We start from the raw sequence: 144,179 nt of genomic DNA, 5'->3' as shown, positions 1-144,179 counted from the left end.
GGTGATCAAAATGTGTTAGTACAATATGGGTATCAAATAAAAGGTGCTGATGAGTGCTGCAATGAGTAATTCTATTAAATTCAATATCTCGAATGGTTTCGGAGATATCTCCTTATATATTAGAGGGAAATTGATAAGGTTTGGAAGATTCATTGAGACCTTCATCCTAATTTTACTTTGTGTTATATCGCAAGGGTGTGTCAAGGCTGGTTGTGATTGCATTACACAAAGCATGGAACGTTACAGTTACGAAAATTGAGTAAACAAAATAAAGATAAATAATTGTATAGCTTTTGGAAATTTACTTTTATTGCTGATTATATGTCTTATTTGGTTACAAATAAAAGTTTATGAAATAGTTATAATTCTTTTTATATATACCCTTGTTTGGATGTAGGAAAAGTACTAACTTTGCCATTTATTGCTTGAATTTGGTGGGCGTTTGAAATATTTTGTACATTTTTGGCTTTTGAAAACAACTGAGCTTCTTCGATATCATTATTTATGTTAACAAATTCGTCGCTCTTTACTGCTTCAACCACGATTTTGGATGTCGTCAAATAAAAAGCGTTTTTAAAATCTACTGCGCAGTTAACGATTATATTTCGGGCTATGACATGTTTTCTTACAACGGTTTTTACTGTAGCCCCTATTCCATCCGCACAGCCTTTACCATGCGAGGTAGCAAAATAATTCCAAAATATTTTTATTCCAAATTTTATTTCCAAGTACGGAATTAAAGCAGCAATGAACTTGTTTTTGAACTGAGAAGACGGGCCATCACTCCAAATTTTTAAAATTTTAAGCGATGATGGTAAAGTAATTTCCATAGATAAGTAACTATAGTATCTTTGGTATGACTTAGGTTATCAGAAACGTAAACTTTTGCCTGAAAGGCGTTGTTATAGTAAAAACCACTTGTAAACAAAGTAAGTTGACGCTGATTCCAATGAGCGTTTTGTACTTCGTCCTGTGCTTCGCAAACATAATTTTCGGCGAAATCTATTTGAAAAAGACCTTCGCCAACTAACGCCGTGCTTAAAGCTCTCGGCCGATCAAATTCATTGAATGTTAACGCCTGCTCACGTTTGTTAAAGCTATGTTTTAAAATCTGTGGCCATAACTTATTTACATAATTAGTTAACTCATCCATATTTCCACTCTTCTCCTTCTTCTCTACCCGTTTCGTTGAAACATCTTTTTCCCATGCCGACCATTTAAGCGTTGAAGTAGACGGAGTGTTTAGTACAAATTCCTCCATCTTAGATACGAATTTTCCAGAGCATTTTTTACAATTACCATACCAGCACGCTATCGACGACTCTTTGCACAGAAAGTGGTTAACAAAACTATTGTCATAATTAGGTATGTTTTGAACTTTTTTACATAAAGTTGTAACGGCTTCTATGAAGTTGGAATGATATGTACACAAACACATGTTGTGTGGCATGTTATTTGCTAGCTTCACATACTGTGGCCGTGTCCGAGTAAAATGGGATAAGGAACAAGTATCTGCAATAAGATTAACAACAAATAAGAAATTTCAAAATGTGTATTAGTATGACCACAACACCTCTTCCTTTACTTATTTGGTCTTCATCAAATAATGCAAATGCTTCTCTGATTGATAGAAGCATATGCCTTGTTGGCAGTAGAACCTTATCCCCAGTTTTGGCGCACTGGTATTTTTAACGTCCCGAATCTTTGGCGAAGTGAGTGAAATAGCATCCTTTTCATAAAATTTGGTGATGTCAGAATTGATTTCCACGTTTGGAGAATAGGTCTTTTTTGGGGGAATCAGTTCACCCGACAATTTATTTTTTTCCCAATTTTCCAAACTTAAAATTATTCTCGAAAGAACTTCTGTTTTTTTCGTTGAAGGGCTTGAACTGCTTTAGAGACAGCCTTTCCTAGCGACTGGACAGATTTGTAGGCCGTGTGGCGTTCACTCTTATCATCGTCGTTAACAGCTGCATTTTCATGATTATCTTTAGCCAATCTCATTCTTGCCCGACACTTTCTTACCCTCTCACGAACAGCTTCTCGATTTGCTTTTTGAATTTCATTCATGGCTTTCAGTGGTAATTTTTTCACATCTGCTCTCTTTTTTTCCCTATATTTCTTCATTAATGCCGCTTGTTTTTTTTTTTGTAGTCCCTATATTGAGGCGAGTTCTTCAGGTTTTCTTTATATTTTTTATTTAGCTTAGCTTCCCTCTCCTGTGTAAGGGAACGGAAAGGGACAATTTTATTTTAAATAAAAAATCACTGCTAACGTTACATATTATTTAAGCTAACAATGTCTTCAAATCTTTGGAAATTAAACTTTTTTTAATTGGAACGCAAGATATACGTATAGTATTAAGAAAATATATAAACAAATTAAATGAAAACGTATTTTAACATGTTTTAAAAAAACTTTTTTGGTTTTGCACTGCTAACGTTACATACGATTTTTGCGGCACATTTATTTTTCACACAACTGCTAGTTGGAACATAACTTTTTTAAAAACTTTACGTGTTATGATATTATAGCTAATTTTCTAATAGATAAAACTTGAACGACTAAATTTTATTTGCAACAAACACGTTATATTTACCTTTTTGTTTGCTGAACTACTTCCGACCATATTTTTTTTATTCACAACGTTTTATAAAAAGAGCGAAAAGTTTAATTTAAAACGACTAAAATTGAATGACACTATTTTCAGCAGCTACTATAATATGTCATGAATCCCGTAAGACCCCAGTGCTTGCAATATTTGACAAAAAAAAAAAAACTACTTGGTTTACTTTCCCAGAAATTCGGTCATATGTATAAAATGCATGCAATTTATAAAATCAATTTTATTATATAAAATTAGTTGGAGATATGAGATTTATCAATACTATTTTAGTCCTGCTACTTTTAACACATTTATAATATTTAAGAAGAACATTTAAGAAGTAAGAAACATGACTAATGCTTTCATTAATACGTGTTTCATTTATTTTCATTGAGGGATAAGTTCGTAAAAATAAAAAGCACGTTTTTATAAAGTGGATGTAAAGCTCCATAGATAAAATGAGTAACAGAAGGAACATTGGTTTATATATTACATTTTTAAAATGAAAATCTCCGGCTAAAAAAAGAGCAAAACCTAACTACATTTTTTCATTTTCGTACTTAACTACACTCCCTTTTGTGATTCAGGCTTTCGGGCAAATTTTGAAAAAACTCCGAACATCAATTACTTCATTATATGACATTCGACTGCCTAGTCCACTGCCTTCCACTCTATTCGTAACATAAGCTCTATTTAAGCTGCCAAACTATATAGTAAACAATGTGTTGACGCTTGCCCGCGACTATCAAATAAAGAGTCATCAATCAACATTTGCATTGAGAAACCGTATCGTTCGTCAATGGTACACCTAGTGGCCACTAGCAAACAAACGCTAGATCATGTTTTAATCGTGCTAATTTTAACCCTAGGACTTATACCCAACTTTTACTACGACTTCTTATACCCGGGTACAGGTGTGGCCAGTAGCCTGTTTTACCCGTTTTTTCTCATTTTTTCTGAGAAACGAGTTATTTTTTTTTTAATACAATGTTGTAGCTGACTGTTTTACGAACATTTTAAGTAGTTATAAACATATATTTGTAGCCTGCTTCTAAGAATTGCGCGCATTCTAAGTTATTTCTAAGAAGTCAATAATTTCTATTGTTGTTAGAGTTTTTAGAATACAACTTTTTCGCGCACTCTTAATTATTTAGAAGAAGACATTATATTGTACCCTTGCTAGAATTTGCTGACAAACAACATTTGATATAATCCAACTACCTGACAGGTAAGAAATGCTTCCAGAAACTTAAGGGTTACAGCTATATAAACGACAGTTTTGCGAGTTTATATTCATTGTAAAGCGTTCTTTTGAAGTGTGAAGTTGCTTTATATTTGTGAAAATAACAAGTCAGAAAAAATTTAAAATATTACAACATGGATAGCAGAAAGAACATGGAATATTTGTCTTCGAATCAATATATGAGGTAAATACAAATAACTCAAACATAATTTCATAAATGGAATAAAAATTAATTATTTTTATATAGATTATCTGACGCTGAAAAAGAGCAGTACATACAAAACCTGTTTGACGAAATCTCAGATGATGAATTATTTTCCGACCCTGAAGTGGATGAAAGCGAACAAGTAGCAGTAGCAGATGGCGTGGTTGAATCGGGTGTAGATCACCCTGATTACACAATTGACAATGCCCAGGTAGATGAGGCTGATTACGAAGAATCTGACAATGAATCCGATACTGCAGAAGATTCTGAGGAGATTAATTTGCGTGCAGCTGAATTCGTAGCACGTGGTAGTACCATATGGAGCTCACAGCCACGAATTGCACGCCAAACTAGGCAACAAAATATTTTGCGACAGCGAAGTGGGCCCGCAAGATCAACTACTACGATTTAAATAGTCAATACATATAAATGTTTTATGACTCTGGAAATGGTGGATATTATAGTACGCTACACCAACAAAAAAGCAGAAACTACATATGCGGAATTAAACGCAAGGCGGAACCAAAAACATGGAAGAAGGTTACTTTGAGCGAAATGTATGCGTTCATTGGAGTGCTTATTATGACTGGCGCTAACCGCAGCAATGCCGAATGTGCGCCGGACTTGTGGTCGGTGGAAAATTGTCCATTATATCGTGCGTCAATGGGCATTAACTGCTTCCAGGCCATACTGCGGTTTATAAGGTTTGACGATGGCAACACACGGGCACAACGTTTGGTAACTGACAAAGCTGCACTAATATCTGAGCTGTGGACCATGATGAACTACAACTTTGAGCAGTCATATAAGCCAAGTGAATATAAAACGAGCAGCTCTTTCCATATCGTTGCCGCACCCGTTTCACGCAATACATCCCATCGAAGCCGGCAAAATATGGCATCAAAGTGTGGTGGTTATGTGATGCCAAAAACGCATATCCACTGCATGGACAAATATATACTGGGCAAGCACCTACGGGACGGGAAACTAACCAGGGTGAACGCGTGGTCAAGGATTTAGTAAGCCGCTTTCATGGAACGGGCCGAAATATAACGATGGACAATTTTTTTACATCCCTAAATCTACTGGAAAGCTTGTCATCCATGAATTTGACGGCAGTTGGCACTCTGCGGAAAAATAAGCCCTACATACCAAAGGAGATGTTGGCACACAAGATCGTGCAGAGAGGTCAAGTACATTCGGTTTTAGGCCCATCATATCCATTTGCTCCTATGTGCCGAAAAAAAACAAGGCAGTTTTATTACTATCATCAACGCATGACGATGATCACATTGGCGAAAGCGGCAAACCAGAATTGATCGAGTTTTATAACAAGACAAAAGGAGGGGTGGACGTGATGGACCAATTGCTTGGAGAATATACTTTCCAAAGGATGACAAAGCGTTGGCCGTTGTCCCTATTCTTCAATATGATTGATTTGACGGCATTGGCAGCGTACATCATATATTATGAGAATAATCCCAACATCAGATGCACCAATGCGAAGCGTAAGAGATTTCTTCGCCAGCTCGCCAAGGAACTGTCTATGCCCATAATTGAAGAGCGTTCGGTGAATCAGCAAGTGATGCGGAACTTCAACACAAAAATTGCAGTCGCGAGTTTCATAAGTACGGCCTTGCAAGGAAATGCTGACAATAGGACATCAACGTCTGCAGCTGCTGGTGCAAAAAAAAAGAAAAAGCATGTTGGAAGCTGTTTTCTCTGCTACATCCATGACCAACACAGAAGACGAACGCGTAACATGTGCAGAAATGTCAGCGCCGAATATGCATACAGCATTCTTCAAATACATTTACATGTAATATTTGTGAAAATAATGAAGACAATTGAATAATTTAAATTTGTTTGCATATTTAGTTATAAGAAATAATCAATAAAATAATATTTTATAAAAAAAAATAATAAATAAAAATTTGTTTCCTTCAAGAAATGAGAAAAAACGAGAAAAAAAGCTACTGGCCACACCCGTACCCGGGTATAAGAAGTCGTAGGTGTCAACTTTGAAGGCTTATATCTCATCAATGCATTGACCTAGCATAACAAATAAGACACCAATCGACGTAGATTTACTTCGTTTTCCTAGATCAAAAATTTCAAGTCAATATCTTTAGCGATTTAGGAGCTACATCACTCCAAATTAGCTACACCTGTACTTTGGTATAAGTCCTAGGGTTAATGTTACAAGATCTTTTTTAGTTCACTGATCTTTTGAATAATTGATCAATTAAATTAATTTCCAACAAGAAAACCAAATATTTGCACCATATTATCGCAAGGATCTTAGTGTTGCACAGGAGTATAAGCTAGAGTTCAAAAAAATATATGCACAAGCGAGTAACTGTAAAATTGCCAGATACAAACGAAGTTAGAAAATTAAAACTATTAGGCTCCGGCGATTAACAACGATATTGACTGAATTTTTGTATGAGTGTGTGTCGGGTGGTTGACGCTTGCCCCGCGACTATCAAATAAAGAGCCATCAATCAACATTTGCATTGAGACATGGTTTCGTTCGAAATCGGGTAATGTTTTTTTTTAATTGCAACTACAGCAGTGTTATTAAATAAAAAGAAAAGGAAAAAGAGTGATAAAAAGGAATTGTGAATGTAAAGCTTGTACGCAAAACGTAATAGGTTTACACTGTAGCGAACCTCTTCTCACGACGTTGTTCAAATAAGGAAAATTTACAAAGGTGCGATTGGACTGAGGCGAGGTGGCATATCTAGCTATGCTTCAGCTTAGCTCAGGGAAATTGGGGGTGGGGGTGCTTCAGCCTCACGCAAAGAAGTCGTACAAAAAATATTTAAATATATGCCTACGGTAACAAAGGGGTATTCTACGCGGAATTGCGCCAGCAAATTGACAGTGCAAAACAAACAAAGAAAAAAACTAAGTGACTAGGAAAATGAACAAGGCAAGAAAGAAGAACGAGGAATGTTACACCAATCGTCGTTTATGGGGAAGAAAAGCTGGAAGAACTCCCCATGTATCTACCCACCCGACCTGTTAACCAAAAAAAATTTATGTTCGTCGGTTAACCCTCTTAATACTTACTTCATCTCAGCCACCAATATCCCTACATTTCGTCAACGGCCAATAAAACCCTAGAATTCCATCTTTAGCAATTCACAATTTCTCATTTTATTCATAAGAAAATCTTTAACAAAATTTCCCTGCTTCCTTATTACTAGCATTTAATAGTTATCTATTCAAACGAAATACTTTGGATTCAATCAACTTTATCATCATGTTCAAAACAGATAGCCTATTAGTCTAAATATCCCTGAAGGTATACGTATTAACAAACAGAAATTCAATACAATTGTATTTGGCTTAATAGAATGTATTTAGAACGTAGGCTAAATATGAGGACGAAGTTTGTTAAGGTTACTACCATAATTATCCTTGTAGTATTTTCCTCAATACCCATTTAGCTAACTTGGGTGTGCAAATTGTTTCAACCACGCGATTTTTAAATCGACATACACATGCGATCAACTGCGCATATCAATGTAAAGGTAATATCTTGGAGATCGTGGTTAAAACCCAAGGGTTGAAAATTTTAGTTTGAGAGGCTATTGAAAATAATGCCCTCTTAAAAAAAAAAAATGACATAAAACATGTGCATACATATGTAAAATAGAATGTGAACGGATTTACTTACATGCTTACTCGGCTACACCATCGATGCGACGTTGGTACCAGCGACGACGAGGATGCAAACGCGATAGGTTTATGCTGTAATCAAACATGCGTGTAGTTGAAGAATCATAATCAATTAGAACCAGAGGTTCTATAGCTAAATAGGTAGACCCGAATTATGCCTGTGTACGTCACATACATACATGTGCATGCACAGCAAATGTTTTGCACACACCCTGATAACTAGAAATGTATGAGGATGCGCTTTAATGCGCCTGAAACTATATCTCGCGAATATCCAAGAAATGGATATAATTTTTACACATGAATTTACATATAAAATTTGAAACTTTTTCTCACATTGTCATTTATGCACTATTGCTTAACTCAATTAATTGACCTTTTATGTATATCAATTTTGGTGCAAGAAACCTAAAATCATCGAAATCACCATAACAGATTGCTATAGCAAATAAACGTCTGCTCAATGAAACTAATCAAACTTTCAATTGTTAGTACATATGTAATTACTAATAGCTATGTACATCTTAACAGAATTGCACTGAAGCATTATTCATATTATTATTATTATTATGTATTTAGGCTTAAAATGAATTTTAAGACTAACAAAAGAGAGCACTAGCTGCTATGGCTATCAGCTCTACTTAAAATTAAAGACTATTATATAGGCACTTAATATTTACAACTTTGAGCTTAGAAAAATGTATTAATACTAATACCACTATTTACAACTTAAAACTAAATAATTTCTATTTTTTAATAATTATGTATTCTTATAATAAGAGTTAAAATATGTATTCATATGTTGTGGTTACAATTTTAGCTTGGTTTTTTTTACATATTGATACATGTCGTTGATGTTTTTATATGATGGATTTTTTAATATTTCCATTGCTCTGTTATTACCAAAAACCTCATTTCTGATATCGGTGCGAGCAGTCATACAAAATATGGGAGATAGTTAAACGCCCTCCACAAGAAACACAATATTCAGTTTTACTGCTGTCGAAAAGATATTGATGTGTTGCGTTTGTGTGTCCCAGACGCAGTCTTGAAAATATTCGTATTTTATATTTACTTGCATCAGTTGGGTATTGAGGTGGTTCGCCACTTCTATTGATAGCGGTGTAGTGATGGTGGATATAGTTGCAGAAATTGCTTTTATTTTTTTCTTTGAAAAATACTTTCACAAATCTTTTAATGTCTATTTTTTCAATAACTGAATCAGTTGTGATTGGTGCAGAGCATGCGTATTTCGCTGCAATGTCTGCTTGTTCATTGCCTTTTATTCCAACGTGACTTGGTATCCAGAACAACAAAAGCTCTATTGTGTTATTTTTAAGAATATTTCTTATTTTTTGTATGATGTTCCAGTTTACACAATTATATTAAAATATAGATTTTATTACCGAAAGACTGTCTGTGAAAATTACAGTTTTTTGGCAATTGTTTATTGCTATTTTTAGTGCTGTGTATATAGCACTTGCTTCTGCAGTGAATATGGATGCAGATTCGTGGAGACGACTTAACGCTACCACTTCCTCCTCATCGTTTATGATGGCATAGCCTGTAGAACTTACTTTCTCTTTAGGTCCGTCTGTGTAGAGAAAGTTCCAGCCTTCCTCTTTAAGTGAGTTTTTTTATCTCATTGAAGGAACTTAGATACATTTCTTTTGGGGTTACGTCTTTGTGTAGTGTTGACAATGTAGTGTTGAAAGTTTCTGACGACATGGACCATATCCGAGTAATGGGATGAAGCTTTGTTGTATTTGTTGGTATATCAAGTTCGGCGGCATAGTGCAGAGACGAGGACAAAGCTGAAGTTATTCTACGCTCCCTTTTCCATGACTGTATACGTTTTATATCTTCGTCGATAATTGAATTATTAGGAAAGAGAATTTTTGACAATAGTCTGCCAACCATCTCTGTAACTCGTCTTTCAATTGAAGGAAGTCCGGCTTCCGTGAGTGCATTTGTAGTAGTAGTAGTACGGTAAGCATAAATACTAGCTCTTACAGCTTGATGATAAAGTAGTTTGATAAGATTAAGGTTAGGTGGTGTAGTTCGGCCATACAAGTAAAGTGCGTAGTCGATTTTGCTTAAAACTAAGGTTTTTATTAATACGTTAATGTGTTAATATGAGTGAAAGTTTTCTTTGATAAGTAACATATAAGATTTACTCTATTAGCTAGTGACTTTTTTAATTCAAGGCATTGTTCTTTCCAGTAGTATCTTTGTGAAAATGTCACTCCAAGAATTTTAAGTTTATTTACATTTTCTATAGCAAAATTGTTAACATTTATGTTTATATTTGTGGAGCCACAATTACTTTTTCTACAAATATGGAATTTTTTTGACTTTTGAAATGATATTTTAGCACCTGACGTATCACACCAGACTGCTATATCCTGTAAAACGGACGTTAAAATGTTACAGGCTTCGTTATTGTCATTTCGTTTGCACAATATGTAAAGATCATCAGCATAAAGAAAGTGATCAACATGTAGTATTTTAAGTATAATACTACTTATTTTATTGAAGGCTATTTGGAAAAGAGTTACCGATAGAAGTGAACCCTGCGGTATACCATTTTCCAAAGGATAGATGTTCGAATATATATTGTTAATTCTTATTTGAAAACGAAGATTTGATAGGAACGATTTTACAAAGTTAAAAATGTTTTGCCCAAGTTTTAGAGAATGAAGAACATCTAGTATCACGTGAGAGCCTATTCTATTGAATGCTTTTTCGAAGTCTAATGATAATACGGTAACGTGGTTTTTTGCTGACAACGCGTTTGAAACATAAAAATCAAAATGCAGTAGGGCGTCATCGCATCCTTTTCCGGGTTGAAAAGCTACTTGGTTATTAGCAACACATTTTTGTTCTTCCATAAACCATGACAATCTGTTTGCTATAATTCTTTCAAGAATTTTCGAAATACATGAGAGCAGTGAAATTGGCCTAAGCCCGTTAATGCTCGACATGTCTTTTTGGGGTTTTGGAATAGGAATTATCGTTGCAAGCTTCCATGCATGTGGAATTACTCCAGAGTTGAAAATTGTATTAAACAAATTAACTAGGCGTTTTTTCGCAAAAGGCGATACATTTTTCAACATTTGATATGAAATACGATCCATACCCGGAGTTTTGCCTTTAACTTTACGAAGACAGCTATCTAGCTCAATAAGAGAAATAGGTTCTTCAATATTTTTCGCTTTTTTATTATGTGTGACCAAGACAGTAAAATTATTTTTTTGGTTTTTTAACTGATTGTATGCAGGGGAAAAGTTACTATCTGATGACATAATGGGACCATTCAGTACCAATGTAATTCGCAATCTTTTCAGCATCGACAAGTGTTTCGCTCTGAGTTTTAATTGCAGTGATTGTATTGCTGCTCGATTTTCCTGACAATCTGTTAATTTTGTTCCATATGTCTGCTATAGGATAGTCTTTATTTATTGATTTAGTGAAATCTTCAAAGCTTTTTCTTTTTGCCTTTTTTGCTTCGAACCTGAACTTTGCGTTGAGTTTCTTGAAATTTAACAAATGACTAGGTACAGAGTTAGCTTTAAATAGGTGCCAGGCATCCATTTTTACTCTTCTCAATTTAGCTAAATCAGCATTCCACCATGGTACGCTGAAGAAGTTTCTATTTTTTGATTGGGGTATATGTAAATTTGCTGAAATTTTGATGGCTTTAGTAAATAAAGCGGCGTCTTTGTTGCTATGATTATTCAAAGGCCTATTCGAGAGCTCGATATCAGCTTGTGCTGAAAATTTTGGCCAATCTGCTTGATCCAGCAAAAATTTTTTGAGAGTTGGTCTTGGCTGTGGCTGACGTTGTTGTAAGTTGATTGATATTTTTATGGGGAATTGATCACTGTGATGCAAATCTTCGAGTACTAACCACGAAGTGATTGGTACAAGTGTTAGAGAACAACAGGAAATGTCAATATGAGTAAATGTGCAATGTGTGGAGAAATGCGTTGGTCTGCCGTCATTTAAAACGCACAAGTTAGAGTACATTAGAGCTCCTTCGACAATATTTCCACGACTGTTATTTTTAGCTGAACCCCATATGGTTTTCCAGCTATTGAGGTCCCCAAGTACGACTAATGGGGTGTTGAAATTGGAAAAAATATTTGTTAGGTCAAGTTGAGAGAAAGATTGTGAGGGAGGTATATATATGGAAATAATTGTGAAAGAAATGTTTAAATTTACTTCGATTGCAATGACTTGCAAAGCCGTATTTATTTGACAAAGTTTGTGCGGTATATTTTTTTTAATAAGTACTCCTACTCTTTGTTTTGCATATTCATTTGAAGGGCAATTTTGAAAATAACTTACATAATTATGTGGTGGGATTGGAGTAAAATTCGACTGACAATGAGTCTCCTGAAGAGAAATAAAGCTGGGGTTTTCCTCTTTTATAATAAGTTGAAGATCAGGGAGGTTATTAAGATAACCTTTCATGTTCCACTGGAGAATTCTGAAGTCCATTGATATGACTATTTGCTCAATTTTTATACGCTCTTGCGTATAAAAAGAAGAATATTTGTATGTCAAAAAGAATAGAGAAAATAGAAAGCATAAACGTTAGAAAACGAGAAGTTGGTATTTGAAAAAGTGTTTCTACTGCAAGTTTGTTTATTAAACGACCCTGCCGTAGACAAGAGCAGAGGGAGATTTTGATATGCTTGCTTTTGAATTTATTTCACGCTGTACGTTAAACAGCTTACTGGAAAGCGAACAAATACAAACATCATAATAAGAGAAGGAATGTTTAAGAGAGTCGTGCAAAAAAAAAACTGTGTATTCAACGGCCTACTGATTAGAGCAGGCTGGAAGTTTGCTATGTGTGATTCGTGGCTGGGTGCTAAAAACGAATATGTATGTACATTGTTTGTGTACAATGCAGGTTAAAGTTGTTATTATTATATTCAAATGGCACGAACTTGTCTTTGTCTTTCTCTTCTTTTTTGTTAATAAGAGAATACTTAAATTTTTAATACTTAATTACTTACTGGGCTTATTATTATTTTTTTTAATTATGTATTTAATTATGAGTACGCATATAAATGTGTAAACATATTTATGTAAATGTACATAAACAGATTTATACATTTAAATGCTTTTATTAATAGGGTTGGGTGTGTTTTGATTATAGAATTTCTTCTACAATCATATCTAGGGGGTCTGAAACGTTTAATTTGCAGCTTTTCTTTTTAGCTACGTTAGCTTTTGAGAGAGATGTGTTTTTTGACAATGATAATTTCTGTCGCATTTGCTGCCTTAATCTATTAGAGGCGTTCTTTGGCAGAACAGTGATATTTTTCTTTTTTTGCAGTTTATTGGGAGTTGTAGTTGTAGTAATATCGCATGGTTTACTACTTGTACAAGGCGAAGGTGAAAGAGTCTTGGTAGGTAAATCGCAATAGCTGACGACTTCTCTTTGGTTGTAGTTGTTGGCTGTTTTACTGGAGATTGCGTATGAAGTTTGGTTTGCTTTCACAATTGATGAATACGAAGCGTCACCGTTGGGATTTCTATTTTTGTATATTGCGATGGCTCTTTTACGGTCTGCTTTTTCTAACGTAATTATGGCTTGAATGTCTTTTTCTCTCATGAATATTGGGCAAGTTTTTTCCTGAGTGCAGTTTATGCATACCTTAGGAAGTGAACATGGTGTGTCTGTTTCGGAGATCGAATGTGAATTGGTAGAGCAAATGGGGCAAATTTTCTCACTTTTGCAGGTTTTCGTTATATGCCCATATCGGAAGCAATTGAAGCAACGAAGTGGTAATGGGATATACGGCCGAACTTTAACTTTTTCGTATCCAATGGAGAGTTCTCCTGGAAGGTATGGCGTGGCAAATGTTATAATAATAAGTCCCGTTTCTTGTAAAGAGCCATTCACTTTTTTTAAGATTTTTTTTGCACTTATCACATTTTGTGATTTTAGTTCTTCAACAATTAAGTCTTCTTCTATTCTTCTAAGATCATTGGAATATACTACGCCTTTTGAGAAATTGAGAGTCTTATGCTCTGTTATCTCAATTTTTATTGAGGGTGAGAAGGAAATCAAGGTAACAAGTTTTTGTGCTTGGCTAATGTTTTTTGTTTTTATTATCATGGAACCGTTGCTTATTTTTTTGCACATATCCACTTCACCAGAGCACGTGGCATCAATCACTTTTTTAATTAAAAATGGCGATACATTTTTTAATGTTTCTTCACTTTCAACTCTTGATACTATTAAATATTTTGGACCTTCACTGTTGAAATTAAGTTTTTTCGTATCGTCATATTCAAAACTCGAACACGATGGGTGCCCTGCTTTGTCGGGCGGTTTGCCCATGATGTATGTTTAAGTTATAATGTTTAGAAATTGTTTTGTACAAATTTTATTACACAGAAAAGAGAAGAGAAAAAAATATTTCTCGCTTGTGCACTAAAGAGAACGCAGTAATTAAAATTACACTTGATAACACGATAGTTTGCTTGACTAGCTGCTTCGATGCAAATACGTCCGTATCGGTCAGAGGTTCGTTAAAAACTGAGCATTAATCATATTTATGTATGTACTAGCAAGAAAAATACGCCTACGGTCCTAAGATAATCTATCAAATCAACATCAATGATATCCTTCCGGGGATATTATACGTGCTTAAAGTCCGATGTTTTGGTCATATCGCAAGTCTGCCTGTATCCATAGAAAAGCTGGTTATCCTTTACCCTCTCAGACGTGTTGATGAAATACCAATAAGTTTCATTTTAAACTCAAGGAGATTCTTATCGCATTTCGACGTTTTGATTAGCTGTTTAAAGACGGTTGGATTTCAGCCCTTTTGGCTGCTTAAATGCACGATCTCTATTCTATTTATTGGACATTTGTGTTTCCATAATTTGGTGCATATGCTGCACATGAACGTATATATATTTTGCAATTTCTCAGCTATTGCTTCGCTTTTTAAAAAAGAAGTTGCGTTAGCTGTTGTTGCACTGCACTTTTTGTTAAAGTTCGATTCAAGTTTTAATTATATTTATGGCCGGTCAATAAATTAAATATTAAGGATTGCTTTTGGTTCCGCGGTAAAGGGCAACTGCCTACACTTCACATTATCTAAGTTTGTGTGAATGTGCAAGTTTATAATTTTATTGTATTTACACTGCAGTAACTGCTTTTATGTTTTTATATGCACGTTCCTTTTGATAGCGCATTTAAATTTTTTTTTTTTACTTAAAAGTCAATCAATTAATTTGACAAATCACAAGCAATCATCCTACTAAACAGTGCATCTCACGGCAAAAAAAAAACAGCAAAAGCACACTTCACCTTATGACTCGGGTTTTCTACCGCGTTATTCATAACCCGAGCGACTTTTAACTTTCATTGCTTATCAGGAACTGACTCTTGTTTTTCTAGTCAGCTTCAAATTAGGCTTCATTAATTGTCTAGCATCGATTTATTCTGTGCCAGGTAGCGGTCCACAAGCAAGTTGTTGCTAGACATCGGAATGCAATTTGAAAAACAAACAAAGGCCATAAGCAAATGTGCAAAAAGTTCACTCGCTCGCTGGATTTAACGGTATCGTTATGAACATGTGCATGCATACGTCTGTAAATGCTTATTAACATCTTGCCTTTAGAGGCTAGTATCGGATTACCGTGCTCATTCGATACTCGAATGTCCCAGTGGGAAATTCTTAGGGTAGTGCGCTACAACACATGTACATCTTTTAAACGAATTAAAAATGTCATGTAAAAAGGAATATAAAAATTTTAATATGAATTGCTGTTCTTCCGCGCACTTGTTCATTTTGAATGTCAACACAAACTAAATACAACACTGCTGTTTTGTCAATCACACCCCGCGACGATCAAATAAGCAAGCGTCAATTGAAAAAATCAAAAATTTTTTATTTTCATCAACGTGTAGCCGACAATAAATACGTACGTGTGTCACGAAGCCACCCGACTGCACTTACACACACAAAATCCAGTCAATCTCGTTGTTAGTCGCCGGAGCCTATATGAGACTGCCTGTCCAAAGTGTAACTAAAGATCACCGCCAACAGAATGAATAGTGGGAAACAGTAAAGCATCATCGCGGGTAGGTAATTCACCTTTGGGGTGATTCACCTTGGCATGAGATTCGTCAATTCCAACGCTATAAAAATATAATTTTGATACAATAAACACAATTTAACTATTTTTTAACGTTTTCAATAACTTTTTTTGTGAAATGTCAACGAAAACACCGGGTTTTTTTTTGCTAATCCTCAAGTAGGTAATGTGGTGAAGTACCTACTAGAGATATACGCCGCCGATTTTGGTCGTTTTTCGCACGCCGCCGCCGAATGTCAAAAATATCGGAGTGGCGGCGCGGGGTCAAGCGCGTTACTATATTTTGTACTCGTTTAAGACTGTTTAGGCCATTTATTGTTCATGTCGAAAATTGGTCGGATATGGTCGAAATTGGTATCAACGGATGCGCATCACTGCCAGTTATAAGAAACTAATTGCGAAATTTAACTCTTTATAACTATTCAAAAGTTATTTAAAATAACAGGCGCTTTTGATGTCAGCTTAACAAGGAATTTCTATCACCCAATTCAGCAAGTTATTAAAACAAAATACTAAAATAAAAGTTATATAATAAATTTATATGCTCACTTTGCATTTTTGGAAAAATTAATAATGAACAGTTAATTCAAATAAAATGACCCAAGGCGAACATGTTTTTAAACTGTCCTCAAGAATAAGCGAAATCAGTGATGCAAAATCCTTTAGTAGGTTGTAACGTAGCGTTACAATAAACCACTTGTACTTATGCTTGTATAGCATAGTCAACAACCACTAATAGCAAACCAATGAAAAAGCACAATAATGGTGCGTTGACTTCTCAACCAGTTTCTATAGCATAGCCAAAAACCACTTGTATAGCATAGTCAACAACCACTGATAGCAAACGAATGAAAAAGCACAATAATGGTGCGTTGACTTCTCAACCAGTTTGCGGCACCACCCATATAAACATTGAATTTGCATTTTTGCAATTCAGTCCTCGCAGGTGAGCCAGCGGGAGTGGTTGTCTTTTTAAAGACAAAATTGCCACTCCGGCTAGCTAGCCGAGTGGAGGGGGGCGCTGTCATGGCGCGGGTCACCCTCCACCAGAGTTGGACGACGCGAGTGGTGTCTTCGGACTATCCTTCCCTCCGTCGCCCACCCTGGTGTTGAGCGGCCCGCTGCCTTAATGACCAAATAACCCCCCTCCCCGCGGCTCGGACTGAGCGGAAGGGGCGCTGTCATGGCGCGAGTCACCCTTCACCTGGGCTGGACGACGCGAGTGGTGTCTTCGGACTATCCTTCCCTCCGTCGCCCACCCTGGTGTTGAGCGGCCCGCTGCCTTAATGACCAAATAACCCCCTCCCCCCTCAGCTCTGATTTTAGTAGGCTGGCCGGAGCGGAGGAACCACTCCCTCTAGTTAGCTGGGGAGAAGAGGGTGCGGCCGTGGCGCGAGTCACCCCCTGCTGCACCAGGATGACGCGAGTGGTGTCTTCGGACTACCCTTCCCTCCGTCGTCCTGGTCTGGTAAGGAATGACTCGCCGCCCGAACGACCGCACGACCCCCTCTCCGCAGCTCTGGTTTCGGCCGTGAGCCGATGCGTGCGCACAAGGGGCTACCGCTGTGCCGTTAAGGTGCACTTCCCCTCCGCCACGGGTCGACCCACGGCGCCTCGGCTGGTACAACCCCACCCCCCTTACGCACCTTCTACTAGTGTGCAAGTAGGGAGGCGGGGGTGTCCAGCGGTGAAACCAGCACTAACCCGAGTCCTCGCAGTTTCTCCCGCAGGTGACTGACCCCGCCGATTACCAAGCCTGCCGAAGACGTTCGATCAGCCCGATCCTACCGAAGCCGACCGACCAATACAAGTCCGCTGGTACGTCCATCCTATCCCGCCCGGAACACGCTGCCGCTGTCCAGGTAAACCCCGTCGCCAGCCCATCTCCCCTCTCACCACGGCCCTGGTACGCGCTCCGTAGCCCACCGCCGCATCGTCGCCCCTCTGGTGCCGCCGCTGCTACGACGACCGTTGGCCGTTCGCCATCCTACCGCCGTTAAGCCGCTGCATCCGTCACGCCGCTGCTACGACGTCCGTTGGCCGTCCGCCATCATACCGCCGTTAGGCTGCTGCATCCGTCACGCCGCTGCTACGACGTCCGTTGGCCGTCCGCCATCCTACCGCCGTTAAGCCGCTGCATCCGTCCCGCCACTGCGACGACGACCGTTGGCCGTCCGCCATCCTACCGCCGTTAAGCCGCTGCATCCGTCCCGCCACTGCGACGACGACCGTTGGCCGTCCGCCATCCTACCGCCGTTAAGCCGCTGCATCCGTCCCGCCACTGCGACGACGACCGTTGGCCGTCCGCCATCCTACCGCCGTTAAGCCGCTGCATCCGTCCCGCCACTGCGACGACGACCGTTGGCCGCTTGCCATCCTACCGCAGTTAAGCCGTTGCTTCTATCCCGCCGCTGCCTCCGTACCGCCGTACCAGTCCGTCCGTTACCCGCCCGTTCAGCCGCCCTACCGAACCTCCGTTAGTCGACGCTCCGCCCCCTCGCCATCTTGCGACGGAAAGCTGCTGTCCGCCTAATATCTCCAGCCGTGTGTGCGTGTGTTCGTAACACATAAATATCGTGTATTTATTCAGTAGGGGTTTGTGGGACCTTTACTCGACTCTGGATTGACTGAGCGTTACCCCAGCCTTAGACAAAACCCACCTCATAAATGGCGCCCGAGCAGGGACCCTCCTCCGCAGATGACCGTGGAAAAACAACTGCAACCACCACCAACACTGCCGGGGCGGGTTCAACGAACACATCGCTAGAAACAACACACACACAGGCTCCGGAAGGCACGTTGCTGAACACCGACTCGCTCAATTGGATCTACCTACTTAGGAAGGAGAAGCTGATCGAGGAGTGTAAGGAACACCGAATCGACGTGGAAGGCCAAACCGTAGCCGAGCTGCGTCGCGCACTGAGTACTTACGTGCGAGCGAAACGCGCCAGGAAATCCAGTGAAGACCTGTTGAAAGAGCTGGAACGAGAAGTGAACGAGGAAGAGGGGAAGTTCGCTACGCTACCCCAGCCAACAACAAATCCGATCCCTTCAATCCAGATCCACAGCCCACAGCCGCACGGAGGAAAGGGAGAGAACGCATTACCGAAACGAGACGAAATGAGCGACGGTGAACTTATGAATACCGTTCGCCGCTGGGACTTGCACTTTTCAGGGGAGGAGTCACTGCACGAATTTCTTGAGAGGATAGAGGAGCTTGCCGAATGCTACCGCATCCCCGTCGACCGACTCCTCCCAACACTGCCGGAGCTTCTACGTGGGAAGGCACTGCAATGGTACCGCGTCCGTAAGCAACACATACACCGCTGGAGCGATCTGCGGAGGGAGGTGCAAAATTTTTTTCTACCTAAGCGACACATACGACAATTGGAAGAGGCCATCCGACAACGCAAACAGCAAGGCCGAGAGAAGGCCAAGGACTACATCCTCGCACTGGAAACGCTGATCCGCCAACACCCGACGATGTGCGAAGAGAATCACCTCGAACGGATCTATGATGGTCTACGCGTGGAATACCGCCTTTTCGTCAAACGCAGCGAGTTTAGGACGATCGAGGAGCTCCTGGAGCTAACGGAAGAGTATGAGCTGTTAAGAGGCGAGGAAGCGAAACAGGGAAAAATGGTGGCCCACAGCCTATACCACCTACCCATGGAATACGACAGCAAAGAGTGCTGTTGGCGCTGCAAGGAACGCGGACACCACCGCTTCCAATGTAAGGGCCCCTGGAGGAAGTTCTGCTCCCGGTGTGGCCAAGACAACATCCTCTCCAGGGACTGCCCATGCCCTCCGACTAGCCCAATTACCGAGAACGCATCCCGAACGCCGTCCAACGCTATTAAAGGAAGCCGCCAAGCACCGTACGTCCGACCAGAGAAGCCGAGGGAACCACCCGCCAGCAAATCAACCGCAAAACCACAAGTAGATGGCCGATTCTATATACCAGTGGTCATCGAGGACATGAGCGTGCGCGCACTAGTGGACACCGGCGCCACCCTATCCTATGTAGATGACACCGTACGGAAACACCTAGAAAAGAACAACATCAAGGCACGCCCCAACAAGCGAAGTATCCAGCTGGCAGACCAAACGTGCGTCTTTACCTCAAATTCCTACCCGGCAAGGATTGTGTATCAAGGACGAGCCACAGACGCGATGCTGTCCGTTATCCCAAACTTGGCCGAACAGGTAATCCTCGGAATGGACTTCCTAAGAAAGAGGGGAATCATCCTCACGCTGGATGGCCAGCCACTAGAGGCCACCGTGACCAAGAGAGCACCCGAACTGGATACGCTATGTACATTGACGAGCCGAGAACACCTGAGCGACGAACAAAACACGGAACTGGGAAACTTCCTGGCGCATCACCAAAAGCGGTTTGGCGAAATCATCGGACCAAGCACTGCAGCCGAGCATACGATTCGTCTCAAACACAACCGACCGCTGAAGCAACGATACTACCCCCGCAACCCGGCCATGCAACAAGTAATCAACGAAGAGGTAGACGAGTTATTAGCCGGAGGAAGAATAGAACCATCACGAAGCGCGTACAGCTCGCCAATCGTGCTAGTCCGCAAAAAACAGGGCACGTGGAGGATGTGCATAGATTACCGTCAGCTCAACGCCGCCAGCGAACCAGACGCTTACCCGTTGCCGCAAATTGGAGCCATTCTCGACCAGCTGAAAGAGGCGAAATTCATCTCGACCATTGACTTGAAGAACGGCTACTGGCAAATCCCGCTCGCCAGAGCATCCCGACCATACACCGCATTTACAGTTCCTGGCAGAGGGTTGTTCCAGTGGAAGGTCATGCCATTTGGCCTACACTCTGCTCCGGCTACCTTTCAACGCGCTCTGGATGCGATACTTGGACCCGAACTCCAACCAAAAGTTTTCGCCTACCTGGACGATATCATCGTATTGGGAGATACCTTCGCAGAACACTTGGCGATCTTGAAGGAAGTGTTCGAGCGCCTACAAAGACACAAGATGCAAGTAAACTTCGAAAAGTGCAGCTTCGTCCAGCAACAACTCCATTACCTAGGACACATCATCAGTTCGAAAGGAATTCACACCGATCCAGCAAAAGTATCCGCTGTACAGGAGATGCCCGCACCGAAAACGCTCAAAGAGCTCCGCCGTTTTCTTGGACTCGCGTCTTGGTACCGCCGCTTCGTGGCAGACTTCTCTACGCTCGCCGCGCCGCTTAACCAACTGCTGAAAAAGGGACAAGTCTGGAAATGGGAGGCGCAGCAAAATCACGCTTTCAAAGCACTCAAGGATAAGCTTTCCAGCGCGCCAATACTTTGTTGTCCGGACTTCTCTCGACCGTTTTTTCTCCAGACCGACGCGAGCGGAGAGGGCCTGGGCGTCGTGCTCTATCAACGCCATTCCGACCACGAGAACGTAGTAGCTTACGCCAGCCGAAGCCTAACCCAGCTGGAAAAGCGATACTCGGCCACCGAACAGGAATGCCTAGCCGTGCTATGGGGTATCCGTAAGATGAGACCGTACCTGGAGGGGTATCACTTCACCGTCATCACCGACCACCACTCACTAAAATGGCTGCACTCGCTCCAGAACCCCTCTGGACGCCTGGCAAGATGGGCACTGGAATTGCAACAATATAATTTCGAGATAGAATACCGAAAAGGAGCACAGAACGTGGTAGCCGACGCACTCTCCCGCTGCCCGCTACAACACGCCGATGATGACATTTTGTACACCATAACCAACGGAACAAACGACTGGCACGAGAGGAAAGCAAGACAGGTGCGGGAAAAACCTCAAGCACATCCAGATTACCAAATCGTCGATAACCGACTCTTCCGCCACATTTCCCCGAGAAATCAACTCTCGCGGTCACCGCAATGGAAGCTGTGCATCCCAGCCGACCGACGAAAGGACGTACTACAAGAAGTCCATGACGCCGCCGCCGCCGGACATCTCGGGGTGAAGAAGACGCTTAAGAGAGCACAACAGAACTATTACTGGCCCGGGATGTTCCGCGATGTTCTCAAACACGTACGGAAGTGTATCAGATGCGCAGAATACAAAGTCGAGCAAAGACGCCCAGCAGGATTGATGGCAACCATGCAATCATCACGGCCGTGGGAAATAGTAACCGCTGACTTCGTGGGACCACTGCCCCGTTCCAAGCAAGGAAATACTTGTCTCCTCGTCATGGTGGATAAATTCTCCAAGTGGGTGGAGTTGATCCCAGTGCGCCAAGCGACAACGACAAGCGTAATCAAAGCACTCCAAGAAAGAGTCATATACCGATTTGGCTGCCCGAAAACCTTCCTCACCGACAATGGTAAACAATTCGTCGGGAAGGCATTAGCAGCGTTTTTGAACGACCACCGCATCGATCACAAGTTTACGGCAGCTTACGCCCCGCACGAAAACCCCACCGAGCGAACCAACCGAGTCGTGAAAACCATGATAGCTCAGCGATGCAAGGACGACCACCGCACCTGGGACCAGGAGATTCCGCAAATAGCATTCGCGATAAACACGGCTAGCCACGAGTCGACAACAGCATCAGCAGCAGAAATCAACTTCGGTAGAGACCTTACAGCACCGCAGCAAGTGCGCACGGAGGGAGCAGTACCAGCAGAGCCACCAACCGTACCACCGTCCATCACCAAGTTATGGGACGAGATAAAAGGGCACCTAGCCAAAGCTTCAAAGCAACAGAAAAAACACTACGACTTACGCAGACGGCAATGGAAGCCACGCATAGGCGAGCAGGTGATGAAAAGGGACCACCCACTCTCATCCGCGGCCGACAAATTCGCCCAGAAGTTAGCACCAAAATTTTCCGGCCCGTACTTGGTGATGGAATATGTTTCCACGAACACGGTGAAAGTAGGCCACCCGGGGCAAACAAAGCAACAACACGCGCACTTGCAAGATTTAAAGCCGTACAAATTCTAAACAACCCTCGTTTTGCTTACTCATTGCAGGAACCAACTGTCCAACAATGAGTCGAAAACAGCGGCAACACACACCACCGGACTCACCGAAACCGATACGCCCGTGGCGCCCGCCGTTTGAGGCAACAGTGTGGCCGGCAAACAAACCAAAGATTCAGAGAATCCAAATTTTTCATGGGCCACCAATAGAGCAACTAATGGCCATAAAAGAAGACCCGCAACCAGAGCCACAGGGACGGGGCGACACCGAACACAACGAAATGAAGAAAACGACATACGAAGAGGGGCACCCCGATCCCGAACAATTTTTCGGGGAACTTAAACTAAAACGCCCGACAAAACGGAGCAAAAAGTGCTGGAAATTTTATTGGAAGAACCAGCGCGTCAAGGTGAAGATGATGGGCGAGAACCGGGCGAAAGTCTCGCTGATGGGAATCAACCGAATGGTACAAATCGAATGAGACAGCAAGAGAAGAGGCCGCCGCATTTCTTTTTTATATTTTTATATTTTCATACCTTTTACAAAAACTTGTTAGATTTAAGTCAGAAATGAATTGTAAATTATTTTCACAAAAAAAAAAAAAAAAAAAAAAAAAAAAAAAAAAAAATACATACATACATATCTACATAACATTAAAAGGGGAACAAGAGAAGTACGACAACGGACACAGTTTAGTACGACTCCACCCCCGACAAAAAAAAAAAAAAAAAAAAAAAAAAAAAAAAAAAAAAAAAAAACAACAACAACAAAACAGTGGAACATTTTTTTTTGAACAATTACAATAACATTAACTCTGTTAGATATAAGTGGAATGACTCTGTATATTTTTGGGAAAAAAAATTTTTTTTTAATAAAGTGCTTCGCCCACATGCACACCGGCACAAGACCTAGGCCATGCCTGGAGATCCATCTTTCCCCACCGCAGCTTTCCGTCAACCGAAGTGGGAGGGGGACTGTAACGTAGCGTTACAATAAACCACTTGTACTTATGCTTGTATAGCATAGTCAACAACCACTAATAGCAAACCAATGAAAAAGCACAATAATGGTGCGTTGACTTCTCAACCAGTTTCTATAGCATAGCCAAAAACCACTTGCATAGCATAGTCAACAACCACTGATAGCAAACGAATGAAAAAGCACAATAATGGTGCGTTGACTTCTCAACCAGTTTGCGGCACCACCCATATAAACATTGAATTTGCATTTTTGCAATTCAGTCCTCGCAGGTGAGCCAGCGGGAGTGGTTGTCTTTTTAAAGACAAAATTGCCACTCCGGCTAGCTAGCCGAGTGGAGGGGGGCACTGTCATGGCGCGGGTCACCCTCCACCAGAGTTGGACGACGCGAGTGGTGTCTTCGGACTATCCTTCCCTCCGTCGCCCACCCTGGTGTTGAGCGGCCCGCTGCCTTAATGACCAAATAACCCCCCTCCCCGCGGCTCGGACTGAGCGGAAGGGGCGCTGTCATGGCGCGAGTCACCCTTCACCTGGGCTGGACGACGCGAGTGGTGTCTTCGGACTATCCTTCCCTCCGTCGCCCACCCTGGTGTTGAGCGGCCCGCTGCCTTAATGACCAAATAACCCCCTCCCCCCTCAGCTCTGATTTTAGTAGGCTGGCCGGAGCGGAGGAACCACTCCCTCTAGTTAGCTGGGGAGAAGAGGGTGCGGCCGTGGCGCGAGTCACCCCCTGCTGCACCAGGATGACGCGAGTGGTGTCTTCGGACTACCCTTCCCTCCGTCGTCCTGGTCTGGTAAGGAATGACTCGCCGCCCGAACGACCGCACGACCCCCTCTCCGCAGCTCTGGTTTCGGCCGTGAGCCGATGCGTGCGCACAAGGGGCTACCGCTGTGCCGTTAAGGTGCACTTCCCCTCCGCCACGGGTCGACCCACGGCGCCTCGGCTGGTACAACCCCACCCCCCTTACGCACCTTCTACTAGTGTGCAAGTAGGGAGGCGGGGGTGTCCAGCGGTGAAACCAGCACTAACCCGAGTCCTCGCAGTTTCTCCCGCAGGTGACTGACCCCGCCGATTACCAAGCCTGCCGAAGACGTTCGATCAGCCCGATCCTACCGAAGCCGACCGACCAATACAAGTCCGCTGGTACGTCCATCCTATCCCGCCCGGAACACGCTGCCGCTGTCCAGGTAAACCCCGTCGCCAGCCCATCTCCCCTCTCACCACGGCCCTGGTACGCGCTCCGTAGCCCACCGCCGCATCGTCGCCCCTCTGGTGCCGCCGCTGCTACGACGACCGTTGGCCGTTCGCCATCCTACCGCCGTTAAGCCGCTGCATCCGTCACGCCGCTGCTACGACGTCCGTTGGCCGTCCGCCATCCTACCGCCGTTAAGCCGCCGCATCCGTCCCGCCACTGCGACGACGACCGGTGGCCGCTCGCCATCCTACCGCCGTTAAGCCGCTGCATCCGTCACGCCGCTGCTACGACGACCGTTGGCCGTTCGCCACCCTACCGCCGTTAAGCCGCTGCGTCCGTCACGCCGCTGCTACGACGTCCGTTGGCCGTCCGCCATCCTACCGCCGTTAAGCCGCTGCATCCGTCCCGCCACTGCGACGACGACCGTTGGCCGTCCGCCATCCTACCGCCGTTAAGCCGCTGCATCCGTCCCGCCACTGCGACGACGACCGTTGGCCGCTTGCCATCCTACCGCAGTTAAGCCGTTGCTTCTATCCCGCCGCTGCCTCCGTACCGCCGTACCAGTCCGTCCGTTACCCGCCCGTTCAGCCGCCCTACCGAACCTCCGTTAGTCGACGCTCCGCCCCCTCGCCATCTTGCGACGGAAAGCTGCTGTCCGCCTAATATCTCCAGCCGTGTGTGCGTGTGTTCGTAACACATAAATATCGTGTATTTATTCAGTAGGGGTTTGTGGGACCTTTACTCGACTCTGGATTGACTGAGCGTTACCCCAGCCTTAGACAAAACCCACCTGGAGGAAGTTCTGCTCCCGGTGTGGCCAAGACAACATCCTCTCCAGGGACTGCCCATGCCCTCCGACTAGCCCAATTACCGAGAACGCATCCCGAACGCCGTCCAACGCTATTAAAGGAAGCCGCCAAGCACCGTACGTCCGACCAGAGAAGCCGAGGGAACCACCCGCCAGCAAATCAACCGCAAAACCACAAGTAGATGGCCGATTCTATATACCAGTGGTCATCGAGGACATGAGCGTGCGCGCACTAGTGGACACCGGCGCCACCCTATCCTATGTAGATGACACCGTACGGAAACACCTAGAAAAGAACAACATCAAGGCACGCCCCAACAAGCGAAGTATCCAGCTGGCAGACCAAACGTGCGTCTTTACCTCAAATTCCTACCCGGCAAGGATTGTGTATCAAGGACGAGCCACAGACGCGATGCTGTCCGTTATCCCAAACTTGGCCGAACAGGTAATCCTCGGAATGGACTTCCTAAGAAAGAGGGGAATCATCCTCACGCTGGATGGCCAGCCACTAGAGGCCACCGTGACCAAGAGAGCACCCGAACTGGATACGCTATGTGCATTGACGAGCCGAGAACACCTGAGCGATGAACAAAACACGGAACTGGGAAACTTCCTGGCGCATCACCAAAAGCGGTTTGGCGAAATCATCGGACCGAGCACTGCAGCCGAGCATACGATTCGTCTCAAACACAATCGACCGCTGAAGCAACGATACTACCCCCGCAACCCGGCCATGCAACAAGTAATCAACGAAGAGGTAGACGAGTTATTAGCCGGAGGAAGAATAGAACCATCACGAAGCGCGTACAGCTCGCCAATCGTGCTAGTCCGCAAAAAACAGGGCACGTGGAGGATGTGCATAGATTACCGTCAGCTCAACGCCGCCAGCGAACCAGACGCTTACCCGTTGCCGCAAATTGGAGCCATTCTCGACCAGCTGAAAGAGGCGAAATTCATCTCGACCATTGACTTGAAGAACGGCTACTGGCAAATCCCGCTCGCCAGAGCATCCCGACCATACACCGCATTTACAGTTCCTTGCAGAGGGTTGTTCCAGTGGAAAGTCATGCCATTTGGCCTACACTCTGCTCCGGCTACCTTTCAACGCGCTCTGGATTCGATACTTGGGCCCGAACTCCAACCAAAAGTTTTCGCCTACCTGGACGATATCATCGTATTGGGAGATACCTTCGAAGAACACTTGGCGATCTTGAGGGAAGTGTTCGAGCGCCTACAAAGACACAGGATGCAAGTAAACTTCGAAAAGTGCAGCTTCGTCCAGCAACAACTTCATTACCTAGGACACATCATCAGTTCGAAAGGAATTCACACCGATCCAGCAAAAGTATCCGCTGTACAGGAGATGCCCGCACCGAAAACGCTCAAAGAGCTCCGCCGTTTTCTTGGACTCGCGTCTTGGTACCGCCGCTTCGTGGCAGATTTCTCTACGCTCGCCGCGCCGCTTAACCAACTGCTGAAAAAGGGACAAGTCTGGAAATGGGAGGCGCAGCAAAATCACGCTTTCAAAGCACTCAAGGATAAGCTTTCCAGCGCGCCAATACTTTGTTGTCCGGACTTCTCTCGACCGTTTTTTCTCCAGACCGACGCGAGCGGAGAGGGCCTGGGCGTCGTGCTCTATCAACGCCATTCCGACCACGAGAACGTAGTAGCTTACGCCAGCCGAAGCCTAACCCAGCTGGAAAAGCGATACTCGGCCACCGAACAGGAATGCCTAGCCGTGCTATGGGGTATCCGTAAGATGAGACCGTACCTGGAGGGGTATCACTTCACCGTCATCACCGACCACCACTCACTAAAATGGCTGCACTCGCTCCAGAACCCCTCTGGACGCCTGGCAAGATGGGCACTGGAATTGCAACAATATAATTTCGAGATAGAATACCGAAAAGGAGCACAGAACGTGGTAGCCGACGCACTCTCCCGCTGCCCGCTACAACACGCCGATGATGACATTTTGTACACCATAACCAACGGAACAAACGACTGGCACGAGAGGAAAGCAAGACAGGTGCGGGAAAAACCTCAAGCACATCCAGATTACCAAATCGTCGATAACCGACTCTTCCGCCACATTTCCCCGAGAAATCAACTCTCGCGGTCACCGCAATGGAAGCTGTGCATCCCAGCCGACCGACGAAAGGACGTACTACAAGAAGTCCATGACGCCGCCGCCGCCGGACATCTCGGGGTGAAGAAGACGCTTAAGAGAGCACAACAGAACTATTACTGGCCCGGGATGTTCCGCGATGTTCTCAAACACGTACGGAAGTGTATCAGATGCGCAGAATACAAAGTCGAGCAAAGACGCCCAGCAGGATTGATGGCAACCATGCAATCATCACGGCCGTGGGAAATAGTAACCGCTGACTTCGTGGGACCACTGCCCCGTTCCAAGCAAGGAAATACTTGTCTCCTCGTCATGGTGGATAAATTCTCCAAGTGGGTGGAGTTGATCCCAGTGCGCCAAGCGACAACGACAAGCGTAATCAAAGCACTCCAAGAAAGAGTCATATACCGATTTGGCTGCCCGAAAACCTTCCTCACCGACAATGGTAAACAATTCGTCGGGAAGGCATTAGCAGCGTTTTTGAACGACCACCGCATCGATCACAAGTTTACGGCAGCTTACGCCCCGCACGAAAACCCCACCGAGCGAACCAACCGAGTCGTGAAAACCATGATAGCTCAGCGATGCAAGGACGACCACCGCACCTGGGACCAGGAGATTCCGCAAATAGCATTCGCGATAAACACGGCTAGCCACGAGTCGACAACAGCATCAGCAGCAGAAATCAACTTCGGTAGAGACCTTACAGCACCGCAGCAAGTGCGCACGGAGGGAGCAGTACCAGCAGAGCCACCAACCGTACCACCGTCCATCACCAAGTTATGGGACGAGATAAAAGGGCACCTAGCCAAAGCTTCAAAGCAACAGAAAAAACACTACGACTTACGCAGACGGCAATGGAAGCCACGCATAGGCGAGCAGGTGATGAAAAGGGACCACCCACTCTCATCCGCGGCCGACAAATTCGCCCAGAAGTTAGCACCAAAATTTTCCGGCCCGTACTTGGTGATGGAATATGTTTCCACGAACACGGTGAAAGTAGGCCACCCGGGGCAAACAAAGCAACAACACGCGCACTTGCAAGATTTAAAGCCGTACAAATTCTAAACAACCCTCGTTTTGCTTACTCATTGCAGGAACCAACTGTCCAACAATGAGTCGAAAACAGCGGCAACACACACCACCGGACTCACCGAAACCGATACGCCCGTGGCGCCCGCCGTTTGAGGCAACAGTGTGGCCGGCAAACAAACCAAAGATTCAGAGAATCCAAATTTTTCATGGGCCACCAATAGAGCAACTAATGGCCATAAAAGAAGACCCGCAACCAGAGCCACAGGGACGGGGCGACACCGAACACAACGAAATGAAGAAAACGACATACGAAGAGGGGCACCCCGATCCCGAACAATTTTTCGGGGAACTAAAACTAAAACGCCCGACAAAACGGAGCAAAAAGTGCTGGAAATTTTATTGGAAGAACCAGCGCGTCAAGGTGAAGATGATGGGCGAGAACCGGGCGAAAGTCTCGCTGATGGGAATCAACCGAATGGTACAAATCGAATGAGACAGCAAGAGAAGAGGCCGCCGCATTTCTTTTTTATATTTTTATATTTTCATACCTTTTACAAAAACTTGTTAGATTTAAGTCAGAAATGAATTGTAAATTATTTTCACAAAAAAAAAAAAAAAAAAAAAAAAAAAATACATACATACATATCTACATAACATTAAAAGGGGAACAAGAGAAGTACGACAACGGACACAGTTTAGTACGACTCCACCCCCGACAAAAAAAAAAAAAAAAAAAAAAAAAAAAACAACAACAAAACAGTGGAACATTTTTTTTGAACAATTACAATAACATTAACTCTGTTAGATATAAGTGGAATGACTCTGTATATTTTTGGAAAAAAAATTTTTTTTTTAAATAAAGTGCTTCGCCCACATGCACACCGGCACAAGACCTAGGCCATGCCTGGAGATCCATCTTTCCCCACCACAGCTTTCCGTCAACCGAAGTGGGAGGGGGACTGTAACGTAGCGTTACAATAAACCACTTGTACTTAGGCTTGTATAGCATAGTCAACAACCACTAATAGCAAACCAATGAAAAAGCACAATAATGGTGCGTTGACTTCTTAACCAGTTTCTATAGCATAGCCAAAAACCACTTGTATAGCATAGTCAACAACCACTGATAGCAAACGAATGAAAAAGCACAATAATGGTGCGTTGACTTCTCAACCAGTTTGCGGCACCACCCATATAAACATTGAATTTGCATTTTTGCAATTCAGTCCTCGCAGGTGAGCCAGCGGGAGTGGTTGTCTTTTTAAAGACAAAATTGCCACTCCGGCTAGCTAGCCGAGTGGAGGGGGGCGCTGTCATGGCGCGGGTCACCCTCCACCAGAGTTGGACGACGCGAGTGGTGTCTTCGGACTATCCTTCCCTCCGTCGCCCACCCTGGTGTTGAGCGGCCCGCTGCCTTAATGACCAAATAACCCCCCTCCCCGCGGCTCGGACTGAGCGGAAGGGGCGCTGTCATGGCGCGAGTCACCCTTCACCTGGGCTGGACGACGCGAGTGGTGTCTTCGGACTATCCTTCCCTCCGTCGCCCACCCTGGTGTTGAGCGGCCCGCTGCCTTAATGACCAAATAACCCCCTCCCCCCTCAGCTCTGATTTTAGTAGGCTGGCCGGAGCGGAGGAACCACTCCCTCTAGTTAGCTGGGGAGAAGAGGGTGCGGCCGTGGCGCGAGTCACCCCCTGCTGCACCAGGATGACGCGAGTGGTGTCTTCGGACTACCCTTCCCTCCGTCGTCCTGGTCTGGTAGGGAATGACTCGCCGCCCGAACGACCGCACGACCCCCTCTCCGCAGCTCTGGTTTCGGCCGTGAGCCGATGCGTGCGCACAAGGGGCTACCGCTGTGCCGTTAAGGTGCACTTCCCCTCCGCCACGGGTCGACCCACGGCGCCTCGGCTGGTACGACCCCACCCCCCTTACGCACCTTCTACTAGTGTGCAAGTAGGGAGGCGGGGGTGTCCAGCGGTGAAACCAGCACTAACCCGAGTCCTCGCAGTTTCTCCCGCAGGTGACTGACCCCGCCGATTACCAAGCCTGCCGAAGACGTTCGATCAGCCCGATCCTGCCGAAGCCGACCGACCAATACAAGTCCGCTGGTACGTCCATCCTATCCCGCCCGGAACACGCTGCCGCTGTCCAGGTAAACCCCGTCGCCAGCCCATCTCCCCTCTCACCACGGCCCTGGTACGCGCTCCGTAGCCCACCGCCGCATCGTCGCCCCTCTGGTGCCGCCGCTGCTACGACGACCGTTGGCCGTTCGCCATCCTACCGCCGTTAAGCCGCTGCATCCGTCCCGCCACTGCGACGACGACCGTTGGCCGTCCGCCATCCTACCGCCGTTAAGCCGCTGCATCCGTCCCGCCGCTGCGACGACGACCGTTGGCCGTTCGCCATCCTACCGCCGTTAAGCCGCTGCATCCGTCACGCCGCTGCTACGACGACCGTTGGGCCGTTCGCCACCCTACCGCCGTTAAGCCGCTGCATCCGTCACGCCGCTGCTACGACGTCCGTTGGCCGTCCGCCATCCTACCGCCGTTAAGCCGCCGCATCCGTCCCGCCACTGCGACGACGACCGGTGGCCGCTCGCCATCCTACCGCCGTTAAGCCGCTGCATCCGTCACGCCGCTGCTACGACGACCGTTGGCCGTTCGCCACCCTACCGCCGTTAAGCCGCTGCGTCCGTCACGCCGCTGCTACGACGTCCGTTGGCCGTCCGCCATCCTACCGCCGTTAAGCCGCTGCATCCGTCCCGCCACTGCGACGACGACCGTTGGCCGTCCGCCATCCTACCGCCGTTAAGCCGCTGCATCCGTCCCGCCACTGCGACGACGACCGTTGGCCGCTTGCCATCCTACCGCAGTTAAGCCGTTGCTTCTATCCCGCCGCTGCCTCCGTACCGCCGTACCAGTCCGTCCGTTACCCGCCCGTTCAGCCGCCCTACCGAACCTCCGTTAGTCGACGCTCCGCCCCCTCGCCATCTTGCGACGGAAAGCCGCTGTCCGCCTAATATCTCCAGCCGTGTGTGCGTGTGTTCGTAACACATAAATATCGTGTATTTATTCAGTAGGGGTTTGTGGGACCTTTACTCGACTCTGGATTGACTGAGCGTTACCCCAGCCTTAGACAAAACCCACCTCATAAATCGCTGCATCCGTCCCGCCACTGCGACGACGACCGTTGGCCGTCCGCCATCCTACCGCCGTTAAGCCGCTGCATCCGTCCCGCCGCTGCGACGACGACCGTTGGCCGTTCGCCATCCTACCGCCGTTAAGCCGCTGCATCCGTCACGCCGCTGCTACGACGACCGTTGGGCCGTTCGCCACCCTACCGCCGTTAAGCCGCTGCATCCGTCACGCCGCTGCTACGACGTCCGTTGGCCGTCCGCCATCCTACCGCCGTTAAGCCGCCGCATCCGTCCCGCCACTGCGACGACGACCGGTGGCCGCTCGCCATCCTACCGCCGTTAAGCCGCTGCATCCGTCACGCCGCTGCTACGACGACCGTTGGCCGTTCGCCACCCTACCGCCGTTAAGCCGCTGCGTCCGTCACGCCGCTGCTACGACGTCCGTTGGCCGTCCGCCATCCTACCGCCGTTAAGCCGCTGCATACGTCCCGCCACTGCGACGACGACCGTTGGCCGTCCGCCATCCTACCGCCGTTAAGCCGCTGCATCCGTCCCGCCACTGCGACGACGACCGTTGGCCGCTTGCCATCCTACCGCAGTTAAGCCGTTGCTTCTATCCCGCCGCTGCCTCCGTACCGCCGTACCAGTCCGTCCGTTACCCGCCCGTTCAGCCGCCCTACCGAACCTCCGTTAGTCGACGCTCCGCCCCCTCGCCATCTTGCGACGGAAAGCCGCTGTCCGCCTAATATCTCCAGCCGTGTGTGCGTGTGTTCGTAACACATAAATATCGTGTATTTATTCAGTAGGGGTTTGTGGGACCTTTACTCGACTCTGGATTGACTGAGCGTTACCCCAGCCTTAGACAAAACCCACCTCATAAATGCATTTGTCTAAGGCTGGGGTAACGCTCAGTCAATCCAGAGTCGAGTAAAGGTCCCACAAACCCCTACTGAATAAATACACGATATTTATGTGTTACGAACACACGCACACACGGCTGGAGATATTAGGCGGACAGCAGCTTTCCGTCGCAAGATGGCGAGGGGGCGGAGCGTCGACTAACGGAGGTTCGGTAGGGCGGCTGAACGGGCGGGTAACGGACGGACTGGTACGGCGGTACGGAGGCAGCGGCGGGATAGAAGCAACGGCTTAACTGCGGTAGGATGGCAAGCGGCCAACGGTCGTCGTCGCAGTGGCGGGACGGATGCAGCGGCTTAACGGCGGTAGGATGGCGGACGGCCAACGGTCGTCGTCGCAGTGGCGGGACGGATGCAGCGGCTTAACGGCGGTAGGATGGCGGACGGCCAACGGTCGTCGTCGCAGTGGCGGGACGGATGCAGCGGCTTAACGGCGGTAGGATGGCGGACGGCCAACGGTCGTCGTCGCAGTGGCGGGACGGATGCAGCGGCTTAACGGCGGTAGGATGGCGGACGGCCAACGGACGTCGTAGCAGCGGCGTGACGGATGCAGCAGCCTAACGGCGGTATGATGGCGGACGGCCAACGGGCGTCGTAGCAGCGGCGTGACGGATGCAGCGGCTTAACGGCGGTAGGATGGCGAACGGCCAACGGTCGTCGTAGCAGCGGCGGCACCAGAGGGGCGACGATGCGGCGGTGGGCTACGGAGCGCGTACCAGGGCCGTGGTGAGAGGGGAGATGGGCTGGCGACGGGGTTTACCTGGACAGCGGCAGCGTGTTCCGGGCGGGATAGGATGGACGTACCAGCGGACTTGTATTGGTCGGTCGGCTTCGGTAGGATCGGGCTGATCGAACGTCTTCGGCAGGCTTGGTAATCGGCGGGGTCAGTCACCTGCGGGAGAAACTGCGAGGACTCGGGTTAGTGCTGGTTTCACCGCTGGACACCCCCGCCTCCCTACTTGCACACTAGTAGAAGGTGCGTAAGGGGGGTGGGGTTGTACCAGCCGAGGCGCCGTGGGTCGACCCGTGGCGGAGGGGAAGTGCACCTTAACGGCACAGCGGTAGCCCCTTGTGCGCACGCATCGGCTCACGGCCGAAACCAGAGCTGCGGAGAGGGGGTCGTGCGGTCGTTCGGGCGGCGAGTCATTCCTTACCAGACCAGGACGACGGAGGGAAGGGTAGTCCGAAGACACCACTCGCGTCATCCTGGTGCAGCAGGGGGTGACTCGCGCCACGGCCGCACCCTCCTCTCCCCAGCTAACTAGAGGGAGTGGTTCCTCCGCTCCGGCCAGCCTACTAAAATCAGAGCTGAGGGGGGAGGGGGTTATTTGGTCATTAAGGCAGCGGGCCGCTCAACACCAGGGTGGGCGACGGAGGGAAGGATAGTCCGAAGACACCACTCGCGTCGTCCAGCCCAGGTGAAGGGTGACTCGCGCCATGACAGCGCCCCTTCCGCTCAGTCCGAGCCGCGGGGAGGGGGGTCATTTGGTCATTAAGGCAGCGGGCCGCTCAACACCAGGGTGGGCGACGGAGGGAAGGATAGTCCGAAGACACCACTCGCGTCGTCCAACTCTGGTGGAGGGTGACCCGCGCCATGACAGCGCCCCCCTCCACTCGGCTAGCTAGCCGGAGCGGCAATTTTGTCTTTAAAAAGACAACCACTCCCGCTGGCTCACCTGCGAGGACTGAATTGCAAAAATGCAAATTCAATGTTTATATGGGTGGTGCCGCAAACTGGTTGAGAAGTCAACGCACCATTATTGTGCTTTTTCATTCGTTTGCTATCAGTGGTTGTTGACTATGCTATACAAGTGGTTTTTGGCTATGCTATAGAAACTGGTTGAGAAGTCAACGCACCATTATTGTGCTTTTTCATTGGTTTGCTATTAGTGGTTGTTGACTATGCTATACAAGCATAAGTACAAGTGGTTTATTGTAACGCTACGTTACAGTCCCCCTCCCACTTCGGTTGACGGAAAGCTGCGGTGGGGAAAGATGGATCTCCAGGCATGGCCTAGGTCTTGTGCCGGTGTGCATGTGGGCGAAGCACTTTATTAAAAAAAAAATTTTTTTCCCAAAAATATACAGAGTCATTCCACTTATATCTAACAGAGTTAATGTTATTGTAATTGTTCAAAAAAAAATGTTCCACTGTTTTGTTGTTGTTGTTTGTTTTTTTTTTTTTTTTTTTTTTTTTTTTTTTTTTTTGTCGGGGGTGGAGTCGTACTAAACTGTGTCCGTTGTCGTACTTCTCTTGTTCCCCTTTTAATGTTATGTAGATATGTATGTATGTATTTTTTTTTTTTTTTTTTTTTTTTTTGTGAAAATAATTTACAATTCATTTCTGACTTAAATCTAACAAGTTTTTGTAAAAGGTATGAAAATATAAAAATATAAAAAAGAAATGCGGCGGCCTCTTCTCTTGCTGTCTCATTCGATTTGTACCATTCGGTTGATTCCCATCAGCGAGACTTTCGCCCGGTTCTCGCCCATCATCTTCACCTTGACGCGCTGGTTCTTCCAATAAAATTTCCAGCACTTTTTGCTCCGTTTTGTCGGGCGTTTTAGTTTAAGTTCCCCGAAAAATTGTTCGGGATCGGGGTGCCCCTCTTCGTATGTCGTTTTCTTCATTTCGTTGTGTTCGGTGTCGCCCCGTCCCTGTGGCTCTGGTTGCGGGTCTTCTTTTATGGCCATTAGTTGCTCTATTGGTGGCCCATGAAAAATTTGGATTCTCTGAATCTTTGGTTTGTTTGCCGGCCACACTGTTGCCTCAAACGGCGGGCGCCACGGGCGTATCGGTTTCGGTGAGTCCGGTGGTGTGTGTTGCCGCTGTTTTCGACTCATTGTTGGACAGTTGGTTCCTGCAATGAGTAAGCAAAACGAGGGTTGTTTAGAATTTGTACGGCTTTAAATCTTGCAAGTGCGCGTGTTGTTGCTTTGTTTGCCCCGGGTGGCCTACTTTCACCGTGTTCGTGGAAACATATTCCATCACCAAGTACGGGCCGGAAAATTTTGGTGCTAACTTCTGGGCGAATTTGTCGGCCGCGGATGAGAGTGGGTGGTCCCTTTTCATCACCTGCTCGCCTATGCGTGGCTTCCATTGCCGTCTGCGTAAGTCGTAGTGTTTTTTCTGTTGCTTTGAAGCTTTGGCTAGGTGCCCTTTTATCTCGTCCCATAACTTGGTGATGGACGGTGGTACGGTTGGTGGCTCTGCTGGTACTGCTCCCTCCGTGCGCACTTGCTGCGGTGCTGTAAGGTCTCTACCGAAGTTGATTTCTGCTGCTGATGCTGTTGTCGACTCGTGGCTAGCCGTGTTTATCGCGAATGCTATTTGCGGAATCTCCTGGTCCCAGGTGCGGTGGTCGTCCTTGCATCGCTGAGCTATCATGGTTTTCACGACTCGGTTGGTTCGCTCGGTGGGGTTTTCGTGCGGGGCGTAAGCTGCCGTAAACTTGTGATCGATGCGGTGGTCGTTCAAAAACGCTGCTAATGCCTTCCCGACGAATTGTTTACCATTGTCGGTGAGGAAGGTTTTCGGGCAGCCAAATCGGTATATGACTCTTTCTTGGAGTGCTTTGATTACGCTTGTCGTTGTCGCTTGGCGCACTGGGATCAACTCCACCCACTTGGAGAATTTATCCACCATGACGAGGAGACAAGTATTTCCTTGCTTGGAACGGGGCAGTGGTCCCACGAAGTCAGCGGTTACTATTTCCCACGGCCGTGATGATTGCATGGTTGCCATCAATCCTGCTGGGCGTCTTTGCTCGACTTTGTATTCTGCGCATCTGATACACTTCCGTACGTGTTTGAGAACATCGCGGAACATCCCGGGCCAGTAATAGTTCTGTTGTGCTCTCTTAAGCGTCTTCTTCACCCCGAGATGTCCGGCGGCGGCGGCGTCATGGACTTCTTGTAGTACGTCCTTTCGTCGGTCGGCTGGGATGCACAGCTTCCATTGCGGTGACCGCGAGAGTTGATTTCTCGGGGAAATGTGGCGGAAGAGTCGGTTATCGACGATTTGGTAATCTGGATGTGCTTGAGGTTTTTCCCGCACCTGTCTTGCTTTCCTCTCGTGCCAGTCGTTTGTTCCGTTGGTTATGGTGTACAAAATGTCATCATCGGCGTGTTGTAGCGGGCAGCGGGAGAGTGCGTCGGCTACCACGTTCTGTGCTCCTTTTCGGTATTCTATCTCGAAATTATATTGTTGCAATTCCAGTGCCCATCTTGCCAGGCGTCCAGAGGGGTTCTGGAGCGAGTGCAGCCATTTTAGTGAGTGGTGGTCGGTGATGACGGTGAAGTGATACCCCTCCAGGTACGGTCTCATCTTACGGATACCCCATAGCACGGCTAGGCATTCCTGTTCGGTGGCCGAGTATCGCTTTTCCAGCTGGGTTAGGCTTCGGCTGGCGTAAGCTACTACGTTCTCGTGGTCGGAATGGCGTTGATAGAGCACGACGCCCAGGCCCTCTCCGCTCGCGTCGGTCTGGAGAAAAAACGGTCGAGAGAAGTCCGGACAACAAAGTATTGGCGCGCTGGAAAGCTTATCCTTGAGTGCTTTGAAAGCGTGATTTTGCTGCGCCTCCCATTTCCAGACTTGTCCCTTTTTCAGCAGTTGGTTAAGCGGCGCGGCGAGCGTAGAGAAGTCTGCCACGAAGCGGCGGTACCAAGACGCGAGTCCAAGAAAACGGCGGAGCTCTTTGAGCGTTTTCGGTGCGGGCATCTCCTGTACAGCGGATACTTTTGCTGGATCGGTGTGAATTCCTTTCGAACTGATGATGTGTCCTAGGTAATGAAGTTGTTGCTGGACGAAGCTGCACTTTTCGAAGTTTACTTGCATCCTGTGTCTTTGTAGGCGCTCGAACACTTCCCTCAAGATCGCCAAGTGTTCTTCGAAGGTATCTCCCAATACGATGATATCGTCCAGGTAGGCGAAAACTTTTGGTTGGAGTTCGGGCCCAAGTATCGAATCCAGAGCGCGTTGAAAGGTAGCCGGAGCAGAGTGTAGGCCAAATGGCATGACTTTCCACTGGAACAACCCTCTGCCAGGAACTGTAAATGCGGTGTATGGTCGGGATGCTCTGGCGAGCGGGATTTGCCAGTAGCCGTTCTTCAAGTCAATGGTCGAGATGAATTTCGCCTCTTTCAGCTGGTCGAGAATGGCTCCAATTTGCGGCAACGGGTAAGCGTCTGGTTCGCTGGCGGCGTTGAGCTGACGGTAATCTATGCACATCCTCCACGTGCCCTGTTTTTTGCGGACTAGCACGATTGGCGAGCTGTACGCGCTTCGTGATGGTTCTATTCTTCCTCCGGCTAATAACTCGTCTACCTCTTCGTTGATTACTTGTTGCATGGCCGGGTTGCGGGGGTAGTATCGTTGCTTCAGCGGTCGATTGTGTTTGAGACGAATCGTATGCTCGGCTGCAGTGCTCGGTCCGATGATTTCGCCAAACCGCTTTTGGTGATGCGCCAGGAAGTTTCCCAGTTCCGTGTTTTGTTCATCGCTCAGGTGTTCTCGGCTCGTCAATGCACATAGCGTATCCAGTTCGGGTGCTCTCTTGGTCACGGTGGCCTCTAGTGGCTGGCCATCCAGCGTGAGGATGATTCCCCTCTTTCTTAGGAAGTCCATTCCGAGGATTACCTGTTCGGCCAAGTTTGGGATAACGGACAGCATCGCGTCTGTGGCTCGTCCTTGATACACAATCCTTGCCGGGTAGGAATTTGAGGTAAAGACGCACGTTTGGTCTGCCAGCTGGATACTTCGCTTGTTGGGGCGTGCCTTGATGTTGTTCTTTTCTAGGTGTTTCCGTACGGTGTCATCTACATAGGATAGGGTGGCGCCGGTGTCCACTAGTGCGCGCACGCTCATGTCCTCGATGACCACTGGTATATAGAATCGGCCATCTACTTGTGGTTTTGCGGTTGATTTGCTGGCGGGTGGTTCCCTCGGCTTCTCTGGTCGGACGTACGGTGCTTGGCGGCTTCCTTTAATAGCGTTGGACGGCGTTCGGGATGCGTTCTCGGTAATTGGGCTAGTCGGAGGGCATGGGCAGTCCCTGGAGAGGATGTTGTCTTGGCCACACCGGGAGCAGAACTTCCTCCAGGGGCCCTTACATTGGAAGCGGTGGTGTCCGCGTTCCTTGCAGCGCCAACAGCACTCTTTGCTGTCGTATTCCATGGGTAGGTGGTATAGGCTGTGGGCCACCATTTTTCCCTGTTTCGCTTCCTCGCCTCTTAACAGCTCATACTCTTCCGTTAGCTCCAGGAGCTCCTCGATCGTCCTAAACTCGCTGCGTTTGACGAAAAGGCGGTATTCCACGCGTAGACCATCATAGATCCGTTCGAGGTGATTCTCTTCGCACATCGTCGGGTGTTGGCGGATCAGCGTTTCCAGTGCGAGGATGTAGTCCTTGGCCTTCTCTCGGCCTTGCTGTTTGCGTTGTCGGATGGCCTCTTCCAATTGTCGTATGTGTCGCTTAGGTAGAAAAAAATTTTGCACCTCCCTCCGCAGATCGCTCCAGCGGTGTATGTGTTGCTTACGGACGCGGTACCATTGCAGTGCCTTCCCACGTAGAAGCTCCGGCAGTGTTGGGAGGAGTCGGTCGACGGGGATGCGGTAGCATTCGGCAAGCTCCTCTATCCTCTCAAGAAATTCGTGCAGTGACTCCTCCCCTGAAAAGTGCAAGTCCCAGCGGCGAACGGTATTCATAAGTTCACCGTCGCTCATTTCGTCTCGTTTCGGTAATGCGTTCTCTCCCTTTCCTCCGTGCGGCTGTGGGCTGTGGATCTGGATTGAAGGGATCGGATTTGTTGTTGGCTGGGGTAGCGTAGCGAACTTCCCCTCTTCCTCGTTCACTTCTCGTTCCAGCTCTTTCAACAGGTCTTCACTGGATTTCCTGGCGCGTTTCGCTCGCACGTAAGTACTCAGTGCGCGACGCAGCTCGGCTACGGTTTGGCCTTCCACGTCGATTCGGTGTTCCTTACACTCCTCGATCAGCTTCTCCTTCCTAAGTAGGTAGATCCAATTGAGCGAGTCGGTGTTCAGCAACGTGCCTTCCGGAGCCTGTGTGTGTGTTGTTTCTAGCGATGTGTTCGTTGAACCCGCCCCGGCAGTGTTGGTGGTGGTTGCAGTTGATTTTCCACGGTCATCTGCGGAGGAGGGACCTCGCAGTTTCTCCCGCAGGTGACTGACCCCGCCGATTACCAAGCCTGCCGAAGACGTTCGATCAGCCCGATCCTGCCGAAGCCGACCGACCAATACAAGTCCGCTGGTACGTCCATCCTATCCCGCCCGGAACACGCTGCCGCTGTCCAGGTAAACCCCGTCGCCAGCCCATCTCCCCTCTCACCACGGCCCTGGTACGCGCTCCGTAGCCCACCGCCGCATCGTCGCCCCTCTGGTGCCGCCGCTGCTACGACGACCGTTGGCCGTTCGCCATCCTACCGCCGTTAAGCCGCTGCATCCGTCACGCCGCTGCTACGACGTCCGTTGGCCGTCCGCCATCATACCGCCGTTAGGCTGCTGCATCCGTCACGCCGCTGCTACGACGTCCGTTGGCCGTCCGCCATCCTACCGCCGTTAAGCCGCTGCATCCGTCCCGCCACTGCGACGACGACCGTTGGCCGTCCGCCATCCTACCGCCGTTAAGCCGCTGCATCCGTCCCGCCACTGCGACGACGACCGTTGGCCGTCCGCCATCCTACCGCCGTTAAGCCGCTGCATCCGTCCCGCCACTGCGACGACGACCGTTGGCCGTCCGCCATCCTACCGCCGTTAAGCCGCTGCATCCGTCCCGCCACTGCGACGACGACCGTTGGCCGCTTGCCATCCTACCGCAGTTAAGCCGTTGCTTCTATCCCGCCGCTGCCTCCGTACCGCCGTACCAGTCCGTCCGTTACCCGCCCGTTCAGCCGCCCTACCGAACCTCCGTTAGTCGACGCTCCGCCCCCTCGCCATCTTGCGACGGAAAGCTGCTGTCCGCCTAATATCTCCAGCCGTGTGTGCGTGTGTTCGTAACACATAAATATCGTGTATTTATTCAGTAGGGGTTTGTGGGACCTTTACTCGACTCTGGATTGACTGAGCGTTACCCCAGCCTTAGACAAAACCCACCTCATAAGGTTCTAGGGGCATAAACACTCCTTTGAAATTATTCTTACCTCATACTTAAGTTGAGGATATATGTACATATGAGAAGGGTTTGAAAAATCGCTTGGGCTTACATTCAAACATCTGTTGTTTATTTGCGAAACTAATTTTGATTTTCACAGTTCATCCTTCAACACCCAAGTCTTCCGGTTTGACATTTCCTAAAGTTGGCGGCCCTATCCAAAACTAGTCCCTTGGAGTGAATCACATGGATTATAGCCTAGCAACCAAGTTTAAATATCACCTACACGTTACGGCTCCTTTTACAATTGTGAACACGTAGGCACATATATCTACCAGGTGAGGCTTTGTCCTTCGCAAGAACAGTCAAAGTGGTGAAGCAAAAGCTTTCCCAAGACAGTGGAACTAATGACCGTGTGTGATACTACCCTAACGTAGTGGACAGTCGAACTTGTCTGAAAACTGAAGCTACGCGGTCATCCATAAAGAGCTCCTATATCGTAAGACCGGAAAACAGTAGTTAACAACTTTCAACTTAAAATCCGTCGACTTTCATTCTAAATTTGATTTAACGAAGACTTGAAATCAATGTTGTGAACACAAACGTCTGCAATCTTTGGTCTACATTTTAAAAATTTTATCCAGGGTCCTTGTAAAATTTTAATTAAGTAGATGCGCCGAAGATTATACGGATTTTCACCCATGACGCAATGACATCCACTTAGACTGCTTATGACTGTGTGAGGCTCAGGAGGCGTGGTAGCTACTGGTGGTAGGGATTCCTACTGTTCACACATCGGAAATTTTAGCTCTTAAAAACAGCCGAAAAAACTGGAGGCGCCCTGTGCCACGATAGTCATGAGTATTAATAGACCATTCATAGCAACCCTAAGTCGCCTTTATGAGTGACCGCCAAGGAGCGACAAATGATTTAAAGAAATTGTGTTCGCGACGATTATTAGGAGTTAACCCTAGGTGAAACTACGCTTTGCACGAGATATACAGGCAAAAGTGTGACTATTTTATGTATCTCTATTTCTTTTCAGCAGACGCAGCAGTACCAATTCAAAACACCGGGGTTAGGTTCGAAGTCTCTCTGGAGCATGCGAACGAGGGACAATCCTTTCGCAATGAGCTACTCCTGAAAATTTTTGAACGGTCTGCGAGATTTTGATGCAAAAACCCCGGATCTTTCCGAAATGGCCAACACGTTGATTTCCTTAAATACATATAAACAAAAACTTTGCTAAATATTATTTTTTTAAATAGAAAAATCAAGCTTTTAAAGTAAGAACACCGGCATACGCCGGCGCGCCGCCTACGCCACCGCCGCCGGTATATAATAGAGCCTACGCCGCCGCCGCCGATAAAGTGATCGGCGTAAACCTCTAGCACCTACCACCAGTTTGACAATTTCTTTTGCTGTCCGTCGTTGGTTATTCTCTATAAATTTACGTCTCTGACCTGTATCGTAAATTTTTTCTGCTTATGGTTATCGCTGTGGCTACGAAAGAAAAGGAAACGTAAAAGCTCCGACCAGTGGCGGATTTACGGGGAGAGTTTTCGGGCTCACCTTGTAAATTGGGCATCTCAAGCTTGATAATTACAAAATTGAAAAAGATGGTGTAAAAGCCAAGTATTTTTCGTACCTTTTTTATGACATGAAGATTGGTTCATAGCCAAAATCGGTCAGTAAAATATGGCTGTATATTCAAGCTTTAAACACATACAGAATAAAGAAACAAATTTTTCCCATAACTATTTCCCAACAATCGCCTAGGTTTTTTTTGAAAACCTCTTCTAGTACTTCGTTTACAGAAAGTGGTATATCAATATGGATATTCAATGAAGCGAGTCCATTCAAACGTTCTTGACTGATTGTACTCCGCAAGTATGATTTTAACCTTTGAAGGCAGAAAATGTGCGTTCTGGTGTTGCTGTCGAAACTCGTAGAACGGCTAATATGCGCAATATCTTATTTGACATGTTCGAAAGCATTTGGATTCGCAATCTGAAAAACTCTCTCAAGGGGTTGCCAGCGCATTATGTAGCTTAACCAACCCAATTGTCAACCTCACCTACCCGTGGTGAATCCCGTTTCATTAACAGCCGATGGTCTGGCAAACCCGAACTCCTGATGGATCAAGGGGGTGGGAGGGCGGTATGGCCTAGAAGGTTTCATGTGGTCGTAACAAATCGTTTCCCGAGATGGTCGGGCTGGTACCTTTATTCTGCTTGTTACCGGAACGTACCGGATCTGCATCCGGCAAAGGACCATCAACATCGATTACACTCCGCAAGGCTTTCGTGAGTGTCCTTATTGCTACAACAACAACAGCAACGTTTGGAGATGCACACTAGAAATAGCAGCTTGAAACCGAGAAGCTTGTGCTGAAGTTTTGTCGTTTTTCACTTCTGCTATCTCTTAAAAGGCTTCGAATATTGCTGGCTGAAGTTCAATGTAAGTGGATACCGTTTCATGACATTGGCCCATCTTGTTGAGCAGACGCCTTGTAATTTGTGTCTTCGACTTTCTTTTTATACCCAGCTGTACCTGTACACAGGGTATTATAACTTTGATTGGATAAAGGTTGGTTGTACAGGTATAAAGGAATCGAGATAGATATAGACTTCCATATATCAAAATCATCAGTATCGAAAAAAAATTTGATTGAGCCATGTCCGTCCGTCCTTCCGTCTGTCCGTTAACACGATAACTTGAGTAAATATTGAGATATCTTCACCAAATTTGGTACACAAGCTTATCTGGAGCCAGAATAGATTGGTATTGAAAATGAGCGAAATCGGATGATAACCACGCCCACTTTTTATATATATAACATTTTGGAAAACACAAAAAACCTAAAATTTGACGTGTGGACTGATACTGACTCTTGATAAAAATTTCAAATAATTTTTTAAATGGGCGTGGCACCGCCCACTTGTGAGAAAATCAATTTTACAAATATTATTAATCGTAAATCAAAATTCGTTAAACCTATCGTAACAAAATTCGGCAGAGGGGTTGCCTTTACTATAAGGAATGCTTTGAAGAAAAATTAACGAAATCGGTTAAGGACCACGCCCAATCTAATATATAAAATTCTTCTGTCACGGTTTTAGAGGCTTAACTCCTCCGAAACGGCTGAACCGATTCTCATGAAATTTTGTGAGCATATTGGGTAGGTCTGAGAATCAAAACGTGGACCCGGGTACCCCTAGAATGTGTTTATACAATATGGATATCAAATGAAAGCTGTTGATGAGTGCTATAGTACAGGATAATTTTCATACCCCTTGGTGACTGGGGTCTCGAGATATAGGCCAAAACGTGGACCCGGGTACCCCTAGAATGTGTTTATACAATATGGATATTAAATGAAAGCTGTTGATGAGTGCTATAGTACAGGATAATGTTCATACAACTGGGAGGCTAGGGTCTCGAGATTTAGCCCAAAACGTGGACCCAGGGTACCCCTAGAATGTATTTATACAATATAGGTATCAAATGAAAACTGTTGATGAGTGCTATAGTACAGGATAATTTCCATACAACTGGGAGGCTAGGGTCTCGAGATATAGCCCAAAACGTGGACCCGGGTACCCGTAGAATGTGTTTATACAATATGCATACCAAATGAAAGCTGTTGATGAGTGCTATAGTACAGGATAATTTTCATACAACTGGGAGGCTAGAGTCTCGAGATATAGCCCAAAACGTGGCCCGGATACACCTAGAATTTTTTTTACATTATGGGTATCAAAATTAAGCTGTTGATGTATGCTTTAGTACAGAGTAAGTTTTACACCGCTGGGTGACTATGGTCTCGAGATATAGGCCAAAACATGGACCCGGATACACCTAGAATGTGTTTTTATATTATGGGTATCAAATTGAAGCTATTGATGTGTGCTATAATACAGAGTAAGTTTTACACCGCTGAGTGACTTGGGTCTCGAGATATAGGCCAAAACATGGACCCGGATACCCCTATAATGTGCGTGTATTATGGATATCAAATTAAAGCTGTTGCTGAGAGCTCTAAAGTTCATTGTGATATTCGATTTAGTCGCATCAACCTGGCAAAACTGGTAAATATGCATGCGAAGCCGAAATAAAGACAAGAATTAATAATACCCACATACCTATTTACATACATTAGGGCAGAACAACGTCTGCCGGGTCTGCTAGTTTTATATAAAAAACGTTTTGCCTTTTTGGCCATCAGTAAAAATAAAAATAAATAAATCGCGCCCAACATCATGTTACAATCAAATATTCGACATAAAATAATGAAGTAAAAACCCCCACTGGTTGGGAAACTTTCTAACATTTTTCGCAATTAAAAACTGCAATATAACAATCGAATACGACACAAAATATGTTAGCAAGTATTTTTGTTGTATAGAGATGTTTATAACAATGCTTCGCAAAATTTTGTATGTGAATGGGCAAAGCGAAATAAACTTCAATTGCCAAGTCTGAAGTTCCTTCATATTTACAAACGCAACATTTTGGTTGATTGTGGCGATGTTATTGGAATGCATAAGCTTGTGTTAAACGCATCTATATGAAAAATGTCTTTGTGCCGCGGCCAAAGGAATGTAAAGAAAATTACAGCTATTAAACGAAAACCAAACAATTAAGGTACGCGCATATTACGCTGCGCGACAAGTAGCGGTAGCGGCGCTTCACAGTACGACATATTTTGGTAATCGAGCGCCACATTACGGCGCAAAAGTTTGCATTTATTTTTGTGTGCAAAATGGACGGCATCGAGTTTGAAGCTGTAATAGTTTCATTTTTGTGCGAAGAAGAGGAAAGGAGAAGAAAAGGGTCCTCTGTAGCTGTATTTCCTGGCCCTCTCTTACACATTGGGTCTACAAGATAGTTTCTGGTCCAAAACAATCCCCAAATATTTAACCCTATCAGAAAGTACGAACGGTACCCATCCAATCGAGGAAGTTATGAAAGCGGGCATCTTATATCTCCTGGCAAACAGAACCAGTTCCATTTTTACCGGGCCGCCAGTCCTCATGATTCAGCCCACCTAGCCACAGTATCCGTGTAAACCTGCAGAACATTGCGCAGGGTGCCCCTCACTAGGATAGCCTGTTAGTTGACTACCACAACCCAGAGCAGAGGAGATAGCACACCCCCTGTGACGTGACGTTTTCGCAGAAGTTTCTCCGTGAATCTTGCTTGGCTATCCTTATTTCATATTTATACATCCCCAGACTCACCCTATAGAGCGCCCAGGGTAGTTTACTCCTCCTGATTCAATTGAAAAGCCGCCTTGTGGGCTCAACGGACAGGGAAGTTGAAAAGCGCTATTACTGGCCGAGGTGAAGTTTTCCACCAGAACGTCTATCTCAGATCCGAACTTACGGCAGGCGCTGCAGGGAATAGCTCTCTCAGCTTCCTGCAGCACAACTCCCAGTTAGAACTTTTAAGGTTGCAAAAATATATTTTACCAGGTCGTTCTTCGCTCATAGGGTATTGAAAATATGGGTGACCAGAGAAGGAGTGCAAGTTGAGCACCCTCCAACCCGATATCTTCCTTAACCAATATCCAGGACCTCCTCCCCTACCGCTGTAACAAAAGTCGGGTCATTCCCCCCGTTGCATATACATATCCCTCACCTACAATAAAATTAAATAAAGACTCACCTACAATAAAATTAAATAAAGACTCACCTCTCGTATTGGTATCCGAGCTTCCCCAGGTGATGTGGTGGGCGTTAGCATCGGCACCCACAATCACGCCAACACCTCTCTGCCTTGCTTCAGCGGTGATTTCACCCAGAATGGCATGTGGTGTTGAATTTTCCCATATTTAATCCAGAAATCTTTCCACCGTTACTACTCAGCCATGGCTCCTGGACAAGGACTATATCCACTCCGCCTTGTTCAAGACAGAGCAACAAATTAACGGAAGCCGCCTTAGAGTGCGAATATCCATCATCATCACTCTTCTTCCGCACTCCTTTCTTGGCGGATGACATATCCGGCCATCGATGATTCGACCTCTGAGGTTAGGAGTTCCTTCTCTGCCCTATCAGCCACACGACCAACACTGATGACTCCCCAACCAAATAAATAATTCTTCCAAATATACAAACCGGCCGCTCGTCAGCACAAGTAATCATTCCGAAGCTATGATACCATCCCGAGTATTCGAAGCCTGGCCGCGGACCTTGACTCTGCATAACGGCGGTCATATAGGCCGCTCTTATGACGCTGGTGACCCACAGCCACTCCTCCTGGCAAATAGCACCATCCTCCAAGATACCGAGGTTGATGGAGCCCGCTCGTTTAACTATTTCGTAAAAAGCAAGTGCCTCCTCACCTCCTTGGGCCCTTTTAGTCGTGCAGGCATTCCTATTATGCGACCTTTGGCGCTTCCTAGCCCCACCAACCTCCAAACCCTGCAGCTCACCCGCATCGTTCGACACCGGTGTGTGATTATCTCTAGCTAAAACGACTCTCCTGGCCCACTCTATCGTCGGGGCATGCTTCTCAGATATCTGAGACGCGTCCTTTCCGCCGCACAGTGTTTCGTGTAGAACAAGCTAGCTGGACAAAATTATTTTATGAGATTTTCCGTTTCATATGCAGTCATTTATTACAACTACGTCATTTTTTTCAGCCATATGTTCTTTTTTTATTTTTTTCCAAAATTTTACGTCATATGCATACATTTGCTTATTTCATATATAGTAACTCATGTGGATAAGTAACATAGATCCAAAAAAATTTAAAGGACTTAAGAATATTACTTTATTGTACTTAAATTGAATGGAATACAAATCTCAATACTCTAAAAAATTCTACAAATTCGAAAAAAAAATCCAAAATTTTTATGAAAATTCGTCGAATTTTTTAAATATAATTTAGTTTTTGTTATAGATCGTGACAAATTTTCTTATGGGAAATTAGTTAAAATAAATTTGCGAAAGCGAAAATTGTAAGAATTATCCAAAAAGGGGTGTCTACTTATTTATGTGAGTGACTGTACATATGTACATACATATTTTGTATTTATTTGAGTATTTATCCTGGCACTACAATTTTTACAGAATTATTTTACAGTACCAGTCAGGAATGTAAAAGTGAATTACAATAATAATAATAACAATGTAAATAATTAAATTAATTATGTGAAAATTACTTATTACAAAAACTTAAAAGTAAAGTATCATACAAAGTAGAAAAGACAATAGATTTAATTTGAATAAAACCTGATCCAACAAAAAGTTATAGGGTAGGTTATCTTTTATAATTATGTTATTATTCGCTATCATCACTTTCATTGGATGAATCACTTGTGGAATAGTCATGAACATCAGCAACACTACTGTGAAAGCTTGAAACAACTGGGGTATTTATTGACTCCTCAACATTATCGGGGGACAGTAAATTTAAGACTTCTGAAGTCAGACTTTTAAATTTTTTCTTAGGTATCTCCCTAAAACTGTTAATTAAAGGATCCGATGTTATAAGCAACATATTCATAAGATCTCTATTCGTGGCTTCACGCGACTGCTTTTGTGTGTTTTCAGCCCTGAATCGTCTCAAATCTTTGTTACGGGCTTCCTGTGCTTCCTCGGAAAGTTGACCAATAGGTAAAATTGCTGATTTTATAATATCAGTACTATGCACTAAGAATTTATGAACTGTAGCAGGCATATTAAACCATGGATAGAGATCTATGTATAGTTTTTTAGTCTGGACCGCAAATTTCTCAAATTTTTGGATATTTATATTGTACCCAGATGCTAATGCGCGAAGGAGAGTGTCGAATCTTTTGATGAGCGTTACATCCAATCCCGTAATCTCAGCACTAACCTCAGAATTTTCGAAAAACCTACGAGCAGTGTTGCCGTCTTTTGTACTGCCGAAACCTGGTTTTGGTTTATCTTCATCAATCCATTGTATGTACCTGTTTTTATGCCTTGGTGACTGGTGCGGTAGGTTGTGGCAGGTTGAAGTCAATGATCTTCGCCTTTTTGCTTTTGGTGTGATTTTGTTGATCTAGCGCGTTTATTTTTGTATCTTTTATGGCTACTTGTTTGTTCCCTGTACCAGGGAATTGGTTTTGCGTTGGTAGATCAGCTTTAAAGGTTAAAATATCTCGTCGGAGCTAGTACGTACATACATCCTATTTGATATGTAGAGATAACTAAATCTACAAAAAAAAAATTAAAAATAGATGTGCAAAGAATTCGCAATGGTTTTTTCTTTCGACTATTAGATAATACTTGCGACTATAACATATGTAAAATTAAGCCCGGATGTTCGCGGATGTATGTAAATTTTTTGTCCCTAAAGTTAAAAATATAGGGAAAAAATACCTTTTCTTCTTAATAACAGAATGTTAAATATGTTGAAAATACTCTAATTGTGAAAGAATTACTATTAAAAAATTTTACTTACCTTCGAGCTTGGAATCCATCAAAAAAATTATGTAAAAGTGTTCACTTAAAAGAAATATGAATCTTAACATTCAACAAGAGTTTTGCAAATTAATCAGTGCATTTTACGGCCACTCCTGCCTTCTTACTTCAATTACTCAATATATATGAGCAAAAATATCAAAAAAAAAAAAACCAAAAATCCCGTTATTTTGTATGTTTTCTTTCATTTCTCATTACATTTTTCTTGGAATAAGAACTTTGTTTTTGTCCAGCTAGCTTGTTCTACACGAAACACTGTGCACCGTAGGGCTCCAGGATCTTCTCGGTATGGCGACGATCAGCCAAAGCTTTCCTTTGTGGCGTCGATCGCCTACCTCTCCTGGCAGGCTTCGATTTCGAAGCGCTGCCGCTCTCACATACAGATCAACTCTGGCTGGAGCTAGCCAACCTCGCCAGGACTCCCGCTGGGAAAGCTCTTCACGACAGGACCTCCCTACTGGTGCTTGGCTGGTCCGTCGCATTTGCTCTCCCAGTAAATATCCCAGATGGGTCAGCATTTGGTGTCGGTTTCGACCCCCTCCGCTACCCGAACTACCTATACCCAGGGGGTTTGGACCCAGACCCTGCGCTGATCCGTCTGATCAACCCCTTTGCTCCACGGAGAGCTACCAGGGTCCGGTTTCAGAGCCTTTTAAGCGCCTGACCTTGGTTGGCTAGAGGTCGATTTCGACACTCGCTGCCAGCCATTGTCAACCACTTCGGGAGCACCTCGACCATCCCCTGTATCGCATGTCACGTCCCTCGCACCTTAACGGCCATCGCCGTCACTCCTATCCTAATCCTTTTTGTTTTTGTTGGTCGTGCCCATTCTTAAAAGCCCCCCTCAAGGCCGCGAATATGTAGTTGCCCTTCAACGGCCTTGTGGTTATGTGTACTAAGCAGGGAGGCTACGCAAGGGTTGGCGAATTACCTTATGGGTCATGCGCTCAGTGCCAGACCGGTCGAGACGGACCACGAACGTACCTTGAGGCCCACCACGGTTTTAACGGAACGTGGGTTTCACCCCAACCTACTGAGGTGGCAGAATATCGCACCTGCCAGCCCAAAGTTAACAAGTCAGAAAACGAAATCAATATCAAATCACTATCACGCCAGTTCATCACCGTTGTGTGCCGATCTTAACAGATTCCTCCCTCCCCTGAGCTCGGCCAATGACTCAGGGTTGCGGGTTTTATCAAGTGTCCCCTCTAGATCTGCAATTATCAGTAGAAGCAGGGGCACCTCACACGTGACAACTCATCACGCGTGACATTTGGTCATTATGGCCGGTCTAAGCCTGACAACAGTACCTGATTCAGAGCTTGGTACCAGTATGGTATCCAAGCCAAGCTTCTTAGCCCCTTTACTTAAACTACAGGTAAAAGTAGGGCCAATTTAATCTTGCCACTGTGGCTATTTAGCTTTAATTTTACTTCTCATCATCGTTAAAGCACCCAAAGTGCGCGATATTCTCGAGTTATCTTATACAGTTCACAATGTAGAAAAGGATCAATAGTTGTAAGTGTTTGTTTCATTCTGGTATGTAAAGTTTCTTCCTCCTCATGCCTGTTGCTGTACTGATATTTTCTCGCGGCAGAACATTTGAACGGCGTTGGGCCCATGCCAAGCGCTCACTCTCATCTAAAATCCACAATTCTGGGTCACCAAAATTCCGTCGCCCGCCTAATAAGCAGAACGGCGTAGATGGAATGCCCTAAAACTCTCAGACATATAGTCCGGCGCTATGGAGATCGGCTAACCATCGCATTATCGACAAGGTGCCTACCGTAGTGAAAGGCTTGTGTAAGCTAGTAGTACCAACAGATGAAAAAATTATGTTTCGACAAGTTGAAGTCACAAAATGATGAAATTTTCCAAACATTTTATATGGACTCCACACATGTAAACTACTGGCTGAGGGATGGTGTTTTTTTTTTTTTTTCAAGTAGGGCCTGGAGATTAGGAAAATAACAGTTCAAATTATTTTATGCACTTTTTCCCCCCCAATTTTCCACAATTGTAGACTACCCGGCACATAAAGATAAGTATTGAATTATCACAGAATTTCACCGATTTCACACAAAAACATAATGAAATAATTTTTTTTACTTTTCACAAAGGTGCCTTTTTCTCCATTAACCAACATCTGTCAGCATCCCCAAAAATAGTTAAAATGGATAGCAGCCCGTTCTTCTTTAACTACAAATGCTGCAAAAATTAAATTTTGCATTTTTCTGATAATTTTCTATTTTTCGTAAGTTATTGACAATAGAATCCGAAAGTCTCCATTAGGCATTCAATAAAGCGACAATGACATAATTAAAAATTTGAATATTGTATGGAAGATTGAGTTCAATAAGGGCTTTCATGTAGAAAACCTGCCTAATTATTTCACTAAGCCCCTGTCTGAAATCAGCCTAATAGTTTGTTTTGGAATAATCTATATATATATAAGGGGAAATCCACCAAAATTTGGTTTTTTAGAGAAACAAGTTTTTTTTTGAAACATGATATCACACAAATATCTTTTTGTTAGGAACATTGAGGGGTAAATTGGAGCTATAGTGCATCGCCGTTACTCGTCTTACATAATGCCTCAAAAAGATATAGTCAAAACATCGAGCCAAATATATATAAATTGAGGTCGCAATGTCAAATATGTATACATTTATTTCAACACTTCTGTACCGATTATATCGAAATTTTAACAAAACATGGAGATATATGCAGTTGTTAGCTATGCAAAATTTTTTTGATACACGAGACCATATATATAATACTTCTATATCAATACCTTCCTATCTTCCTAATGTGCAAATTTTCTGTCAATCATTATTTGCTGAAACTGTGCAAATGTCCCAGTTAGAACTCTACTTGTTATATAATGCATTAAACTATCCGCAGTGTTACAAAACCTATGCGTGAGGAATTCAAAAAGTGTGCATCAGTTTGTTAAGGCAGAGTGACAAATCCTCACGTATATTTTTCTTACATGTGAGCAGCCTTCTCTTTTATGTTCACTAAATTTTGCTATTAAGTGTTCATATATTTTTCTTTTTTCAATATGCTATTCATATGCCATATATAACATGATTTATACAGCAACGAATGTCATAAAGCTATGCGTTATGGCATAAATAATATATTATCTAGCTGTTATACTTATCCCATAATCCTAACGCATTTATAACGAAAAAATAACACTTACATTTTTTTATAAAATTTCAAATTCCAAATGTTATCTGATTGTCCTTTGAACAGCTAACAATAATGTTTCGTTCTGCAGCAAAATGTTGTTAGAAATGTACGGCCGTTATGGGCACGTTATGACCAATGAGACGTTGACGTCCCGCCTGTTCTACAATATCCACCACAATTAATTCGGCATTAAGGCTGCCGCTCAATGTGCATACAGATTGTTCGGGGGCACACAAGTCAAAAAGCTCAAAAATTCCGTCAATGTGTATGCGATCGGGCGAGGCACGTAGTGCGGTAACTTCCTGCTTATCATGACGCAGCGTCAATGCACGTTCACCCAATCTAAAGTAAACGCAAATCAATTTCAGTTTAATTACATAAATAATTTGCAGTCCACCTCTTACCCCAAATTCCAAGTAATAACATTTTCAGCAGTTGCGGCCAGTGCATATCGGCCTTCAATTTTATTATATATGCAACAACATTTACAATAGATCGGCCACTATTGATAATATTAAAACTGCCTATAGGCCGATAAGCCAAGTATTGTTTCGTCAGACCCATTTAATATATTTACACGTGCACTAAAATATTAATTAAATTCAATACTATTAATATTTTTTGACGCGTGCAATCTGTGAAGAAAGCAAAACAAATGAGTGGGAATGCATACAATAGACAATAATGCAAAAATGATATCTCGCCTTCCTACATTGACATTCAGCCAGAACCATGGCGGAACCATACAAGGTGGTCTATATGGTGACATACCTACAAACATAAATAAAAGTTCCATGTAAATCGATGGACTAATGTCAAAATCGTAATGCGCCGAAAGTTGATGTATCAAATCATATTAAAAAAGAACAATCAGCTGTCACCGTGCTACGACCTTGTATAGTTCCGCCATAGCCAGAACCATGACGGAACGATACAATGTGGCAGCATGGTGACATACCTACAAACATAAATAAAAATTCCATGTGTTTTGTTTTTGTAAATTCGATGGGCAAATGTCAAAATCGTACTGCGCCGAAAGTTGATGTATCAAATCAAATAAAACAAGTAAGAACGGGACTGTCTTCGGCTGTGCCGAAGACTTCATACCTTTCATGAATGGGGCTGAACAATAATCTTATCCCGTTCGTAATCTCCGAATAATCGGATGTATAAGATAAGAAATATATAGTGAACAGATCTGCATACCTTAACGATTTTTAAGATAAATATAAAATAAAAAACCGGTAGGTACTTTGTGTGAGGATGCAAAGTTTCTGGTTTTTTGTGGTCTGCGTGTAAAAACTATGACTACGAATCACGTATTTCAACAATATATGACGTAAACGTAACTATTTGATGAAATTTGATGAATTTTGAAGCTTCTAGCCGTAAAAAGGGGGCAAAAATTAGAGTTTATATGGGGTATATAATATATATACCACCGATCTCTATGATTTTTTCAGACAACAATATAATCTATATACGTAAGCATATGGTGAAACTTGAAGCGTCTAGCTGTTAAAAAGGGGCAGAAATTGCGCAAAGTTTCTTAACTGAACAATCGGTTGTATGAGATATATACTATATATACCATCGATCTCAATGATTTTTTCAGACAACAATATATGCTATACACGTAAGCATTTGGGGAAATTTGAAGCTTCTAGCTGTTAAAATGGGGAAGAAATTGCGCAAATTTTCTTATCTAAGCAATCGGTTGTATGGGATATATACTATATATACCACCGGTATCTATGATTTTTTCAGACAACAATATATGCTATACACGTAAGAATTTAGTGAAATTTGAACATATCTAAACGATTTTTAAGATAAATATAAAATAAAAAATAGGTAGGTAATCTGTGTGAGGATGCAAAGCTTCACGTTTTTTGTGGTCTGCATGTAAAAACTATGACTACGAATCACGTATTTCAAAAATATATGACGTAAAAGTAACTATTTGATGAAATATGATGAATTTTGAAGCTTCTAGCCGTAAAAAAGGGGCAAAAATGACAGTTTGTATGAAGTGTATAATATATATACCACCGATCTCTATAATTTTTTCAGACAACAATATATGCTATATGTTAAAAAATGTACCTATATACTTTGCACTTTCGTACTTGAGTTACAATACTATAATTACATCTTAGTAAGCAATGTTTTTCCTGAATGACTTTTGTACAAAATTAATAAGATTTTTTCAGTCAATAAAAATTCATTCACTGCGTTTAAACAAATCGTTTTTCATCAGGTTATGGGCCCAGACCCGCAAACTGAATTGTGCTAGTTTTTCTATATGTACGGTTGCAAATAAAATCGCGAATTTTTATAATGGCTTCGTCACTTTATTCGATCGACAAATTGGATGACTCGAATTATGACTCCTGGTGCGTTCAAATGCGCAGCGTTTTGGTACATGGCGGTTTTTGGAGAGTGGTCAATGGACAGACCAAATTAGAAGATTCAATGACGGCTGATGAGAAAACGGCGTGGGAGTTGCTGGACGAGAAAGCATTGGCAACAATTGTTTTAAGCGTGAAATCTAATCAGTTGCTACATTTAAAGGAAGCGAAGACATCGGCACAGGCGTGGGAACAGCTTCAGAATGTGTATAAACCTAGAGGGCCAGTACAAAAGGTGGCATTATATAAGAAGTTGCTGAACCTACGTATGCGGGAAGGCGAAGGTATGTCAAGTTATTTGAATTCTTTTGCGGAGGTTACAGGGAAATTGTCCGAAACTGGTATTGACTTACAAGAAGAGCTTCAAACGATCATTTTGCTAGCTAGTCTACCAAGGGAGTTCGAAAATTTTGTAATTGCCATCGAAACGCGCGATGAACTTCCTAAGTATAACGTGCTTAAGGTTAAACTTTTGGAAGAAGCGGAAAGAAGAGGTCAACATACTGATATTCAAGCTGAAAATAGTCAGCAGGTGTTTGGTGCTAGCAATGCAGCAAAGAAACATCAGAAATCGGCGAAAGAAAAGTCCCAATTTACTGGTAAATGCTTTAAGTGTGGCAAAAAAGGCCACTATGCGAGTAAATGTGAGAAAGGTAAGAAAGGGGAACAATCCTCATTTTCTATGGTTGGTGTTGCAGAAACAAAAGCTCTTGATAAGACATCCTGGTATCTTGATAGTGGTGCTACATCTCATATGTGCAATAACAAAACCTTATTTTCTAAGTTAACAGATCATAAGGAGAAAATAATGCTAGCAGGGGATACGTATATAGAGTCTCAGGGCAAAGGCGAAGTGAAATTGTTTTACAAGCAAAGAGAGATAGTTTTGAAAAATGTTCTTTATTCACCAAAGCTCAAGGCGAATTTCATATCGGTGAGTAAGGCGGTTCAGCATGGTTTGATAACAATTTTTTCGTCCGATCATGCAGTTCTGAAGAATGCAGCAAATGCGGTTATACTCAAAGCTATGAGACAAGAAAATTTGTTTGTGATCTCAAGTGAAACAGAGCGTTTGTTCACCATTACGGGTGAGCGAGAAATATGGCATAACAGATATGGTCATTTAAACTATCAAAGTTTAAGTCAGTTAGTTCAGCATGATATGGTTCGTGGAATGCCATCAATTAAAAGCAGCGAAAAAGTTCATTGCGACACATGCATGGTAAGCAAAATACATACTTTGCCATTCTCAAGTTCTGAGAGTCGTGCTACAGAGTTGTTGGAGCTGATTCATAGCGACGTATGCGGCACTATCAATGTAAGCTCACTAGGTGGCTCCAGATATTTCCTTACTTTTATCGATGATAATTCAAGGCAGATATTTGTATATTTTTTGAAGGCTAAGTCAGAAGTTTTTGACAAGTTCAAGGTTTTCAAGAAACAGGTGGAACGATAAACTGGACGTAACATTAAGGTGTTACGCAGTGATAATGGCCGCGAATATGTGAATGGAGAGTTTACAGATTATTTGCAGCAACACGGTATTTGTCGGGAGTTGTCGGTTCCATATACACCGCAACAAAATGGTGTCGCCGAACGTGCAAATCGCACATTGGTTGAAATGGCGCGTTCAATGCTGGTTCATGCTGGCCTCAGCTCGAATTTGTGGGCGGAAGCAGTTGCGACTGCAGCATATATTAGAAACAGGTGTCCATCAAAAGCTATTGGTAACAAAACCCCGTATGAAATTTGGAACGGAAGAAAACCTTATGTTGGTCATTTGCGCATATTTGGCTCAAAGGCTGTTGCTTTGAACAAAGTCCGTAAGGGAAAATTTGATGCTAAAGGTGAGAATTTGTTAATGGTGGGTTATTCCATGGTATCTAAAGCGTATCGACTGTATAATGCTAAAACGCAGAAGGTAATTGAGAGTCGAGATGTTCTATTTAATGAGAATATGCAAAAAGAGGCAGCTAATGACAGTTTCCAATTTTATATTGAGACCGCCGAATTTCAAAGTCCGAATCAAAAAGAAGAGAGCCAAGGTGAAGGTATTTCTGATGGTGTTGAAAGTGATTGTGAAAATGTCCAAGAAGAAAATTTTGACACAGCGGAAGAAGACGAAGAAAGTGACGAAGGTAGTGGTACTCCAAAAATTGGTCCAGGTAGACCAAGACTTATTCGTGGTAATAGAGGTCGTCCTAAGAAACAGTATAATATTCTGAGTAGTGCAGTAAATGAAGATATTCCACAGACCTATGCAGAGGCTATTTCGAGCACAAAATGTGAAGAATGGAAGCAAGCAATGCAAGTTGAATTAACGGCACTTGAAAAAAATGGAACATGGACACAAGTTGAATTGCCACCAGGTGAGTCAGTAATTGGTTCTAAATGGGTTTACACCATTAAGCGAGATAAGGACGGGAATATTGTAAGATATAAGGCGCGATTGGTAGCCAAAGGATGTTCTCAAAAATGGGTTGTAAATTATAATGAAACATTTGCGCCTGTATGTAGATTTGAAACAATTCGATTGATTTTTGCTCTCGCTGTAGAGCTAAAATTATATATGCATCAAATTGACGTGACCACGGCGTATCTTAATAGCGACTTACGAGATACTGTTTTTATCAAACAACCGGAAGGTTTTGTTTGCGGCGATAATCCTCGTAATGTGTTGAAACTGAATAAGGCCATATACGGTTTGAAACAGTCAGGAAGGGAGTGGAATGCGAAACTGGACACCACTCTGCGTGAGATCGGCTTTATTCCTTGCAACAATGAGCCGTGTTTATATCGACAACACGGAAATCAAAATTTGAATCTAATTTTGGTTTATGTAGATGACATTATCATCGCAAGTCAAACGAAAAAAGACTTATTACATATTAAAAAAAAATATTACCGAGAGATTCAAAAGCGTAGACGGTGGTCCTCTAAATTCGTTTTTGGGAATGGACATTCAACGTGAAGGTGAGCGTGGTAATATAATGGTAAGCCAGACGTATTATATAAAAGAACTGTTAAAAGAGCATGGTATTGAGAGCTGTAGACCTGCAGCGACACCGCTTGACGCTGGATATCAAGTTGTGTGTAATAACGATACATGTAAGAAGGTAGATTTAAAGACTTATCAATCTTCGGTGGGTGCGTTGATGTGGCTAGGACTTACAACAAGACCTGATATTTTGCATTCAGTTGCGAAACTTGCACAGCGTTGTACAAATCCACATATTGAGCATATGGCAGGAGTGAAACATGTTTTGAGATATTTGGCCACAACAATCGACAAAAAGTTAACCTATGAAGCTACTGGAAAGGCTTTGATAGGTTATGTGGATGCTGACTGGGGTGGTGATCAGTCTGATCGCAAGTCATATACGGGTTATGTTTTTTGTTTAGCAAATGGCCCAATTTCATGGAAGTCAGAAAAGCAGCACAGCGTAGCTCTTAGTAGCACGGAAGCGGAGTATATGGCGCTATCATCAGCAGTCAAAGAAGCGATTCATTTGAGGAGATTAATCATAGAAATGGGATGTGGCGAAGAAAGTACACCAACAACAATTTTGAATGATAATCTTAGCGCTCAGCAACTAGCAAAGAATCCAGTACATCACGCACGTAGCAAGCACATAGATATCAGATATCATTTCATTAGAGAAATCATAAAGAAAGGCGATGTTTGTTTGAACTATCTTTCGACAGATTCTATGTTAGCAGATATTTTCACAAAAAATATGTCAAAAGGAAAACATTTACAATTTGTACAATCATTGAATTTAAAATAATTATTGTATTGAGGAAGGGTGTTAAAAAATGTACCTATATACTTTGCACTTTCGTACTTGAGTTACAATACTATAATTACATCTTAGTAAGCAATGTTTTTCCTGAATGACTTTTGTACAAAATTAATAAGATTTTTTCAGTCAATAAAAATTCATTCACTGCGTTTAAACAAATCGTTTTTCATCACTATATCCGTAAGCATTTTGTGAAATTTGAAGCTTCTAGCTGTTAAAAAGGGGCAGAAATTGCGCAAAGTTTCTTATATGAACAATCGGTTGTATGAGATATATACTATATATACCATCGATCTCTATGATTTTTTCAGACAACAATATATGCTATATACGTAAGCATTTGGTGAAATTTGAAGCTTCTAGCTGTTAAAATGGGGTAGAAATTGCGAAAAGTTTCTTATCTGAACAATCGGTTGTATGAGATATATACTATATATACAACCGATCTCTATGATTTTTTCAGACAACAATATATGCTATATACGTAAGCAATCGGTGAAATTTGAAGCTTATAGCTGTTAAAATGGGGTAGAAATTGCGAAAAGTTTCTTATCTGAACAATCGGTTGTATGAGATATATACTATATATACAACCGATCTCTATGATTTTTTCAGACAACAATACATGCTATATACGTAAGCAATCGGTGAAATTTGAAGCTTATAGCTGTTAAAATGGGGTAGAAATTGCGAAAAGTTTCTTATCTGAACAATCGGTTGTATGAGATATATACTATATATACAACCGATCTCTATGATTTTTTCAGACAACAATATATGCTATATACGTAAGTATTTGGTGCAATTTGAAGCTTTTAGCTGTTAAAATGGGGCTAAAATTTGCCAAAAATATATATATATATACTATATATATATACTATATATATATACTATATATACCACCATATATATACTACATATACCACCGATCTTTATGATTTTTTCAGACAACAATATATGCTATATACCTAAGCATTCGTTGAAATTTGAAGCCTCTAGCTCTTAAAATGGGGCAGTAATTACGAAAAGTTCCTTATCTGAACAATCGGTTGTGGGGGATATATACTATATATACGACCGATCTCATCAATTTTTTCAGGCAACAATATGTGCAATATACGAAAGTATATGGTGAAGTTTGAAGCTTCAATCTGTTAAATTGGGTAAGATATTACAAAAATCCTCTTTTTCTGAAAAATCGGTTGTATGGAGGATATATGCTATAGTGGTCCGATCCGGTCGGTTCCGACAAATGTCTAATCGGACACCCAAATACACCCGCTCACCAAATTTTATCAAGATATCTCAAAAATTGAGGGACTAGTTTGCATACAAACAGACAGACGGACAGACGGACATGGCTAAATCAACTCAGCTCTTCAACCTGATTATTTCGGTATACTTAATGGTGGGTCTATCTATTTTCCTTTAAGGACTTACAATTTTCGGTTTCGTGACGAAATTAATATACCATTTCATTTTCATGAAAGGTATAAAAACAGGTAGGTACTTTGTGTGAGGATGCAAAGTTTCTGGTTTTTTGTGGTCTGCGTGTAAAAACTATGACTACGAATCACGTATTTCAACAATATATGACGTAAACGTAACTATTTGATGAAATTTGATGAATTTTGAAGCTTCTAGCCGTAAAAAGGGGGCAAAAATTAGAGTTTATATGGGGTATATAATATATATACCACCGATCTCTATGATTTTTTCAGACAACAATATAATCTATATACGTAAGCATATGGTGAAACTTGAATCGTCTAGCTGTTAAAAAGGGGCAGAAATTGCGCAAAGTTTCTTAACTGAACAATCGGTTGTATGAGATATATACTATATATACCATCGATCTCAATGATTTTTTCAGACAACAATATATGCTATACACGTAAGCATTTGGGGAAATTTGAAGCTTCTAGCTGTTAAAATGGGGAAGAAATTGCGCAAATTTTCTTATCTAAGCAATCGGTTGTATGGGATATATACTATATATACCACCGGTATCTATGATTTTTTCAGACAACAATATATGCTATACACGTAAGAATTTAGTGAAATTTGAACATATCTAAACGATTTTTAAGATAAATATAAAATAAAAAATAGGTAGGTAATCTGTGTGAGGATGCAAAGCTTCACGTTTTTTGTGGTCTGCATGTAAAAACTATGACTACGAATCACGTATTTCAAAAATATATGACGTAAACGTAACTATTTGATGAAATATGATGAATTTTGAAGCTTCTAGCCGTAAAAAAGGGGCAAAAATGACAGTTTGTATGAAGTGTATAATATATATACCACCGATCTCTATAATTTTTTCAGACAACAATATATGCTATATCCGTAAGCATTTTGTGAAATTTGAAGCTTCTAGCTGTTAAAAAGGGGCAGAAATTGCGCAAAGTTTCTTATCTGAACAATCGGTTGTATGAGATATATACTATATATACCATCGATCTCTATGATTTTTTTAGACAACAATATATGCTATATACGTAAGCATTTGGTGAAATTTGAAGCTTCTAGCTGTTAAAATGGGGTAGAAATTGCGAAAAGTTTCTTATCTGAACAATCGGTTGTATGAGGTATATACTATATATACAACCGATCTCTATGATTTTTTCAGACAACAATATATGCTATATACGTAAGCAATCGGTGAAATTTGAAGCTTATAGCTGTTAAAATGGGGTAGAAATTGCGAAAAGTTTCTTATCTGAACAATCGGTTGTATGAGATATATACTATATATACAACCGATCTCTATTATTTTTTCAGACAACAATACATGCTATATACGTAAGCAATCGGTGAAATTTGAAGCTTATAGCTGTTAAAATGGGGTAGAAATTGCGAAAAGTTTCTTATCTGAACAATCGGTTGTATGAGATATATACTATATATACAACCGATCTCTATGATTTTTTCAGACAACAATATATGCTATATACGTAAGTATTTGGTGAAATTTGAAGCTTTTAGCTGTTAAAATGGGGCTAAAATTTGCCAAAAATATATATATATATATACTATATATATATACTATATATACCACCATATATATATACTACATATACCACCGATCTTTATGATTTTTTCAGACAACAATATATGCTATATACCTAAGCATTCGTTGAAATTTGAAGCCTCTAGCTCTTAAAATGGGGCAGTAATTATGAAAAGTTCCTTATCTGAACAATCGGTTGTGGGGGATATATACTATATATACGACCGATCTCATCAATTTTTACAGGCAACAATATGTGCAATATACGAAAGTATATGGTGAAGTTTGAAGCTTCAATCTGTTAAATTGGGTAAGATATTACAAAAATCCTCTTTTTCTGAAAAATCGGTTGTATGGAGGATATATGCTATAGTGGTCCGATCCGGTCGGTTCCGACAAATGTCTAATCGGACACCCAAATACACCCGCTCACCAAATTTTATCAAGATATCTCAAAAATTGAGGGACTAGTATGCATACAAACAGACAGACGGACAGACGGACAGACGGACATGGCTAAATCAACACAGCTCTTCAACCTGATTATTTCGGTATACTTAATGGTGGGTCTATCTATTTTCCTTTAAGGACTTACAATTTTCGGTTTCGTGACGAAATTAATATACCATTTCATTTTCATGAAAGGTATAAAAACAGGTAGGTACTTTGTGTGAGGATGCAAAGTTTCTGGTTTTTTGTGGTCTGCGTGTAAAAACTATGACTACGAATCACGTATTTCAACAATATATGACGTAAACGTAACTATTTGATGAAATTTGATGAATTTTGAAGCTTCTAGCCGTAAAAAGGGGGCAAAAATTAGAGTTTATATGGGGTATATAATATATATACCACCGATCTCTATGATTTTTTCAGACAACAATATAATCTATATACGTAAGCATATGGTGAAACTTGAAGCGTCTAGCTGTTAAAAAGGGGCAGAAATTGCGCAAAGTTTCTTAACTGAACAATCGGTTGTATGAGATATATACTATATATACCATCGATCTCAATGATTTTTTCAGACAACAATATATGCTATACACGTAAGCATTTGGGGAAATTTGAAGCTTCTAGCTGTTAAAATGGGGAAGAAATTGCGCAAATTTTCTTATCTAAGCAATCGGTTGTATGGGATATATACTATATATACCACCGGTATCTATGATTTTTTCAGACAACAATATATGCTATACACGTAAGCATTTAGTGAAATTTGAACATATCTAAACGATTTTTAAGATAAATATAAAATAAAAAATAGGTAGGTAATCTGTGTGAGGATGCAAAGCTTCACGTTTTTTGTGGTCTGCATGTAAAAACTATGACTACGAATCACGTATTTCAAAAATATATGACGTAAACGTAACTATTTGATGAAATATGATGAATTTTGAAGCTTCTAGCCGTAAAAAAGGGGCAAAAATGACAGTTTGTATGAAGTGTATAATATATATACCACCGATCTCTATAATTTTTTCAGACAACAATATATGCTATATCCGTAAGCATTTCGTGAAATTTGAAGCTTCTAGCTGTTAAAAAGGGGCAGAAATTGCGCAAAGTTTCTTATCTGAACAATCGGTTGTATGAGATATATACTATATATACCATCGATCTCTATGATTTTTTCAGACAACAATATATGCTATATACGTAAGCATTTGGTGAAATTTGAAGCTTCTAGCTGTTAAAATGGGGTAGAAATTGCGAAAAGTTTCTTATCTGAACAATCGGTTGTATGAGATATATACTATATATACAACCGATCTCTATGATTTTTTCAGACAACAATATATGCTATATACGTAAGCAATCGGTGAAATTTGAAGCTTATAGCTGTTAAAATGGGGTAGAAATTGCGAAAAGTTTCTTATCTGAACAATCGGTTGTATGAGATATATACTATATATACAACCGATCTCTATGATTTTTTCAGACAACAATATATGCTATATACGTAAGCAATCGGTGAAATTTGAAGCTTATAGCTGTTAAAATGGGGTAGAAATTGCGAAAAGTTTCTTATCTGAACAATCGGTTGTATGAGATATATACTATATATACAACCGATCTCTATGATTTTTTCAGACAACAATATATGCTATATACGTAAGTATTTGGTGAAATTTGAAGCTTTTAGCTGTTAAAATGGGGCTAAAATTTGCCAAAAATATATATATATATACTATATATATATACTATATATACCACCATATATATACTATATATACCACCGATCTTTATGATTTTTTCAGACAACAATATATGCTATATACCTAAGCATTCGTTGAAATTTGAAGCCTCTAGCTCTTAAAATGGGGCAGTAATTACGAAAAGTTCCTTATCTGAACAATCGGTTGTGGGGGATATATACTATATATACGACCGATCTCATCAATTTTTTCAGGCAACAATATGTGCAATATACGAAAGTATATGGTGAAGTTTGAAGCTTCAATCTGTTAAATTGGGTAAGATATTACAAAAATCCTCTTTTTCTGAAAAATCGGTTGTATGGAGGATATATGCTATAGTGGTCCGATCCGGTCGGTTCCGACAAATGTCTAATCGGACACCCAAATACACCCGCTCACCAAATTTTATCAAGATATCTCAAAAATTGAGGGACTAGTTTGCATACAAACGGACAGACGGACAGACGGACAGACGGACATGGCTAAATCAACTCAGCTCTTCAACCTGATTATTTCGGTATACTTAATGGTGGGTCTATCTATTTTCCTTTAAGGACTTACAATTTTCGGTTTCGTGACGAAATTAATATACCATTTCATTTTCATGAAAGGTATAAAAATAGGTAGGTAATCTGTGTGAGGATGCAAAGCTTCACGTTTTTTGTGGTCTGCATGTAAAAACTATGACTACGAATCACGTAATTCAAAAATATATGACGTAAACGTAACTATTTGATGAAATATGATGAATTTTGAAGCTTCTAGCCGTAAAAAAGGGGCAAAAATGACAGTTTGTATGAAGTGTATAATATATATACCACCGATCTCTATAATTTTTTCAGACAACAATATATGCTATATCCGTAAGCATTTTGTGAAATTTGAAGCTTCTAGCTGTTAAAAAGGGGCAGAAATTGCGCAAAGTTTCTTATCTGAACAATCGGTTGTATGAGATATATACTATATATACCATCGATCTCTATGATTTTTTCAGACAACAATATATGCTATATACGTAAGCATTTGGTGAAATTTGAAGCTTCTAGCTGTTAAAATGGGGTAGAAATTGCGAAAAGTTTCTTATCTGAACAATCGGTTGTATGAGATATATACTATATATACAACCGATCTCTATGATTTTTTCAGACAACAATATATGCTATATACGTAAGCAATCGGTGAAATTTGAAGCTTATAGCTGTTAAAATGGGGTAGAAATTGCGAAAAGTTTCTTATCTGAACAATCGGTTGTATGAGATATATACTATATATACAACCGATCTCTATGATTTTTTCAGACAACAATATATGCTATATACGTAAGCAATCGGTGAAATTTGAAGCTTATAGCTGTTAAAATGAGGTAGAAATTGCGAAAAGTTTCTTATCTGAACAATCGGTTGTATGAGATATATACTATATATACAACCGATCTCTATGATTTTTTCAGACAACAATATATGCTATATACGTAAGTATTTGGTGAAATTTGAAGCTTTTAGCTGTTAAAATGGGGCTAAAATTTGCCAAAAATATATATATATATACTATATATATATACTATATATACCACCATATATATACTATATATACCACCGATCTTAATGATTTTTTCAGACAACAATATATGCTATATACCTAAGCATTCGTTGAAATTTGAAGCCTCTAGCTCTTAAAATGGGGCAGTAATTACGAAAAGTTCCTTATCTGAACAATCGGTTGTGGGGGATATATACTATATATACGACCGATCTCATCAATTTTTTCAGGCAACAATATGTGCAATATACGAAAGTATATGGTGAAGTTTGAAGCTTCAATCTGTTAAATTGGGTAAGATATTACAAAAATCCTCTTTTTCTGAAAAATCGGTTGTATGGAGGATATATGCTATAGTGGTCCGATCCGGTCGGTTCCGACAAATGTCTAATCGGACACCCAAATACACCCGCTCACCAAATTTTATCAAGATATCTCAAAAATTGAGGGACTAGTTTGCATACAAACAGACAGACGGACAGACGGACAGACGGACATGGCTAAATCAACTCAGCTCTTCAACCTGATTATTTCGGTATACTTAATGGTGGGTCTATCTATTTTCCTTTAAGGACTTACAATTTTCGGTTTCGTGACGAAATTAATATACCATTTCATTTTCATGAAAGGTATAAAAAGGGTATGATCAGCTATCCCATGCTGCCACCTTGTATCGTTCCGCCATGGCCAGAACAAACTTTTTATGCTCAGTTGAGCAGAGCTCACAGAGTATATTAAGTTTGATTGGATAACGGTTGGTTGTACATATATAAAGGAATCAAGATAGATATAGACTTCCATATATCAAAATAATTAGGATCGAAAAAAAATTTGAGTGAGCCATGTCCGTCCGCCCGTCCGTCCGTCCGTCCGTCCGTTAACACGATAACTTGAGTAAATTTTGAGGTATCTTGATGAAATTTGGTATGTAGGTTCCTGAGCACTCATCTCAGATCGCTATTTGAAATGAACGATATCGGACTATAACCACGCCCACTTTTTCGATATCGAAAATTTCGAAAAACAGAAAAATTGCGATAATTCATTACAAAAGACAGATAAAGCGACGAAACTTGGTAGATGAGTTTAACTTATGACGCAGAATAGAAAATTAGTGAAATTTTGGACAATGGGCGTGGCACCGCCCACTTTTAAAAGAAGGTAATTTAAAATTTTGCAAGCTGTAATTTGGCAGTCGTTGAAGATATCATGATTGAATTTGGCAGGAACGTTACTCCTATTACTATATGTACGCTTAACAAAAACTAGCAAAATCGGAGAAGGACCACGCCCACTTTTAAAAAAAAATTTTTTTTAAGTAAAATTTTAAATAAAAATGTAATATCTTTACAGTATATAAGTAAATTATGTCAACAGTCAACTCCAGTAATGATATAGTGCAACAAAATACAAAAATAAAAGAAAATTTTAAAATGGGCGTGGCTCCGCCCTTTTTCATTTAATTTGTCTAGGATACTTTTAACGCCATAAGTCGAACAAAAATTAACCAATCCTTTTGAAATTTGGTAGGGGCATAGATTTTAACTCTTTTCTGTGAAAATGGGCGAAATCGGTTGATGCAAAGCCCACTTTTTATACACAGTCGTCCGTCTGTCCTTCCGCATGGCCGTTAACACGATAACTTGATCAAAAATCGACATATCTTTAAAGAACTTAGTTCGCGTGCTTACTTGTACTCACTTTATCTTGGTATGAAAAATGAACGAAATCCGACTATGACCACGCCACTTTTTCGATATCGAAAATTACGAAAAATGAAAAAATGCCATAATTCTATACCAAATACGAAAAAAGCGATGAAACATGGTAAGGTAATTGGATTGTTTTATTGAAGCGAAATATAACTTTAGAAAAAACTTTATAAAATGGTTGTGACACCTACCATATTAAGTAGAAGAAAATGAAAAAGTTCTGCAGGGCGAAATAAAAAACCCTTAAAATCTTGGCAGGTATTACATATATAAATAAATTAGCGGTATCCAACAGATGATGTTCTGGGTCACACTGGTCCACATTTTGGTCGATATCTGGAAAACGCCTTCACATATACAACTACCACCACTCCCTTTTAAAACTCTCATTAATACCTTTAATTTGATACCCATATCGTACAAACTCATTCTAGAGTCACCCCTGGTCCACCTTTATGGCGATATCTCGAAAAGGCGTCCACCTATAGAACTAAGGCCCACTCCCTTTTAAAATACTCATTAACTCCTTTCGTTTGATACCCATATTGCACAAACGAATTCTAGAGTCACCCCTGGCCCACCTTTATGGCGATATCTCGAAACGGCGTCCACCTATGGAACTAAGGATTACTCCCTTTTAAAATACTCATTAGAACCTTTCTTTTGGTACCCATATTGTACAAACAAATTCTAGTGTCACCCCTGGTCCACCTTTATGGCGATATTTCGAAAATGCGACCACCTATACAACAACCACCACTCCCTTTTAAAACCCTCATTAATACCTTTAATTTGATACCCATATCGTACAAACACATTCTAGAGTCACCCCTGGTCCACCTTTATGGCGATATTTCGAAACGGCGTCCAACTATAGAACTAAGGCCCACTCCCTTTTAAAATACTCATTAAGACCTTTCATTTGATACCCATATCGTACAAACACATTCTAGAGTCACCCCTGGTCCACCTTTATGGCGATATTTCGAAACGGCGTCCAACTATAGAACTAAGGCCCACTCCCTTTTAAAATACTCATTAAGACCTTTCATTTGATACCCATATCGTACAAATATATTCTAAAGTCACCCCTGGTCCACCTTTATGGCGATATCTCGAAAAGGCGAACACCTATAGAACGAAGGCCCACTCCCTTTTAAAAATACTCATTAACAACTTTCATTTGATACCCATATCGTACTAACAAAATCTAGAGACACCCCTGGTCCACCTTTATTGCGATATCTCGAAACGGCGTCCACCTATGGAACTAAGGATTACTCCCTTTTAAAATACTCATTAAGTCCTTTCTTTTGATACCCATATTGTACAAACAAATTCTAGAGTCACCCCTGGTCCACCTTTATGGCGATATTTCGAAAATAAGACCACATATATAACAACCACCACTCCCTTTTAAAATACTCATTAACACCTTTCGTTTGATGCCCATATTGTACAAACAAATTCTAGGGTCACCCCTGGTCCACCTTTATGGCGATATCTCGAAACGGCGCCCACCTATGGAACTAAGGATTACTCCCTTTTAAAATACTCATTAAGTCCTTTCTTTTGATACCCATATTGTACAAACATATTCTAGAGTCACCCCTGGTCCACCTTTATGGCGATATCTCGAAATGCCGTCCACCTATGGAACTAAGGATTACCCCCTTTTAAAATACTCATTAACACCTTTCATTTGATACCCATATCCTACAAACGCATTCTGGAGTCACCCCTGGTCCACCTTTATGGCGATATCTCGAAAATGCGACCACCTATACAACAACCACCACTCCCTTTTAAAATACTCATTAACAGCCAGGGATGCACCTTAACGTTAAGCTAATCGTTTATCAAAAAATTTCCACCGTTTCCGTTGAAACACTTCGAAATATTATCGATAAAGAAATTATCAAGATAAATTGTATCTCGTTTTTAACCGAAACGAAAAGCTTTCGTTAACGTTAAAAACGTTAACAAAAACGTGATACTTTATGTTTGAATTGTGCTGGCAATGCTATAGCCATGGTGAAGCCGTAAGGTGGTAACAACGAGCGCACATACACACACAAACACTATGTAATTTGTTTGTGTAATTCGTTGGTGGTAATGTCAAAAATACTCTGAGAAATGTTCGTACTGTCAAAATTCATGAGAAAAGTTGCAATCAGCTTGGCTAATGCTTTCACCTTTAATGACTCCGCCATCAATCAGCTTTGCCAGCATAGTTTGAAATTAATAATCAACATAAACGATTTGATTTCGTTTTGATATGGCAGAAAACGAAACGAAATCATTTCGTTAATTTGACGATCTTAACGTTAATAAACGAAACGAAAAGACTTCGTTTCGTTTATTAACGTTGATTATCGTAACGAAATGATATCGTTTCGTTGGTTAAGCATGCCTGTTAACAGCTTTCATTTGATACCCATATCGTACTAACAAAATCTAGAGACACCCCTGGCCCACCTTTATTGCGATATCTCGAAACGGCGTCCACCTATGGAACTAAGGATTACTCCCTTTTAAAACACTCATTAAGTCCTTTCTTTTGATACCCATATTGTACAAACAAATTCTAGAGTCACCCCTGGTCCACCTTTATGGCGATATTTCGAAAATGCGACCACATATACAACAACCACCACTCCCTTTTAAAATACTCATTAACACCTTTCGTTTGATGCCCATATTGTACAAACAAATTCTAGGGTCACCCCTGGTCCACCTTTATGGCGATATCTCGAAACGGCGCCCACCTATGGGACTAAGGATTACTCCCTTTTAAAATACTTATTAACACCTTTCTTTTGATACCCATATTGGACAAACAAATTCTAGGGTCACCCCTGGTCCACCTTTATGGCGATATCTCGAAATGCCGTCCACCTATGGAACTAAGGATTACCCCCTTTTAAAATACTCATTAACACCTTTCGTTTGATACCCATATCCTACAAACGCATTCTGGAGTCACCCCTGGTCCACCTTTATGGCGATATCTCGAAAATGCGACCACCTATACAACAACCACCACTCCCTTTTAAAACCCTCATTAATACCTTTAATTTGATACCCATATCGTACAAACACATTCTAGAGTCAACCCAGGTCCACCTTTATGGCGATATTTCGAAACGGCATCCACCTATAGAACTAAGGCCCACTCCCTTTTAAAATACCCATTAACACTATTCGTTTGATGCCCATATTGTACAAACAAATTCTAGGGTCACCCCTGTTCCACCTTTGTGGCGATATCTCGAAACGGCGTCCACTTATGGAATTAAGGATTACCCCCTTTTAAAATACTCATTAACACCTTTCATTTGATACCCATATCGTACAAACGCATTCTGGAGTCACCCCTGGTCCACCTTTATGGCGATATTTCGAAAATGCGACCACCTATACAACAACCACCACTCCCTTTTAAAACCCTCATTAATACCTTTAATTTGATACCCATATCGTACAAACACATTCCAGAGTCACCCCTGGTCCACCTTTATGGCGATATTTCGAAACGGCGTCCACCTATAGATCTAAGGCCCACTCCCTTTTAAAATACTCATTAACACCTTTCGGTTGATGCCCATATTGTACAAACAAATTCTAGGGTCACACCTGGTCCACCTTTATAGCGATATCTCGAAACGGCGTCCACCTATGGGACTAAGGATTACTCCCTTTTAAAATACTTATTAACACCTTTCTTTTGATACCCATATTGTACAAACAAATTCTAGGGTCACCCCTGGTCCACCTTTATGGCGATATCTCGAAACGCCGTCCACCTATGGAACTAAGGATTACCACCTTTTAAAATACTCATTAACACCTTTCATTTGATACCCATATCGTACAAACGCATTCTGGAGTCACCCCTGGTCCACCTTTATGGCGATATCTCGAAAATGCGACCACCTATACAACAACCTTTTAAAACCCTCATTAATACCTTTAATTTGATACCCATATCGTACAAACACATTCTAGAGTCAACCCAGGTCCACCTTTATGGCGATATTTCGAAACGGCATCCACCTATAGAACTAAGGCCCACTCCCTTTTAAAATACTCATTAACACTATTCGTTTGATGCCCATATTGTACAAACAAATTCTAGGGTCACCCCTGTTCCACCTTTGTGGCGATATCTCGAAACGGCGTCCACCTATGGAACTAAGGATTACTCCCTTTTAAAATACTCATTAACACCTTTAATTTGATACCCATATCGTACAAACGCATTCTAGAGTCAACCCTGATCCACCTTTATGGCTATATCCCTAAATGGCGTCCACCTATAGAACTATGGCCCACTCCCTCATAATACTTTGATACACATGTCATACAAACACATTCCAGGGTTTCCCTCGGTTCATTTTCCTACGTGGTTATTTTCCCTTATGTTGTCACCATAGCTCTCAACTGAGTATGTAATGTTCGGTTACACCCGAACTTAACCTTCCTTACTTGTTTTTGTTGTAGAGGAGATGAGAGCTCTAGACTTTGCATTTGGATACGTGAATGCGTTAGGCAGTTTTTGCTGGGTGTAGTTCTGCGCATGCGCGGGCTTTGTTAGTGTTAGTGAATTGTAGTAGCGTGTATAAAAAAAGTATTAAAGGGGTTACGACGGGTCACTATTCCCTTTACCCAACTTTTGTATACTAATTGTTATAAAATCTCAGTTTTAAAAAATGAAAAGGCCAACAAGTACAATACAAGGCTTGATGTATTTATTATTTAAAATGCGCTGCAGCCATACAAAGTACATTATTTACATAAATAGTAAAAAAAAAAAAAAACAAGGCGAAGAATTCATATTTTTGAAATGAAAAAAATTCAAATATACATGTATAAAAATACACTTATACATCCCAACAAGCATTTCTTTAAACGTTTTTAAAAATAATTTAAAGTGAATTAGCTTGAACAAATGATATATAAACGTTTTCAAAATTTTACTTATTTTGAGTTTTTTAATGAAGTAAATTTTTGATGAAGTAACAAAATACGATTACTGGGCTGGCTGCTATTGGTGTTGAAATAATATCAATTTTGTAAATTTTTTTCTAACATACTCTTGTTGTTTTACTGCTTGTTGAAATATACATATATTTAAAGCCCTTTTTTATAAAAATTTAACGGCACCCTTGAGATTTTGTCTCCTTTTCTCGTTGTATATCTGTACTGTAATGTTTGACAGGCTGCACAGCTCAGTAGTAGTGATATAGAAGTATTACATATATGCACGAGACCCGGTTTTGTAGATATCGGTAAAAATATAAAACCGAATAACCGCCAAATATTTTTTACCTCAAACTTTGCAACACATTTATTTTAACACCTTTCTACCGATTCTTTTGAAAATTTTAAAAACATATAGATATGTGACGAAGTATATTTAGGTAAAAAAGTTTTAAAACCCGAGATCCGGTTTAGGATAAAAATAGATAAAAATATAAACCGGGAAAACCTTAAATTTGTTTACTTATTTAAACACTTCTTAACCGATTGTTTTGAAATTTTATCAGGATGTTCATATCTATGTGGGTTATATTTAGGTAAAATTTTGTTGATACCCTAAACCCGGTTTTAGAGATATCGGCAACAATATGAAACCGGGTAACCGTCAAATAGTTCATACCCGTTTGTTAATTTTTTCTCTACCCCACAGTAGTATACCATCAATTGCCTCATCTTGGAATATTCACGCAAGGAAAGCTATTGATGATTGTACATGGGGCAAATATACGAAATTTTCGCCAAAAATTGGCAATCGTCAAAAAGTGTAGAAAAAAATTGTTTTTTAATTTTTGTACCAAATATGTGTTTCTTTTCATTTACTTTTAAATAAAACCTGGTTTAAAAAAAATTTTAAATTTTTTCTACACTTTTTGACGATTGCCAATTTTTGTCGGAAATTTCGTATATTTGCCCCATGTACAAAAATAATTAACTTTTGTATGATTTTTAATAATCGGGGATTGCCCATATTGCTTTTTTTTAAATGTATGAAAACATTTATTTGAAGCAATTTTTTTAATTTTATAATTTATTTAATAATTTGGGAAAAATTTAAACAACGTGACATCAGGACGGACAAGGCGACAGCTGTTTCCATTATACCTTGTAAATCTCTTCAAAGCCTTTTCTCCCGGGAGTGGGAGTCGAACTCGCACCCCTACGATAGTTGAAATGGTTGTAAACGCATTCAGCTACGTCATGCCTGTTGTGAGGTCTTTCTCAATTGCCTTCTTTTTGCATAATTTAATCTTTTACACATTGCATACTTCGTATGCAATTATGTGTTAAAGCTATGCTTGGTACGGCGGTTTTCAAAGAAACTTTGGTTTTGTTGCTGTTTTCGTTCTATTTATAGAACTACAACGAATTAACCAATTTTTGTCTGTTTGTATGATTTTTAATAATCGGGGATTGCCCATATTGCTTTTTTTTAAATGTATGAAGACATTTATTTGAAGCAATTTTTTTAATTTTATAATTTATTTAATAACTAGCCTTTACCCGCGGCCCCGTCCGCAAGGAGAAAATGAAATATGTGGGCTATTCACGTTAGCCTGCTTATAAAGTTATCTGTTTAAAATTTTTTTTCTGTCTAATGCATTTTATTTTTGTAATTGAGTAAAAAAAAGAACTTTATGAGCTGATAACCTGATAGGATCCCAAAATGATAACGAAATTATCCAGAAAAAGCCACGAAATGACCCGACGCTATCGCGGACGGATCCCGAAAACCATCCAGAAACGCCCCGGAAGTGTTCCCAAAAGTTCCCGAAGTAGTCCCAAAAAAACCCGAAATGACAACGACACGATTCTAGACTTATCCAGATAACCACACAGAAATGATGCCTGAAGGGTACCAAATTGATCCCGAAATAGTCCCGAAAAAGTTCCGAAATTACCCTGACGGGCTCCCGGACGGATCTCAGAAACCATCCAGAAAATATCAAGGAAGGGTCCCTAAATTACCCCGACTAACTCCAGAAAAAGTTCCGAAATGGCCCCGAGGGGATCCACGATGGATCGCGAAAACCATACAGAAATGATTCCGGAAGGATTCCAAAATGATCCCGAAATAGTCCGGAATTGACCCAGATGGGATCCCGCACAGATCCAGAAATGATCCCGGAAGGGTGCAAAAACTATCCCGGAAAAGTAACAAAAAATCCCGAAATGGCTCCTACGGCATCCCGGACGGATCCAGAAATGATCTCGGAAGGGTCCCCAAATGATCCCAAAATGGTCCCGAAATGACCCTGATGGATCCGGCAAACCATCAAGAAATTATGCCGAAAGGGTCCCAAAATGATCCCGAAATAATACAGAAAAAGTCACGAAACGACCCCTAGAGGATCCCCAAATGATCCCGTATTAGCCCCGAAAAGGTCCCGAAATAACCCCGACGGGATCCCGGAAAAATTCCGAAAACCATCCAGAAATGATGCCGGAAGGAATCCCAAATGATTCCGTAAAAGTCCCGCATTGATTCCAACGGGATCCCGAACGGATACCGAAAATCATCCAGAAGTGACGCCGGAAAGGTCCTCAAATGATCACCTAATAGTCCCGAAATGACCCTTAAGGGTTCATGGACGAATCCCATAAACCATCCAGAAATGATCCCGATATATTCCCGAAGAAGTCCTGAAATGACCCTGACGGGATCTCGAACGCACCCCTAAATGACCCTGACGGGATCCCGGACAGATCCCGAAATCCATCCAGAAATGATCTTGGGAGGGACCCCAAATGATCCCGAAAAAGTCCCGCAATGATTCCGAGGGGATCCTGATCGGATACCGATAACCATCCAGAAGTGATGCCGGAAAGGTCCTCAAATGATCATCTAATACCAAAATGACCCTGACGGCATCCCGGACTGATCCCAAAATCCATCCAGAAATGATCTTGGGAAGGTCCCAAAATTATCCCGAAATAGTCTCGGAAAAGTTCAGAAATTACCCTGACGGGTTCCCGGACGAATCCTGAAAGCCATCTCTAAATGATCCCGAAAAAGTCCCGAAATGACCCTGACTGGACCCCGAAAGGATCCCGAAAACTATCCAGAAATGATGCCGAAAATGTCCTCAAATGATCACCTAATAGTTCCGAAAAGACCCTGACGGGATCCCGAACGGATCCCGACAACTATCTAGAAATGATGCCGAAAGGGCCCGCAAATGATCCCGTATTAGTCGAGAAAAAGTCCCGAAATGAACCCGACGGGATGCCGGACGAATCCCAAAAACCAGCCAGAAATGATGCCGGAAGGGACACCAAATGATCCCGAAAAAGTCCCGCAATAATTCCGACGGGATCCTGAGCGGATACCGAAAACGATCCAGAAGTGATGCCGAAAAGGTCCTCAAATGATCACCTAATAGTCCCAAAATGACCCTGACGGCATCCCGGACAGATCCCGAAATCCATCCAGAAATGATCTTGGGAGGGTCCCAAAATTATCCCGAAATAGTCTCGGAAAAGTTCAGAAATTACCCTGACGGGTTCCCGGACGAATCCTGAAAGCCATCTCTAAATGATCCCGAAAAAGTCCCGAAATGACCCTGACTGGACCCCGAAAGGATCCCGAAAACTATCCAGAAATGATGCCGAAAATGTCCTCAAATGATCACCTAATAGTTCCGAAAAGACCCTGACGGGATCCCGAACGGATCCCGACAACTATCTAGAAATGATGCCGAAAGGGCCCGCAAATGATCCCGTATTAGTCGAGAAAAAGTCCCGAAATGAACCCGACGGGATGCCGGACGAATCCCAAAAACCAGCCAGAAATGATGCCGGAAGGGACACCAAATGATCCCGAAAAAGTCCCGCAATAATTCCGACGGGATCCTGATCGGATACCGATAACCATCCAGAAGTGATGCCGGAAAGGTCCTCAAATGATCACCTAATACCAAAATGACCCTGACGGCATCCCGGACTGATCCCAAAATCCATCCAGAAATGATCTTGGGAAGGTCCCAAAATTATCCCGAAATAGTCTCGGAAAAGTTCAGAAATTACCCTGACGGGTTCCCGGACGAATCCTGAAAGCCATCTCTAAATGATCCCGAAAAAGTCCCGAAATGACCCTGACTGGACCCGGAAAGGATCCCGAAAACTAACCAGAAATGATGCCGGAAAGGTCCTCAAATGATCTCCCAATAGTTCCGAAAAGACCATCTATCCAGAAATGATACCGAAAGGGCCCGCAAATGATCCCGTATTAGTCGAGAAAAAGTCCCGAAATGACCCCCACGGGATGCCGGACGAATCCCAAAAACCATCCAGAAATGATTTTGGAAGGGACCCCAATGATCCCGAAAAAGTCCCGCAATTATTCCGACGGGAATCTGAACGGATACCGAAAAACCATCCAGAAGTGATGCCGGAACGGTCCTCAAATGCTCACCTAATAGTCCCAAAATGACCCTGAGGGCATCCCGGACAAATCCCGAAATCCATCCAGAAATGATCTTGGGAAGGTCCCAAAATGATCCCGAAATAGTCTCGGAAAAGTTCAGAAATTACCCTGACGGGTTCCCGGACGAATCCTGAAAGCCATTCTTAAATGATCCCGAAAAAGCCCCGAAATGACCCTGACGGGATCCCGAACGGATCCCGACAACTATCCAGAAATTATGCCGAAAGGGTCCGCAAATGATCCCGTATTAGTCGAGAAAAAGTCCCGAAATGACCCCGACGGGATCCCGGACGAATCCCAAAAACCATCCAGAAATGATGCCGGTAGGTATCCCAAATGATCCCGAAAGAATCCCGAAATGACCTCGTCGGCATCCCGGACGGATACCGAAAATTATCCAGAAATGATGCCGGAAAGGTCCACAAATGATCCCCTAATAGTCCCGAAATTACCCTGATGGGATCCCGGACGGATCCCGAAAACCATCCAGAAATGATGCCGGAAGAGCCCCCAAATGATCCCTAAAAAGTCCCCAAATGACCCCGACGATATCCCGGACGGATCCCGAAAACCATCCAGAAATGATGCCGGAAGAGCCCCCAAATGATCCCGAAAAAGTCCCCAAATGACCCCGACGAGATCCCGCACGGATCCCGAAAACCATCCAGAAATGATGCCGGAAGAGCCCCAAATGATCCGGAAAAAGTCCCCAAATGACCCCGACATACTCCAGAAAAGGTTCCGAAATGGCTCCGAGGGAATCAACGACGGATCGCGAAAACCATACAGAAATGATTCCGGAAGGATCCCAAAATGATCCCGAAATAGTCCGGAAATGACCCAGATGGGATCCCGCACAGATCCAGAAATGATCCCGGAAGGGTCCAAAAACTATCCCGGAAAAGTAACAAAAAATCCCGAAATGGCTCCTACGGCATCCCGGACGGATCCAGAAATGATCTCGGAAGGGTCCCCAAATGATCCCAAAATGGTCCCGAAATGACCCTGATGGATCCGGCAAACCATCAAGAAATTATGCCGGAAGGGTCCCCAAATGATCCCGAAATAAAACAGAAAAAGTCACGAAACGACCCCTAGAGGATCCCCAAATGATCCCGTATTAGCCCCAAAAAAGTCCCAAAATGACCCTAACGGGATCCCGAAAGGATTCCGAAAACAATACAGAAATGATGCCGGAAAGGTCCTCAAATGATCCCCTAATAGTCCCGAAATGACCGTGACGGGATCCCGACAACTATCCAGAAATGATGCCGAAAGGGTCCGCAAATGATCCCGTATTAGTCCAAAAAAAGTCCCGAAAGGACCACGACGGGATCCCGGACGAATCTCAAAAACCATCCAGAAATGATGCCGGTAGGTATCCCAAATGATCTCGAAATAGTCCCGAAATGACCTTGTCGGCATCCCGGACGGATCCCGAAAATTATCCAGAAATGATGCCGGAAAGGTACCCAAATGATCCCCTAATAGTCCCGAAATTACCCTAATGGCATCCCGGACGGATCCCGAAAACCATCCAGAAATGATGCCGAAAGGGTTCCCAAATGATCCCGTATTAGTCGCGCAAAAGTCCCGAAATGACCGCGACGGGATCCCAGACGGATCCCGAAAACCATCCAGAAATGATGCCGAAAGGGTTCCCAAATGATCCCGTATTAGTCGCGAAAAAGTCCCGAAATGACCCCGACGGGATCCCGGACGGATCCCGAAAACCATCCAGAAATGATGCCGGATGAGCCCCAAAATGATCCCGAAAAAGTCCCCAAATGACCCCGACGAGATCCCGGACGGATCCCGAAAACCATCCAGAAATGATGCCGGAAGAGCCCCCAAATGATCCCGAAAAAGTCCCCAAATGACCCCGACGATATCCCGGACGGATCCCGAAAACCATCCAGAAATGATGCCGGAAGAGCCCTCAAATGATCCCGAAAAAGTCCCCATATGACCCCGACGAGATCCCGCACGGATCCCGAAAACCATCCAGAAATGTTGCCGGAAGGGTCCCCAAATGATCGCGAAATAGTCCCGAAATGATTCCGGAATAGTCCCGAAAATGTTCGAAAATAACCCCGACGGGATCCCGGATGGATCCCGTAAACTATACAGAAATGATCCCGGAAGGGTCCCAAAATGATCTCGAAATAGTCCCGAAAAAGTCCCGAAATTACCCCGGCGTAATCCCGGACCGATCCCGAAAACCATCCAGAAATGATCCCGGAAGGGTCTCGATATGACCCTTACGGGATTAAAAATAAGGTGAAGCTAATTATAAAACCATGTTAATAAGGCAGCAGGCGCATTGGAACGAATAAAAAGTTAGATAGAAACATACAGGTAAAGCTAATAAAAGCGTGCTAATAAAAACAATTGATGGAGGGCGGATGGCGGGAGTAGAGGAGAGGACCACTGATCGTTCCTCCAAAATTGTCTAGATCTCGTTCTGTATGTACCAGATACCAAAAACTATTGATTTAGGAGAAAATTTAGATTGAGTTATAACAATTTATGGATTTTACACCAGAGGGGGAGATAAAGGGGGGCGGGCGGAGGGTGTCACTGCTTACTTTGTAAGCCCTCGACTTATTTGACCCCTTGAGTCTGTGATATTGGTGAAGGCCAGTATACGTAAAGTTATAATGTGTAAAAATTATGAAAAATAATTTCTCGAAGGGTCGTGGGACCTCCACCCCTCTTTCCATGTTCGAAAAAAATTTCGCTAGTAGACTACTGTCTGTGTCCCAAATTTCATCAAAATCCGTGTAGCCATTCTGGCGTGATTCAGTCGCAAAGACGAAAAAATATAATAATTAAATTATAACTGTTCCTAGGGGGCGGGGACCACGCCCCTTTTGAAAAATATATAGCTAGTAGATCCTTCTAGACTATTGGCTATATGTGTGCAAAATTTCGTCCAAATCGGTCCAGCCGTTCTTGCGTTATTGAGTCACAAAGACAAACGTCTGGACAAACATCCAAACATCCAAACATCTAAACATCCAAACATCCAAACATCTTAACATCCAAACTTTCCCATTTATAATATACTAGCCTTTACCCGCGGCCCCGTCCGCAAGGAGAAAATGAAATATGTGGGCTATTCACGTTAGCCTGCTTATAAAGTTATCTGTTTAAAATTTTTTTTCTGTCTAATGCATTTTATTTTTGTAATTGAGTAAAAAAAAAGAACTTTATGAGCTGATAACCTGATAGGATCCCAAAATGATAACGAAATTATCCAGAAAAAGCCACGAAATGACCCGACGCTATCGCGGACGGATCCCGAAAACCATCCAGAAACGCCCCGGAAGTGTTCCCAAAAGTTCCCGAAGTAGTCCCAAAAAAACCCGAAATGACAACGACACGATTCTAGACTTATCCAGATAACCACACAGAAATGATGCCTGAAGGGTACCAAATTGATCCCGAAATAGTCCCGAAAAAGTTCCGAAATTACCCTGACGGGCTCCCGGACGGATCTCAGAAACCATCCAGAAAATATCAAGGAAGGGTCCCTAAATTACCCCGACTAACTCCAGAAAAAGTTCCGAAATGGCCCCGAGGGGATCCACGATGGATCGCGAAAACCATACAGAAATGATTCCGGAAGGATTCCAAAATGATCCCGAAATAGTCCGGAATTGACCCAGATGGGATCCCGCACAGATCCAGAAATGATCCCGGAAGGGTGCAAAAACTATCCCGGAAAAGTAACAAAAAATCCCGAAATGGCTCCTACGGCATCCCGGACGGATCCAGAAATGATCTCGGAAGGGTCCCCAAATGATCCCAAAATGGTCCCGAAATGACCCTGATGGATCCGGCAAACCATCAAGAAATTATGCCGAAAGGGTCCCAAAATGATCCCGAAATAATACAGAAAAAGTCACGAAACGACCCCTAGAGGATCCCCAAATGATCCCGTATTAGCCCCGAAAAGGTCCCGAAATAACCCCGACGGGATCCCGGAAAAATTCCGAAAACCATCCAGAAATGATGCCGGAAGGAATCCCAAATGATTCCGTAAAAGTCCCGCATTGATTCCAACGGGATCCCGAACGGATACCGAAAATCATCCAGAAGTGACGCCGGAAAGGTCCTCAAATGATCACCTAATAGTCCCGAAATGACCCTTAAGGGTTCATGGACGAATCCCATAAACCATCCAGAAATGATCCCGATATATTCCCGAAGAAGTCCTGAAATGACCCTGACGGGATCTCGAACGCACCCCTAAATGACCCTGACGGGATCCCGGACAGATCCCGAAATCCATCCAGAAATGATCTTGGGAGGGACCCCAAATGATCCCGAAAAAGTCCCGCAATGATTCCGAGGGGATCCTGATCGGATACCGATAACCATCCAGAAGTGATGCCGGAAAGGTCCTCAAATGATCATCTAATACCAAAATGACCCTGACGGCATCCCGGACTGATCCCAAAATCCATCCAGAAATGATCTTGGGAAGGTCCCAAAATTATCCCGAAATAGTCTCGGAAAAGTTCAGAAATTACCCTGACGGGTTCCCGGACGAATCCTGAAAGCCATCTCTAAATGATCCCGAAAAAGTCCCGAAATGACCCTGACTGGACCCCGAAAGGATCCCGAAAACTATCCAGAAATGATGCCGAAAATGTCCTCAAATGATCACCTAATAGTTCCGAAAAGACCCTGACGGGATCCCGAACGGATCCCGACAACTATCTAGAAATGATGCCGAAAGGGCCCGCAAATGATCCCGTATTAGTCGAGAAAAAGTCCCGAAATGAACCCGACGGGATGCCGGACGAATCCCAAAAACCAGCCAGAAATGATGCCGGAAGGGACACCAAATGATCCCGAAAAAGTCCCGCAATAATTCCGACGGGATCCTGAGCGGATACCGAAAACGATCCAGAAGTGATGCCGAAAAGGTCCTCAAATGATCACCTAATAGTCCCAAAATGACCCTGACGGCATCCCGGACAGATCCCGAAATCCATCCAGAAATGATCTTGGGAGGGTCCCAAAATTATCCCGAAATAGTCTCGGAAAAGTTCAGAAATTACCCTGACGGGTTCCCGGACGAATCCTGAAAGCCATCTCTAAATGATCCCGAAAAAGTCCCGAAATGACCCTGACTGGACCCCGAAAGGATCCCGAAAACTATCCAGAAATGATGCCGAAAATGTCCTCAAATGATCACCTAATAGTTCCGAAAAGACCCTGACGGGATCCCGAACGGATCCCGACAACTATCTAGAAATGATGCCGAAAGGGCCCGCAAATGATCCCGTATTAGTCGAGAAAAAGTCCCGAAATGAACCCGACGGGATGCCGGACGAATCCCAAAAACCAGCCAGAAATGATGCCGGAAGGGACACCAAATGATCCCGAAAAAGTCCCGCAATAATTCCGACGGGATCCTGATCGGATACCGATAACCATCCAGAAGTGATGCCGGAAAGGTCCTCAAATGATCACCTAATACCAAAATGACCCTGACGGCATCCCGGACTGATCCCAAAATCCATCCAGAAATGATCTTGGGAAGGTCCCAAAATTATCCCGAAATAGTCTCGGAAAAGTTCAGAAATTACCCTGACGGGTTCCCGGACGAATCCTGAAAGCCATCTCTAAATGATCCCGAAAAAGTCCCGAAATGACCCTGACTGGACCCGGAAAGGATCCCGAAAACTAACCAGAAATGATGCCGGAAAGGTCCTCAAATGATCTCCCAATAGTTCCGAAAAGACCATCTATCCAGAAATGATACCGAAAGGGCCCGCAAATGATCCCGTATTAGTCGAGAAAAAGTCCCGAAATGACCCCCACGGGATGCCGGACGAATCCCAAAAACCATCCAGAAATGATTTTGGAAGGGACCCCAATGATCCCGAAAAAGTCCCGCAATTATTCCGACGGGAATCTGAACGGATACCGAAAACCATCCAGAAGTGATGCCGGAACGGTCCTCAAATGCTCACCTAATAGTCCCAAAATGACCCTGAGGGCATCCCGGACAAATCCCGAAATCCATCCAGAAATGATCTTGGGAAGGTCCCAAAATGATCCCGAAATAGTCTCGGAAAAGTTCAGAAATTACCCTGACGGGTTCCCGGACGAATCCTGAAAGCCATTCTTAAATGATCCCGAAAAAGCCCCGAAATGACCCTGACGGGATCCCGAACGGATCCCGACAACTATCCAGAAATTATGCCGAAAGGGTCCGCAAATGATCCCGTATTAGTCGAGAAAAAGTCCCGAAATGACCCCGACGGGATCCCGGACGAATCCCAAAAACCATCCAGAAATGATGCCGGTAGGTATCCCAAATGATCCCGAAAGAATCCCGAAATGACCTCGTCGGCATCCCGGACGGATACCGAAAATTATCCAGAAATGATGCCGGAAAGGTCCACAAATGATCCCCTAATAGTCCCGAAATTACCCTGATGGGATCCCGGACGGATCCCGAAAACCATCCAGAAATGATGCCGGAAGAGCCCCCAAATGATCCCTAAAAAGTCCCCAAATGACCCCGACGATATCCCGGACGGATCCCGAAAACCATCCAGAAATGATGCCGGAAGAGCCCCCAAATGATCCCGAAAAAGTCCCCAAATGACCCCGACGAGATCCCGCACGGATCCCGAAAACCATCCAGAAATGATGCCGGAAGAGCCCCAAATGATCCCGAAAAAGTCCCCAAATGACCCCGACATACTCCAGAAAAGGTTCCGAAATGGCTCCGAGGGAATCAACGACGGATCGCGAAAACCATACAGAAATGATTCCGGAAGGATCCCAAAATGATCCCGAAATAGTCCGGAAATGACCCAGATGGGATCCCGCACAGATCCAGAAATGATCCCGGAAGGGTCCAAAAACTATCCCGGAAAAGTAACAAAAAATCCCGAAATGGCTCCTACGGCATCCCGGACGGATCCAGAAATGATCTCGGAAGGGTCCCCAAATGATCCCAAAATGGTCCCGAAATGACCCTGATGGATCCGGCAAACCATCAAGAAATTATGCCGGAAGGGTCCCCAAATGATCCCGAAATAAAACAGAAAAAGTCACGAAACGACCCCTAGAGGATCCCCAAATGATCCCGTATTAGCCCCAAAAAAGTCCCAAAATGACCCTAACGGGATCCCGAAAGGATTCCGAAAACAATACAGAAATGATGCCGGAAAGGTCCTCAAATGATCCCCTAATAGTCCCGAAATGACCGTGACGGGATCCCGACAACTATCCAGAAATGATGCCGAAAGGGTCCGCAAATGATCCCGTATTAGTCCAAAAAAAGTCCCGAAAGGACCACGACGGGATCCCGGACGAATCTCAAAAACCATCCAGAAATGATGCCGGTAGGTATCCCAAATGATCTCGAAATAGTCCCGAAATGACCTTGTCGGCATCCCGGACGGATCCCGAAAATTATCCAGAAATGATGCAGGAAAGGTACCCAAATGATCCCCTAATAGTCCCGAAATTACCCTAATGGCATCCCGGACGGATCCCGAAAACCATCCAGAAATGATGCCGAAAGGGTTCCCAAATGATCCCGTATTAGTCGCGCAAAAGTCCCGAAATGACCGCGACGGGATCCCAGACGGATCCCGAAAACCATCCAGAAATGATGCCGAAAGGGTTCCCAAATGATCCCGTATTAGTCGCGAAAAAGTCCCGAAATGACCCCGACGGGATCCCGGACGGATCCCGAAAACCATCCAGAAATGATGCCGGATGAGCCCCAAAATGATCCCGAAAAAGTCCCCAAATGACCCCGACGAGATCCCGGACGGATCCCGAAAACCATCCAGAAATGATGCCGGAAGAGCCCCCAAATGATCCCGAAAAAGTCCCCAAATGACCCCGACGATATCCCGGACGGATCCCGAAAACCATCCAGAAATGATGCCGGAAGAGCCCTCAAATGATCCCGAAAAAGTCCCCATATGACCCCGACGAGATCCCGCACGGATCCCGAAAACCATCCAGAAATGTTGCCGGAAGGGTCCCCAAATGATCGCGAAATAGTCCCGAAATGATTCCGGAATAGTCCCGAAAATGTTCGAAAATAACCCCGACGGGATCCCGGATGGATCCCGTAAACTATACAGAAATGATCCCGGAAGGGTCCCAAAATGATCTCGAAATAGTCCCGAAAAAGTCCCGAAATTACCCCGGCGTAATCCCGGACCGATCCCGAAAACCATCCAGAAATGATCCCGGAAGGGTCTCGATATGACCCTTACGGGATTAAAAATAAGGTGAAGCTAATTATAAAACCATGTTAATAAGGCAGCAGGCGCATTGGAACGAATAAAAAGTTAGATAGAAACATACAGGTAAAGCTAATAAAAGCGTGCTAATAAAAACAATTGATGGAGGGCGGATGGCGGGAGTAGAGGAGAGGACCACTGATCGTTCCTCCAAAATTGTCTAGATCTCGTTCTGTATGTACCAGATACCAAAAACTATTGATTTAGGAGAAAATTTAGATTGAGTTATAACAATTTATGGATTTTACACCAGAGGGGGAGATAAAGGGGGGCGGGCGGAGGGTGTCACTGCTTACTTTGTAAGCCCTCGACTTATTTGACCCCTTGAGTCTGTGATATTGGTGAAGGCCAGTATACGTAAAGTTATAATGTGTAAAAATTATGAAAAATAATTTCTCGAAGGGTCGTGGGACCTCCACCCCTCTTTCCATGTTCGAAAAAAATTTCGCTAGTAGACTACTGTCTGTGTCCCAAATTTCATCAAAATCCGTGTAGCCATTCTGGCGTGATTCAGTCGCAAAGACGAAAAAATATAATAATTAAATTATAACTGTTCCTAGGGGGCGGGGACCACGCCCCTTTTGAAAAATATATAGCTAGTAGATCCTTCTAGACTATTGGCTATATGTGTGCAAAATTTCGTCCAAATCGGTCCAGCCGTTCTTGCGTTATTGAGTCACAAAGACAAACGTCTGGACAAACATCCAAACATCCAAACATCTAAACATCCAAACATCCAAACATCTTAACATCCAAACTTTCCCATTTATAATATACTAGCCTTTACCCGCGGCCCCGTCCGCAAGGAGAAAATGAAATATGTGGGCTATTCACGTTAGCCTGCTTATAAAGTTATCTGTTTAAAATTTTTTTTCTGTCTAATGCATTTTATTTTTGTAATTGAGTAAAAAAAAGAACTTTATGAGCTGATAACATGATAGGATCCCAAAATGATAACCAAATTATCCAGAAAAAGCCACGAAATGACCCCGACGCTATAGCGGACGGATCCCGAAAACCATCCAGAAACGCCCCGGAAGTGTTTCCAAAAGTTCCCGAAGTAGTCCCAAAAAAACCCGAAATGACAACGACACGATTCTAGACTTATCCAGATAACCACACAGAAATGATGCCTGAAGGGTACCAAATTGATCCCGAAATAGTCCCGAAAAAGTTCCGAAATTACCCTGACGGGCTCCCGGACGGATCTCAGAAACCATCCAGAAAATATCCAGGAAGGGTCCCTAAATTATCCCGACTAACTCCAGAAAAAGTTCCGAAATGGCTCCGAGGGGATCCACGATGGATCGCGAAAACCATACAGAAATGATCCCGAAATAGTCCGGAATTGACCCAGATGGGATCCCGCACAGATCCAGAAATGATCCCGGAAGGGTGCAAAAACTATCCCGGAAAAGTAACAAAAAATCCCGAAATGGCTCCTACGGCATCCCGGACGGATCCAGAAATGATCTCGGAAGGGTCCCCAAATGATCCCAAAATGGTCCCGAAATTACCCTGATGGATCCGGCAAACCATCAAGAAATTATGCCGAAAGGGTCCCAAAATGATCCCGAAATAATACAGAAAAAGTCACGAAACGACCCCTAGAGGATCCCCAAATGATCCCGTATTAGCCCCGAAAAGGTCCCGAAATAACCCCGACGGGATCCCGGACAAATCCCGAAAACCATCCAGAAATGATGCCGGAAGGAATCCCAAATGATTCCGTAAAAGTCCCGCATTGATTCCGACGGGATCCCGAACGGATACCGAAAATCATCCAGAAGTGACGCCGGAAAGTTCCTCAAATGATCACCTAATAGTCCCGAAATGACCCTTAAGGGGTCATGGACGGATCCCATAAATCATCCAGAAATTATCCCGATATATTCCCGAAGAAGTCCCGAAATGACCCTGACGGGATCTCGAACGCACCCCTAAATGACCCTGACGGGATCCCGGACAGATCCCGAAATCCATCCAGAAATGATTTTGGGAGGGACCCCAAATGATCCCGAAAAAGTCCCGCAATGATTCCGAGGGGATCCTGATCGGATACCGATAACCATCCAGAAGTGATGCCGGAAAGGTCCTCAAATGATCACCTAATACCAAAATGACCCTGACGGCATCCCGGACTGATCCCAAAATCCATCCAGAAATGATCTTGGGAAGGTCCCAAAATTATTCCGAAATAGTCTCGGAAAAGTTCAGAAATTACCCTGACGGGTTCCCGGACGAATCCTGAAAGCCATCTCTAAATGATCCCGAAAAAGTCCCGAAATGACCCTGACTGGACCCCGAAAGGATCCCGAAAACTATCCAGAAATGATGCCGGAAATGTCCTCAAATGATCACCTAATAGTTCCGAAAAGACCCTGACGGGATCCCGAACGGATCCCGACAACTATATAGAAATGATGCCGAAAGGGCCCGCAAATGATCCCGTATTAGTCGAAAAAAGTCCCGAAATGAACCCGACGGGATGCCGGACGAATCCCAACAACCAGCCAGAAACGATGCCGGAAGGGACACCAAATGATCCCGAAAAAGTCCCGCAATAATTGCGACGGGATCCTGAGCGGATACCGAAAACCATCCAGAAGTGATGCCGAAAAGGTCCTCAAATGATCACCTAATATTCCCAAAATGACCCTGACGGCATCCCGGACAGATCCCGAAATCCATCCAGAAATGATCTTGGGAGGGTCCCAAAATTATCCCGAAAAAGTCTGGGAAAAGTCCAGAAATTACCCTGACGGATACCGGACGAATCCTGAGAACCAATCTTAAATGATGCCGAAAAAGTCCCGAAATGACCCTGATGGGACCCGGAAAGGATCCCGAAAACTAACCAGAAATGATGCCGGAAAGGTCCTCAAATGATCTCCCAATAGTTCCGAAAAGACCCTGACGGGATCCCGAACGGATCCCGACAACTATCCAGAAATGATACCGAAAGGGCCCGCAAATGATCCCGTATTAGTCGAGAAAAAGTCCCGAAATGACCCCGACGGGATGCCGGACGAATCCCGAAAACCATCCAGAAATGATTTTGGAAGGGACCCCAATGATCCCGAAAAAGTCCCGCAATTATTCCGACGGGAATCTGAAGGGATACCGAAAACCATCCAGAAGTGATGCCGGAACGGTCCTCAAATGCTCACCTAACAGTCCCAAAATGCCCTGAGGGCATCCCGGACAAATCCCGAAATCCATCCAGAAATGATCTTGGGAAGGTCCCAAAATGATCCCGAAATAGTCTCGGAAAAGTCCAGAAATTACCCTGACGGGTTCCCGGACGAATCCTGAAAGCCATCATTAAATGATCCCGAAAAAGCCCCGAAATGACCCTGACGGGATCACGAAAGGATTCCAAAAACTATCCAGAAATGATGCCGGAAAGGTCCTCAAATGATCCCCTAATAGTTCCGAAATGACCGTGACGGGATCCCGAACGGATCCCGACAACTATCCAGAAATTATGCCGAAAGGGTCCGCAAATGATCCCGTATTAGTCGAGAAAAAGTCCCGAAATGACCCCGACGGGATCCCGGACGAATCCCAAAAACCATCCAGAAATGATGCCGGTAGGTATCCCAAATGATCCCGAAATAATCCCGAAATGAGCATGTCGGCATCCCGGACGGATACCGAAAATTATCCAGATATGATGCAGGAAAGGTCCACAAATGATCCCCTAATAGTCCCGAAATTACCCTGATGGGATCCCGGACGGATCCCGAAAACCATCCAGAAATGATGCCGGAAGAGCCCCAAATGATCCCGAAAAAGTCCCCAAATGACTCCGACGATATCCCGGACGGATCCGGAAACCATCCAGAAATGATGCCGGAAGAGCCCCCAAATGATCCCGAAAAAGTCCCCAAATGACCCCGAAGAGATCCCGCACGGATCCCGAAAACCATCCAGAAATGATGCCGGAAGAGCCCCAAATGATCCCGAAAAAGTCCCCAACTGACCCCGACATACTCCAGAAAAGGTTCCGAAATGGCTCCGAGGGAATTAACGACGGATCGCGAAAACCATACAGAAATGATTCCGGAAGGATCCCAAAATGATCCCGGAAGGGTCCAAAAACTATCCCGGAAAAGTAACAAAAAATCCCGAAATGGCTCCTACGGCATCCCGGACGGATCCAGAAATGATCTCGGAAGGGTCCCCAAATGATCCCAAAATGGTCCCGAAATGACCCTGATGGATCCGGCAAACCATCAAGAAATTATGCCGGAAGGGTCCCCAAATGATCCCGAAATAAAACAGAAAAAGTCACGAAACGAACCCTAGAGGATCCCCAAATGATCCCGTATTAGCCCCAAAAAAGTCCCAAAATGACCCTGACGGGATCCCGAAAGGATTCCGAAAACAATACAGAAATGATGCCGGAAAGGTCCTCAAATGATCCCCTAATAGTCCCGAAATGACCGTGACGGGATCCCGACAACTATCCAGAAATGATGCCGAAAGGGTCCGCAAATGATCCCGTATTAGTCGAAAAAAAGTCCCGAAAGGACCACGACGGGATCCCGGACGAATCCCAAAAACCATCCAGAAATGATGCCGGTAGGTATCCCAAATGATCCCGAAATAGTCCCGAAATTACCTCGTCGGCATCCCGGACGGATCCCGAAAATTATCCAGAAATGATGCCGGAAAGGTTCCCACATGATCCCCTAATAGTCCCGAAATTACCCTAATGGGATCCCGGACGGATCCCGAAAACCATCCAGAAATGATGCCGAAAGGGTTCCCAAATGATCCCGTACTAGTCGCGAAAAAGTCCCGAAATGACCCCGACGGGATCCCGGACGGATTCCGAAAACCATCCAGAAATGATGCCGAAAGGGTTCCCAAATGATCCCGTATTAGTCGCGAAAAAGTCCCGAAATGACCCCGACGGGATCCCGGACGGATCCCGAAAACCATCCAGAAATGATGCCGGATGAGCCCCAAAATGATCCCGAAAAAGTCCCCAAATGACCCCGACGAGATCCCGGACGGATCCCGAAAACCATCCAGAAATGATGCCGGAAGAGCCCCCAAATGATCCCGAAAAAGTCCCCAAATGACCCCGACGATATCCCGGACGGATCCCGAAAACCATCCAGAAATGATGCCGGAAGAGCCCTCAAATGATCCCGAAAAAGTCCCCATATGACCCCGACGAGATCCCGCACGGATCCCGAAAACCATCCAGAAATGATGCCGGAAGGGTCCCCAAATGATCGCGAAATAGTCCCGAAATGATTCCGGAATAGTCCCGAAAATGTTCCAAAATAACCCCGACGGGATCCCGGACGGATCCCGTAAACTATACAGAAATGATCCCGGAAGGGTCCCAAAATGATCCCGAAATAGTCCCGAAAAAGTCCCGAAATTACCCCGGCGTAATCCCGGACCGATCCCGAAAACCATCCAGAAATGATCCCGGAAGGGTCTCGATATGACCCTTACGGGATTACAAATAAGGTGAAGCTAATTATAAAACCATGTTAATAAGGCAGCAGGCGCATTGGAGCGAATAAAAAGTTAGATAGAAACATACAGGTAAAGCTAATAAAAGCGTGCTAATAAAAACAATTGATGGAGGGCGGATGGCGGGAGTAGAGGAGAGGACCACTGATCGTTCCTCCAAAATTGTCTAGATCTCGTTCTGTATGTACCAGATACCAAAAACTATTGATTTAGGAGAAAATTTAGATTGAGTTATAACAATTTATGGATTTTACACCAGAGGGGGAGATAAAGGGGGGCGGGCGGAGGGTGTCACTGCTTACTTTGTAAGCCCTCGACTTATTTGACCCCTTGAGTCTGTGATATTGGTGAAGGCCAGTATATGTAAAGTTAAAATGTGTAAAAATTATGAAAAATAATTTCTCGAAGGGTCGCGGGACCCCACCCCTCTTTCCATGTTCGAAAAAAATTTCGCTAGTAGACTACTGTCTGTGTCCCAAATTTCATCAAAATCCGTGTAGCCATTCTGGCGTGATTCAGTCGCAAAGACGAAAAAATATAATAATTAAATTATAACTGTTCCTAGGGGGCGGAGACCACGCCCCTTTTGAAAAATATATAGCTAGTAGATCCTTCTAGACTATTGGCTATATGTGTGCAAAATTTCATCCAAATCGGTCCAGCCGTTCTTGCGTTATTGAGTCACAAAGACAAACGTCTGGACAAACATCCAAACATCCAAACATCCAAACATCCAAACATCCAAACATCTAAACATCCAAACATCCAAACATCCAAACATCTTAACATCCAAACATCTTAACATCCAAACTTTCCCATTTATAATATATATTAGACTAGCCTTTACCCGCGGCCCCGTCCGCAAGGAGAAAATGAAATATGTGGGCTATTCACGTTAGCCTGCTTATAAAGTTATCTGTTTAAAATTTTTTTTCTGTCTAATGCATTTTATTTTTGTAATTGAGTAAAAAAAAGAACTTTATGAGCTGATAACATGATAGGATCCCAAAATGATAACCAAATTATCCAGAAAAAGCCACGAAATGACCCCGACGCTATAGCGGACGGATCCCGAAAACCATCCAGAAACGCCCCGGAAGTGTTTCCAAAAGTTCCCGAAGTAGTCCCAAAAAAACCCGAAATGACAACGACACGATTCTAGACTTATCCAGATAACCACACAGAAATGATGCCTGAAGGGTACCAAATTGATCCCGAAATAGTCCCGAAAAAGTTCCGAAATTACCCTGACGGGCTCCCGGACGGATCTCAGAAACCATCCAGAAAATATCCAGGAAGGGTCCCTAAATTATCCCGACTAACTCCAGAAAAAGTTCCGAAATGGCTCCGAGGGGATCCACGATGGATCGCGAAAACCATACAGAAATGATCCCGAAATAGTCCGGAATTGACCCAGATGGGATCCCGCACAGATCCAGAAATGATCCCGGAAGGGTGCAAAAACTATCCCGGAAAAGTAACAAAAAATCCCGAAATGGCTCCTACGGCATCCCGGACGGATCCAGAAATGATCTCGGAAGGGTCCCCAAATGATCCCAAAATGGTCCCGAAATTACCCTGATGGATCCGGCAAACCATCAAGAAATTATGCCGAAAGGGTCCCAAAATGATCCCGAAATAATACAGAAAAAGTCACGAAACGACCCCTAGAGGATCCCCAAATGATCCCGTATTAGCCCCGAAAAGGTCCCGAAATAACCCCGACGGGATCCCGGACAAATCCCGAAAACCATCCAGAAATGATGCCGGAAGGAATCCCAAATGATTCCGTAAAAGTCCCGCATTGATTCCGACGGGATCCCGAACGGATACCGAAAATCATCCAGAAGTGACGCCGGAAAGTTCCTCAAATGATCACCTAATAGTCCCGAAATGACCCTTAAGGGGTCATGGACGGATCCCATAAATCATCCAGAAATTATCCCGATATATTCCCGAAGAAGTCCCGAAATGACCCTGACGGGATCTCGAACGCACCCCTAAATGACCCTGACGGGATCCCGGACAGATCCCGAAATCCATCCAGAAATGATTTTGGGAGGGACCCCAAATGATCCCGAAAAAGTCCCGCAATGATTCCGAGGGGATCCTGATCGGATACCGATAACCATCCAGAAGTGATGCCGGAAAGGTCCTCAAATGATCACCTAATACCAAAATGACCCTGACGGCATCCCGGACTGATCCCAAAATCCATCCAGAAATGATCTTGGGAAGGTCCCAAAATTATTCCGAAATAGTCTCGGAAAAGTTCAGAAATTACCCTGACGGGTTCCCGGACGAATCCTGAAAGCCATCTCTAAATGATCCCGAAAAAGTCCCGAAATGACCCTGACTGGACCCCGAAAGGATCCCGAAAACTATCCAGAAATGATGCCGGAAATGTCCTCAAATGATCACCTAATAGTTCCGAAAAGACCCTGACGGGATCCCGAACGGATCCCGACAACTATATAGAAATGATGCCGAAAGGGCCCGCAAATGATCCCGTATTAGTCGAAAAAAGTCCCGAAATGAACCCGACGGGATGCCGGACGAATCCCAACAACCAGCCAGAAACGATGCCGGAAGGGACACCAAATGATCCCGAAAAAGTCCCGCAATAATTGCGACGGGATCCTGAGCGGATACCGAAAACCATCCAGAAGTGATGCCGAAAAGGTCCTCAAATGATCACCTAATATTCCCAAAATGACCCTGACGGCATCCCGGACAGATCCCGAAATCCATCCAGAAATGATCTTGGGAGGGTCCCAAAATTATCCCGAAAAAGTCTGGGAAAAGTCCAGAAATTACCCTGACGGATACCGGACGAATCCTGAGAACCAATCTTAAATGATGCCGAAAAAGTCCCGAAATGACCCTGATGGGACCCGGAAAGGATCCCGAAAACTAACCAGAAATGATGCCGGAAAGGTCCTCAAATGATCTCCCAATAGTTCCGAAAAGACCCTGACGGGATCCCGAACGGATCCCGACAACTATCCAGAAATGATACCGAAAGGGCCCGCAAATGATCCCGTATTAGTCGAGAAAAAGTCCCGAAATGACCCCGACGGGATGCCGGACGAATCCCGAAAACCATCCAGAAATGATTTTGGAAGGGACCCCAATGATCCCGAAAAAGTCCCGCAATTATTCCGACGGGAATCTGAAGGGATACCGAAAACCATCCAGAAGTGATGCCGGAACGGTCCTCAAATGCTCACCTAACAGTCCCAAAATGCCCTGAGGGCATCCCGGACAAATCCCGAAATCCATCCAGAAATGATCTTGGGAAGGTCCCAAAATGATCCCGAAATAGTCTCGGAAAAGTCCAGAAATTACCCTGACGGGTTCCCGGACGAATCCTGAAAGCCATCATTAAATGATCCCGAAAAAGCCCCGAAATGACCCTGACGGGATCCCGAAAGGATTCCAAAAACTATCCAGAAATGATGCCGGAAAGGTCCTCAAATGATCCCCTAATAGTCCCGAAATTACCCTGATGGGATCCCGGACGGATCCCGAAAACCATCCAGAAATGATGCCGGAAGAGCCCCAAATGATCCCGAAAAAGTCCCCAAATGACTCCGACGATATCCCGGACGGATCCGGAAACCATCCAGAAATGATGCCGGAAGAGCCCCCAAATGATCCCGAAAAAGTCCCCAAATGACCCCGAAGAGATCCCGCACGGATCCCGAAAACCATCCAGAAATGATGCCGGAAGAGCCCCAAATGATCCCGAAAAAGTCCCCAACTGACCCCGACATACTCCAGAAAAGGTTCCGAAATGGCTCCGAGGGAATTAACGACGGATCGCGAAAACCATACAGAAATGATTCCGGAAGGATCCCAAAATGATCCCGGAAGGGTCCAAAAACTATCCCGGAAAAGTAACAAAAAATCCCGAAATGGCTCCTACGGCATCCCGGACGGATCCAGAAATGATCTCGGAAGGGTCCCCAAATGATCCCAAAATGGTCCCGAAATGACCCTGATGGATCCGGCAAACCATCAAGAAATTATGCCGGAAGGGTCCCCAAATGATCCCGAAATAAAACAGAAAAAGTCACGAAACGAACCCTAGAGGATCCCCAAATGATCCCGTATTAGCCCCAAAAAAGTCCCAAAATGACCCTGACGGGATCCCGAAAGGATTCCGAAAACAATACAGAAATGATGCCGGAAAGGTCCTCAAATGATCCCCTAATAGTCCCGAAATGACCGTGACGGGATCCCGACAACTATCCAGAAATGATGCCGAAAGGGTCCGCAAATGATCCCGTATTAGTCGAAAAAAAGTCCCGAAAGGACCACGACGGGATCCCGGACGAATCCCAAAAACCATCCAGAAATGATGCCGGTAGGTATCCCAAATGATCCCGAAATAGTCCCGAAATTACCTCGTCGGCATCCCGGACGGATCCCGAAAATTATCCAGAAATGATGCCGGAAAGGTTCCCACATGATCCCCTAATAGTCCCGAAATTACCCTAATGGGATCCCGGACGGATCCCGAAAACCATCCAGAAATGATGCCGAAAGGGTTCCCAAATGATCCCGTACTAGTCGCGAAAAAGTCCCGAAATGACCCCGACGGGATCCCGGACGGATTCCGAAAACCATCCAGAAATGATGCCGAAAGGGTTCCCAAATGATCCCGTATTAGTCGCGAAAAAGTCCCGAAATGACCCCGACGGGATCCCGGACGGATCCCGAAAACCATCCAGAAATGATGCCGGATGAGCCCCAAAATGATCCCGAAAAAGTCCCCAAATGACCCCGACGAGATCCCGGACGGATCCCGAAAACCATCCAGAAATGATGCCGGAAGAGCCCCCAAATGATCCCGAAAAAGTCCCCAAATGACCCCGACGATATCCCGGACGGATCCCGAAAACCATCCAGAAATGATGCCGGAAGAGCCCTCAAATGATCCCGAAAAAGTCCCCATATGACCCCGACGAGATCCCGCACGGATCCCGAAAACCATCCAGAAATGATGCCGGAAGGGTCCCCAAATGATCGCGAAATAGTCCCGAAATGATTCCGGAATAGTCCCGAAAATGTTCCAAAATAACCCCGACGGGATCCCGGACGGATCCCGTAAACTATACAGAAATGATCCCGGAAGGGTCCCAAAATGATCCCGAAATAGTCCCGAAAAAGTCCCGAAATTACCCCGGCGTAATCCCGGACCGATCCCGAAAACCATCCAGAAATGATCCCGGAAGGGTCTCGATATGACCCTTACGGGATTACAAATAAGGTGAAGCTAATTATAAAACCATGTTAATAAGGCAGCAGGCGCATTGGAGCGAATAAAAAGTTAGATAGAAACATACAGGTAAAGCTAATAAAAGCGTGCTAATAAAAACAATTGATGGAGGGCGGATGGCGGGAGTAGAGGAGAGGACCACTGATCGTTCCTCCAAAATTGTCTAGATCTCGTTCTGTATGTACCAGATACCAAAAACTATTGATTTAGGAGAAAATTTAGATTGAGTTATAACAATTTATGGATTTTACACCAGAGGGGGAGATAAAGGGGGGCGGGCGGAGGGTGTCACTGCTTACTTTGTAAGCCCTCGACTTATTTGACCCCTTGAGTCTGTGATATTGGTGAAGGCCAGTATATGTAAAGTTAAAATGTGTAAAAATTATGAAAAATAATTTCTCGAAGGGTCGCGGGACCCCACCCCTCTTTCCATGTTCGAAAAAAATTTCGCTAGTAGACTACTGTCTGTGTCCCAAATTTCATCAAAATCCGTGTAGCCATTCTGGCGTGATTCAGTCGCAAAGACGAAAAAATATAATAATTAAATTATAACTGTTCCTAGGGGGCGGAGACCACGCCCCTTTTGAAAAATATATAGCTAGTAGATCCTTCTAGACTATTGGCTATATGTGTGCAAAATTTCATCCAAATCGGTCCAGCCGTTCTTGCGTTATTGAGTCACAAAGACAAACGTCTGGACAAACATCCAAACATCCAAACATCCAAACATCCAAACATCCAAACATCTAAACATCCAAACATCCAAACATCCAAACATCTTAACATCCAAACATCTTAACATCCAAACTTTCCCATTTATAATATATATTAGATTAGATATTAGATTTGGGAAAAATTTAAACAACGTGACATCAGGACGGACAAGGCGACAGCTGTTTTGATTATACCTTGTAAATCTCTTCAAAGCCTTTTCTCCCGGGAGTGGGAGTCGAACTCGCACCCCTACGATAGTTGAAATGGTTGTAAACGCATTCAGCTACGTCATGCCTGTTGTGAAGTCTTTCCCAATTGCCTTCTTTTTGCATATTTTAATCTTTTACACATTGCATACTTCGTATGCAATTATGTGTTAAAGCTATGCTTGGTACGGCGGTTTTCAAAGAAACTTTGGTTTTGTTGCTGTTTTCGTTCTATTTATAGAACTACAACGAATTAACCAATTTTTGTCTGTTTGTATGATTTTTAATAATCGGGGATTGCCCATATTGCTTTTTTTTAAAAGTATGAAAACATTTATTTGAAGCAATTTTTTTAATTTTATAATTTATTTAATAATTTGGGAAAAAAATTAAATAAATTATAAAATTAAAAAAATTGCTTCAAATAAATGTTTTCATACATTTAAAAAAAAGCAATATGGGCAATCCCCGATTATTAAAAATCATACAAACAGACAAAAATTGGTTAATTCGTTGTAGTTCTATAAATAGAACGAAAACAGCAACAAAACCAAAGTTTCTTTGAAAACCGCCGTACCAAGCATAGCTTTAACACATAATTGCATACGAAGTATGCAAGGTGTAAAAGATTAAAATATGCAAAAAGAAGGCAATTGGGAAAGACTTCACAACAGGCATGACGTAGCTGAATGCGTTTACAACCATTTCAACTATCGTAGGGGTGCGAGTTCGACTCCCACTCCCGGGAGAAAAGGCTTTGAAGAGATTTACAAGGTATAATCGAAACAGCTGTCGCCTTGTCCGTCCTGATGTCACGTTGTTTAAATTTTTCCCAAATTATTAAATAATAAACTTTTCTTGCGTGAATATTCCAAGATGAGGCAATTGTTGGTATAGAACTGTGGTGTAGAGAAAAAATTAACAAACGGGTATGAAGTGATAAAAGTAAAATTGTAGCTGTGCCCACAAAAAAACATGCTCCTGAAAAGAATTTACGCAACCAAGTGCTTCCGCTTTCTGCCTCTACCTTCAAAACTGAAAGGGGCACATCGAATTTGAAGCCCCAGATATTTTTAGTCCCTGATAGGCTATTATCGTGCATAATCCAAATTTCAATACTCAGTTGCCTCCAAAAGCTATAAGCAAATACTGTCAATATTGAAGATGACAAAAAAAAGTATCACTACTTTGATTGATGATAGTTTTGAGTATTGGAGGGGCACATTCATTTTGCTCATACTTTTAGAATCTCCGTCTCAAAAACAACATTCAGTTTAATTCCATAGCGTTTCAGCGATGCCTCAAAATTGTATCGAAATTTTTCAAAAAAAAATCAGGGGTATCGCTTGAAAAAGTGTAAAAATCGATGTTGTTTACGTTTCGAAGTTCTGCAAAAACTTACTATCAACTTTCTTGATTTTTAAAATCATCAGATCGGATAGTCAAAAGGTCAAACTTAATGTCCTTGTGCTTTTTTCTTACCTTAAAGCTTGAAACACAATGCCCTGACGCCGCGAAATAAACGCGACGAACATCGTCTTGTCAAAAATAGAATCCCCATAATTACATGAAGGTGAACACAATGAACGCCAAGAGAGAAATTTACGCGACGTCATTTTGCGACGATAGATTTATTTCTATATCGCCGCCGGGCGATGACGACAAACATCCCAAGGGTTGTTGCTGTTCAATTTTTTAAGTAAAAAAGAAAACATAATATCCAAAAACAATTTTTTTTCTTTACATATAATTTTTAATTTAATTTCTTAACATTTTTGTTTTGTTTTGTTAATTTCTCAACATTTTGGGCGTGTTTTAGCAGTCAAGTGCTAAAGCAGAGAATTAAAAAGTTTTAATATTTTTCATCTTTATTTCTAAATAATGGCCACTGTGAATAAACAACGTCAATTTCGTCCGGCATTGTGTTTTAAGTAGACGAAATATCTGGGCGTAATTAGAAAAATGTCATCGCCCGACGCAGCGTATATCGTCGTCACTCGGCATTGTGTTTCAAGCATAAGTTTTTTGCCCGCGTGTAAAACCCGAGTATCCAAAAAAGTAAAAGTTTTTGGGATTTGCCCATAAGTATAAATGAATTTGTGCGCGTTAGTGTGTTCGAAGCTAAAAACGGTTATACCGACTCTAATCATTTTTTTACTGTTATTTTCGATCTGATTCAGACATCATTTACGGCAAACTTTTTTTTTTTTAATATTTAAGCTAATACTCAAAAACGGTTTGACCGATTTAATATTTTTTCTTTCCTTTATTCAATTGAACTAAGTGTTCATTTATAGCAAAACAAAATTTTGAAAATCCTCAATTTATAAATACTTATATAAAAACTAGGTTAGTTTAGGTTGAACATAGACTGAATGAGTCCGTAGTGTTACCAGAAGTTTGTTTTAACGACCAAACTGAAGAACCCTATCAAAAACCAGGACTTATGTTATAAAATAACTCCGTCCTCTTGGCAAATACTAGAAGCTTCCTAGGACTTAAGCCACTTGCTGCTTCTAGATTTGACGTCCTCGATCGTTTCCTCCTCCAGCCCGCACTTCCTACATCTGCTATCACTAACAAAGCCTAAGTTAAAGGCATGTGACGCCAGAAGGCAGTGTCTAGTCAGAATACCCATCATGAGTCTACAGTCCTTTCTTTTTAATGATAGAAGCAACTATGTTAGTCTAAGGTTGTAAGACCTACACATAATCTTCGACACTTTACAGCCCGGCACTTGAACCCACGCCTTTCTTGCTTGGTCGATCATGTGCACCTCTCGCCTTCGCTTAATCTTGGCCAGTCTAATTGGGACGTCTACGGAACGAGCTTCAAGGGATGGGCCCTTTTTTCCAGTTCATCCGCTTTTTCATTCTCATCTATTCCCATATGCCCTGGGACCCAATATAGATGTATGCTTCGCCCTGGCCCGATTCTCTCCAGGGACTGCTTACACTCTAACACGCATTTAGATGCTGTGTTATGCGAGATTATTGCCTTAATTGCTGCTTGACTGTCAATATAAAAGTTAACACGGTTGCAGCTTAAGCTGTTATCTTCCAGGGTTTCTACTGCTTTGGTTACGGCTACTATTTCCACTTGGAAAACGCTACAGTAATCCGGCAGCCTGTAGGATTTGTTGATTTCCGGATCAGTATACCGCAGACCCTACTCCTTCCACTACTTTGAAACCATCTGTGTACACATGTATCGACTCGTCCGCCATTTGAGCACTCTTGCGCCAACCGTCCACTTCTATTGTGGCCTCAGGATTGCCTTCGGGTCGCAGATAGTGAATCAGGTAGTCTGTTCGTCTTGTGATTGATGACGCTATACTACTATGGCCGTATGGTCGGCGCTCAAGCTGCCCTGAGGCACCGAGCCTCGTTGCAGTTGTTAACGCTATGTTCTTTGCTACCAGGTCTACAGGTGGAATGTGCAGAATGACATACAGTGCAGCCGTCGGGGTTGTTTTCAGGCCTCCCGTAATGCTAAGCATTGATAGTCTGCATACCCCTCTAATTTTTTGAGGTAGGTTGTTTTTTGTGTGGCTTTCCACCAAACAAGACCTCCATAGTATAGAATAGGTCTTACGTTCGCTGTAAAACCCCAATGAGAAAGAGAGGGGATAAGCCCCACGTACACCCCAGCATTATTTTACATGCATAAAGTGCCGTTGAGCCCTTCTTCACCATGTCCACCACGTTGAGCTTCCATGACAGCTTACTATCTAGGATGATTCCTAGATATTTTGTGCAAGGTTTCTCCTGTAGGACCACCCCTACTAACTTAGGCCTGATCCAATTTGGGACCTTGTACCTCTTTATAAACAAGACCATATCCGTCTTCTCCGCGTTGACTTTCAACCCAACATTTGATGCCCAGGTAATGGATATCCCGAAGCGCCCGATCCATCAAAGAGCTAATCGTTTGAAGGCACTTTCCACTTATGACAATTGCAACGTCATCTGCTTAAGCCGTAAGTTTTACGGGTCCCTCATCGAATCGCCTGAACAGTTGGTTGATGACCAGCGTCCACAGCAGAGGTGATAGCACCCCTCCCTGCGGCGTTCCCCTGTCCACTGATTTCGTGGACTCGTACAATCCCCATTGTGATGTAATCTTCCTGCAATTTAACATGCAGCCGATCCATCTCTCTATCTCTAGAGATATATGGATAGATGGAGCGGAAAAGAAGTGCGGGAAAAGACGGAGAAGGAGAAATAGAGAAAGGCAGAGAGAAGAGTGAATAAAAATATAAAGAATATTAGAGAGGGGAAGGGAGAGTAAGAGGTAAAAACTGCTTAAAAGTTATGCAGATAGACCAAAGCTAGGGCAGAGCAACGTCTGCCGGGTCTACTAGTATTTGGTATACAAAATGTGGGACAGATTGCATACCTATTATGCCAATTTTAAACAGGAGTTTTTGTCTTGGTCAGAAGAAGTAGTATATTGAATTTCATCACATAACATTTCTTTAAATGAAAGTTATAGCAAAAATACATCTGAGGATGTAATGCAATGCCAATGTTTTTTTGGTTGACTTAAATCGGCTATTGGATAACAATGCTAGACACAAAAATCGGATTTATTTTCGTATAGTTGGTTCGTATAACTGGGTAGCGCAGGGATCGTGAAAATTAAAATAGGTATCCGAATTCAGAAATTTTGGTTTCGAGTTTTAAAGAACCTCTGAACGTTGCTTGGGCCCTATAAGGTTCTAATATACAGGATAAAAAATTCTAGATGGGGGCAGGGATCGAGTTATTTAAATATATTTAGAAAATCCATTTAGCTGCTGAGTAGCTACTGTTAAAAATTCAAAATCAAAATTCATCAGCATTACAACCCAACACAAATTTTTTGAGAGTATTTTTCCATATTCTATTCCCGTAATCATAAACACAAATTTGATGGGAATTTTTCCTCTTCTCCGTTTATTAAACGAACTTCGCAAAAGGGAAACATGTTTTGGGAAAAAAGTAGGCATCACGAATGCTGGGAATTGATTTGACAACGAAATCTCGACGGCCCTCATAATCCGGCAACGAATTTTAAAGTAATAGGTAGGGAAATTTTTTTGTTCTATATGCTACTTTTTACTACCTTAGTAATGTTATATGCGGAAAAAAAGAAAAAGCGGGAAGATTTACGGGAGAATGAAAGGGATAGGGAAATTGAATGAGCCGAATAAGGTAAACTAGAAAATGCAGAGGGGAGAGGAAATAAGAGAGGAAAAGGGTTAGACAGAGAAGAGTCCGGTGGGCAGATAGAGAGTCAGAACAATGTCTGTCGGATTTGGTCATACTGCTGAGAGTATCTAATGTTAGTCTCAAAGTTGCCAGGGATAGCCAGAGGTGTCTAAAATAAAATTCTGATAAGCAAAAGTTTTTTTTTTTTTGACATCAGATAAATCTATAAGCTCTGATTTGTTGATGCATCGTTGCTGTAAAACCTCTGCCGAGATCAAGTTTTAAGAAATTTTCATTTCAGCTGCAAATTTGAACACAGCAAGTAAAGAAAAAATCCGCTGGTGGCGCACGGGCCGAAATAATTAGATATTTCGTTTGGGATTTGAAAAGTTGGCATTAGTTTTTTTTTTTTTAAACGTGGTTCAGAGTTCAGTGGCAGTTTAAGATATGTGACGAAAAGTTTCACTAGGTTTTGCACGGTAAGAATGTACCTATTTTATTTATACGGTTGGCTTTCACTACTTTTCGCTAATTGTTTCTTTTTTATTTGCATTACAGTTATACTGTCTTATATTAGATATGGTTATACAGGGTTCTTTGCATCAATCCTTACAATGTGGGTGTCAGGACCTATAAGAAGTAGGATTGACACCTAGTACTAATCTAGATGTTGGAGCAATCATAGAGTTTATACCTAGCATGAATATTGATTTTGATAAGCATGTGTTATGTTTATCCGGTTCGTACAATTTACTTTTGCATAAACTACATATCCTCCTCGCTTGTTTAGCTTTTACTATTTTAGCTTTTTATATTTTAACCATTCGCATTAACTTTTGCACCATTATCAACCGATGTCGTCGAGCATTGCATGTACTCTAGGCATGACTATTGATTCTAGTAAGAACATTTTCTTAATAGCGTGGGATGCTGCAGCTACTAACTACAATTGTGATATCGCAAGCATATTTTTGACTCTTACTTCATTCAAATATTAATATACCTTGTATGCGGCTCGAAAAATGTTAAAAGTTACGTAGTCGCACTACTACTACTACTAATACTGCAAAAGAAATTTACTACGTAATGTTTCTTTGATTGTCTACGCATCATATGATGGGAATCTGCATTTGTAAAATTCATTTATGTTTGTAAGGGTAAGTTTTTCTTATATAATGGTCATTAAAAACCTGCCATAAATTCGAAAATATTATATTTCTATAAATATTGAATCTTATTCTAGATATTTCAACATTTCCAACAGCGCATTAACCTTTATCTTGTGAGATACCGCACTTTTCAAAAGTTTAAAGGCTTCGATCGCAAATTCGATGCCTTCAGAGACGAAATAACTTTCGGAACAATACAGTAATTATTCACAAAAGTTGTAGAGTACTGTGCATTTCCCTTCATCTTATGAAAAACTGGAAACAGCTTTGCAAAAATGGTTTTCGAAGGGACTTTGAAGGTAAAAAATGTAAGAGTCGAGAAATGGCACATACAATGTGATTCTATATTCCAATATTGAAGCAGTTGTTTTGACGATTGCATAAACGCAGCTTTTTTATTTCAATATCGTACTTGGAACAAATTTCAAAATCCTTCGTAAAGATAAAATGAAATGATTTCACGCGCCCAACGCTTTTATTTAATTGTCTGATGAACGCCCTAGATTGATGAGGAGTGTGATGACTAGTACTAGGACCTACCTAATTATTTTATAACCTTTAGTATTATTATTACTTCATGTAAGTATTGTTTTCAATAAAACCGTTTAACTTAAACATTTTTTTTTTTATTTTTTATTTTTTTTTTTATTTTTTATTTTTTTTTTATTAAATTCGTTACAAGTTGAGACGGCACAGGGTATACATATGCAATGCACATTCGGTAATTTTTTAAACGAATTATGCGCATACGTGATACGTCGAACATGACATTGCCAATACCAACAAATATTTTATTTGAAAAGCAAGCAAAAAAAAAGGTCAACCTTCGCCTTTTTTAATAGCGTTTTCTCTTCTGGCAAAAGTGTAAATATATTTTGTTCTATTCTAAAAAGCAGGTAACACAGGGTATTTCGTTCTTTTGTGAAAATTGTTGCCTGCTCGCAACGCAAAAGCGTTACACTTTTACCCTGCAAAAAATGGAGATGTGGCAGTGCAACTCTGCTAAACCAGCTGATCGTTACAATTTATTTTCATAACTTCACAAATTTTTAGCGAAGAAATTTGAAATGAAGGAAATAATTGCTAATGAATTTTTATTAACATTGACAGCGCGTTTTTGAAAATCAGCTTATACACGGGGTAGCCATTTATGTTCTTTGCATTCAATATAAATGTTAAAAATTTTCTGGGGCAGGAGTAACTCTATTAACTGTCCGTTGTGTGAAAGTTTTATATCCTTTCGTTGTTTAAAATGGCCTGGCCAGGCCACATATGAGAAAACGTGCTTTGTTTATAGGGTGGTGTGAAAATTATGTCTGTAATCAATATACGTGTTATACTAATAAAAAAACAGAAGTTTGTTGAAGAATCGCAGACCCACGAAATTTTTATTCCGTACTTTGCCGGCTTAGACGGAATATACTGCGTAAACCTAGTTCGCCCACGGTAAGGAAATAGCTGCTCATCTACTGTTATTGCAGCGTTAGGGGTATATGCCCCTTAAAGATTGTAATTCATCATAGTGAAAATGTTGTCAATTGGTGCAGATTTACTCAACAGCATATGTGCGTTCAGTACGAGTGTTAGCTCCATCAAAACGAACAAACCGAAGCAACATTTTTAATCGGTCTAACGTTGCATTATAAATATCAGAATGCCGAGAACGCCATAGACCCATTGCTTGCATATTATTACAGTGGATCACACCGGAAAATAATAGCAATCCAAACCAAGCTTACTTTTCCAGTGAGCTTTCGTCTTTTGGCTTACATGTTGGATTAGACTTATTCTAGGCCTTGATCACTTCTACTGCTTTCCAATTCGTCTGACGGACAATTATATCCACTATTTCAGGTCACATTATGTCACGAAAAATAGATGATGCAATCGACAGAAATCTATGAGCAGGTCCCACTAGTCTGGTTGGTGTATTGGTAAACCGGTGTGTTGGTAAATGGCGTGCTCTAGGCGCTGGCGGTGCTTTTTTCCAAAACATATTGTCAATCTTGCACTCGTTATGTTGCACTTTTTCACCTAGTAATAGATTCATTCCACTGACAAGATTTGAGACACTAGGCTCTTTTTCGATTACTTCATCTCATCCAACGTCAAGGCAATTCTTCTTTGACCTCAAGTTCATTCTCAATATCAGACACCACTCCTTCATCAAGAGGAACATAATCCTCATCATCATCGTCGTCGGTGACATACGGATTATCTTTCTCATCCTCCGCTGCAGTAAATTTGCTCAGCACTTCCTCGTGATGGCGCACTTGCTCACTTGATAGATTATTACTACTTCTACATATAGCTAATAGAGCCCTATCTACTTGATCTAAAAGTGATATTTCTGTTCCGGCACAACATAAGAGAAAACACTTTATGAATAATACAGATCAATATTTCAATTGTAAATAAATACTTGTCTCCACTCAAACAAAAATGATTGCAAAAAGCGAAATCAATCATACACAACGAAAAGCAACCAAATTCAATTCTAACATAACTGCAGCTATCTGGCTCCTGTTCCCGTTCTTTTTTTACTAAATCTAGTAAAACTGTCGAAAAGTACGGTGTACATGTCTACACCAAAATTGCAGTGATGGTCTGTGCAGGCCATTTACCCTAGCATGTGAAGTTTTTGTGTAAAATATATTTTTTTCATAATCACTTCGCTAGAAATGGGTATAAAATTTTCAGAAGCTTCAGCTAACAGACCTGTATGGTATATTGGCGCCGTTTTTTGAAAAATTAACGAAACAAAAAGATATACCTCTTTAAAAACCGAAATGGCCTGCGTAGGCCACATCACACAACGGAGGGATAAGGCTTAACCATTTACTTAGGCAACAATTTATTTCAGAAAAGAAAACGCTATTATACATAAATAAAAAGTTTTGAGACACTTTCTAAAATTTGTATTATTTGTGTAATTCGTTGGTGGTAATGTCAAAAATACTCTGAGAAATGTTCGTACTGTCAAAATTCATGAGAAAAGTTGCAATCAGCTTGGCTTATGCTTTCACCTTTAATGACTCCGCCATCAATCAGCTTTGATAGCATAGTTTGAAATTAATGATCAACATAAACGATTTGATTTCGTTTTGATAGGGCAGAAAACGAAACAAAATCATTTCGTTGATTTGACGTTCTTAACGTTAATAAACGAAACGAAATGACTTCGTTTATTAACGGTAATTATCGTAACGAAATGATATCAGTTCGTTGGTTAAGCATGCCTGGATAAAATGAAATCAACACGTACTGGTGAATCTTGTAATTGATGAAATGGCTGTCAGGGAGAAAAATACGCATAATCGAGGCGGCTTCAAAGGCAGTATAGATATTGTTACGAATATTAGCAACACTAAGGGGTACTGCCATCTCTAAGCCGATGCTAAGCAGTGACTTGCTTGCACATCAATAATTCAATCATTAGGTCTACCCATATGTACGTATAGGCAGCGGAGAAGCAACGCACAAACATATGCAGATATCTTATCTGAGATATGCAATTATAATTGTGGAAGTGTCGCTCACAAACACACGCGCATATGAGAGCTGTACACGTACATCTGTAGTTATAATTATAACAGATAACCAACTAGTAGATTCTAGAACAGAAGCGCCTAGAAGATGCAACGAGGAAATCAAAGAGTATAAAAGGCAGCAATAGTAGAGGCGCTACAATCAGTTTTGATTAAGACGCTATCTGGCGAGCAATATTAGTGTTATTTATTGTGAAGTACTTTAATAAAGGCCATTTTTCCATTATTCAATATTGGAGTTATTTATTCAACAGTTTAGTGATTCGAACGTTAGCAGAGGATTGCAAATAAGGGGAATTGCAGTAAATTCGTTACAATTGGTGTCACATGAGGAACTGTTGAATAAATTCCGAATATTGGGAATACAACTTGGACATGGCAAAGTTGAGTGAATTGAGGATCCGACAACTGAAAAAGGAGTTGGAGAACCGTGCATTGAATACAACCGGCAATAAGATCGAACTTCAAGCACGGCTACGAGAGGTAATGGAGTCGCAAGGAATTGATGTGGATGAGTATGACTTTTATACTGATGGGACGAGACAACAACAAAAATTGAAGAGAAAAACGAAACATCACAGACAGTTACGAGCACAGACTTGAACATGATTTTAGCTGCAATATCTGCACAATCATCGACAGTAACATCAATGTCGTCGCAGATGTCAGAAATGTCGTCAGAAATAACATCGAAGATTGAAGCACAAGAAACGCGTATGTCAGAATGTCGACACAGATTACATCGAAGATTGAAGCACAAGAAACGCGTATGTCAGAAATGTCGACACAGATTACATCCAAGGTGGAAACTCAACTGGAAGAATAGAAGACATATACGGCATCACAACTGGAAGTACAGGAGGCACGCATTTCATAAATGTCGTCACAAATGTCATCCCAATTGGAATCGCAGGAGACACATCACATCGAACATTGAAGCACAATTGGATGAACAGAAAACATGGCGTCACAAATTGCAGAACAATTAAAAGAGCAAGAGGAACGCAAAACATTACAACTCGAAGCACAGGAAGAGCGTATCTCAACGAAGCTGGAGGCACAGGAAACAAAAGTCTCATCGCAGCTGGAGGCTTTTAGTGAACGACAAGATAAAATGGAGGCCGAGATGGATGCTTTGAAAGATCGTATACAGGAGTTGCAATTAAATCACCCAGCAGTTTCAACGAGTAATCCAAAGGTAAAAACACCATCCTTTGACGGTTCTGTTCCTTTGCAGGTCTTTAAGCTACAATTTGAGAAGACCGCAACAGTGAGCAACTGGAATGCTGAAGATAAAGTTGCTGCACTGTTCATGGCATTGAAAGGGCCTGCAGCTGAGATTTTACAAACCATTCCAGAGGGCGAACGAAACTGTTATGAATCATTAATGGGCGCTCTAGAGAGACGATACGGAACTGAGCATAGGAGACAGATATACCAAATGGAGTTACTGAACCGCTTCCAGAGGCCTGGTGAAAAATTGTAAGAGTTTGCGTCGGATGTTGAAAGGCTGGCACATTTAGCGAATGCAGACGCACCCGTGGAATACACTGAAAGGGTAAAGATTCAGAGCTTTATAAATGGCATAGGGGTCGTGGAAACGAAGCGAGCTACATACGCAAACCCAAAGCTGACATTTGCTGAAACGGTATCACATGCATTGACCCAGGAAACTGCCTCCCTATTGAGTAAACCAGCATACATATAAGGCCCATCGTATGGAAGTAGAAAGGCCAGAGGGGGTAGACGCAATATTGGAGGCGCTGAAAGGATCGCAAAGGCGGGGACAGAGAGTTATCAAATGCGGGAAGCCCGGTCACATTGCACGTCATTGCGATCCTTATTCTAGTGGTTGCAACAGCATGAGTGGTCTTAATAACAAAGCTGGAGGCGATGAGCAAGAGCGAGTAAGATGTAGAGATCGAGAGCTAGATCCAGCTATTGAATTCCCTGTGATATCTGTGTCGCAAATTGTTAGAAAATCGAGCAGTCTTACCGTCAGAGGGAATGTGGATGGTAAAGAACGTGTACTGACTGTAGATACCATCTCATTCCTTGATTCGATCGGATTTGGTCTACAGAAGAGTAAAGTCATTACCTGGAGCAAGGTTGCGTACGGTCACTGGCGAGTATAACCAAGACCGGGGAGAAGTGATCTGTGAATTCTTAATTAGGAAGGTCATAGTTTTACACAAATTCGTTGGGGTGGAGATTGTTGATGGAGTTATATTGGGAGTGGATTTCTTGGTTGACCATAACATCAAGATTGATATGCCGAGAAGGGTGATGCGTTATGAGAACCAGGATATACCACTTAACTTCAGTTTGGAGAAAGGGTTCAGCAGTTGTCGAGTACTGGTGGAGAAGACTCGACAAAAACCACGAAAGTCAAAGGTAAAGGTTGATGGACCGAATGGGCCAAATAAAGCGAAATCAAAAGTACCTACGAGAGAAACACTGGCATTGACAAAACCTAATGGACGCACTAAAACGAAAGAAATTTCCAGAAAGAATGCAAGGGTGGTTTCAAGCCAGCGCGCACTTCTGTTGGGAAACGTCGGAACGATACTGATTATGTGAAGCCAATACGTCAAGAGCAAGCTCTACAAAGTAGTTCATTGGCCAAACAACAGAGTGCGAGGGAACGATCAAGGATAATGAGTAGTAGTATGAAAAGCAATACGATGAGAACAATAATTCGGAAGGTTTCTTGGAGGGAGATTTGGTACTGTTATACAACCCTCACCGGCGGAAAGGTGTTCCATCCAAATTTCGGTGCAGTTGGGAAGGCCCGTACAAAGTTGTGAAGAAGATCAGTGATGTCATCTACCGCATACACACTATTGGGAAACCACGAAATAGAAGTGTGGTTCATTTGGAGAGACTAGCAGCGGTTAGATCGAGAGAGGTGGAGGCCAGTGTTACGAATATTAGCAACACTAAGGGGTGCTGCCATCGCTAAGCCGATGCTAAGCAGTGACTTGCTTGCACATCAATAATTCAATCATTAGGTCTACACATATGTACGTACACGCAGCGGAGAAGCAACGCACAAACACATGCAGATATGTTATCTGAGATATTCAATTATAATTGTGGAAGTGTCGCATATGAGAGCTATACACGTACATCTGTAGTTATAATTATAACAGATAATCAACAAGTAGATTCTAGAACAGAAGCGCCTAGAAGATGCAACGAGGAAATCAAAGAGTATAAAAGGCAGCAATAGTAGAGGCGCTACAATCAGTTTTGATTAAGACGCTATCTGGCGAGCAATAGTAGTGTTATTTATTGTGAAGTGCTTTAACGCGTTGGCTGCCACGTCGCACGTTTTCGTGCGACACCTAGATGTTACCCTGAGGGCACGTCGCACATTTTCGTGCGACACCTAAATGTTACCCTGAGGCCACGGCGGACATATTCGTGCGAAACCTAAGTGTTACCTTGAGGCCACGTCTCACATTTTCGTACATTTTAATATGGAATTTTACATGGAATTTTGATTCTCTGGCCTGTGCTGAACATTTTGGTGTATTTCCCATGGCCGCTATGTATTTTTAATGGTATTTTTTGAATAATAAAAAAGTTGGAAATTTAAATTTTTCTTTTTACTAATTCTTTTAAAAATCAATTTATTTCTGAGCAAAAAAATATATACATATGTATGTAAATTCAAATGGGGATAACTAGAAAAACAATAAACTTAAAATTAAAAATTTAATTTGGAGATCAGTAGAAAAACAATAAACTTAAAATTAAAAATTCGGTTTGTTAATTTAGCAAAATTAATTATTCTGGTGGGTATATTTAGGAAAACATTCTACACATAGTTGCGGTTGTTTGGGGCACATTGGGCAATAGGAGGTGTTCCTTGTTAAGCTCTTCCTGGCTGTTACCCTATCAACACATTTTTTTTGACATTGCATAGCACACTACGCAAGCATTGTTTGCTTTCGTTTTTGCCACTTTGCGGTACCAATTAACACCTCTTCTGAGAGTGGTGGCGTAGGAGGTCATTTGATCGGATATACAACACCGAATTTGGCTTTATTGTAATCAACAACAGCAAGGGGTTTTTCAATAGCTCGTTGCCTTCGCTTCCTGGTGGGTGGTGGATTGTTGGTACTGGTGGATGGATCACTACTGTCTACATTTGAATGGCTCTACGTGGCTACAATTAAAGGGGGTATTTCGACGAAAGAATCCTAACATCTCTGGTGTCCTTCCACTTTAACACAACCACTCCATTTTCCTCCAGCTCCATCTCGCCTCTTTTCAGATTAGCTTTCGTAACTTCAGCCGGACAATTCTTTTTGGTGGCCCAAAAGGGTGTCTATTTTTATTTATTATAATTATTTTTATTCTTTTTTATTTCTTAGTCCCTAAAAATAAGTTTTGACTACTCGCGACTTCATTTTGGTCCCTAATTTTGCACCGTTATAACTGCAAAATTAGAGACCGAAATAAAGTCGCGAGTAGGCAAAACTTATTTTTAGGCACTAAGAAACAAAAAAGAACAAAAATAAGTTGTTGGCCTCAGGTGACCAAAATTGTTAAATGGCATTGCCACTGAACGATCAAATTCTAAAAAGGCTTTGGCAGCCAACGTGTTAATAAAGGCCATTTTTCCATTATTCAATATTGGAGTTATTTATTCAACAGTTTAGTGATAGGAACGTTAGAAGAAGATTGCATATAAGGGGAATGGCAGTAAATTCGTTACAATATATATAGGTATACTACAAGAACGTGAAGAAAATGACTCCATTCTTATCACCAATAGCTTTTTAGTCATAATAGCCGTGTTTTTTTTACACGCTCATACGCCTAAGTTCGCGTGTAAAAAAACGCTTATCCTCGATTAGATAATGCTTAGGAGACCCATGTACGGGCAGCGGTTAAATAACCAGCTACAGAATAGGGTGGCCATAATGTATAATACATGGTACAATAACCAGGTAAAAGCATTAGATATCCTTGTTTTTTTTACACGTATACGTCTATACGCTTAAACTTTATATGGACTGCTAAGCGACAAACTTTAAATACACCTCTGAAATTGCTGCACATAAAATTTGTCCTACTAAATTTCAATACGCATTATACTCAGATGTAACTGAAATATGTGTCTTTGTTTCACCCTCTACACTAATACTATGTATTCTATTTGTGTCCACAATTCATCGCAACTGATTTAGCTATATGTTATACCCTACGGCCATCAGACGGTTGTGTATCCGCTTTTCGGTACACCCTGTAGCTGTAGCTAGTTATTTAACCACTGCCGCTAAATGGGTCTCCTAACCATTATCTAAGCGAGGATAGGCGTTTTTTTCACGCGCAAACGTAAACGTATACGCGTGTATAAAAAAACACGGCTAATAGCTGCGTTTTTTTTACATCTATCTACGTTTACGCTTAAACTTCATATGGACTACTAAGCGTTAAACTTTATCTACTCTTCTGAAATTGCTGTGCATAAAATAAGTATTCCTAAATTTCAATACGCATTATACTCATATGCAACTGAAATATGTGTCGTATGTTTCACCTCTACAAATGGTGTATCTCTACTATTCAACGCAATCGACTCCATTATAGGTTATACATTATGGCCACCAAAGGTTTCTGTCTGCGCTTTTTGGTACAACATGCTCTGTGGATAGTATCCGCTAGATGGGTCTCCTAAGCATTATCCAAGCGAGGATAAGCGATTTTTTACGCGCAAACGTAAACGTATACGCTTGTAAAAAAAAACACGGCTAATATACAACCTTTAAAATAAAGCTATATGTTATACAGTATGGCCACCAGAGGTTTGTGTCTCCGATTTTACGTACACCCTGTTCTGTAGCTAGTTATTTAACCACTGCCGCTAGATGGGCCTCCTAAGCATTATCTAAGCGAGGATACAATTTTTGTTTTTATGCGCAAACGTAAACGTATACTCTTGTAAAAAAAAACACGGCTAATGTGAACCATATGGATCACATTGTTGCATTTGAATGTTAAATCTTTATTCGTATCTGGTTCATGTACCATTGGAACACGAGGTCTATGTATCACCTCTTAAAATGGTGCGTGTCCACAATTCACCGCAACTGATACAGCTATATGTTATACACTATGGCCATCAGAGGGTTGTGTCTCCGCTTTTCGGTACACCCTTTGCTGTAGCTAGTTGTTTAATCACTGCCGCTAGATGGGTCTCCTAAGCATGATCCAAACGTAACCGCGTGAAAAAAAAACACATTTATTATACAAATTAAAAATGCCAAGATTAATGTGGGAGTTACTCACGAACGTACGTACCAAAAACGTATCAGCTGACACGACCTATTTTATGAGTATGCAATGTAAACGAAAACTCCCGACCTGCAACGCGTACGTACGTAGCCCGGAACGTAGAAATCAAAACAATTTTGATTTTTTCCGTAAGAACGTGTCAGCTGATCGCTCTCTCAGTAGACAGAGTTGCCTAGTAAACTTTTGTGCGCTAATTTTTGACCGTTTACAGTTTTATGCAAAAACACCTAATTAAAGTTTGAAAAATTGTGAAAATAATTCCAAATAATTATATAAAAGTGCAGATTATAAATATGTAATCTATTTATATTTATTGAAATATATATCTACATATCTATATATATTGTTACGAATTTACTTGCAAATCCTCTTATTTGCAGCCCTCTGCTAAGTTCGAATCACTTAACTGTTGAATAAATGACTCCAATATTTAATAATGCAAAATGGCCTTTATTAAAGTACTTCACAAAACACTCAAACTTTGCAACGAATAGCTTGCTTAATAACCAAACTGATTGATAGCTCAATTGAAACTGACTTTCAAAATAATACTGCTATTGCTCGCTAGATATCGTCTTAGTCGTAACTGCTTCAAAACTCAAATCAAACTGAATTACTCCTTACTCGCTTGCACCACTTTTATAGTTTACGCTGCATACATCTAGGCTCTTCTATTTCCAGAACTTACCAACTATTTCGTGTGTTTATAGTTCTCATATAGATTCTACTTGTTTACAATTGTCTACTTTTCAGCGTCTCCCAGATGTATGTGAGTTTGTAGTTTACATTCTCTCGCACACACATAGGCGTATAAGTAAATGCATCTGTGTGTGACATCTCTCGGCTGCCTTATATATGTGTATACATGATTTGATTACTGACGTAAATACCGCTTAGCATGGCCTTAGCATCGCCTTAGAGATGGTATAGCTTAGTGATGCTAATATCCGTGACACTGCCCTCCACATAAGTCTGATCGTCCCGATCAGACGAATCTCTCGATCTAACCGCTACTAGCCTCTCCAAATGAACCACCTTTCTATTTCGTGGTTTCCCAATTGTTTGTATGCGGTAGATGGCATCACTGATCCTTTTTACAACTTTGTACGGGCCTTCCCAACTGCACCAAATTTGGAAGGAACACCTTTCCGCCGGTGATGGTTGTACAACAGTACCAAATCTCCCTCCAAGAAACCCTCCGAATTATTCTTGTTGTCGTACCTGTATTTCATCTTACTACTCATTATCCTGGATCGTTCCCTCGCACTCTGTTGCTTGGCCAATGAACTACTTCGTAGACCTTGCGCTTGACGGGTTGGCTTCGCATCATCATTATCGTCTGGACGTTTCACAACAGTAGTGCGCGCTGGCTTGAAACTGCCCTCGCATTCTTTCTCGCAAATTCGTTGCTTCGTTTCCCTGCGTCTTTTAGGTTTTGTCAATGCCAGTGTTTCTCTCGCAGATACGTTAGATTTTGCTTTATTTGCCCCATTCGACCTATCAACCTTTTCTTTTGACTTTCGTGGCTTTTGTCGAGTCTTTTCCACCATTACTCGATTACTACTGAACTCTTTCTCCAACTTGAAGTTAAGTGGTATATCCTGGTTCTCATAACGTATTACCCTTCTCTGCATATCTATCTTGATGTCATGGTCAACCAAGAAGTCCACTCCCAATATGACTTCTTCAACGATCTTCGTCACAACGAATTTGTGTAGAACCGTGACCTTTCCAATCAAGACTTCACATATCACTTCTCCCTGAACTTGGTTATACTCGCCAGTGACCGTACGCAAATTTGCTCCAGGTAACGGTTTTATTCTCCTGTTGACCAAGTCAGATCGGATCAAGGAATGAGATGCGCCCGTATCTACAGTCAGTACACGTTCTTTACCATCCACATTCCCTCTGACGGTAAGAATGCTCGATTTTCTACCAATTTGCAACACAGATATCACAGGGCGTTCAATAGATGGATCTAGCTCTCGATCTCTACCTCTTACTCGCTCTTGCTCATCTCCTCCAGCTTTGCGTTTACGGCCACCCACATTCTTGGAACTATTAGGACCAAGATCGCAATGACGTGCAATGTGACCGGACTTCCCGCATTTGAAGCATTTGATAACTTTTTCACTCCGCTTTTGCGATCCTTTCAGCGCCTCCAATATTGCGTCTACCCACTCTGGCCTTTCTACTTCCACACGGCGTGCTTTGAAAACTGGCTTACACAGAAGCGACGCTGCTTCCTGTATCAGAGCTTGTGACACCGTTTCTGCGATTGTTGGCTTTGGGTTTGCGAATGTAGCCCGCTTCGTTTCCACATCTCGTATGCCATTTATGAAGCTCTGGATTTGTATCCTTTCAGTGTATTCCACGGGTGCGTCCTCATTCGCTAAATGTGCTAGCCTTTCAATGTCCGACGCAGACTCTTGCAATGTTTCACCAGGCCTCTGGAAGCGGTTCAGCAACTCCATTTGGTATATCTGTCTCCTATGCTCAGTTCCGTATCGTCTCTCTAGAGCGCCCATCAATACTTCATAACAGTTCCGTTCGCCCTCTGGAATGGTTTGTTAAATCTCAGCTGCAGGCCCTTTCAACGCCATGAACAGTGCAGCAACTTTATCTTCACATTCTAGTTGTTCACTGCTGCGGTCTTCTCAAACTGTAGCTTAAATACCTGGAAAGGAACAGAACCGTCAAAGGATGGTGTCTTTACCTTCGGATTACTTGCTGAAACAGTTGGGCGATTTATTTGCAACTCCTGTATACGACCTCTCAAAGCTTCTATCTCGCCATCCATTTTGTCCTCGAGCTGTAAAATTTTTGTATTTTGTGCTTCTAACTGCGAAGACATTTGTGCCACCTGCAATGATAAGCGCTCCTCTTGTGCTTCCATCTTAGATGTAATCTGTATCGACATTTCTGAAATACGCGTTTCTTGTGCTTCAATCTTCGATGTTATTTCTGACGACATTTCTGCAATACGTGTCTTCTGTTCTTCCATCTTGAATGTTATACGTGTCTCCTGTGATTCCAGTTGAGATGTTATATCTATCTTTTGCACTTCGAGCTGTGTTGACATATTGGTTGATATTTGTGACGACATTTGCTTCAGCACTGCTAGTATCGCGTTAGTGTCTACACTCGCCAATAGATTCGGAGTCTCTATCTTCTCTTCCAATTTAGTCGCTGGCTCTTCCACATCGGGATAAAAGACATACTCGTCCACATCAATTCCTTCCAACTCCATTACCTCTCGTAGCCGTGCTTGAAGTTCGATCTTATTGCCGGTTGTATTCAATCCACGGCTCTCCAACTCCTTCTTCAGTTGCTGGATCTTCAATTCACTGAACTTTGCCATGTTCTTGTAGTCCTCTGGAATTTATTCAACAATCCCACTTCTGACACCAATTGTTACGAATTTACTTGCAAATCCTCTTATTTGCAACCCTCTGCTAAGTTCGAATCACTAAACTGTTGAATGAATGACTCCAATATTTAATAATGCAAAATGGCCTTTATTAAAGTACTTCACAAAACACTCAAACTTTGCAACGAATAGCTTGCTTAATAACCAAACTGATTGATAGCTCAATTGAAACTGACTTTCAAAATAATACTGCTATTGCTCGCTAGATATCGTCTTAGTCGTAACTGCTTCACTACTCAAATCAAACTGAATTACTTCTTACTCGCTTGCGCCACTTTTATAGTTTACGCTGCATACATCTAGGCTCTTCTATTTCCAGAACTTACCAACTATTTCGTGTGTTTATAGTTCTCATATAGTTTATACTTGTTTACAATTGTCTACTTTTCAGCGTCTCCCAGATGTATGTGAGTTTGTAGTTTACAGTCTCTCGCACACACATAGGCGTATAAGTAAATGCATCTGTGTGTGACATCTATCGGCTTCCTTATATATGTGTATACATGATTTGATTACTGACGTAAATACCGCTTAGCATGGCCTTAGAGATGGTACAGCTTAGTGATGCTAATATCCGTGACAATATCTATCTACGTTTACGCTTGAACTTCATATGGACTACTAAGCGTAAAACTTTATCTACTCTTCTGAAATTGCTGTGCATAAAATTAGTCTTCCTAAATTTCAATACGCATTATACTCATATGCAACTGAAATATGTGTCGTATGTTTCACCTCTACAAATGGTGTGTCTCCACTATTCATCGCAATGGACTCCATTATAGGTTATACATTATGGCCACCAAAGGTTTCTGTCTGCGCTTTTTGGTACAACATGCTCTGTGGATAGTATCCGCTAGATGGGTCTCCTAAGCATTATCCAAGCGAGGATAAGCGATTTTTTACGCGCAAACGTAAACGTATACGCTTGTAAAAAAAAACACGGCTAATATACAACCTTTAAAATAAAGCTATATGTTATACAGTATGGCCACCAGAGGTTTGTGTCTCCGATTTTACGTACACCCTGTTCTGTAGCTAGTTATTTAACCACTGCCGCTAGATGGGCCTCCTAAGCATTATCTAAGCGAGGATAAAAGTTTTTGTTTTTATGCGCAAACCTTGTAAAAAAAACACGGCTAATGTGAACCATATGGATCACATTGTTGCATTTGCATGTTAAATCTTTATTCGTATCTGGTTCATGTGTACCATTGGAACACGAGGTCTACGTATCACCTCTTAAAATGGTGCGTGTCCACAATTCACAGTTATTATACAAATTAAAAAATGCCAAGATTAATGCGGGAGTTACTCACGAACGTACGTACCAAAAACGTGTCAACTGACACGACCTATCTTATGAGTATGCAATGTAAACGAAAACTCCCGACCTGCAACGCCCGTACGTACGTAGCCCGGAACGTAGAAATCAAAACAATTTTGATTTTTTTCCGTAAGAACGTGTCAGCTGATCGCTCTCTCACTAGACAGAGTTGCCTAGTAAACTTTTGTGCGCTAATTTTTGACCGTTTACAGTTTTATGCAAAAACACCTAATTAAAGTTTGAAAAATTGTGAAAATAATTCGAAATAATTATATAAAAGTGCAGATTATAAATATGTAATCTATTTATATTTATTTAACCCTTTCGCAAAATTGATTCCATATGGCAACAGTCAACTATGAGGCTCTGTGGAACCAAGCCCGACTCAAATATTAAATATTTTGATTGAAAATTCGTTTTATTGAACCCTTGGGAGTATTCAGTTTTCTTAGTTTTATTTGTTTGGACAGTTTAGAGCAAAAAAAAATTTTTTTTTTTGGTGATGCCCACTACATCACTGAAATTTTTCGTGGAAACATCCTTGTAGAAATTCCCATTTTTTCCAAACCTCAAATATTTTCCGACGCAATTAAATGCAATTATATAACTAAAGAATTGTAGAAACTTTCTGCATAACTAATATTTTTTCAAAAAAATTCTGTAGCCTTGTAAAATTTTTCAAACTTTACTTGATGTCATATGGCATCAATTTCGTTTAGAGGAACACAAAAATGTAACATTGGCATGCACAAGAATGGCGCATTTCGTTCGGCAGAAACATTTGTCGTTATAAGTTGAACTGTCGATGGTAAAGATTACTTTTGCGATAATGGCAAGAAAAGTTAAAAATTCGGAAATAGAAAAAATTGTAAATAACTTTGATGCGTCTGATATCTCTGAGAAGATTTTTCAATTAGAAGAAAATTTTTCTAAGCGGGGTCGCCCCTCGGCAGTGTTTGGCAAGCATTCCGAGTGTATTTCTGCCATGAAAAGCTCTCAGTGAAAACTCATCTTCTTCGCAGATGCCGTTCGGAGTTCGCATAAAACAAGTAGGTACCGTCCCGCCAATTTGTAGGAAAAATTAAAAAGGAGCACGACGCAAATTGGGAGATACGCTCGGCCTAAAATCTCTTCGAAGGTTATCGCGCCTTACATTTATTTTTTTTAATTATTTCACAACTCTGAATTTGATCAAATTTTTGCAGCAACAGGGAATTTGGGGAACTGGCACAATTAGGGGTAATAGGATGGGCAAAGCTCCTCTTTCTTCCGAAAAAGACCTTAAAAAATCGGCCGTGGCGGTTATGACTACAGAATAGAACGAAATAACAATATTTTTGTTTTAAAATGGCTTGATGGAGGAGTTGGTACACTTGCCTCAGCTATTTATGGAACGGAATGTATAAGTAAAGTTCCAAGATTTTGTATTGAAGAAAAAAAAATTGAGATTCAGCAACCAAACATCGTTGCTATGTATGTACAACGAAAAAATGGGTGACGTAGATAAAATGGACTTTCTAGTCTCGCTATACCGAATTTCTATTCGTTCTAGAAAATGGACTCTCAAAGTTTTTGATCCTTTTATTGACCTTGCGGTTTGTAATGCCTGGTTAGAATACAAAATGGATTGTGAAAACAACCATATCGCATCAAAAGAGTGGATGGATCTTTTCGTATTCCGAATTGACATCGCAGATGGTCTCCTAGCGCCATCAGCTCAGCAAACTCATCAACGAAAGCGCGGGCGTCCCAAATCAACTGTTGTAGAGGATAATGAATGTAGTCTTTCTTTATCAAAAACAAGCAGTCCAACGACTTCCAGACAACAATATTAAACAGCTCCATCTCTTTCTCTACGTTATGATGGATTTCATCATTGGACGGAGCATACCGTGGAAAAGCGGAGGTGTAAAATCAAGGAGTGTACAGAATATTCGAGATTTATGTGTTCAAAATAAAAAACTTATGCATGCCTAACGGAACACGACTCTGCTTTAAAACGTTTCACAGTTGTTAAGTAATAGAATAAGAAAGTAAGTATCTAGTATTAGTATCAGTTTTTCAGTAACATGTTTCTTAGTTTTGAATGAATTTTTCTTATTTATTTATTTTTTATGTATGGATACATATTTTATATATTATTTATGTATGTACCTATGTTTTTAAATTGAATTTTTATATAATTCAATTTTACTTTAAGTTTGTTAATGTAAAAACTGAAATGTAAACTTAAAAAATACTTTTTGAATAAATAAAAACACTAGCCAAAAAAATATTTTCTGTGGAAGTTTTTTCTCCCCTTAAGGAAATTGATGCCATATGGCATCATGCTCAAAAACCTACTTCCAAAAAAAAAAATTAAAATTGCGATTTCTTATGACTATTGAGATCAAACAAGGCAGTTATTTGATTAAATTGGATTTTTAGAACTAAAAACAAAAAATATGAAGTGAAATGGTTAATATTAATTCCAGCGTTTTACAACATCAAAAATTAAATAGGAACAAGTTGATCTTTCCATAAGCATGCATACAAACTGGACAATGGCAACAGTGCCTATCTGTAAACAATACACACACAAATATGTTATGTACATGTACACAGATGCACACATTGATTCCTACGGGCTTGAGGGTTCGGCCAAACGTGTTTCGTACGACAAACGTCCGTACGTACGGCACACGTCGGTGGGTAATTGCTGCTTAAGTGGAAAATCAAAACTAAAACGTCTTTATTAAGATGTTCTTTTAAATGAATTGCTGATAGTGGATATTTCTGATGAAAATGACGGCTGTTAAGTTTGAAGGGTTGCATTCCTTTGAATTTACCGCGTTTTTAGAGCGGTACGCAGATCACAAGAAAGTAAAAATTCCATATAAAAAATGCTCATGAAATGTTCAAGAAAATTCCTTGTCGTAAATTTTCTTGAGGTAGTACGCAGTTTACAAGAAATTTAGTACGCTACTTTACTACTATTTTTCCATCAAATTTGCATACGGCAACACCGGTTTCCGCAAGATATATGTCAAGTGCCATATATTTCTTGAAGAAAAAAGGGAAACAAACTGGAAAAAATAGGTAAGCACAAGGTTTTTTAATTTTCTGCAAATAATTAATTATTATTTTATTTCAGAAATGGAAATAACAATAGCTGCAGCACCAAACGCAAGAAGCGCATAGAGAATTTCACGGCTGAGGGCATTTATAAGGGAAGTGACATTCTTTACATTTCTTTTGTTTATGTGCTCTTCTTCGTGCTTGTTTCACTATTCACTGTAGATTTTTAAACGTCAAAATTACTTTCATACTACTATTTTTCACGCAAGAAAAAGGCTAAATTTTTTTTGAGCAATTAATTGTGATCTGCGTACCGCTTTTTTACACAATGTATAAAATATATATCTATACATATATAAAAGAAAGTGGTGTTAGTTACACTATTTATAACTCAAGAAGGGATGAACCGATATGACTGAAATTTGGTGGAGAGGTAGCTTAGGAGATGGACATAGCATATTTTTTATCCCATTCGACAGCGTTTCCGTCACGTCACTATAAAACGTGGTATAACAAAAACGCATCTGACATGGATTTGCAAAACGCAAATGATAGTGGAATAACAAAACGTAAATGGCTAAGTATGGTAAAAAATTTTACAATTTTAAAAATGATAGCTAAACATAATTGATCATCAGTAATATAACGCAAGAAGGATACGCAACATTGCGAGAAATTACTGAAGAAGCACAAGGAATTGTACGCGAAAAGCGCCGCGTTAGTATGGCTCGCCTTCGTGCTTCTCAAACACAAGAGCCCGTGAAACGATTCCGTTGCCAATGCGAAATCATCGAGCGAATAACAGGGATCACGGTTGCCACAGCCTGTTTTCATTTGGGACCCAAATTCGTCGAAAAAAGGACCAAATTTCAAAAAAAAAAACGACAAAAATTTGTTTTCATTTATTGGTATACAAACAATGTAATAATCAACAACTTAAAAAGTACAAAACAACACGACGTTACAAACAAACAAAAAGTGCTTCAATTAAAATTGATGATGATAATTAAATAAATTTTATCACATATGGGCATATTTTTCAGTCTTATGCACATATGTAAGTGTATATATTTAAAAACTTAAAGCATATATGTTTATAATATATTCTGGGCTACATCAAAAAAACCCATAATAAAAACAGTTTTATATTGTTCATTGTATAACTTTTCTAGGGCCGGCCTATGTCTTTCATCGACAAAACATAATGAGGACCTGGGTTTTGCGTACAAAGTTCTTTGGCTAACAACATGTGGTTGATTGAAATAAACTCCAATTTATTGCGTAATTTGGTTTTAATAAGAGACAATTCAAAAAATTTTCGCTCTGCGGCCGCCGAACTATGTGTCAGACTCAGTAAATCATATACAAAACCAAGCAATTCTTCAAAACACCTTTCGTTCATACCATTTCTATAAAAGCTTACTTTTTCCCAAAAAGCTAAAACGTCTTATATCAGGCTTAAAATCTCAATTTAACTGTCTTAAAAGCTTCGCCAAATATGCAACATAAACTCCTTAGTTAAGTTTTTCAATTTTGAATAGCAAATTAACAACCGTCAAAACAAAACAAAATAGTTGTTCAGGACAATAGCCGTGTTTCTTTAAAAGGTTTTATTTAGCTTGACTTGACAGGCTGGTTGGTTGGATGGCTGGTTGGCTGGCTGGCACGAATTTTGTAATTGAAATTTAAGTAACTTCCCGATAAGCTACAAGGTTGAAACTTGGAATATAGTTCAGAACCCGATGACAATGCAATAATAAGAAAAAAATCGCCGCTAGGTGGCGCTAGGATCGAGATATTCACACAAATCGTATTAGTGGTCCGATTTGGCTCATATTTGGAGCACACAATACATACAAGAATAGAAATCGACCTATGAAAAAATCGCCGCTAGGTGGCGCAAGGATCGAGATATTCACAAAAATCATATTTGTGGTCCGATTTGGCTCATATTTGGAGCACACAATACATACAAGAATAGAAAGCGAACTATGAAAAAAAATCGCCGCTAAGTGGCGCAAGGATCGAGATATTCACAAAAATCATATTTGTGGTCCGATTTGGCTCATATTTGAAACACATAATACATACAAGAATAGAAAGCGAACTATGAAAAAAAGTCGCCGCTAAGTGGCGCAAGGATCGAGATATTCACAAAAATCCTATTTGTGGTACGGTTTGGCTCATGTTTGGAACACATAATACATACAAGAATAGAAAGCGACCTATGAAAAAAATTGCCGCTAGGTGGTGCAAAGATCGAGATATTCAAAAAAATCGTATTTGTGGTCCGATTTGGTCCATATGTGGAACACATAACACATACATGAATAGAAAGCGACCTATGATGTCCGATTTGGCTTATATCAAAGATTTTAAAAATTATAAGATGGTACATTGTAGACTTGTAAAACTTTCTGGAATTTGTAGGACGGCTGCGCGAGGAATTCACCATACTTTTTGCTATGCTGTACGCCTCAACATAGTTGATTTTTTTGGGCTGTTTAACTCTGTAATCTTTGCGGTAATTTATTTTGCTTTTGGAAAAATGACTTATTTGAAATAAGCTAGCTGAAAAATATTGGCATAACAGCTTAAGTTAAATCAACAATGGAAAATCTTGGAAAATTTGAGCAGATGTGGCAATTTCGCGCGTTCGTTGAACGAAATATTGGCAATCTAGTGATCATCACTAGGAAATTAGCTACATTCCATCAACTAAGCAGCACTTTAGCAATAATACTGTTATTATTTGGCTGCTCAAACACGCCCATTTTAATTGGGGAATAAAACTAAAATATAAAACTCAAAAATTACTCTTGTTGTTATGTCCGCAGCATTTATTTAGTTCAAAGCCACAGCCAATAATAGCCAAAGCCATAATAATTTACACGGGTCATCAATTCTTTCTCTGATTCAAAAGCTGAACTACCAGCGCTACCGTCATCACCCTGCAAAAATCGCGAGTACTCCATGCATGCATGCAACGAGCAATGATCGGCTTACAATATGTTCGTGTAGAAACATGAGTTGGTCCATTGCTGCATTACAGTGGAGTACAATGGTAAGTACTCCAGTGGACCACATGATCCAACGATTTTTGCAGTGTTATTTAAGGACGGTTGCTTTGATATCGATAACGCAATATGTTTATAAACGCTTCAAACAAATATGAGGTGAACCCAATTGGTTTTTAACAGCACGGTTATTGTGTCGCTATAAACAAGGTGTATGAATACCTTGACACCTGGTGGGAACTTTCTCTTTTTTTCGATGATTCCGTGGGCTATAAAACGTTTTTGTATCTTGGAAGTTATATCATAAATTAAATTTGTTGGTCGTGAAATTTCTAGGTTAGCGGTTTAAAAAATTAGGCCCCATTATTCCGACTTCGAACGATATTATAAGTCTATGTTTACGAAGCTAGAAAGTTATGAGCAGGGCCAGCTCAAGAGGATTTGGGGCCCTATAGAAAGAAATTGGAGATCAGAAATATTAAATTCAAACTTAGTGTAAATAAAACAAAAAAATATTTCTTTTGCATATTAAATACATTTTTTTTTCAACAAAAGAACGAAAATATAACACAAAAGTATTTTTAATTATCTTAGAGTTTACTAAAACTTCATTTTCCGCGCCTTCAACTCAAAGAAAGTTGATATAATTTTACTTAAATCTAATTTTTGCGCAATTTCCTGCTCTATTGATAGCAATGCTAAACCGACAAGCCTTTCTTGAGTCATGGCCGAACGCAAGTACGTTTTGATTAATTTCAGTTTCGAAAAAGCTACGCTCACCACTCGCAACCGACATTGGTATAGTCAACAAAATACTAAATTGGGCATGAGACCAGACAAGTTGTGTTGTAAAATATAAATAAGGTGAAAATAAAACTTTTTTATGAAACTAAATATGGGGCACCTACAAAATTTCTTTTTTTTTTTTTGCAAAAAGGATTTTTAGTACAAAAGTATTTATAGAATTTGGTGCCCCCTAGAACTTGGTGCCCTAGGCGGTCGCGTAGTTCGCATATATGGTAGAGCCGGCCCTGGTTATGAGACAAAACGCTAAAAAGCTTGATAAAACTAATATTATATTGTATATAATAATTCAAGGAATGCACAACATTGATGGGGTATTTGTGAACCATTTTATGGAAGATCACATCAAAGTTGAGACCTCTTGTGTGCAATGATTTATTAAACGATACCTGACGTCCGTTTTACAAGTGCGCAATAAACATGACAACATATAAACACACCTTTTATGCGAAAGTATTAAACAAACCGAACATCAAGAAAATGTACGAAAAACATTAACAAAACTAATTTTTTTGGACATCAATTATGTACAAAAATGTTTGAGGGGCTAATTAAAAAATTTAAGACAAATTTTCCCTCATATTAAAGATAAGTTTAATACAATAATGAGAAATTTTTACTTATTAAATTGAAATCATCCTCAATTTAATAAAAAGCACTTTTGGAAATTTTATCCTCATTTTGGACAGGTGTTTCTTTCTGAGTATAATGGTGGAATTGGTTATTTCCAAGAGCAACAGTCTTAATCATATCTAAAACAGATAGGATGTCATATAATTTGCAAAAAAATATTCTCTGATGTAGACTGCTTAGAAGTTAGACGAATACAACAAAGCACTTTAGCTACTAGTTACTCAGAATAGCTGACTGTGATTGAAAAGAATAACCAACGGGGTTTACTTACCTGTTAGTTCCAATGCAGTAGAGGCTTTCACCGCAGTGTATCAACATTGCCTATCAGCGAAGCCTTCGAACTCTTCTTTGTTGTGTTATGCAGGATATACCTACCGGCTTATAAGCAGTTTTTTCTAGCTATCGTAAGTTACTTTGAGAAAGCTGGTGGATGCTGTCCAATTTGAGTTATTATTTGGTTATTTGCCTTCACAGCTCCTCGAACACATACAGCGTAATTAATATCATGTACCAGCTCTGATCAAAAAGCCCGGAACAAGATATAAAACTCAATGATCAATACAAATAAATAAATTTAAGGCGCGATAGCTTCCGAAGAGATTTTAGGTGAGCTTCTCTTCCAATTTGCGTCGAGCTCCTCTTAATTTTTAATTGACGGTACGGGACCTAGTTGTTTTATTCCGACTCCGAACGGCATCTGCAAGGCAGATGAGTTTTAACTGAAATGCTTTCCATGGCAGAAATATACTCGGAGTGCTTGCCAAACACTGCCGAGGGGCGACCCCGATTAGAAAAAATTTCTTCTGATTGAAAATAACTTGTTTCTAAAATTTGGATGTTGCTTGGCCCGGGGCGTGAACCCGGGATCATCGGTGTAGAGCTGGATTTCGATTCGATTTTTAAACGATTAAATCGATCTTTTTTAAGAAGTGAAGAATCGACTTTCTTTATAGAATCGCTCGTTTTTTTTAGCCTTCGAAGTTTTGATCACTTTCAGCAACAATAGGTACAATTTCATATTTATTAATAAAAACGTGCAGAAAATACATTTTTTGAATTTTTTTTATAAATTAAGCTTTATTGGCGCATATAAAAGAAAATAGTGTTTAAAAATTTTCAAAAAGTTCGACTTTTTTGAAAACCATAAACTAAGACTATACGCCATTATGATGGTGGCTATGAGTAAAAGGAGAGGTTAGGTTAGGTTGGACTGGCCGGTCCATTAGGACCTCACATAGACTGAATAAGTCCGAAGTGTTACCAGAAGTTTGTTTTAACGACCAAACTGAAAAACCCTATCAAAAACCAGGACCTATGTTATAAAATAACTCCGCCCTCTTGGCAAATACTAGAAGCTTCCTAGGACTTAAGCCACTTGCTGCTTCTAGATCTGACAGCTTTATCACTCCTAATAGCTGGAGTCGTCGCCTGGCAAGCGCAGGGCAGGATCACAGAGCGTGCTCGATCGTTTCCTCCTCCAGCCCGCACTTCCTACATCTGCTATCACTGACCAAGCCTAATATAAAGGCATGTGACGCCAGAAGGCAGTGTCCAGTCAGAATACCCGTCATGAGTCTACAGTCCTCTCCTTTTAATGATAGAAGCAACTTCGCTAGTGTAAGGTTGTAAGACCTACACATAACTTCGACACTTTCACCTTTCCTGCTTGGTGGATCATGTGCACTTCTTGCCTTCGCTTAATTTCGCCCAGTCTAATTGGGATGTCTACGGAGCAAGCTTCAAGGAACGCGCCCTTTTTAGCTAGTTCATCCGCATTTTCATTCCCATCTATCCCCATATGCCCTGGGACCCAATATAGATGTATGCTTCTCCCTGTCCTGATTCTCTCCAGGGACTGCTTACACTCTAACACGCGTTTAGATGCTGTGCTATGCGAGATTATTGCCTTAATTGCTGCTTGACTGTCAATATAAAAGTTAACACGATTGCAGCTTGGGCTATTTTCTTCCAGGGTTTCTACTGCTTTGGTTACGGCTACTATTTCCGCTTGGAAAACGCTACAGTAATCCGACAGCCTGTAGGATGTGTTTATTTCCGGATCAGCACAGTATACCGCATACCCTACTCCCTTCACTACTTTGGAACCATCTGTGTACACATGTATCGCCTCGTCCGCCATTTGAGCACACTTGCGCCAACCGTCCACCTCTATTGTGGCCTTAAGATCGCCATCGAAGCGCAGATAGGGAATCAGGTAGTCTGTTCGTCTTGTGATTGATGAAGCTATACTACGATGGCCGTATGGTTGGCGCACAAGCTTCCCCGAGGCACCGAGCCTGGTTGAAGTTGTTAACGCTATGTTCTTTGCTACCAGGTCTACAGGTGGAATGTGCAGAATGGCATACAGTGCAGCTGTCGGGGTTGTTTTCAGGGCTCCCGTAATGCTAAGCATTGATAGTCTGCATACCCCTCTAATTTTTTGAGGTATATTGTTTTTTGTGTGGCTTTCCACCAAACAAGAACTCCATAGTACAGAATAGGGCTTACAATCGCTGTAAAAACCCAATGAGAAAGAGAGGGCGATACGCCCCACGTACAACCCAGCATTCTTTTACATGCATACAGTGCCGTTGGAGCCTTCTTCACCCTCTCCTCCACGTTGAGCTTCCATGACAGCTTACTCTCTAGGATAATTCCTAGATATTTTGTGCAAGGTTTCTCCTGTGGGGTCACCCCTCCTAACTTAGGTCTGATCCAATTTGGGACCTTTTACCTCTTTGTAAACAACACCATATCCGTCTTATCCGCGTTGACTTTCAACCCGACATTTGACGCCCAGGTATGAATATCGCCAAACGCCCCATCCATCAAAGAGCTAATCGTTGGAAGGTACTTTCCACTTATGACAATTGCAGCATCATCCGCGTAAGCCGTAAGTTTGAATCGCCTGAGCAGTTGGTAGATGACCAGCGCCCACAGCAGAGGTGATAGCACCCCTCCCTGCGGGGTTCCCCTGTCCACTGATTTCGTGGCCTCGTACAATCCCCATTGTGATGTAATCTTCCTGCAATTTAACATGCAGCTGATCTATCTCGTTAAGGCTGGATGTACTTTAATGTAATTAAGGCCATCCATAATCGCCCATTTAGAAACATTATTGAAAGCCCGGCAATGTCTAAGAATACTGCTAGAGCATATTCCTTATATTCCAGGGGTTTCTCTATGCTTATTACCACCCTATGCAATGCGGTGTCTACCGACTTGCCTTTGGTGTACGCATGTTGTGTTGTGGAAAGCAGCTTTTCATCCACGTTGGACTTTATGTACACATCTATCAGCCTCTCAAAGGTTTTGAGCAGAAATGATGTTAAGCTAATGGGTCTATAGTCTTTGGGATACACGTGACCGGTCTTCCCCGCCTTTGGTAGGAAAACTACACGAGCAGTTCTCCAAGAGTGTGGTACATTATTCAGTCTTATGCACCCATCGAATATTATTTTAAGCCGTTCCACGACCGCCCTACTTGAAACTTGTAGCATGGCCAGCAGTATACCATCTGGGCCCGGCGATTTAAACTTAGAAAACGTCTTCACTGCCCATTTGATCTTGGTATCGGTCACCAAGCCCGGCACTACCCGCTCCGTGATCGAAGTGTGAGTGCTGTCTGCTGGCTCTTCTAAACCATCTCCCGATGGGAAATGTGTATCGGGAAGCACCTCAAGGGATTCCTCTCTATTACGTGACCATTCCCAGTTCCCTTTCTTCATTAGTCTCTGGACTATGTTTCCCCTTGTTAGGACTTTTCTCAACCGTGCTGTTTCGCTGGAGCACTCTATGTCCGTACAGAAACTTTTCCATGGGATTCTCTTCGCCCTGGAAATTTCACGCTTGTAATTCCTCAGTAGAACCCTGTACTCGTCCAGACACGCTTCGCTTTCCGCGGCTTTTGCTAGCTTAAACATTTATTTTACCTGTCTTCTTAGAAGACTCAGCTCTGAATCATCTTAGAGGGCAAGCTTTGTTATTCGCAGTCATAAGCGTCCTTGTTAGGAATTTATTGGACTCCTCCAGTTCTTCCACATTGGCAACCACTTTGGGTTGTCCCAGTTTCGTTTCTATATATTTCTGGAATTCAGTCCAGTTTGTTGACCTAGGGTTCTAAAGGTCCCTCCCTTCTCTACCCTCTTTAGGGGCATGCTGAAGCTGATATACGCATGGTCGGAGAAGGACGGTCTATCAAGAACCCTCCAATCATACCTTGATATATCACGTTCGGAGCTCAGTGTAATATCCAAAATATTGCTGGGTGTTGGACCAATGTATGTAGGGACATTTCCTCTGTTGGCTATCTGCAAATTGGTTTGCAGGATGTAACAAAATAGAGATTCGCCTTTCTCGTTCGTATCTGCTCCTCCCCACGAATTGTGGTGCGCATTTGCATCCGCGCCTATGACCAACCGCCATTTGCGCCCTTCGTCCAGTACTAGCCTCTTGCAGTCCATCGGTGGAACCTCCGCAGCATGGGCCATGTAGCAGGATGCCAGGATAAATGCCTGCTTATTCCTTTGCTCAACGGCCACCACTACGAGATCCTCAGTAGTGCAATTAGGCAGCATATATGAATGCAGCTGTTTCCTTACCGTTACTACAGCTCGCACCCGTCCTTCCGTTTGCGCATAGTAAACGTCAAATCCACGCGCGCTTAGTCCAGAAACCTTTCCTCCCGATGAGAGCCACGGCTCCAGGATCAGCGCCACGTCAAACGAAACCTCCTCAAGGGTTAGGAGGAGTTCGCTCGACGCCACTTTACTGTGTTGGAGGTTTACCTGTAGAACTCGCAGCACCATTGGGCTGCTTTTCCCCTACAGCACCCTCGTCATCCTCCCCTTGCCCCTTTGGTTTAGAGTGTTCGAAGCCCTCTTCAGCCTCTTGTAACTGTTGCGCCGGGTGTTCCTCCGAGCGACTCATAGCATCGTCTGGCTGTTGGTCCTCTTCTAACACCTTCGTGATGACGTCAGCTACCTCTCCCTGTCTTTTTCCCTTAGACTTTTGAGATCCTTTTCGATTTCGCCCTCGGGACTTCTTTTCTTGAGTCGCATATAAATTTTGCCTGTACCAAAGGACATTTTTCCAAGCTGCGTGTACAATATATCCTCCACCTGCTTGTTTATTTGGAATATGTAGAACTGACCTTCCTCCGTAGGCCTAGATACAGTAAGTACCTTCCAATCGTGTGTCGGTTTGTTCGGATTCTGATTCTGCCGAAGTTGCAGTGTATCCTCCGACTTCATCACGCATGGTATCCATACCTTAACTTTTGGTACCGTGGGGATTTGCGCTTTATCCACAACCTAAAACCGCGCGTTCGTGCTTTGCCTTTGGAGGTTTGGAACCACTTACTCCAGCCACCGCAAGCTCGCGATGTTGTCGCACGCTATCATCTTCAAACCATTATACCATCCCCCGAATCAAAGGTCGGAAGGGGCTTACATGGTTGTTCCCGCATCATCTTAAACATTAAGCTAATAAGCTCCCTTTCTACAGATCTCCACCTACAGTAGTCATCAGTCCGAAAGGACTGCCACGATCAACCAGCGCCTCAGTCAGTGACTGCTTTGCCACATCACTCATCTTCTCGGGAAAAGCCGGAGTCTTAGTGTTAACCCCCTTTGGCAGTTCCGAGAAAGCCGGAGTCAGCTTTAACTCCCTTTAGCACCTCCGAAAAAGCCGGAGTCTTAGCGTTATCTCCCTTTGGCTTATCTCCTACTTCCGTGACTCGCAGCTTTCGAGGTAGTTGCTACCTCGCTATTGGGGCCCATCTGTCTTACACCTTTGGGGCTAGTTGTCTTGTCTATGCGACTGCCCTGCCTCGCAGCTCTCGTACTGGGTCCTTTCTGCCTCTTGAAAGCAGGCTTGTCGCCTTCCGCCGAACGTTGCCTCTTCATTCTGCCATTCGACGCTTCTTACTCCAACAAGGTGCTTTTATCATCACCAACAATTGGAGCTTAGCCGCCTAGAAAATTTTGGCATTATCTAAGTTGCGCAAGTCAGCCTACCTATCCCGGTTTCAACATAACTGACACCAGATGTGAACACCAATGGAGATCAAGTCTTTTGGCGGAGGTCTTCCGCTTCGTCTGTTTCTAAATACGGGTGCCGAAAGGAATACTTGCTGTGTTTAAACTTCTACATGCATTCCCATAATAAGAGCTATCGGCTGGTTCAACGGAGATGACCATAATTCGTCGACATGACTTTTTTCTTGAACACTTCAAAGGGCCATGCCATGGACCCTTGATACGGCAGCTATGATGAGAGATTAATAGAGGTTTATAGCCAAGAGTTGTTCCCATTTTGATTTCTAAGCTAATATTGCAGAGAAGGCAGAACTAACTGAAGAAATGTCTGCGAACAAAATTTGAATATCTGGAAAAAACACAGAAAGCATGTATCGACTACACTATCAATCTATTGGAGTGAGAATAGGAGGAACAAGTGAATAACCCTGTTGCACTCTTTGATGTTGCCAAATAGCCTCAGGCAACGAAAAGAGAAAGAAACTGGCGAAATTTATTTAGCGGTACGCCCTTGGTAAACAATTGAACAGCAATCAACTTTTTTTCAGCTCGATTTAATCGATTAAATGGATTTTTTTATGAAAATCGAATCGAATCCAGTTCTACTTCGGTGTGGTAGGCGGAGCACGCTACCATCACACCATGGGGCACAGTGGCATTTTTGCTTCGTTTAAACGAGAAAAAGTAAACATTTTCAAATCAACTTTTAAAATGCAGTTGGTTTTAAAACGTCCACAGTATGTAACGGTAATTATCATTTCTTATAATTACTGTTCTTCATTGCATACATAGTGTACAAGTACAAGTGTGTTGTCTTCTTTCTGACAGGCACTCGCTTGAATGAGCATAACGGGAAAATCTGGGTTGCCATTGTTGTTTCGGCAGTTTCGGTTGAAAACGGTCAATTAGGGCTCTGTGCAGAGACCTAAAAGATTGTAACATGGTTTATTAGTCACAAAAGTGTTGCTCCTGTTCCACAGCATTTTAATTTTATATCCCGGCGAAAAGTTAGTTTAGAGTTATTGATTTTCATTAAAACTTTAATTTATTACGGAGGGTTACTCCTTTAAGTGTAAAAAGCAGGGAAAACGTAGAGTTTTCAAATTATTGTGAAAAACTTTTTAATTTGAATTTCTGTACCCAAGTTCACTATATTTGTGTAACATAAGAATCTGGAGGTCAATTCCTTAACTATGAAAATCTGAAAAATGTACACTTATTGAAAACTCATTTGCACACACAATTTACACTTTGAATTTAGTTGTGTTTTTAGTTCTGTACTCAAGTTCACTATATTTGTGTAGCACAAGAATCTGGAGGTCAATTCCTTAACTATGAAAAACTGAAAAATATACACTTATTGAAAACTCATTTGCACACACAATTTACACTTTGAATTTAGTTGTGTTTTTATGCACAAAATTTTGAAACTACAAACAAAATTTTCATATGTCAGCAAAAATAAAGAAAAAACGGCCTAATGTCAAAAGACCCTATCGAAATAGAAACTGGGTTGTTTGTTTTTAATGAACTACGTTGTATTTTTCTGTTATTTCGTTAGTTTTTTTTAAATATAGTTCACACACTTACACCAGTACTGAAACCTTATTGGCTCCCTCGACAAAAAATATAAGAGAAAATACAAGAAAAATACATAGAAAATAAAGTAGTGTCATATAGGAGTTTGATTTGTTTGCACTTACAGCACCATTTTATTTGCATGAGACTTTCACAGCTACAAAAATTAAGGCTGATTTACACAGACGCTTTGGTTGTGTTGCATTCATTAATTCATGTCGGGCGAAGTATCGAAAAATTTACATAAATGCTTTGGTTGCGTGCCTACGCTTTGACAACGCCGTACATTATCCTTGCTTTGAAGCGACAAAAGCGTTTATATAATTTTGCCCTTATGCATTTGTGTAAACAGCATTAGAAGTGAAATTTTTCCATGTTACACGTGTGGCGCTTTATATTTTGACTCTAATTTAAATAAATTTTGCTTTCCGAATTATTTCCGCGGAAATATATGCAACTATTTCATATGTAAATACTACAAAGTTTTATTAAACTATCAAATGCAACTCAGCTTGAAGTACTCTCACGTACCAAAAATGCAACTCTAGACCTTAGATTTGCATCAGGTGAGCGAGGCTGTTTGTAGTTTTGACGTTTATCGCTTAGTTGACACACTTGTATAGGTACACTATGATTGCATAATCTGCTGTTAAACTGTGATTTGCTGACGACGCGCTAAGTCATTGTTTACTATATAGTTTGGCAGCTTAAGTAGAGGTTATGTTGCGAATAGAGTGGAAGGCAGTGGACTAGGCAGTCGAATGTCATATAATGAAGGAATGGTGTTCGGAGTTTTTTCAAAGTTAAAAAAAAAAACTGAGAAAAGCTTTAATATAAATAAAACTATTGTTTTAATAACAACAAAAACGCCTTATATATTCCATATACATAAATTCGTAATGATTATCTCACTTTAAAATTTGAGTTAAATAATCTAAATTTTTTTTTGAAACTGAGTCGAGAACTGTGCGTATGAATGTGCGAATTTTCACCGATCAGCTGTTAGCTGCGCTACTTGGTAAAATTTACAATGCGCTAAGTAGTGCAATTTACAGAAGTGAAATAATGCGTGGTTTAAAATTAAATAAAGCTTTGTGATGAAATAAAAGCTAAAATATATTTTGGTTATTTAAAATCTGCACGTAGGTATATCAATTTGCAGGTGTTCAAAAGTTTTGTGGTTGAGTACTTTTTTTAAATAAATTATGAGTTTTTTTATGTGTGCTATTTTTGTGCTGAAAATATATAAAACCGTGAAAAGAAAAGCTTGCCAAAAGTTTGAACTACGCTGTACGACAATAATTTTTGAAATTCTACAATAATTCAATATTATTACATACCTATAACTCAAATGATACCTGTAGGTCCCCGTTTTGATATAATGACGATCCCAAAGAGGGAGTTGTATGAGGAGTGGGTTGCAGAACGTGGCCAAAAGCAAAATGATAAAGCTGTTTTAGACCACGTGTGTACTGTTTTACGTTTCAGAGAGGGAGGTATATGAGACGAGGGATTGTAAGATGAATTTTCTTATCAAAGCTTCGTTTGAGATGGATTTAAGTGAATTACACCAAAGAGAATTTTCTTGCAAAGTTTGCTTCATGGCTTGAAGAAGATATGGATCTTCCGGAGCAGACCATTCCGGAATACGCAGGTAGGCCTAAGAAAAGCTTTAATGATCTCTCGGGAGCCAGCGAAACGAAAGAGGGTAGCACATTTGGTAAGTATTTATACTTACGCAGAGCTTGCTTTTGCCGAATGAGCTTAAATGCTTCTGGACTGCGAGATGTTGCAAACGTGGTTAAAGAACTTACTGAATCTTCACTTGAAAAGGCTAATGAAATAAAAGAAAATATTATTAACCCTTTAGCTGATCAATACAGTCATTATACAGGCGATGAAGCATTGTCCTTATACGTTGACGCGCATTTATCAAAGTATTCTTATATGCTAGTGCAACAAGGTACCAAAGAAAAGAATGCAAATATAAACCCACCGTACAACACACTTAAACGGAATTACGATCACAAACAGAAGAGCTGAAATAGATCTGCAATTAATTCCACTGGATCACAAATTCCAACTTTTTTTCTGCACCAGAGACGCCATTATGAAATTCCTATGTAAAATCACCCCTTGATTCCGAAAAACAAGGTTATTTTTAATTCTATGGTAACGTTTTTGAGATACATATTTACGAATTACCGTTATTTCAAAAAAAAAAAAAAAAAAAATTGGGTCCATTTAATCATATATATCTCAAGAACGAATTGCGCAATTCAAAGATAACGAACAATCATTACGGATTTTTAAAATTTTTTTTGTAACAATATAAAAAAATTTGTATATTGCGAGGAAGGATCTCGAAAACTTTATTTTTTTGCAGATTTTTTTTTTCTCTCTAACCTCTGTTTTATTACAAAAAAAAAAAAAAATACCCTTCATTCTGCAAAATCGATGGACTAATACAAAAGTTATAAGCATTCAAGGAAATATATCCATTTAATACTTAAATACTCTACTGGTACATATGTGTTAGTATTCGTATATCAGTTAGTTAGCAGGTAGATTTTCGAAGGGTTATTAGATACAAAAAACTGTTAGTGGCTTTTTCTCAAACCCAAGCAAGAGCATATTTTTAAGGTATGTAGTGTTTTCTTTGTAGAACTAGTCAACCGTTTTGTCTAGGTAGGCTTGAATTTTTACTTGATCTAGGTATAAATAATAGTACATGCGCCTTGTTCCTTCATAATATCTGCAAGGCTCGCCGGATACTGTTCTGTTTATAATTGCAGTTTATAAATCGTCATTTACTTAAAAATATAATATGAATAAAAGGGCGCGTGAGTTTGAGTGTACAATTGATCCAGATATGTTCTGTTTTATTTGCGGTCAATTTATCGTTAAAAGGATGCGAAGTGTGTTTTCAAATCCTTTGAAAGTTACATACTATAAGTATTTTGGAATTGAGGCTAAAAACCATGGATACCGAATACTGTGTGCAGCACATGTCGAGTCGAATTGATTTTATTGGAAACCGGAACAAAAATGTGCGTTGTAAAAATTAGGAATTTGCTCCCTTTTAATGCATAGCTGACTAATTTCTGAAACTATCTATTTAGGCGACATATGAAATTTATTACACCAATGAAGTGGAGCGAACCAACTTGCCATTCAACGGACTGCTATATTTGTACTACAAAAGTACTTGGGGATGGAAAGTCAAGAAAAGTAAACTATGCGAGCGTATCTACAGTGTCATTACCAGAACTAAATTCAACGGAAGCTACATTGCTAGAATCAAATTTAACTTTAGTTCCGGCTCCAGTTGCATTGTCAACAGCAATATCTGATTACGCGGCATCATGTTGTACTGGATTTGAAACGGAAAACGAAAGAAACCCTTTGTCACAAGCACAACTCAATGATTGGATAAGGGATTTGGAATTGTCAAAGGAAAAGACCGAACTACACGCCTGTCGTATGCAACAATTTAAATTTTTTTCACGAACAATTTTCCCAGTACTATACGAAGGAGGACAGTGTTTGTTACTGCAAAGACAAACAGTTTGGTGAACCATATGATTCAAAAGAGTGGCGATAGTTCATAGACGGCAATAAATTAAGTTTAAAGGCCGTATTATTGCATATTGGCAACAAAAAGCCATCTATCCCGATCGCGCATGCAGTAAATACGAAGGAAACGTATGAGATAATGCAAAAATTGCTCAAGTTAATCAAATACGAAGAACTTGATTGGAAAATATGTGCCGATCTTAAAGTCGTTGGAATGCTATGTGGTCTACAAAGTGGATACACAAAATACTGTTGCTTTCTATGCAAAAGGGATAGCGGAGCTCGTCAAAACCACTACATTATAAAAGATTGGCCAGAACGAATCGAGTTTCAAGTTGGGGTGGATAACATTTAATACTCCCCACTTATAAAGAAGGAAAAAATAATTCTACCTCCGCTACACATCAAACTCGGCCTTATCAAAAACTTTGTTAAGGCTTTGGGCAAAGAAGGCGAAGCTTTTCATCATTTGAAGACAATCTTTCCAGAGATTTCAGAAGCAAAAATAAAGGAAGGGATTTTTGTGGGTCCGCAAATAAGGAAAATGATGACCAATAACCATTTCAAAGAACTATTGTCACCAGTGGAGGCAGCAGCGTGGGATTCTTTTGAAAATGTCGTTACTTCTTTTTTAGGCAAACACAAAAGTCCTAACTACGAGATGATAGTGAACGACCTAATCAAAAACTATGCGGCAATGGGTAAATAAAAAACACATTTAAAACCGTTTTCTCAGTTAACTTAAAAACCTATCTGCCCGATAAAAAAAATGTGTATGAAAATTTTTAAATTTACATGACAATATATCTGGCGAAAACGAAAAACACATAAAACTCCTTTTCGTCACTTAATATATTTTTTATTGTATTATAAAAACAATAATACTTTTCAATACAAAATTGTTTCGGCACTCGCGTGGTGCCATCCTCAGTTGGTAGTGTTCAACTAAACATTGTGTAATACATATATCGCAGAATAAGTCCATAAATATTAAAAATATGCAAACATAATTTACTAAATACAGTAGCTACATAAAACAAAAGTAATGAGAAAATGTGCAATGACAAGAGCAATAACAATAGCAAGCAAATCATAAGTTTACTGTATGGCTGAAAAAAGAGTAAAGTACAGTGGGCCAATATCCCGATTCACCGCGACATTTTTGTTTACATAAATATGTAACGATTATAAGATATTTAATCTATTGATATTAGATTCCGATTTAATCACTTTACAGTCATCCTCACTTAATACGTGCTCGTTCAATAAAGCGTGCTCCGCAATTCCACTTTTCGGTTCGATATTTTTGATGCACTTCAAATGTTCGTTCATCCTGATACGTACAGTGCGAGTCGACTGGCCTATGTATTTTGCGCCACATACATCTCCGTCGTTATTGATTTGTGAGCATGTGACCGAATAAACGCCAGGCTTATCTGTCACACTTGTCCTTCGTCGATTTAAGCAAAGACTTCAGCTTTATCTTTGTTTTTGGAACAACCTTAACGTGTGCTTTATTGAAAAATTTTTTAATACTGTTGAAATAATGTGCATCGTACGCGATACGACAAATAGCATTGCCACCATTTTTGCCCACTGTATCGAAAAACGAGGTGCATTCTCTTCTTTCCTTTTTTATTTGGTGTCTCTTAATTAGCTGTATGATGATGTTAGGGCAGTACCCATTCGTTTCAGCTATACTTATTATCTTCTCTTTTAAACGCGCTGCAGCCTTATATGGACTATACAAGGCGCACAAACCGGGAAATACATTTCGACCAATAATTGCCGGTTATACTTCCCCTACATCTGATATAGCCAGATGGCTGAGCACTTATTTTAATAGTCTCAAAAGCTCTGATGAATTTTCCATAAAGGATTCTTTGGAATTACTATCGAAGAGAAAGATGTACGACTGAGCTCAAATGAATGCTTTGCGTCATTCGATATATCCTCGTATTTCTCCAGCGTGCCGAAGAAAGGAGCCTTGGATGCGCTACTTGCTTGGCTCGACAGGCAAAACATTAATCCCTCTGTCGCTGGTGCTTTATTTGAACTAACCGTTTTATGCGTGAACCAATAATTTTTCCAGTTTAGAGGCGAATTCTTCGAGCAAACCGATGGCTTACCGATGGAATTAAATATAAGCCCCTTCTAATGCAACCTTTTTATGAACACTGTCGAAGAACAATTAATCCAGAGCTCACTTTTCCCACGGGTATATTTTCGATATGTAGATGATTGCATGGTCGTTAATGAGAAGGAACAAATAGAAAACATGCTTGACTTATTTAATTAAATTGATAATGCTATACAGTTTACATATGAAACTGAAGAAGATAATGAGCTACCTTTCCTTGATCTCAAACTTATACACAATATCGACGGATTTATCGAATTCGATATTTATCGAAAACACACATCCACTGAGCGTTTCATTCCAATTGAATCAAACCACCACTACTGCCACAAATTGGCAGCTTTTAATTCTATGGCTCATCGCCTTGTAAATGTATCGCTCAGCTGCAGCGCATTTAAAAGAGAAAAAGAGAATATAATAAGTATAGCTGAAACGAATGGGTACTGCCCTAACATCATCATACAGCTAATTAAGAGGCACCAAATAAAAAAGGAAAGAAGAGAATGCACCTCATTTTCGATACATTTTCTCATTACTTTTGTTATATGTAGCTACTGTATTTAGTAAATTATGTTTGCATATTTTTAATATTTATGGACTTATTCTGCGATATATGTATTAGACAATGTTTAGTTGAACACTACCAACTGAGGATGGCACCACGCGAGTGCCGAAACAATTTTGTTATTATTGTTTTTATAATACAATAAAAAATATATTATAGTTTTATATGTTTTTCGTTTTCGCCAGATATTTGTGTCGCTTAGCACTCAAAACAAACATATAATGAGAATATATATCCGTAAATCTGAATTCATCGTCCAGTTCCGAACAAATGAGAAAAATGTACACAAAAAATTTGTTCTGAATTGAAAGATAAATCCAGCCTAAGAAAATGATATATTAATGTGTCACTTATGCATTTATCTAATATATTTTTTTATTTTTTTCAGGAGTAAATATCTCTTTAAAAATTAATTTTTTACACTCCCATTTAAATTTTTTCCCGCAAAACCTTGGCGACGAAAGTGACGAGCATGGCGAAAGGTTTCACCAGCAAATGAAAATGATTTAAAGTCGGTATGATGGGCTGTCGCTATGATGGGCGACTGCTGTTGGTTTCTCATAAGAGAAACCGATCCTAATCTAAATAAGCGTCAAAACAAGATACATAACTTTTTCAATTATAAAATAAGATCATAGAGTTAAGACAGAATTATATGTACATATGCTATTATTTGTAGGGTACTTAAGTTTTACTATATGGATATATTTATTTGAATGGTTATAACTTTTATATTAGTTCATCGATTTTGTTGAATGAAAGCTTGTTATTTTTGTAATTAAACAGATATAGGAGAGAAAACAAAAAATCTACAAAAAAACAAAAAGTTTTCGAGATCCTTCCTCGCAAAGTACAAATTTTTTTATATTTTTACAAAAAAAATTTAAAAAATCCGTAATGATTGTTCGTTATCTTTTAATCTGCAGGGCCTAGTAAAAAGTGTTGTATGCACAGTTTATGGCAAATTGTATTACTTTCAAAGCTTTAAAGCTTCAAACCGTTTTGGAATTGCTCAATTCGTTCATGAGATATATATGATTAAGTGGACCCAATTTTTTATTTTTTTTAAATAACGGTAATTCGTAAATATCTCCAAAACTTTACCATAGAATTAAAAAAAACCTTGATTTTCAGAATCAGGTGATCAGTGATTTTACATAGGAATTTCACTATGGCATCTCTGGTGCATTTTGGCTGTAAACCAGTGTTCTTAATCACACGGTGAAGAGATTCTGCAAACGGAAAGTAATGTTTTAGAGCGAAACATAGACCAGGTTAAGCAATGTCTAACTCACTTATTTAAATGGGGATATGACGGAACTTCTGATCACTCTGCATATAATGAACGATTTGATGATGAAAATAGAGACTTTAGTGACAGCAGTTTGGAAGTTATTTGTTTGGTTCCACTGCTGCTTAGAGCAAACGAAGGCAACGCAATCATTAAGAACAATGACAAACCGTCTTCTATCCGACTTTGTCGCCCTATAAAGCTTTTATTTGAAAGAGAAACGTCTGAAATTATTAAAACAAAGCTCATACAAATGCAAGAAAAATTCAGTTTGCGCCTACAGTTATGTATATTACAGTGGAAAATGAAACCGTCCATATAAGCTACGACATGAAATTAACCATGATCGATGGAAATACGTTTAGTGTCGTTAGTGATACATCAGATATGTCCAATCTGCAAAGCAATACCTAAAACAATGAATAACTTAAATGAAGTTTTCAAAAAGCATGCCGATGAATCATACCAATATGGTTTGTCAACTGTGCATGCGTACATAGGATGTATGGAATGCATATTTCATATTACATATCGTCTCAAAGTAAAAGTGTGGCGACTTCTAATGAACATAAGGAAATTTTTGAAAATGAAAAACGTGAGATTCAGAAAAAATTAAAGACTTGCTTCATCTAATTGTAGATATGCTCAAATACGGCTCTGGTACCACCAACAATGGTAATACTGCTAGTCCTTTTTTTGAGCAGTATACCTTGGCTGCTGAAGCAACTGGCATTGATGAAGAACTTATCGTCGATTTGGAATAATACTGAATTTTATATCTACTGGGTTTGAAATTTCGTATGATAAATTCGAAATGTACTGCAAAGAGAAAGCGCATCACTATGTCAACTTTTATGGGTGGTATCCTATGTCATCTAGCGTGCACATAATATTAATTCATGGAGCAGAAATTATAAAATCTTCGCCGTTACCAATCGTCATGATGTCGGAAGAAGCTTTAGAGGCTCGCAATAAAGATATTCGTAGATATCGAGAATTTAATACAAGAAAAATTTCACGCTGTAATACAATGGAAGACCTAATTATACGTTATTATTTATGTCCTTCGGATGCATTTATATCATTTTTATCAAACTCTCGAAAATGAGAATTCAAAAGCGTAATTGATACAAACAAAGAAATGCGTTCGCTCCTTCAAGAGCTTTAAATTGGGTGTTGACTTCATTTTAAATCAGCGGTCACCATTTAGTTGAATAATTACACTACTCAACAAATTTTGAACAACTTTAGTCTCCAAGAATAAAATAGGCCTTTCCTAAAGTGAAACTTTCTCCTGATTCCGAATATGACTTCCGTTTTCCTGTGGCAGATCCAGTTTCCGAGATATCGGCGAAAATATGAAAATTCCCTTTTTGCAGAACACTACTTAAAAATGGGTACGGCAAAAATTTGTATTTTTCATTTTTTCATTTTAGGCATTATACTAATTCCCATAAAAATATCTTGCCTTCACCTCCCTTAAGTATCTTCAGTAGTTTTGTTTTTTACAAAATTTCAGATTTAACCACTTTAAAATCAGAAAAATTCTATTGACGAAAAAAAGTTAGCCCCCCTATGTTGTAGGTAATTTAATTACAAACATTTTAAGCATACCAGTATAACAATAAGACGTGCCGTTGAGACTATAGCCCCCTTAACTTACAAGCGCCTATCCTACAATATTTTTTTTTTTTTATGGACGTTGTGGCAGCGCGCTGCCCTCAAGTGGCCCAATGAAACCAGGCTAATCCTGTTCTCGCGATGGATTTATATATATATAATAACTATTTTTTTTGTTTTTTTTTTTTTTGATTTTGCCGAGTCTTTGATGGGCAGCGGTTTGTCAAGCGTCACGATCTGAGACTGCTCAGCTACAGAAGAAATTTCATCAGCCAAGCGTAATACTTAAAGAGAACAGAAGCAAACGTATTATACATTAATTAAGAGAGGTGACAACAATCTTTTTTATAGAAAAAAGGGAGTCCGAGCTATCAAATGTGTTTGAGTGAGAGTTATAATCTTGGCATAAACGCCGAAAAGGTTCATTTTGTTCGAAATTCGTTCTACATTTTTTCAGCAGAAGAGGTTTGAAGTGTCTCGATGTCCGAGAGGAAACGCAAAAGTTCACTTCATTCAGAAGGAATGGGCTCGAAATTGATCCATTTAAAAGTTTTGTCACGGCCACCGTGGTGTGATGGTAGCGTGCTCCGCCTATCACACCGTATGCACTGGGTTCGCACCCCGGGCAAAGCAACATCTAAAAATTTAAGAAATAAGGTTTTTCAATTACAAGAAAATTTTTCTAAGCGCGGTCGCCCCTCGGCAGTGTTTGGCAAGCGCTCCGGATGTATTTCTGCCATGAAAAGCTCTCAGTGAAAACTCATCTGCCTTGCAGATGCCGTTCGGAGTCGGCATAAAACATGTAAGTCCCGTCCGGCCAATTTGTAAGGAAAATCAAGAGGAGCACGACGCAAATTGGAAAAGAAGCTCGGCCTTAGATCTCTTCGGAGGTTGTCGCGTCTTACATTTATTTTTTTTTATTTATAAATATTACACCAAGCATTTCCCTTCGACTAGCAAGAGTTGGAAGATTGATAAGCTTTAATCGATTAGTATAAGGTGGAAGATTAGTTAAAGAGTCCCATTGAAAATTTCTTAAGGCAAATAGTAAAAATTGTTTTTGTATTGATTCGAGACTGTCTGCATGGACTTGATAACGCGGATTCCAAATTATTGAGCCGTATTCTAATATTGGCCTAACTAATGTTGTAAAAAGTGCTTTAGTTATGTAAGGGTCGTTAAATTTTTTGACCACCGTTTAACAAATGCAAAAACACCTTTGCCTTTATTCACTGTAGCATTAATATGAAGATTGAAACTAAGTTTGGAATCCATCATGATTCCCAAGTCAATAAAATTACAGTTTACAGTTTCTAGACTATAGTTGTTAATTGTATATGAAGCTGGTGGCGAAACTCTCCGAAAAAAGCACATGAATTTACATTTTTTGAGATTGAGCGGCATATAATTTACATTGCACCAGGTAACCAAGTGATTTAAATCCATTTGAAGCAAGGAATGTTCCTGAACTGAGGCACATGATTTGAAAAGTTTTACATCGTCTGCGTACATCAAGATTTTTAAGTATTTAATTGTACTAGATATATCGTTTATGAACAACAAGAACAGAATTAAAGTCAGAGATGCACCATAATATGTGTGGCATATTGAAGTCACCCAAGACAATAATGGAATCGGAAGGCTTTAGCATCGAATTAACAGTTCTTAGCAAGAAAATGTGATGCACATAAACGGACAGTTCAGAAGATGGCGGGATATAACAGATGACTAAATAAATGTGGATATTTGCTAGTTGTGTGCGTATGCACAAGAACTCAGTTGTATCGGTGGCGCGTACGCAAATCTCTTCAGATGATATTGAAGAGTGTACAGCAAGCAGAACTCCACCTCCAACTCTGTTCAGGCGGTCATTTCGATATATTTGGTAGTCATTACAGAGGATCTCTGAGTTAAAAACGTGAGGTTTCAGCCAGGTTTCGGTTAAAGCAATTATATCGTAACTTGAGTTAAA

Source organism: Eurosta solidaginis, chromosome 1 (assembly GCF_040869045.1).
Source record: "Eurosta solidaginis isolate ZX-2024a chromosome 1, ASM4086904v1, whole genome shotgun sequence".
Lineage (NCBI taxonomy): Eukaryota > Metazoa > Arthropoda > Insecta > Diptera > Tephritidae > Eurosta > Eurosta solidaginis.
The sequence above is the reverse complement of the archived record's forward strand: the minus strand, read 5'-3'. Positions refer to the sequence as shown.